Consider the following 141,282-nt stretch of genomic DNA (forward strand, 5'->3'; position numbering starts at 1 on the left):
AAAAAATTTTTTTTAAAGTTAGCTGGGCTTGGTGGCATGCATGTGTAGTCTCAGGCACTCAGGAGGCTGTGGTGGGAGGATCACTTGAGCCTGGGAGGTCAAGGCTGCAGTGAACCATGGTCACACCACTGCTCTCTACCTTGGGCAACAGAGTGTGACCTTGTTTCAAAAAGCAAATAAAAAAATAAAGGTATAGGATTTCTATTTGTGCATATATATATGTGTACTTATATGTTTTTACATATATACATGTAATATGTTATATGTTGTATCTACATGATACCCAATTGACTTATAAATAAATGAGCACTCATAAATTAGTAAGCCCAAAGGTTTTCCAAGTTCACATGACTTAAGTAATTCTTTAATAAATAAACTGGCTTTAAAATTATTAGTAAAATAAATATTAAAATGTCTTCAAAATTGTCAACATACATATTTGCCTAGATTTATGATCAGATTTATACTTGTCTTATTAAATATTTTACAGTGCCAGGATTTGGCACAAAGGTATAAAACTATGAACCCAGCCAAATCAAAATAATCTTTGTGTGATTTTTGATAAGACTAATTTAATATTGTTGGTTTAAGAAATACAGCTAAACCTTCTGAGTTATCCACAAAATACCTATATATTTAACTTTAAAGTTCTTGCTTAGGTAAATATCTGACATTCACAGGCTATAAAAATGGTTAATAGAAAAAAACTTTAAAAACTGAACACAGGCCAGGCATGGTGGCTCACATGTGTAATCCTAGCACTTTGGGAGGCTAAGGTGGGAGAATCACTTGAGCTCAGGAGTTTGAGACCAGCCTGGGCAACATAATGAGATCTCATCTCCATTTAAAAAAAATATATATATATATATATATATTAAATTTTTTAAAAAGCTGAGCACAGTTGTTCATGCCTGTTATCCTAATGCTTTGGGAGGCCAAGGCAGGTGGATCATTTGAGACCAGGAGTTCAAAACCAGCCTAAGCAACATAGTGAAACACTGTCTCTACAACATAGTGAGACACTGTCTCCACAAAAATTTGAAAACTAGTCTGGCATGGTGGCACTTGCCTGTAGTCCTAGCCACTCAGGAAGCTGAGGAGGGAGGATTGCTTGTGCCCAGGAGTTGAGGTTATGTGAGCTGATCATGCCACTGCATGATAATAATTTATTGCATGGTAAATTATTTTCCTAAAGCAAAATGACTGGTTAATTATAAAAGAAAAAGTGTAGGACAAAACAAAAGTTCAAACACATCATAAATAGTCTATAGAAATCATAATAGGCCTGGCGCAGTGGCTCACGCCTGTAATCCCAGCACTTTGGGAGGCCGAGACGGGCGGATCACAAGGTCAGGAGTTCAAGAACAGCATGGCCAAAATGGTGAAACCTTATCTCTACTAAAAATACAAAAAGTAGCCGGGCATGGTGGCACATGCCCGTAGTCCCAGCTACTCAGGAGGCTGAGGCAGGAGAATCGCTTCAACCCAGAAGGTGGAGGTTGCAATGAGCCAAGATAGTACCACTGCACTCCAGCCTGGGCAACAGAGATTCTGTCTCAAATAATAATAATAATAATAATAATAAAGTTCTTTAACATTTATATGTGAATAAGTTGGCTATAATCAAAAAGAAGTTACAAGTGTTTCTAAAGATTGAGATTTTGGTTCTCTATGTTAAAATAACACTGTCTTAAAGTGTAAATTTGCTCCTAGTGAATTATAAGAGCTTTTGATTTTATATTCTACAACCTATTTCTTTTCTAAAACTTCTCAAATTTATATCTCAAAAAATTCTACTTGTGCTATACCTCGCTGCACATCATTCCCAAGTCATGAGTCATTGTTGTTCGTTCTTTATACCCCTAAAAAGATACATCTTTTTCTTGGTTGAAATGATAGTCCTCTCCTTCAACCTTTTTGTCACCTTCTGTAATCTTCGGGTTTTTCTTTTTTTTTTTTTTTTGAGATGAAATTTTGCTTTTGTCACCCAGGCTGGAGTGCAGTGGCATGATCTCGGCTCACTGCAACCTCTGCCTCCCAGGTCTGGAACAAAACCATTTTCCTCTAATGTAACTTGATTCTGTAGTCTTGGCTTTTCTCAATACGTCTAAATGATTCCCTATAACCAGGGGACTTTTGATGCTGTTACTAAGATATATTTATTGTCCTGCTTAAGATACAAGTTTCCTTGTTTACTTTCCTCAAAAATAAAGTGTATGTTCATAACCCTGGACACACTCTTCCTGTATTTTAATTAAATCCAAGTATTCTTTTTTTTTTTTTTTTTTTTTTGCTCTCTCTTCAGGCTGGAGTACAGTGGCACCATCTCAGCTCACTGCGACCTCCACCTCCCGGGTTCAAGCGATTCTCCTGCCTCAGCCTCCCAAGTAGCTGGGACTACAGGTGCGTGCCACCAGCCCAGCTTTTTGTACTTTTAGTAGAGACAGGGTTTCACCATGTTGGCCAAGATAGTCTCGATCTCTTGGTCTCATGATCTGCTCACCTCAGCCTCCCAAAGTGCTGGGATTACAGGCATGAGTCACTGTGCCCAGCCTAAATCCAATTGAGTTTATCTTCCAGGTTATCTAAATAGAGTTCCAATAAAGCAAAACAATCATATTACAAAAGTTTTTTCTTTACTTTTTAGTAACTAGCTTAAAATTTTTCTAAATGTTTTATGAAGGTAATTCCTGTGACTTACTGTTTTTTGATTACTTCAAAAAAAAAAAAGCTTTAAAAAGGTGAAGATTTTTTACATACACATAACTTTCTTTCTCTCTCTCTCTCTTTTTTTTTTTTTTTTCTTTTTTTTTTGAGATAGGGTCTTGCTCTGTCTTCCAGGCAGGAGTGCAGTGGCACAATCACAGCTCACTGCAGCCTCAACCTGGTGGGCTCAAGAAATCCTCCCAGCTGAGCTTCCAGAGTAGCTGGGATCAAAGGCACACACCAGTACACTGCCTATTTTTTAAAAATTTCTTTTGTTAATTAATTTATTTTTTAAATTTTTGGTCGAGACAGGGTCTCATTAGGTTGCCTAGGGTGGTCTCGAACTTCTGGGCTCAGGTGATCCTCCCGCCTTGGCTTTCCAGTGTTGGGATTACAGGGATGAGCCACCACATCCAGCCTTCTATCTTTTTGTTTTTCCCTGAGACGGAATCTCGCTCTTGTTGCCCAGGCTATAGTGAAATGGCACGATCTTGGCTCACTGAAACCTCTGCCTCCCAGGTTCAAGCGATTCTCCTGCCTCAGCCTCCCAAGTAGCTGGGATTACTGGTGTCTGCCACCACGCCCAGCTAATTTTTTTGTATTTTCAGTAGAGATGGGGTTTCACCATGTTGGGCAGGCAGGTCTCAAACTCCTGACCTCAAGTGATCCATCCACCTAGGCCTCCCAAAGTGCTGGGGTTACATGTGTGAGCCACCGTGCCTGGCCCTTTTTATCTTTTTAAGAGTTCTCTTTTCTTCTCACTAGCACACAGGTTGGCAAACCATGACCCACAGACGAAATCCAGCCTACTGTTTGTTTTTGTAAATAGAGTGTCATTGGAACGGAGTAACATTTGAACCGTAAACACAATAACATTTGAGCACATTTGTTCAAATATTATCTATGGCTGCTTTCGCATTTACAACAGCAGGGTTGAGTAGCTGCAAATCCTTCTCAGAGCATAAAATATTTATTTTTCTTTTCAGGAGAAGTATAACAACATCTATACTATCCAGTCCCTCATTATTCCAACCCCATTATAGTTAATAATTTTTTTATGTTAAACTTTCCCTGTTCAAATTATTATGTAGTTTCTCTCTTCCGATTGAACCCTGTCTGATACATCTCCAACCTCTCTAGCTGTTTTCTCAATTTTTGGGCTCCCCTCCCTCTACCCATTTCATAATGTTAGGGTTCCTCAAGGCTCTCCTCTGCTTTTAGACAGGTTTTTGCTCTGCCACCCAGGCTGGAGTGCATTGGCACAATTCTAGCTCACTGCAGCCTCCAACTCGTGGCTCAAACAATCCTCCCACCTCAGTCTCCGAAAGAGCTGGGACTACAGATGTGTACCACCATGCCTGGCTAATTTTTTAGTAAAGATAATCAATGGTTTTTAATCTGGGTTCCATTAATGGCTCCAATGTGTCTATAAATTAGCTGAAATTATATGCAAATTTTATGTGCCTATGCAAATACACATACGTATGGGGAGAAATTTCCAGCTTCATCTTTTGGCAGAATAGCTCAATAGTTAAGGGCACAATAGACCCTGCATACAACTTGGGGGACAAAAGTGACTGCATCTGGGATGCTAATCTACAATGTTGACTTCTGATTAGCCCCAGTCCTATGAATATCTCCTGATTCCTACTTTATTTACTGTCCCTAGTGTAAAAATATGTCAACCTTGATGTTACTGCACAGCTTATTATCTATTACACATGTAGCTTTCTTGCCTGTTCTGGAGGGCTACCTTTAATTGTCTTGCACAGAGCAGTTTGACTCTTTCCCTACAGTATATAAGCTCTGAGTGTGGAACTTACGTGTACAGAAATCTGCCACCCAAGACCACACTTTTGTCTGTAAATTCCCCCAGTAAAACACCCTTATGAAGAAACTGGATTTGTCTGCCTCATCCTTTGGTGTCTTGGCTCCTCTGGCATTTGGGGGCCACTTTGCATACAGGGCCCTCTCATGGAACACTACCTGCTTCAGTTTGAATCCCAGCTCTGCCTCTTTGACCTAGGCTAGCTTACATAGCCTCATTGTGCCTCAGTTTTTTTGTTCATAAAAAGGGAATATTATAGTACCTATCTCATAGAATAGTTATGGGAATTAAGACAGTTAATATATATAAAGCATTGGGACAGGGCCTGGCCATAATAAACACTATGTAAGCACTGGCTATTATTGCCATTTCTGGCACTCTCCTTTCTCCCTAGACGATTTTCTGTTGCTCTAGTGCACCCTGCTGTCTCTGTGAGCCCTCAGGTGGGTTCTTTCCTCTGCACAGCACACTCTTGTCTGTATTGCTTGCCTACTAACTTCCCTCTGGCCTCCGCTCAAATGTTATTTCCTCAAATAAGCCTTTCCTGATCTAGAGCTCCTCTCCCTGCTAGAAGCTCCCAGAGCTTTCTCTAATTCCCCTCATAACCCTCACCACGATTTATATATAGTGATCACCTATTTAAGGTCTGCCCTGACAGTCCATGAACTCTGGGCAGGCAGAGATTATGTGTTCCTGGCTCCCTGCTGGACCTCAGCACAATGCCTAGTACACTATAGGAATGCCATAAATGTTTGTCAATTGCAAGAATGAATGAATAAGGAACAAAACAAATGAAAGGCGTTTATGAAGTTATAAAACCCAATACAAATATTAGGTAACACAATAATGAGAATGTGTGACAAAATGTGATGATTGCTAGATAATCAAATGTTAAATTGGTAAGAGTTAGTATTGTGTGAAGGAAACCCTCTTCTCTCCAATCTGCTATACAATATATTAGTTCATTGGAACATGTGTCTTTTAACCAAATGGAAATAATGCAAAAGGACCAGAAAATATTACTGGGTACAATTAAGGAATCCCAGACAGATATTGATTGGTTAAAACACCCTCCACATTCACCCCGAGGAAATAGGCCTCAGATGAAAGAAACAGTTGAACAGGGAACCTATTTATTCACAGAGAACATATTCATGGCCTTAATTCAATATAGGATTAAATACTTTCACGAGTTGGCAAAAACAACTGTGCCAATGAAGACACAATAAAGTGATTCTCCCGGGAATGTCTTCAAGACTTATTGCTTCCTCTCTACTGGAAAAAGGAATCCTCGAGGAGGAAGGGTTTACATTCCCCCACCTTCCCAACTGTCAGAATCCGGACCACTCCTCTCCTGTCTAATCCGCCTTTCATTTCCCAGACGTCCACATCTGATCTCCAGGAGAAACAGTGCGGTAACTGCCTAACCAGGATTGGGGAAAACCGAACCAGGGACTGGACTTGGGTCTGAGGAGATAGAGGACTGCAGAGATTTAACACCGCGGGTGGCCACAAGGGAGAGCTGGGTGAATGATCCCACAGGCCCTAGGCCCTAGATGGTTGGGGATTAGCGATGGTTGGGGATTAGCGATATGGATGGTATAATTCAACTTCTGCCAGCATCCGCCGCAGCGCTCCCCCGTAGCCCGCCTGAGGCTGCCGAGCTCTGGACTACATTTCCCAGAAGGTCTGCTCCCCGGGCTGTCGCAATTTGAATTGGGGCGTGTCTAGAAAGAGAAACCACAGTCGGCAAGCGCCGCTGGGGCGTCCTGTTCTGGTGCCGCTGCAGCCGGCAGAGATGGTTGAGCTCCTGCTGCTGCTGTTGCTCCTCGTTCTGCCCTTCCTTCTGTATATGGCTGCGCCCCAAATCAGGTCTGTGCAAATGTATTGCCTTCTCGCGAATTCTTGTTGGGGGCGGCAGGGAAACATAGAATCCCCACCAAAGCTTTCTTGGAAAACGCCCCTGGGGGGGCTCCAAGATGGCGGGGCCCAGAGTTCGGTGGGTTTTGGCGAGGTCCAGCTGTCCTGGATGCCAGGAGGAGACCCGAGAGCCCAGGCGGTGAAAAGGGGCGGCACTTCGGGGCACCCTGCTTTTCCCTGGCCCGTTTTTCTTTTGTCTAAGCACCCCCTGATTCTGGCTCCAGGGAATCCCGAGGGTGAGGCTACCTCAAACTCTCGAGTTTCGGACCCTTCAATGGGATATGGCCCCACGCTGTTTTCCCCTTAATTCCCACGCCTTGAACCAGCCTTCGAGGTACAAAGGAGCGATTCCACATTTCGCCCTCTGAAACTGATAGCAATCGTTAACATCTGCGGCCCCATCCTTGCTCTCTCGTTGCTGTTAGAATCGCTCGTTCTGTGGGCGGATTTTGTAAAGGAGAAAAGTGAAAAGGAAGAGGGTTTGGTTATGAGCTCTTATCCTGCCTTGCGAGTAGGAGCACGGGGGATCTGAGTTAGGAGCTAGGGTACTGCGGCAGTGAGGGCTGGGAGAATGGTGGAAAGGTATTGACCAGGTGATAGATCAATCAGCCCAAGGCTGGCCAAGTGCGCCAGTGAATCAGCAGCGGGCTGTAATACCGGCAGCCTGCTTATTGGTTCTAAGTAAGTCACCAGTGGTGGCGGACCAGTTACTGAATAGACACACTCCTTCCCCAGGTGGGGCGGTCTTCGTCCCAGTGGAACTTGAAGCCAGGCCAGATCACAGTCATTTCTTACCACGGTCACCTACTTTCCTTCTTTTATTTTTATTTTCTTTTCCCTCTCTGGCGCCCCTCTTCCAGTTACATATTTTCTCCCTTCTGAACACTCAGTTCTCCCACCTCTAGGCACACATGGTTGCTCACACGCAGATGAAATCACTGCTTTTTATCTTTTTTTTCACTACAAGATCCTCTTATCCATATAGAATCTCAATGAAAAGTTGAACCAGAATTGAAAATAGTGCTCATACCCCAGTGGGATTTTTCTGGAAAAAAAAAAAAAAAACATTATACTCCAGGAGCTGTATTTCCAACTCAGCAGGGTTATAGGAATCAGGCCAGAGCCGGACTTTTATAGTTGTCTCTTTCATTCCTGCTGGTTAAGGAGAAGAAAGAGCTAAGTACGGGTCCTACTAAGTTGTCACTCCTGGAACTACAGTAAGGGGATGTGGGAAACAGCCTGGAGGCTTGTTCTCTGAGGAGAGAGGTGATGGATTGTGGGGACCATGAATTAATCTGCCTCCCTGTGGCATTTTGCACTAAGCAGGTAGCTTCAATGGCTAAGAGTATGTACCTTGCAATTCCAAGTTCAATGAAAAAGGCTGAGATGCTCTTTGTTTTTGAGATGGAGTCTTGCTCTGTCACCCAGGCTGGAGTGCAGTGGCGCGGTCTTGGCTCACTGCAAGCTCCTCCTCCCGAGTTCAAGCCATTCTCGTGCCTCAGCCTCCCCAGCACTGGGACTACAGGCGCATGCTGCCACGCCCAGCTAATTTTTTTGTACTTTTTTTTTTTTTTTAGTAGAGGCTGGGTTTCACCGTGTTAGCCAGGATGGTCTCGATCTCCTGACCTCGTGATCTGCCCGCCTCAGCCTCCAAAATGCCCTTTAAGAATGCATCTCTTGGTCAACAGATTATTTTAACCAGAGTCGCAACATTGCCAAGAAGAGAATAGGCCGGTCTGAGAACCGCCAATCCATGTTTGTGCATTCATTCATTTGGAAAAGGCGGTATAGTATAGTGCTTAGAAGCAAGGACTCTAGGCTGGGCTCAGCACTTTGGGAGGCCGAGGCGGGCGGATCACCAGAGGTCAGAAGTTCGAGACCAGCCTGACCAGCGTGGTGAAACCCCGTCTCTACTAAAAATACAAAAATTAGCTGGATGTAGTGGCGCCTGGGGGCCGGGGAGCCGGGGTGAGGCATGAGAATCGCTTTGAACCTGGGAAGTGGAGGTTGCAGTGAGCCAAGATCATGCCATTGCCCAGCCTGGGCAACAAGAGCAAAACTCTGTCTCAAAAAAAAAAAAAAAAGAAAGAAACAAGGACTCTGATTAGACAAAGCAAGACTTGAATCCCAACTCCCCTTTGTACGTACATAATCTTCTCTTTAAGTGTGTGTGTGCGCATGTGTGGGTGTTTTTTGTTTTTTGTTTTTTTTTTTTCTTGTTTATTTTGTACCAGAGTCACAAGCTTTCATAGTTTTAACTTTTTGTATTGGATTAGCCATTTCTCAAGGCCATAAAATGCCAGTTGTGGACAGATTGACCTACAGAAACTAGTTATTTCTTCATCTGGGCTGAATCTTGTGATTTCCTAAGTCACAAGTGCTTTAGGGAGAGCTCAGACCAAAGGTGCCTGGCTAATCAGATATTCATCCAGTTCTTGTGCTGCAGGGAACAGCTGTAAGCTTTGCCCTTGTAATAGAATCACTTTTGTCTTTGAGCAAAAGCAGAAAACTTTTGTCATCTTTCCTCCAAGTTTCCTTAAACTTTTAAAAGGACAACAGTGGAAAGAACTAAAGCAAACCTCAGCCAGAAGACACAGGGAGTTGCAGGAACCTACTGGCTGAGACAGGAGAATGAAGAATTGATGAGCTCTCCTTCTCTGTCTGCAGGAAAATGCTGTCCAGTGGGGTGTGTACATCAGCTGTTCAGCTCCCTGGGAAAGTAGTTGTGGTCACTGGAGCTAATACAGGTATCGGGAAGGAGACAGCCAAAGAGCTGGCTCAGAGAGGCAAGTTCACCTACTTTCAATTCCCTCCTATTACTGCTGTTTTACCCCTCACAGTAATGATGATTCATTCTCATTGTTTCTTCCCAGTTTGGGAATTCAAGAATACCTAAGGGTTCCACTGATTTGCTGATCTGAAACTAGTACTATGCTCTACATATAATGGATCCTTAATGAATATTATTAATTTATTTTTCTTTACCTATTTGCTAATTAGATACCTCTGTTGTGAAGAAAGGGTAAAAACGTGTGTTTTAAGAAAATATTGGAAATAACATCAGATTTATAATGCCAGCTCAAAAACAGAGCTGACTGTTTCTCTTTCATATGTTGGCTGACAGGAGCTCGAGTATATTTAGCTTGCCGGGATGTGGAAAAGGGGGAGTTGGTGGCCAAAGAGATCCAGACCACGACGGGGAACCAGCAGGTGTTGGTGCGGAAACTGGACCTGTCTGATACTAAGTCTATTCGAGCTTTTGCTAAGGGCTTCTTAGCCGGTAAGTGTAGAACTAGAGAGACTATGTTGTGGGTCTTGAGATCAACATGGCAGATTTAACTAAAAGGAAAAGGTCCCTCTCCCTCATAGAAATAGTGGATAAAATATAGCCAAAAGCTTTTGTAGCTGAACTCATAGTCACTGGGACACGATTTATGTCAAAGGGCTATCTTCCAGAGGCAGAAACAAAAAAGGAATTCAAAACATCATAGCAGTGAGCAAGAGCTGAAGCCAGAAATCTCATGGGAGTCTCAGCATTCAGTATGGGCTTTTTAGGGTCTGAGGTCTAAATACCTATACAGGCTTTTGAGAGCTGGAGCTGTATTTGAGGTTCTACACAAGGTTGAGATTCACAAAGGGCCATCTGGTCCATAGTATAGAGGCTAATAAAAACCCTGGCCACCAGCTCAGGGACATGACATCTCTTTAGAACACAGACGAATAAAGAGTCATCGGCAAAAAATTAGAACCCCAAGCTGGCATCATCTGTGGGGTCTGAATTCATACCAGCAAATGATATGAGGATATTTATGGGTTTGATTTGTGTGTGTGTGTGTGTGTGTAATAATCTATGGGAAATTAACATAAAAACCTGTAATGTGTCATCAAAAGCAAATCCAAGAGCACTCTATAGGCATATCCCCTCATAGCCCAGGGATCTAGGCCTCCAAGGAAAAAACTTTCACTGGTGTGAACTCATAAATTACAAACCATATGAGGAAATGAACCATGAGAGAGAATTGGAAGATGCAATAAAGAGGTGAAGCCAGTATTTATTTCTTTGGGGACCTGAATACCAGGGCAGAGGTACATAGAGAACATTCATTTATCTCTTGCTTTGGAATCTTTCCATTCAGCTTGGGAAGTCTTTTTATTGGGAGAGGTGGATGAAACAATTCCCAAAAGCAGTGAGTAAGTAGCTCCTGAACTACAAAGATCGGGAAGGTCATTTGGTAGTATAAAATGGAATTTTGCCCCATAGTAAAAGCAGGTGGGATTCAACTAGTCTTAAAATGAAAAACAATAGAAAATAAGTATGAAGGGAAAATGGAGGGAAGATTGAAGTCCTGCATCCTCACTTTCAAAGCCTGAGCATGAGGCAGCTTTCTAAGATGTAGTAGCTTTGGCTAACCACTTCCACGCTCCATCGTCTTGTCCCTGCAGAGGAAAAGCACCTCCACATTTTGATCAACAATGCAGGAGTGATGATGTGTCCCTACTCGAAGACAGCAGATGGCTTTGAGATGCACATAGGAGTCAACCACTTGGGTAAGAAATCTGGCCTTATCACAAAGCTAGAGAGAACCAAAATTCTCTTTGGGAAACTTAGGGGTCAGACTGAGCCTTCTTGTGGTGTGACTGAACCTACCTGACAGCTGAGGAATACCTGAGGGCTGCTCCAGGTTCTGCCCACTTTTTAATCTGTGATTTAGATTCAGTTTGCCTTGGCGCATTTTTTAACAGCCTAATTGGTTTAGGGTACTGTCTTGCTTTCTTAGTAGTGATCCTTGTGGCCAGCATCAGGTATAGGTCATCTGCTCTTTTTTTGTAGAGACAAGGTCTTGCTATGTTGCCCAGGCTGGTCTTAAATTCCTTGCCTCAGGCACCTTCCTGCCTCAGCCTCCTAGGTGCTGAGATTGCAGGCATGAGCCACTGCACCCAGCCGACCAGCTCTTAAGAATGAGATTAACCAAAGTAGGAATGAACTGGGATTTCATATTCACATAGTCTAGACCTATCTCGCTCATATGAGGATGCCTCATGTCTTTGGCTGTTGTTATTTCCCTAAACCTTCATTGAGCTTGTTTTCTAGTTGATAATGAAAAGTTGGAGGGAAAGATCTTATTTCTGAATTATCTGCCTCCCATAGCTGAGGCCTGCTTACCACAACTCCTGTCATTCCCACATGGCCCTGAACTTCATTAATTCTAGTATTTCTCAACAGGTCACTTCCTCCTGACCCATCTGCTGCTAGAGAAACTAAAGGAATCAGCCCCATCAAGAATAGTAAATGTGTCTTCCCTCGCACATCACCTGGGAAGGATCCACTTCCATAACCTACAGGGCGAGAAGTTCTACAATGCAGGCCTGGCCTACTGTCACAGCAAGCTAGCCAACATCCTTTTCACCCAGGAACTGGCCCGGAGGCTAAAAGGTGGGCCTGGAGGAAATGAATGTGGAGACATGGGTCAGAGAGAGGCAGGTAAAACCCACAGGAACGGAAACTGTTTCCAGAGCCCATCACTTGGAGAGGACCTGCTTCTGTGGCTATAATTGGGTATAGTTTTAGTAAGTAGTCTACAACTGAATATTGGAGGTGGCTAGCTGGGACAGTGAGACTCTGAGTTTGAGTCTGAAGACCTGGCTTTACCACTTATTAGCTGTGTGATCTATAGCAAGTTACTTAACTTTTTTTTTTTTGAGACGGTGTCTTGCTCTGTCACCCGGGCTGGAGTGCAATGGAGCGATCTCGGCTTACTGCAAACTCTGCCTCCCGGGCTCACGCCATTCTCCTGCCTCAGCCTCCCAAGCAGCTGGGACTACAGGCTCCCGCCACCACGCCTGGCTAATTTTTTGTATTTTTAGTAGAGACAGGGTTTCGCTGTGTTAGCCAGGATGATCTCGATCTCCTGACCTCGTGGTCCGCTCGCCTCGGTCTCCGAAAGTGCTGGGATTATAGGCATGAGCCACCACGCCTGGCATTTTTTTTTTTTTTTTGAGACGGAGTCTTGCTCTGTCACCCATGCTGGAGTACAATGGCGCAATCTCTGCTCACTGCCAACCTCTGCCTCCCAGGTTCAAGTGATTCTCCTGCCTCAGCCTCCTGAGTAGCTGAGACTATAGGTGTGTGCCACCACGCCTGGCTAATCTTTGTATTTTTAGTAGAGACAGGGTTTCACCATGTTGGTCAGGCTAGTCTTGAACTCCTGACCTCAGGTGATCCACCCACCTCAGCCTCCCAAAGTGCTGGGATTACAGGTGTGAGCCACCACACCTGGCCATTACTTAACTTTTAGGACTTCCTTCTTCATATGTAAATGGGACTACTTCACAGTTTATTGTCGTAATTAATCCAGGCTTCATAAGCAAGTCAAGATTTTTTACTTATAGTGAGACTGAGTAGGAGGGAAGGACCTGAACTGGCACTAGATAAAGGCAGTAGACTAAAACAGGTACTGGAAATATGAAGGAGGAGGGTCTTCCTTGCAAAGGGTCAAATAAGAGGGAAATACATGCTTGAGAAGGGGAGTTTCCAGTAACAGATACACAGAGGTCCTTAGCACTGTCTACTCTGGATTTCTAATAAAGAGAAGGGAAATCGAGGGTGAACTGTGCTAGGAATCGAGGCAGGCAGAATACAGGATCAAGGAATCAGGCACAGTTGCCCTACAGTTGGAACAGGATCATCCTACCAAATGAACATCTGTGAGATGGGAAGGAAGCTGGCGGTTAGCTCAGTCCTTATGCCCAGTCTGTGCCCGGGGCATGACATCTTTTATCAATTTATGATAGATGAGGGTAACTGGATGGCGAAAACTATCCAAAGAGTTGATCAGGGAGCCTCAGTGACCTGGAGGTGTAAAGATGGGTCCAGTGGTGAGAATTCACAATATGTGTATGAGGTAACTCTGATCGTTGTGAGGATTCAGTGGAAAATCTTTAGGGTGCAGTAAAAGAACCTGATTTGACAGAAGATTCATTCATTCAGCCATTCAGCAGACATGTATTCAGTGCCCATGCTGTTCCATGCACTGGGTTAGGGGACAGGGGATGAGTTGGTGAACAAGATAGGTATAGTCTCTTCCTTGGTTTGGTTTACATCTAACGGGGGAGAAAGACAATTAACAAGTCTTTATACAAACTGTTAAATGTAGAATCAGCCTAGTAATGCATGAATAATTCTCATTGTAAAAAGTTCAAATAAAGCCAGGCACAGTGGCTCACACCTTTAATCTCAGGCACTTTAGGAGGCCAAAACCGGAGGATTACTTGAGGGGCCAGGAGTTGAAGATCAGCCTGGGCAAAATAGTGAGACCTCATCTCTACCAAAAAAAAAAAAAAAGGTTCAAAGCATATGGAAGTATGTAGAATTAAAGGTGAAAAACCCCCTTCATTTATTCCCCTCTTCCCCCTGCTCTTCTCCCTTCACGTGACCATTATCAACAGCTTGTATGCCCCTTTCCAATAATTATCCTATGCATTTACATATGTATGTATCATGCACAAGGAACTGAAACTCCAACACAGTATCTTGGAGATCTTTCCATTTAGTACCTACGGATTTACCCCATTCATTGTATTGGCCGTGTTGTATTTCGTAGTATAGATGTGCCTTAGTGTATTTATGCATTTCCTTAACAACATCTGGATTGTTTCCTTTTTATTGTGGCTGTTTAGTTATAATTGTGATAAATGTTATAAAAGAGAAGTACCAGGACTTATAATGGATTTTAGTGGGGGCCTGGGGGGACCTTATTCAGTCTGAGGGTTCAGGGAAGACTTTTCTGAAGAAGTGAGTTGCATGCTGAGCCCCAAAGGATGATTAGAAATTAAAGGGATTAGAGGTACTGATAGAATGTGGAGGCTGAGGCCGGGCGCAGTGGCTCATGCCTGTAATCCTAGCACTTTGGGAGGCCGAGGCAGGTGGATCACCTGAGCTCAGGAGTTCAAGACGAGCCTGGCCAACTTGGTGAAACCCCCATCTCTACTAAAAATACAAAGATTAGCCGGGTGTGGTGGCAGGCACCCGTAATCCTAGCTACTGGAGAGGCTGAGGCAGGAGAATCGCCTGAACCTGGGACAGAGTTTGCAGTGAGCCAAGATCACGCCATTGCACTCCAGCCTGGGCAGCAAGAGTAAAACTCTGTCTCAAAAAAAAAAAAAAGGGGGGGGGCCAGACACCAGACGCGGTGGCTCACAGTTGTAATCCCAGCATTTTGGGAGGCTGAGGTGGGCAGATCACCTGAGGTCAGGAGTTCAAGAGCAGCCTGACCAACATGGAGAACCCCGTCTCTACTAAAAATACAAAATTAGCCAGGCGTGGTGGCGCATGCCTGTAGTCCCAGCTACTCAGGAGGCTGAGGCAGGGGAATCTCTTGAACCTGAGAGGCGGAGGTTGCGGTGAGCCGAGATTGCGCCATTGCACTCCAGCCTGGGCAACAAGAGTGAAACTCCATCTGAAAAAAAAAAAAGACTCTGGAGGCTGAGAAACGTTCCAGGCAGAAGGAACAGAATGTACAAAGGTCCAGGCTCAGTTTGAGAAACAGTGAAGGTTACCATCGGTAGGTTGTAGAAAGCAAGAGTAATAAAGATCTGAGCTGAGACTGGTGAGATAGGTAGAGGCCAAACCCTTAGAGGCCACAGTAAGGATTTTCATGTTTATTCTAAGAGCAATGGGAAACCTTTAAAATTAAAGCCTTTTCAAAATGGGGGCAAGAGGGGTTGCAGCCGTTGATTTCATCAGCAGAGGCGAGAAATGAGGGTAGTTTGGACTAGGTGGTGGAGATGGAGGGTAGTAGAAACTTCTGAGAGATATTTGGGGTGGGAGAGCTTGTTGACTGGAGATGCATGCTTTAGGTGAGCATTCATCAAGAACCCTTTTGCCTGACTGGGCATGTCAGGAACACTGCAAGAACCGGGTTTGGCTTTAAAAGTAGAAATCTGGGACCTCTGAGTCTGCATTACTATGGGTCATCTAGGGAGATGTCGAGTAGGCAGTTGGGAATAGTGCACGTCCACAGGGCTGTGTCTGCAGCTGTCAGCCCACAAAGACCCGAAAAATTCTATTTCTTCATAAGCTTTACACCAAAACTCATTTGGCAGCAAAACATTTCCTGTACTAGGGAGATTAGATAATAGGCAGTGTGTGTATACATTTTATATTACCTTTCTACAATCAGAAAAATATTGAAGTATGTCTGGCCCCAGCATTTTCAATAAAGGATTGGGGGCCTGAAATAGCATGTCATTTAGTACTTACCATGCATCAGGCACTTTTTTTTTTTTTTCTTTTTTGCGACTGAGTCTCGCTCTGTCGCCCAGGCTGGAGGGGCAATGGCATGACCTCGGCTCACTGCAACCTCTGCCTCCTCAGTTCAAGTCATTCTCCTGCCTCAGCTCCCCGAGTAGCTGGAATTACAGGTGCACGCCATCATGCCCGGCTAATTTTTTGTATTTTAGTAGAGACGGGGTTTCACTGTGTTGCCCAGGCTGGTCTATTAACTCCTGAGCTCAGGCAATACACTTGCCTTGGCCTCCCAAAATGCTAGGCTTATAGGCATGAGCCACCACACCCAGCTGCATCAGACACTCTTCTAAGATCTTTAACATATACGAACTCATTTAATCCTCAGAACAACCCTGTAAGGTGTAGGTATTATGATTATTCCCATTTTAGAGATGAAGAAATGAGTCACAAAAGGGAACTTGCCCAATAGCTAATGAGTGGAGCCAGGATTTGAAACTGGGCAGTCTGTCTACGAAGTCCATGCCCTTAACCACCACATTGTGTTGACTCCCAGTATGTCTGCAGTTCAGAGGAGCAGTTTGAACTGTGGACAAAATGTGAGCATCGTTGAATTATGGAGAGTGAGTCTGGTGAGCCGCAAGAACTCCAACATTTAATGTTTGCATAGAAGATGATGAACAGGTCCAAAAAACTGAGACAGAGCAGCCAGAAAGGTTAGGAAAACCAGAAGTGGTGTAGGCTTATGGAAGCCAATGAAAAAGAAGACTTGAAGAAGGGGATGGGCGCCTGTAATCCCAGCATTTTGGGAGGCCGAGGTGGGCAGATCACTTAAAGTCAGGAGTTTGAGACCAGCCTGGCCAACATGATGAAATCCTGTCTCCACTAAAAATACAAAAATTAGCCTGGCATGGTGGCGCATGCCTGTAGTCCCAGCTACTCGGGAGGCTGAGGCAGGAGAATCACTCAAAACTGGAAGGCAGAGGTTGCAGAGCTAAGATCGTGCCACTGCACTCCAGCCTGGGCAACAGAGCGAGACTGTCTCAAAAAAAAGAAGGGGATGGGGTGGGCATGGTGGCTTATGCCTGTGATCCTAATACTTTGGGAAGCCAAGGTGGGAAGATTGTTTGAGGCCAGGAGTTCAAGACCAGACTGGTCAACATAGGGAGATCCCATATCTAAAAAAGAAGGGGAAAAAAAAGAAGGGGGTGGTCAACAATGTTAAGTGCTGCTGAGAGGATGAGTCTTGGCTTTGCTGATTCCTGACAGGGGAGTTTCCAGTCACAAATACACAGAGGTCCTTAGCACTGTCTACTCTACAGCCTTCTTAAATCTGTGAGATGGAAGTATAAATTACTGTGAGCAATACTTTTGATGTCACCATGGGCAAAAGAGTCCATATGTGAAAGTCACATGTTTATTTACATCCTTTTCTGTTTTGGGCCATTCTGCAAAATCAAGTCCTGTCTTCCTCTCTCTTCTTGACACCCCCAACCAGGCTCTGGCGTTACGACGTATTCTGTACACCCTGGCACAGTCCAATCTGAACTGGTTCGGCACTCATCTTTCATGAGATGGATGTGGTGGCTTTTCTCCTTTTTCATCAAGACTCCTCAGCAGGGAGCCCAGACTAGCCTGCACTGTGCCTTAACAGAAGGTCTTGAGATTCTAAGTGGGAATCATTTCAGGTATGCATGTTATCTCTTTCTGAAGATGAGATTTTATTGCTCAAAGGAGATATTTGGGTTTGTCTGGGTATACCCTTTTTTAAAAGTACATTGTCTAATATAGCTTTTGTCTTTTAACTGTAGAGTTTTTACCTTTTAATAGGGGAATCTGACTCCTTTTTTTGTAATATTGCTACATTAGATTTTACTTATGCCTTTTATACTGATAATTATACATTTTTATACTGATAATTATACATTCTGTTTGTTTTCTTTCTGTCTTTGTTATGTCAGTCCAGTAATCTTTATTCTTTTTTGGATTCCTAATTCTATTGTTTTACATTAAAAAGAATTTAAAAAAAAATTGAAGCCGGGCGCAGTGGCTCACGCCTGTAATCCCAGCACTTTGGGAGGCCAAGGTGGGCGGATCACCTGAGGTTGGGCAAAACTCTGCCTCAAAAAAAAAAAAGAAAAAAAGGATTTGAATATGTATTTCTCTATTGTCTTCAGGATTGAAATACTACCTATGGACTCCTCTCTCAAATAAGCAAAGACATTTAAAATGATTTAAATGTAGAGAATTTTGAATATAACACAGGGTAGATAAAATAGTGCACTGAACCTGCATATAATGGAGCCTCAGCTACCATTAACCCATGACCAATTCTGCCCTATCCCCATTCTCTACCCCTTTCCATATTTTTCTTCTCCCCATATTATTTTGAAGCAAATCCCAGGCTCACACAAGATCAAAATTTTAACATGTTTTTACCTCTACTTCAGGTTATTGTTGAAATGACCTGAAATTTTAGGGAAGTAGCTGAAAGTAGCTTTAAGATCGGAAAGAAAGGTAGACAGATTATGAGAGGTCTATAATGCCAGCCTTGTGGAGGGGCCCCAGAGTTGTTTCAGTAGAGAGACATAATCTCATCTGTGCTTTAGAAACTTTGTTTCATGAATGAATAATTAACCTAGTGAGAGAGAGAGTTCCAGAAAGTTGGGATGAAAGGAATGGTAATGTGAAAGAGGCCCTGAAGCAGCAGAATTTTTATCACTGGATGATTAATAAATGAGGGGATGAGAGAGGCTTTGCTAACCTGGATTTCAAGCCTGACTGAGGTTGATGATGACATTAACTAAGACAGCAGACATGGAAAAGTAATGTGAGGAACTTCTGGTTCCTGGATTCCAAAGCAGTGGAAAGGGACTTTGTCTAGCTTAAGCAAGAAGGAAATTTATTAAACTATTAGTAGGGAGAGGAGGGACCCCTAGGTTGAAAGGGAAGACTGAAGAGCCAGGCTAAGAAGAGTCAGAGTGGCAGTCAGCTAGCCAGGGCATTGCTGCTAGGGTGAGTGAATGCCAGCTATCTTTAGTCTTTAGGTTTTATTGCTTATCATCCACTCTCTAGGGAGGAAGCATTGGCTCTCCTTCCTCCCATCCCTTCATTTTTACTCTTTTGATTAGAGGCAGACAGGGACTTTATTAATGCTCTTTTCAAACTATATTGAGGGGAAAAGGTAATTCTGCAGAAGGAAATCAGGTTGCTATTGCCAAAAGAAAGTAGAATGTTCAGCCAAAGAGTAACAATTGTCCACTGTGTAATAAACCTGGCTCTGTACATGTTGTGTGTGTGTTATCTATAAGGCATGCAAGTAGAAATGTATAGCAGATAGTTGGAAATGTGGTTCTGAAGTATAAGAAGATAGATTTATATAGTACACTGGATTGATTTTCCAAGAGTGACTGGATTCTTCTTCCCTGGAGATTTTAAGGAAAAAATAATAATAATAACCCTTTATCTTGGCTTTGACTGAGTGGTTTAAAGAAAGTCAGCTCTAAATCCATAACTTACTATTGAACTGACTTTTGAAGAACCTTTCCTTTGCTATGAATTCTTAATTCATTTTGAAGATCCAACATCAGCCATGTAGACCACCATCAAGAAATGAACATAAAAGTCTGTTTTGATTGAAGCCTTAAGATTTTTGCACTGGCTGTTCTTTCTGCCTGCAACCACTAGTCTGCTTTATGTCTCTAAGAATTTGCCTTTACTGGACATTTCATGTAAATGGAATCATATGATATGTGGCCTTTTGTGACTGACTTCTTTTACTTAGCTTAATGTTATCAAGGTTCACCCATGCCAAAGCATGTGTCAGTAGTTCATTTCTTTTTATTGCTGCGTAACATTTCATTGTATAGATTTGCCACATCTTATTTATTCATTCATCAGGTGATGGGCATTAGGTTTGCACCTTTTAGCTATTTGAATACTGCTATGACAATTTGTGTAGAAATTTTTGTGTGGACATTTCTTTTGGGTATATAGAAGTGGAGTTTCTGGGCTGGGCGCGGTGGCTCAAGTCTGTAATCCCAGCACTTTGGGAGGCCGAGACGGGCGGATCACGAGGTCAGGAGATCAAGACCATCCTGGCTAACACGGTGAAACCCCGTCTCTACTAAAAAAATACAAAAAACTAGCCGGGCGAGGTAGCGGGCGCCTGTAGTCCCAGCTACTCGGGAGGCTGAGGCAGGAGAATGGCGTAAACCCGGGAGGCGGAGCTTGCAGTGAGCTGAGATCCGGCCACTGCACTCCAGCCTGGGCGACAGAGTGAGACTCCGTCTCAAAAAAAAAAAAAAAAAAAAAAGAAGTGGAGTTTCTGGGTTATATGGTAACTCTGTGTTTAACTGCTGAGGAACTGCCAAACTTTTCCAAAGTGACTGCCCCATTTTACATTCCCACCAGCAGTGTATGAGTGTTCTAATTTCTTCACATCCTTAACAACACTTGTTATTGTCTCTCCTTTTGAGTTTAGCCATCCTACTATGAAGGAATATCTTGTTTTTATTTGCATTTCATTTTCCTACTAATGATGTTGAACATTTTTTCATGCACTTTTTGGTTCATTTGTTTCTTTGTTGGGGAAATGTCTATTCAAGTCCTTTGCCCATTTTTAAGTTTGATAATTGTCTTTTTATTGCTGAGTTGCAAGAGTTCTTAATAGTCTAGATACAAGTTCCTTGTCAGATATATAATTTGCAAATATTCTTTCATTCTGTGGGTTGTCTTTTAACTTTCTTAATGGTGTCTTTTGAAATGTAAAACTTGTAAATTTTGATGAAGTCCAGTTTATCTATTTTTTGTCACTTGTGTAGTCGTAGCTAAGAAATCATTGCCTTACCCAAGGTCACAAAGATTTACTACTGTCTTTAGTAAAGACAGTTTTCTGTTACTATAACAGAATACCACAGACTGGGTAATTTCTTTTTTTTTTTTTTTAATTTTATTTTTTGATTTTATTATTTTTTTACTTTTATTTTTTATTATACTTTAAGTTCTAGGGTACATGTGCACAACGTGCAGGTTTGTTACATATCTATACATGTGCCATGTTGGTGTGCTGCACCCATTAACTCGTCATTTATATTAGTTATCTCTCCCGATGCTATCCCTCCCCCCTCCCCCCTTCCCACAATAGGCCCCCATGTGTGATGTTCCCCTTCCTGTGTCCAAGTGATCTCATTGTTCAATTCCCACCTATGAGTGAGAACATGCAGTGTTTGGTTTTCTGTTCTTGCAATAGTTTGCGGAGAATGATGGTTTCCAGCTGCATCCACGTCCCTACAAAGGACACGAACTCATCCTTTTTTATGGCTGCATAGTATTCCATGGTGTATATGTGCCACATTTTCTTAATCCAGTCTGTCACTGATGGACATTTGGGTTGATTCCAAGTCTTTGCTGTTGTGAATAGTGCCACAATAAACATACGTCTGCATGTGTCTTTATAGCAGCATGATTTATAATCCTTTGGGTATATCCCCAGTAATGGGATGACTGGGTCAAGTGGTATTCCTAGTTCTAAATCCTTGAGGAATCGCCACACTGTTTTCCACAATGGTTGAACTATTTAACAGTCCCACCAATAGTGTAAAAGTGTTCCTATTTCTCTACATCCTCTCCAGCACCTGTTGTTTCCTGACTTTTTAATGATTGCCATTCTAACTGGTGTGAGATGGTATCTCATTGTGGTTTTGATTTGCATTTCTCTGATAGCGAGTGATGATGAGCATTTTTTCATGTGCTGTTGGCTGTATAAATGTTTTCTTTTGAGAAGTGTCTGTTCATATCCTTTGCCCACTTTTTGATGGGGTTGTTTGTTTTTTTTCTTGTAAATTTGTTTGAGTTCTTTGTAGGTTCTGGATATTAGCCCTTTGTCAGATGAGTAGATTGCAAAAATTTTCTCCCATTCTGTAGGTTGCCTGTTCACTCTGATGGTAGTTTCTTTTGCTGTGCAGAAGCTCTTTATTTTAATTAGATCCCATTTGTCAATTTTGGCTTTTGTTGCCGTTGCTTTTGGTGTTTTAGACATGAAGTCCTTGCCCATGCCTATGTCCTGAATGGTATTACCTAGGTTTTCTTCTAGGGTTTTTATGGTTTTAGGTCTAACATTTAAGTATCTAATCCATCTTGAATTAATTTTTGTATAGGGAGTAAGGAAAGGATCCAGTTTCAGCTTTCTACTTATGGCTAGCCAATTTTCCCAGCGCCATTTATTAAATAGGGAATCCTTTCCACATTTCTTGTTTTTGTCAGGTTTGTCAAAGATCAGATGGCTATAGATATGTGGTATTATTTCTGAGGGCTCTGTTCTGTTCCATTGGTCTACATCTCTGTTTTGGTACCAGTACCATGCTGTTTTGGTTACTGTAGCCTTGCAGTATAGTTTGAAGTCAGATAGCGTGATGCCTCCAGCTTTGTTCTTTTGGCTTAGGATTGTCTTGGCAATGAGGGCTCTTTTTTGGTTCCACATGAACTTTAAAGCAATTTTTTCCAATTATGTGAAAAAAGTCATTGGTAGCTTAATGGGGATGGCAGTGAATCTATAAATTACTTTGGGCAGTATGGTCATTTTCACGATATTGATTCTTCCTATCCATGAGCATGGTATGTTCTTCCATTTGTTTGTGTCCTCTTTCATTTCACTGAGCAGTGGTTTGTAGTTCTCCTTGAAGAGGTCCTTCACATCCCTTGTAAGTTGAATTCCTAGGTATTTTATTCTCTTTGAAGCAATTATGAATAGGAGTTCATTCATGATTTGGCTCTCTGTTTGTCTGTTATTGGTGTATAAGAACGCTTGTGATTTTTGCACATTGATTTTGTATCCTGAGACTTTGCTGAAGTTGCTTATCAGCTTAAGGAGATTTTGGGCTGAGACGATGGGGTTTTCTAAATATACAATCATGTCATCTGCAAACAGGGACAATTTGACTTCTTCTTTTTCCTAATTGAATACCCTTTATTTCTTTCTCTTGCCTGATTGCCCTAGCCAGAACTTCCAACACTATGTTGAATAGGAGTGGTGAGAGAGGGCATCCCTGTCTTGTGCCAGTTTTCAAAGGGAATGCTTCCAGTTTTTGCCCATTCAGTATGCTATTGGCTGTGGATTTGTCATAAATAGCTCTTAATAATTTGAGATACGTTCCACCAATACCGAATTTATTGAGAGTTTTTAGCATGAGGGGCTGTTGAATTTTGTTAAAGACCTTTTCTGCATCTATTGAGATAATCGTGGTTTTTGTTTTTGGTTCTGTTTATATGATGGATTACGTTTATTGATTTGCATATGTTGAACCAGCCTTGCATCCCAGGGATGAAGCCCACTTGATCATGGTGGATAAGCTTTTTGATGTGCTTCTGGATTCAGTTTGCCAGTATTTTATTGAGGATTTTTGCACCTATGTTCATCAGGGATATTGGTCTAAAATTCTCTTTTTTTGTTGTGTCTCTGCCAGGCTTTGGTATCAGGATGATGTTGGCCTCATAAAATTAGTTAGGGAGGATTCCCTCTTTTTTTATTGATTGAGATAATTTCAGAAGGAATGGTACCAGCTCCTCCTTATACCTCTGGTAGAATTTGGCTGTGATTCCATCTGGTCCTGGACTTTTTTTGGTTGGTAGGCTATTAATTATTGCCTCAATTTCAGAGCCTGCTATTGGTCTATTCAGGGATTCAACTTCTTCCTGGTTTAGTCACGGGAGAGTACACGTGTCCAGGAATTTATTCATTTCTTCTAGGTTTTCTAGTTTATTTGCGTAGAGGTGTTTATGGTATTCTCTGATGGTAGTTTGTATGTCTATGGGGTCGGTGGTGATACCCCCTTTATCATTTTTTATCGCGTCTATTTGGTTCTTCTCTCTTTTCTTCTTTATTAGTCTTGCTAGCAGTCTATCAGTTTTCTTGATCTTTTCAAAAAACCAGCTCCTGGATTCATTGATTTTTTTTGAAGAGTTTTTTGTGTCTCTATCTCCTTCAGTTCTGCTCTGATCTTAGTATTTCTTGCCTTCTGCTAGCTTTTGAATATAGACTGGGTAATTTCTAAAGAAATTTACTTAGCTCATGGTTCGTGAGGCTGAGAGGTCTAAAAACATGGTGCCTGGCATTTGGTTGGGGCCTTCTTGCTGTGTCATGATATGGCAGAGGGCATCACATGGTGAGAGGGCATGCAAGAACAAACCCACTCCCATGATAGTGACATTAATCCATGTATGAGGGCAGAGCCTTTATTAATTAATTAATCTCATGAAGGCAGAGGGATTAAGTTTCCAACATGTGATTTTTTTAAGGGATACACTCAAACCATAGCAACCCCTATGTTTTCTTCTAATAGTTTTATAGTTGTAGCATTACATAGGTCTGTGATCTATTTTGAACTATTTTTATTTTATTTTATTTTATTTTTTTTGTTTTTGAGATGGAGTCTTGCTCTGTCACCCAGGCTGCTCACTGCAACCTCCGCCTCCCGGGTTCAAGCAATTCTTCTGTCTCAGCCTCCCAAGTAGCTGGGACTACAGGCGCATACCACCATGCCTGGCTAATTTTTGTATTTTTAGTAGAGATGGGGTTTTGCCATGTTGGTCGGGCTGGTCTCCAACTGCTGACCTCAAGTGATCCACCTGCCTCGGCCTCCCAAAGTGCTGAGATTATAGGTGTGAGCCACTACAGCCGGCCTTGAACTAATTTTTGTATGTGATATGAGGTAGGGATCAACCTTCATTCTTTTGCATGTGGCTATCCAGTGCCTTAGCACCATTTGTTGAAAAGACAGTTTTCTACCCACTGAATTGTCTTGGTAGCTCTATTAGTCTGCTCAGGCTGCCATAGCAGCATCCCACAGACTGGGTGGCTTAAACAACATAAATTTATTTTCTCCCACTTCTGGAGACTGAAAGTCCAAGATCAAGGTGCTGGCCTGGTTGGTCTCTGGTGAGGGCTGCCTTCCTGACTTCCAAATTCCAAATGGATACCTTCTCTCTGAGCCCTCACATGGCCTTTCCTCTATGTACACACACTCCTGGAGTCTCTTCCTCTTTTTATAAGGACGCTAGTCCTGTTGGATTAGGGCCCCGCCCTGATGACCCCATTTAACCTTAGTTACCTCCTTAAAGGCCCTATCTCTAAATACAGTCACATTGCGGCTTAGAGCTTCAACGTATTAATTTTGGGGGAACACAATTCGAGTATAACAGTAAGCTTGTCAAAAATCAATTGACCATAAATATAAGGGTTTATGTTTGCACTTTTAATTCTGTTCCATTCATTTGTATGTCTGTTCTTACGCCAGTGTCACACTATCTTGGTTACTATAGCATTGTAGTAAGTTTTGAAATTAGTTTATCTTTTACCTATACTAATTCTTAGCAAAATCCCCCTGGAAATGTCAATACCGTGACCATGCCAATGCCATAGGCACACTTAAATAGCTCTTACTTGGCTGGGTGTGGTGGCTCACGCTTGTAATCCCAGCACTTTGGGAGGCTGAGGTGGACAAATTGCTTGAGCCCAGGAGTTCAAGACCAGCCTAGGCAACATAATGAGACCCCATCTCTATAAAAAATGCAAAAATTAGCCAGGCATGGTGGTGTGTCCTTGTGGTCCTGGCTACTTGGGAGGCTGAGGTAGGAGGATCACCTGAGCCTGGGGAGGTTGTAGTGAGCTGCAATTGCACCACTGCACTCCAGCCTGGGCAACAGTGAGACCCTGTCTAAGAAAAACAACCAGAAAGCTCTTGCTGTAGTATTTGATTACGTTTTATCATCTACAAGGAACCTTCATGTGAACTGTGTTCTTTGCTCTTCACTGTAACCTTATGAAGAGTATAAGGCACAGTGCAGTGGAGGATGCTGAGGCTTACAACGGCCGAGTCATTTCCCGAGAGACACAGAGCCTTGTGGTTCTTTTTTTTTTTTTTTTTTTTTTTGAGAGGGAGTCTCGCTCTGTTGCCCGGGCTGGAGTGCAGTGGCCGGATCTCAGCTCACTGCAAGCTCCGCCTCCCGGGTTTACGCCATTCTCCTGCCTCAGCCTCCCGAGTAGCTGGGACTACAGGCGCCCGCCACCTCGCCCGGCTCGGTTTCTTTTGTATTTTTTAGTAGAGACGGGGTTTCACTGTGTTAGCCAGGATGGTCTTGATCTCCTGACCTCATGATCCGCCCGTCTCGGCCTCCCAAAGTGCTGGGATTACAGGCTTGAGCCACCGCGCCCGGCAGCCTTGTGGTTCTCACTGATGATCTTTTCACTAAGAAATGGCAAGTTGTACTGGTCATACTGGTGAGTCTTCTTAAACAGAAGTCCTGATAAGACTTGTTTTGTAAATGATGATATTTTGAAATGGTGTTTCTCAAACTTTAGTGTGTTCAAGAATCATCTGGAGAACTGGTTGAAAACAGATTCCTGAACCACAACCCTAGAGGTTCTCATTCAGTATGTCTGGAGTAGGGCTGGAGAATTTCTAACAAGCTCCCAGTTGATGCTCTGCTGCTGGTTTGTGGTGCATACTTTGAACCCCACTGTCTTACTGGATATAGTGTTAAGAGTTTGCATATATAGTTAATTCAGACTTGTCAACTCTTTCACCTTCAGAATGTGCTTAGAATACTAAGGAAGCAATTTTCTTGAAATAGTATACTTTTAAAAGTTGCTTCCTTACATGACTTTACAGATTGTAATCCATTCACTCAATCATTTTTTTTAAACTTTGATTGAATGCTTACCAGATGTATACCAGATCCAGAGAATACAAAAATGAGTAAGAATTGTCCTTAAGAAAATTTTCTGCATCAGAATTATAGGCTGGGCACGGTGGCTCACACCTTGAATCCCAGCACTTTGGGAGGCCGAGGAAGGCGGATCACTTGAGGTCAGGAGTTTGAGATAAGCCTGGCCAACATGGCAAAACCCTGTCTCTACTAAACATACAAAAATTATCCGGTCACGGTGGCAGGCGCCTATAATCCCGGCTACTCCGGAGGCTAAGGCAGGAGAATCACTCAGACCTGGGAGGCAGAGGTTGCAATGAGCTGAGATCGCACCACTGCACTCCAGCCTGGAAGACAGAGTGAGACTCTGTCTCCAAAAAAAAAAAAAAAAAAAAGAAAAACAAACTTGGAATTAATTACAGCAATGAAGAGAGGGTATATATATGAAACACTTTGCTGTGATTTGAATGTGTCCCTCAAGGTTCATATGTTGGAAACTTTTTTTTTTTTTTTTTTTTGAGACGGAGTCTCGCTCTGTCACCCAGGCTGGAGTGCTGTGGCCGGATCTCAGCTCACTGCAAGCTCCGCCTCCCGGGTTTACGCCATTCTCCTGCCTCAGCCTCCCGGGTAGCTGGGACTACAGGCGCTGCCACCTCGGCCGGCTAGTTTTTTGTAGTTTTTAGTAGAGACGGGGTTTCACCATGTTAGCCAGGATGGTCTCGATCTCCTGACCTCGTGATCCGCCCGTCTCGGCCTCCCAAAGTGCTGGGATTACAGGCTTGAGCCACCGCGCCCGGCATATGTTGGAAACTTAAGCCTCAATATAACAGTGTAGAGAGGCAGGGCCTTTAAGAGGTAAATTAGGTCACAAGGGCAGACCTCATGAATGGATTAATGCCATTCTTTCTGGAATGGGTTCATTATTGTGGGAGTGGTTCCTTACTAAAGGATGACTTGGGTCCCCTTCCCTCTCTTGCCCATGTGATTCCTTCCATCTTGTTATGACACAGCAAGAAGGCCTTCATCAGATGCCAGCCCCTTGATCTTGGTCTTAGCTTCCATAATAATAAGCCAGTTTCTGTAAGCTCATTATAGTTCCCCAGTCTGTCATATTCTGTTACAGCACCACAAAAGGGACCCAGACACCTGGTACCTTGGTTTTACCATTTCTTTTCTGCTGTTGCGTTTTCCTTTTGTTGTTTTCAAAGCTGGCTTTACTTCTCATATAATGAGTTTACAAAGAGTATAACTTCCGGTAGTCCAGAAATCAGCTTTTTTTTTTTTTTAACTACTCCAAGCATCTCTGACCAATGTGAATAGCAGGATCTCAGCTATATGACATTGTCCAAGGCCCTGTAGAATGGGCCCTGTGGAGTTACTTGAAGAAGATGGATATACATGGGTATCAGGCGGGCACTGATATTAAATTATATAAATAGGGGAATATAAAGACCAAATATATGCATTATATATCAAACAAAGCATTCTGATGAGAGGTGGTCTAGCGAGGAGATCTAAAATGGGAATTACATTTTTTTCTGGCTAAGGACTAGAGAATGAAGAGAGAGGACAAACACTGGCCCTGTGAAGTACGTGGATTACATGTGATCCCTGGTTGTTTTTATGTCATATTCCTTAACCCTGGCAGATGGCAGACTTCATTCTTAACACTGTGCTTCATACCTCTCTCTTTACCTTCCAGTGACTGTCATGTGACATGGGTCTCTGCCCAAGCTCGTAATGAGACAATAGCAAGGCGGCTGTGGGACGTCAGTTGTGACCTGCTGGGCCTCCCAATGGACTAACAGGCAGTGGCAGTTGGACCCAAGAGAAGACTGCGGCAGACTACACAGTACTTCTTGTCAAAATGATTCTCCTTCAAGGTTTCCAAAACCTTTAGCACAAAGAGAGCAGAACCTTCCAGCCTTGCCTGCTTGGTGTCCAGTTAAAACTCAGTGTACTGCCAGATTCATCTAAATGTCTATCATGTCCAGATTTACTTTGCTTCTGTTACTGCCAGAGTTACTAGAGATATCATAATAGGATAAGAAGACCCTCATATGACCTGCATAGCTCATATTTTCCTTCTGAAAGAAACTACTACCTAGGAGAATCTAAACTATAGCAGGGATGATTTATACGAATTTGAACTAGCTTTTCTATTCACAATTCAGTTTCTCCCAACCAACCAGTCTTCACTTCAAAAGGGCCACACTGCAACCTCAGCTAAACTCCATGAGCTCAGGAGCAGGGCTTGACCAGGTGTGGTGGATCACCGGAGGTCAGTAGTTCAAGACCAGCCTGGCCAACATGGTGAAACCCCACCTCTGCTAAAAATACAAAATTAGCCGGGCATGGTGGCACACACCTGCAATCCCAGCTACTCGGGGGGCTGAGGCAGGAGAATCGCTCAAACCTGAAGGGTGTAAAGTAAGCTGAGATTGCATCACTGCACTGCAGCTTGGGCAGCAGAGCAAGACTTTGTCTCAGGAAAAAAAAAAAAAAAAAGAGCAGGGCTTGACCCTCACCTCTTTAACTGTCATGCACCAGCTTCTGGATTCTTTCAGGAGATTCTTAACTGAAGCTGGATTATGGCATGGTCTTATCTCTGACACACTAAAGCCACTGCTGTTAAGATGCTTTCTCATGTCTAAACCGCAGAACAGTTTCCTTTTCTAAGAAGTTTGTGAGGTTTGGGGAATGGCAGAAATGTAGAGGAAGGCAGAAATTATAATCAAGTTCAAACTGTCGTTTTCCTGTTTCTTGGACCAGGAAGTAGATAAGGAAAGGAGCACTCTGAAAAGTCAGGCCACTGGACTCCAGTTAGTGACCCCAGGCCCATGGAAGACTCCTTTTTTGTGCCTTCGTTTCTCTTAGAAAATGAGAAGAAAGGCTTTTTGGTCATCATCATTGTGTGTGTCTTCGTGTGTCTTCTTGTTTATGTATGCCAAGGCAGTATTTTCACAAAGTTCAAAACAGCCACAATAATCAGAGATGGAGCAAACCAATGCCATCCAGTCTTTATGCAAATAAAACACTGCAAAGGGAAGCAGATTCTGTATATGTAACTACCCACCAAGAGCACATGGGTAGCAAGGAAGAAGTAAAAATAAATGAGGAGAATACTGGAAGATAATGCATGAAATGAAGGGACTAGTTAAGGATTAAGAAAATAGCAAAAGACATTAAATATACTAACATAGCTATGGAGGAATTGAGGGTGAGCATCCAAGACTGATGAGGTCTTAACAAAAACCAGTGTGGCAAAAAAAAAAAAAAAAAAAAAAAATCCTAAAAACAAAAAGAAAAAACCCAATTCTTTTATTCAGAAAAATTATCTTAGGGACTGATATTGGTAATTATGGTCAATTTAATAATCTTGGGGGCATTTCCTTACATTATCTTGACAAGATTAAAATGTCTATGTGCCAAAATTCTGTATTTTATTTGTAGACTCTTTTTTTTTTTTGAGATAGAGTCTTGCTCTGTCGCCCAGGCTGGAGTGCAGTGGCATGATCTCGGCTCACTGCAAGCTCCACCTCCTGGGTTTAGGCCATTCTCCTGCCTCAGCCTCCCGAGTAGCTGGGACTACAAGTGCCTGCCACCTCGCCCGGCTAGTTTTTTTGTATTTTTTAGTAGAGACGGGGTTTCACCGTGTTAGGATGGTCTTGATCTCCTGACCTCGTGATCCGCCCATCTTGGCCTCCCAAAGTGCTGGGATTACAGGCTTGAGCCACCGTGCCCTGCTGGAGACTCTTTATCAAAAGTAATGCCAAGGCTGGGCGCGGTGGCTCAAGCCTGTAATCCCAGCACTTTGGAAGGCCGAGACGGGCGAATCACGAGGTCAGGAGATCGAGACCATCCTGGCTAACATGGTGAAACCCCGTATCTACTAAAAAATACAAAAAACTAGCCGGGCGAAGTGGCGGGCACCTGTAGTGCCAGCTACTCGGGAGGCTGAGGCAGGAGAATGGCGTAAACTCGGGAGGTGGAGCTTGCAGTGAGCTGAGATCCGGCCACTGCACTCCAGCCCGGGTGACAGAGCGAGACTCTGTCTCAAAAAAAAAAAAAAAAAAAAAAAATAATGCCAGAGGAAGTCTGAGGAATTAGTAGTAGTGTTCCCATCACTTGTTTAGAGTGTGCTATTCTAAAATATTTTGATTTCCTGGAATGACAATTATATTTTAACTTTGGTAGGGGAAAGAATTATAGGACCACAGTCTTCACTTCTGATATTTGTAAATTAATATTTTATTGAACTTGTTTTGACCATTAAGCTATATGTTTAGAAATGGTCACTTTATGGAAAAATTAGAAAAATTCTGATAATAGTGCAGAATAAATGAATTAATGTTTTACTTAATTTATATTGAACTGTCAATGACAAATAAAAATTCTTTTTGATTATTTTTGTTTTCACTTACCAGAATAAAAACTAAGAATTAAAAGTTTAATTACAGTCAAAAGAAGAAAACACTGTTCATTATTATGGTTATGCATTGATTTTTCATTCTAAAGAATAATTTGTCCCAGAGTCTAGCTACAGTGCAATCTCAATCCACATGCTATTAATTTAGGTTGTGTGATAATCTGATTATTCATTCACCATTTCCTACTTAACATTTTTTGACACTCTTCACAGATACTTTTTTCACATTTCTTGATCATCCCGGGCCATTTTTTTTTCTTTTTTCTTTTCTTTTTTATTAGAGACAGGGTCTTGCTTTGTTGCCCAGACTGGCCTCAAACTCTGCGCTCAAACAATCGTCCCGCCTTGGCCTCCCAAAGTGCTGGGATACAGGTGTGAGCCACGGCACCCGGCCCCAGCCTATTAATCTTTTTTTTGCACCTGCCCCTTATTTCTGTACTGTGACAAGTCCCAGCATTGTGTTGAGGAACTTACACAGTATACTGACAGTTACTTCAGACTTGGTCATGTCTGTGCTCAGTGCATATTAAGAGCTCAACCAAAGTGTGTTGAATCAACAGCCAATGAGCTTGATCTAATAAAAATGAGGGCCCAGGAGATATAAATTAGCAAAGCATTTTCTCCTGAGCATTCATACGTCTTTTAATATTTGTAGGCAGTTTAAAATTGAGCTCCCAAGCAAACATTTGAGAACAGACACCTTGAGCAAACCGTGAAATCGGTGAAAATAAGAATTTAATTTTTTTGAGATAGGGTCTTGCTTTGTCGCCCAGGCTGGAGTGCAGTGGCGCTCACTGCAACCACTGCCTCCTGGGTTCACGTGATTCTCCTGCCTCAGCCTCCCAGTAGCTGGGATTACAGGCGCCCACCACCACGCTCGGCTAATTTTTGTGTTTTTAGCAGAGATGGGGGTTTCACCATGTTGGCTAGGCTGGTCTCGAACTCCTGACTTCAAGTGATCCGCCCGCCTCGGCCTCCCAAAGTGCTGGGATGATGCGTGAACCGCCATGCCCGACCTGAAGACAGGCATTTATACCAATGGAGTGCAGGAAAGGACCTTGTAATTGTTAACAAGTGACACTTAGTGGAAGATGAGACCTAATGAAGCCAGGCCCACCTTCCACACCAGATTATAAATTCCCCTGGAGCAGAGAGTAAATGTTTTATTCACCAACATGCCCAGATCCCTCACAATGCCTACGCTTGACAAAACACCTGTTGTGAACAAGTGCACGAGGCAGCCTAGTGCACTAGTCGGGCCTAGCAGCTAGAGTATTTCGAGGTCATCCTAACTGGGTTCCACTGTTGAATTTTTGTTTTTTGGGTTTGTTTTTTTTGGAGACAAGGTCACCCTCCACTTGGGAGCAAGGTCTCCCAAGCTGGAGTGCAGTGGTGGCAACTCCGCAGTCTCAACCTTGTGGACTCAAGTAATCCTCCTGCTTCAGCCTACGGGGTAGCTGGGGCCAAAAGTGCGCGCCACCATGCCCGGCTCCTATTTTGGGTTTCCGGTAGTGCTCTCGCTATTGTGACCAGGCTGGTCTCGAACTACTGGGTTCAAGCAATCCTCCCACCTCGGCCTCCCAAAGTACTGGGATTACAGGCGCGAGCCACTCGCCCGGCCGGGTTCCACTTCTGAAAGCTTGGGGAGCCGCTGGGCCTTCCAGGAAAAGTGCTCCACCTCCCGACTGCAGGCAGAGCCCCCGGCCGGGCTATCTTTCCAGGGCCGAAAGCTAACATTCAGTCAAGACGCGAAATGAGGAATTCGGGTCAGGGTGGCAAAGCAAAGCGCGATGACAGTGAGGACGACGTCTAGACGCAAACACACATCAAATCGGGCACCGGGCTAAACCTGGCACCCCGGGGAACGCGCGACTCCGGGACCAGACGCTCTCCGAGTCAAACTACATCCCCCGGCGTGCACTGCAGCGCCCGCCCCTGGCCGGCCGGCGGGGCCCGGGAGGAAGGCGGCCGAGCTGCCCGTCCCTCAGGTCCCCTAGGGCCCTTTCTTTGCGGCCTTTCCCCACCCCGGACCGGGCACTTCTCGGGCTCTGTGACTGCCGTTCGCCCCGCTCGCTCCCTCAGGAGTCGCCTAAGCCGCGCAGTCTCCCGCCTTCCCGTCAGGCTTTCGCGCCGGCGCTCCCGCAATCACGGGCTGGAGAGGGTGGGCGTTCCGGCTAGGGAGGACCCTGCCGCGGCCCCGGAAGAGCCTCGTCCTGGGCAGGGGTGGTGCGGCGGTCGCCGTTATGGCCACGGGTCTGGGCGGCTGACCGCCGGGCTAGGAGAGGGCCCAGAGCCCCGAATCTGGGTGGCCGCTGCTCCAGCGCTTCCTGCGCCATGGCCGCCTCCGCCGCCTCCTCGGAGCATTTCGAGAAGCTGCACGAGATCTTCCGCGGCCTCCATGAAGACCTACAAGGGGTGCCCGAGCGGTTGCTGGGGACTGCTGGGACCGGTGAGGCGCGGGTGGGCCACGCCGTGGGGAGCGCGGCCCCGCGCGCTTTGGACTTTTCCCCCACCTTCCTCCCAGACTCGGGCCCGCGTCTCCTCCCTACGCGTCCTCAGACACGCCCCCTAGGGCTGGCTGGGTCGCAGCCCCAGGTCTCCCTGCCACTGAGAGTGAATTGGGGACGCGCCCGGGGACGCGGGGTTCAGTTCCCTGGGATCCTTCTATGGCCTTCCACATTTTCTCGTTTTTTTTCACTGCGGCAAACAGAGCAGAGGGGCATTTACATATGCGGTCCTGTAATGTAGCATGGGTTTCTTTCGTAGCTGTTTTTGTTTTATGCATTTAGAAGCACTAGTCTAAAGACAGGTCTAGTTTTCACCAGACTGACAGAGGATCTGTAGCACAGAAAAAGGGTTAAAAACCCAAAGGAGTCATAATTTGGGGTGTTGGTACATACCTGTTATTGGAGGGTAGAGAGTTGGCCTTTAAAACCTTATTGTGATGTTTAGATGTGGTCTTGTTTTGAACGTTTTTACTGCTGAGACTATTTACTACCCCTTAATTTCATGGTTCAGGTTCCTACAAGTTTTGTCTGGAGGAGCTAGAGTTTTGCGGCCCTAGATCCATAGGAAGACCTGCTATATATAGTTCTTGGCCTCCGGATATATAGAACTTGATGGCAAGGACAAAACTTTGTTTTATTGCTTTTATTTAAGGGTCAGAGCTTGAGTGTTTGCTCAACGAATTACTCAAGGTCATAGGAATTGAATGACTCTGGTGAGAATGAAATGCATGTATTTAATATATATTTATTGTGAGGCTGCTGTGTGCCAGGCACTGTTCTAGGTGCTGGTGAATATTGCAAATTACAGTGAAAAAGACATGCACGTCCCCATTCTAGTGGATAGGTGATAAACAATATATAACTATTAAGCTGCAGTGTTAATACAGGAAAATAAATCAGAGTAAAGGAACAAGGGATGGGACTTCAGTTTTATTTTATTATTATTATTATTTTTGAGACCGAGTCTTACTCTGTCATCTAGTCTGGAGTGCAGTGGTACGATCTTGGCTCACTGCAACCTCCACTTCCCAGATTGAAGCAATTCTCCTGCCTCAGCCTCTGGAGTAACTGGGATTGCAGTTGCGCCACCACCCCTGGCTAATTTTTTTTGTATTTTTAGTAGAGACGGGGTTTCACCATGTTGGCCAGGCTGGTCTCTAACTCCTGACCTCAAGCGATCTGCTTTCCTTGGGACTTCAGTTTTAAATAGGGCGGTTGTGAAAGTCCTCTCTGAGGAGATGGCATTTGAACTGAGACTTGAATGAAGAGAGGGAGTAAACCAGAAATCTGGGAGAAGTGTCAGAAGGAGGGAATAGCACTGCAAATGCCCTTAAGCAGAAATGAGCTTGGTGTGTTCAACGAGGAGCAGGAAGTTCCATGTGTTTGGAATGAAGTGAGCAAAGGAGAAAAGTAGGCAGGGCCAGACCATGTAGGGCCTTGTGGACCATGGTGAAAGACTTGTGCCTTTTTCTAAATATGATGGGATGCAGTTAAAATATATTGTGCAGAAGCATTGTGGGATCTGATTTATGTGATTGAAAAGTTGACTGCAGGCAGGGCACGGTGACTCACACCTGTAATTCCAGTGCTTGGGGAAGCAGAGGCGGGCAGATCACTTGAGGTCAGGAGTTCAAGACCAGCCTGGCCAACCTAGTGAAACCCTACCTCTACTAAAAATACAAAAATTAGCCAGGCATGGTGTCAGTTGCCTGTAATCCCAGCTACTCAGGAAGCTGAGGCAGGAGAATTGCTTGAACCCAGGAGGCAGAGGTTGCAGTGAGCCGAGATCGTGCTGCTGCACTCTAGTCTGGGCAACAGAGTAAGACTCTGTCTCAAAAAAAAAAAAAAAAAAGAAAAGTAGACTGCAGGCTAGGCGTGGTGGCTCACACCTGTAATCCCAGCACTTGGGTGAGTTAGGAGTATTGCTGTGTTGAAGGATTTTGAGACCAGCCTGGGCAACGTGGTGAAACCCTATCTTTACAAAAAATACAGAAATTAGCCAGGCATTGTGGTGCGTGCCTGTAGTCCCACCTCCTGGGGAGGCTGAGGTGGGAGGATCATTTGCGCCCGGGAGCTGGAGGTTGCAGTGAGCCAAGATCGCACCACTGCACTCTAACTTGGATGACAGAGCAAGACTCTGTAAAAAAAAAAAAAAAAAAAAAAGTAGACTGCATTTTCAACCTGGCACTGAATTAATTTTTGCAATGCCCATTTCTATAAGGCTAAATAATGCAAAAGAACATTGCTTTGAAAAATAGAAAATTGAATTCATTATTACTATGGTTTGAATGTCCCCTCTAAAACTTATGTTGAAATTTATTTGCCATTTTAATCGTGTTAAGAGGTGGGACCCGTAAGAAATGATTAGACCATGAGGGCTCCATCCTCAGGGATTGGATTGTTATCCTGAGAGTGGGTTGGTTGCTGAGAGAGTGGGTTAGTTCAGCCCTCTCTTGCTTGCCTGCTCTCTTGATCTGTTGCTCTTCCACCTTCTGCCATAGGGTGACCCATGGGTAGTAAGAAGGCCCTTGAAAGAATCAGGCCCCTCAGCCTTGGGCTTCCCAGCCTCCGGAACTCTGAGAAATACGTTTCTTTTCTTTATAAATTACCCAGACTCAGCTATTCTGTTATAGCAACATAAAGCTTAGATAGTTACATTCACGTTTGTTGTCTCCCCAGCCTTTTTCTCCATCCTGCAAAGAGGACAGTCGGAAATATGTGAATTTTTTTTTTTTTTTTGAGACAGAGTCTTGCTCTGTCACCCAGGCAGTGATACAATCTCAGCTCACTGCAACCTCCACCTTCTGGGTTCAAGCGATTGTCATGCCTCAGCCTCCCAAGTAGCTGGGATTACAGGCGCATGCTACCACACCCAGCTAATTTTTGTATTTTTAGTAGACACGGGGTTTCACCATGTTGGCCAGGCTGGTCTCAAACTCCTGACCTCAAGTGATCCACCTGCCTCGGCCTCCCAAAGTGCTGAGATTACAGGCATGAGCCACTGTGCTCAGCAGAAATAGGTGAATTTCTACCCAACCACAAAATATTCTAAGTTGCTGGCAACAGACATAGTTGTAAATAAACTATATACATATCCCTAGAATTGTAATAAGAAGTCTAACAACTTTACCTCTTATTCACTACCTCGTTCACACTGCTCAATACATATTTGTTGAATAAATTGAATTTATCTAAGCAAACACATGGTGCCTCATCTGAATCCCTCTTTTTCTAGTTCAGAGACCACATCATAAAGTTTTCATGAATGCCCATCATGAATTATTAGGCACGGCATAATGTACATAATACAGCCCTTGCATGTAGCTTATGCTGTGTAATTGAATTAAGTTATTTTTCAATAAACACTGAGAATTATTATGTATCAGCCACTGTCTGGGCCCTGAGGACTTCCAGAGTGCTTATCTGAAAAAGAAACAAACAGCTGGGCACAGTGGCTCATGCCTGTAATCCCATCACTTTGGGAGGCCTAGGCGGGCGCATCACAAGGTCAAGAGATAGAGACCATCCTGGCAAACATGGTGAAACCTTGTCTCTACTCAAAATACAAAAATTAGCTAGGTGTGGTGACATGCGCCTGTAGTCCCAGCTACTCAGGAGGCTGAGGCAGGAGAATCAACTGAACCCAGGATGTGGAGATTGCAGGCAACAGAGCGAGACTCCATCTCAAAAAAAAAAAAAAAGTAAACAAACTTACAACAAAGTGTGTGATTAATCCTAAAATAAAGTTCTCAGAGACCATAAAAAAGGCTGGACTTGAGCATGGGGAAGAGAGGGAAGCTTCAAAAAACTTCAAACTGAATATAAGGGGTTGAATGGGAGTTTGCTAAACAGGGGAAAGGCAAAGAGACAACACAGGAGTTAAAAAAAATGGAATACCCCCAACTCTGGAGCTTAGAATGTATATGGGAAAGTAGTAGTAGATGGGGCAGGTGAAACAGCCAGGTTGTGAGGGGATCTTAGTGTGACGTCGAGACATTTGGACTTGATATGGAAAGTCAGTAAAGGACTTAAAGCAGTTGACTGATGTGGATTTTCTTTTAGAAGGAGGGCATTAATGGCTAGACAGAGAACGAGAGAGAGCACAAGAATCTGGATATAGGGGACTGTGTTAAGAGCCTTTTGGGCAGTTGCCTTGGTAACAGGGGAATTCGTTTGACACAGGGTCTCACTCCTGTCTCCTGTCATCCAGGCTGGAGTGCAGTGGCACCATCACTGCTCACTGCAGCCTTGGCTTCCCAAGCTCAAGTGATCCTCCCACCTCAGCCTCCTGGGTAGCTGGGGCCGCAGGCGCATGCCCCTAGGCCTGGCTAATTTTTTGTATTTTTAGTAAGGGTCTCCCATGTTGTCCAGGCTATTGTCGAATTCCTGGGCTTAATTAAGATCCACCCACCTCAGCGTCTTAAAGTGCTGGGGTTACAGGTGTGAGCTACAGTGCCCGGCCCAAGAGGTGGTTTTGAGGCAGAAATTAACCAGCTTCAGTGGATATGAGGAGTGAGGGAGAAAGATTCCAGGGTGTCTGCATTTTTTCATTTGGTCAACTGGGTGAACGATGAACTTAAATAAGAAACATAAGAAGAGAAGCAGAGTTTGGGTTGTGGATGAGAATATCAAAGGTACCTGGAGAACAGAGATCATGACATAATATATGTCCATTCTAGCCTCACAGAGTATTTCTTCATGGGTGCATCACACCAACATGGCACATGTATACATATGTAACAAACCTGCACGTTGTGCACATGTACCCTAGAACTTAAAGTATAATAAAAATAAAAATAAATAAATAAATAAAATTAAATATGGGGGCCAGGTGTGGTAGTTCATGCCTGTAATCCCAATATTCTGGTGTGGTGGCTCATGCCTGTAATCCCAATATTTTGGGAGGCTGAGGCAGGAGGATTGCATGAGGCCAAGAGTTGGAGACCAGCCTTGGCAACATGGTGAGACCTATCTCTACAAAAAAAAAAAAAAAAAAAATTAGCTGAGCGTGGTGCTGCTCACCTGTAGTCCCAGCTGCTCAGGAGGCTGAGGCAGGGGATCACTTGAGTCTAGGAGTTTGAAGTTTTAGTGAGCTGTCATCATATCATTGCACTCTAGCCTGGGTGACAGAGCAAGACTTTGTCTCTAAAATTAACAATAAAACATTTACGAAGAAATATGTGAATTGAGAGGCCATATAGTATAATATTTAACAGCAAGAATTCAAGAGCCAGATTGCCTGAGTTTAAATTCACCTTTTAGTAGCAGTGTGACCTTGGACAGGTTACTTTAACCCAATTAGTTTTCCCTGCAAAATGGGGATAAATCTTAGTGTCTACTTCATAGGGTTTTTGTGAGGAGTAAATGAGTTAATATATGTAAAGTCCTTAGAATACTGCTAATATAGATAATAGAACTACTAGCTGTGTTATTTAAATGAAAACTAAGAATACCAGCCCTGTATACAACTACTCTTACCTTTTTCTTTTTTTTTCCAGAGCACTTGTTTTCTGACATATTAGACACTTAGTACATTTATGATATTTACAGTATATTGTTTGTCTTCCTTTCACTAGGACAGTGGTTTCATTGTGGTCCATGAACCAGCAGCATCAGCATCATCTGGGAACTTGTTAGAAATGCAAATTCTTGGGCCCAACCCCAGACTTATTGAATTAGAAACTTTTGACAAGCAGTGTGTTTTCACAGCCCTCCAGGGGGTTTCTGATGAAGGCCAAGTGTGAAAGCCATTGAGCTAGAATATAAGCTCAATATTATGTCTTTTTTTCACTGTGTTTCCTAAGCACCAGAACAGTGCCTAGCACAGACTAGGTGCTCCATAGATACCTGTTGGATGATGGAATATGTGAATAATGTGAATTGTTGGAAAGAAAATATTAATATATGATTGTGATTTGTTTCTATTCTACTGTTGTCCGCATTTTCATTACTTTAAAAATGGGTATATTCTACCTATTAAAACAACAAAAACAGTATTTCTCCAAAGTACAGTCTCCATTCACTTTCTGCCTTTGAAGGCTATTAGAGACAATGTGTCGTATTTTAGGAAGTTTTTGTGGCAGTGACTGTCCATTACCACATACAATAATTGTTAATCCATTTAATATCTCATTAAGTACCTGTGGCCATAATTTCTAGTCTTGGTTTTACAACCTCTGAAGAGGTCTCTCCAATTACTTTGGAGTACTATAATGTGCTATAATTTCTTAATCTAATCAATAATGTTAAATGCCTGTAGTCATGGTTTCTAGTTTTGTTTTTGTCATACCTGAAGATGTCTCTCCATATGTCTTAATGGGTATCGTAAAACTATTCAAAGTTTTCCATTTTAAATCATTTAGATCAGTATGTATAACACAAGACCCTATTATTTTCGGAGCCAGAAAAAATAATCACTATGGAGTACTGTAGTCAGCTGGCCGATAAACACCAATTACTTACAGACTGTAGAATTTCAACTATTCTAACTCCTCATATTTTCTACTGAATTTTGTGTTTGCTCTTAGGTTTTCATAAGTATTTACTTTCAGAAACAATGGTGGTTCCTATTTATTGAGCCTTTATATTTGGCACTTGCTAAGTGAATGTTATGTGTAGTATTTCTTTTAACCCTTTCAGACAACTACAACCAATGAGGTCAGTAGTTTTATAGTCCCTATTTGCAGATGAGGAAACAGGTTGGTTGAGAGGAATCTGTTGCTTTTAACTCCTGCATGGTTTGGGATCTAGTCAACTGTCACGGTATAGAAATAAAGGGTGTAAGTCCTCCATTTTGCCACATTGAGGCGCCAAAAGCAAAGTAACCACATATTTAGGAGACTGGTGAAACTGAGGTTATTTCCACAACTTTAAAGGGCCAAGAGTAGGCATTCTTGGACTGGAAATTCAAACCCCCATAAGGAAGAGAGGCTGCTCACCTTGGTCAGACATTAAGGTAGGCTTTCTGTAGTTCTGTTTTTCAGAGCTGTTTCCATTTTACTCCGTGTCAGCATCCACCCAGTTTTCCAAAGGAGACAGAGTTGGTCCCAGAGAGTCCCTCACATGTGACTGATTTGGGCAGGCTTGTGGGGTGGGGGATAATGGTATTTGAAGTGGTTCATTCTTGCTCATGGTGCGCATTCTCCCCAGGATGCCACCTTGCTGTTTGTAGTTGATTGTGACATCAATTCTAACTCCCTAAAAAGAGGAAGAGGTTTTTGGTTTTTTAAGCAAAATTTTTCCAGTTGTTAAAGGCTATACCCTGGGCGCACAAAAATGCCCCTCAGTTGTGTACAGTATACAGTTGTTTACTGTACAGAAAAGCCTTGGACTGGGAGTCAGCAGACTTGCACTCCAGAACTAGTGCTGCCATACATTTGCTGTTCTGATGACTGGGGAGGCACTCAGTTTCTCCAGGGCCTAGCGTCCTCAGCTGTAAAGGCAGGAAGTTAGACTAGATGATCGCTGAGGTACATCCTAGCTCTAGCATTCATTGGTTTCATAATTCTAAGCCTGAAGAATTTTTGAAAAGCAGCTGTCTATCCCTCTCAGTTGGGTAGAGATCAGCTTCTTGAATTATCTGCCTCCCTGGCTTTATTATCACAAGAAATGATTTCAAAGGCTTCTGTTTTGTTTGTTTTAAATCTTAGAAGTCCAGAAAGGATCTCATAAATGTAGTGAAGTTCTTTAAAAGTATGTTAAGTTATAGAGCACTCGTAAGAGGAAATGTGTTTTATGAAATCAGGTAGGAAATGGAATATTCCAGCACACAGAAGTTAGTGAAAGGAGAGAGGTTCTGTGGTCTTCCTCTCCCCCTTTCATTTATGTAGTTACTTTCCTGGAATCATTCTAGAATTTGCCTCTTTTTTTTTTTTTTTTTTATGCTTTAAGTTCTAGGGTACATGTGCATAACGTGCAGGTTTGTTACATATGTATACATGTGCCATGTTGGTGTGCTGCACCCATCAACTCGTCAGCACCCATCAATTTGTCATTTGTATCAGGTATAACTCCCCAATGCAATCCCTCCCCCCTGAATTTGCCTCTTGAGAATGCAGATTTTCATACCCATTAACAAAGGAAGAATAAAGGAGGAGACTTTATGACTAAACACAGTTGTAGAAAAATCTAGGAAAGGAACGAGCTAGGAAGGGAATGTACATATGTGTACAGTACTGCTTCCTACTGTCTGGCTTGGATCAGGAGTGAGCATGCCTGAATTTGGAGATGTGCGGACTCAGAGCAGTGATGATGCTCAGCACTTTTGGGACAGCTTATTACAAAGTGATACAATACTGCTCTATAGAAGTAGCCATTTTTGACTGTAGGTATTATTTCAGTACTGGTAGCTAAGAACACAGCCCCCTCGCAGATAGTAATAGCTGCTTTGGTGCTCATTTCAGCTACATCATAGATGGTCAAGAGTCATACCGTTTGCCATGGTGAACCTGCCCCTACTTTTTTTTTTAAACAACAAACAGAGCCATGGGTTTTGTGAGTAATATGGAGGAAAATGTCTGGAGTATCTTGTGTATATTAAGGGGGTGTCACACAACAATGAATGAGACGTAGTAAAGAGTGTGTTGTCATTTGCGCTTTCAGGCAGTAGCCATATCTAAGGAGGTTTATAGTTCTAGGATCTATGGCATAGTAAAAATGACAAAATAAATTTATGTGTTTCAGAGGAACTTGGTCTCAAGTTGAGATTATAGAACCTATGCATCCAAAATGATTTATGGTCACTTAAGAAGTAGGATACATGGACAGGTGTGGTAGCTCACACCTGTAATCCCAATACTTTGGGAGGCTGAGGTTGAGGATTGCCTGAGTCCAGGAGTCAAGACCAGCTTCAGCAACTTATGAGGTTGCCATGAGATAGTGAGGCCCCATCTCTATCAAAAAAAAATTAGCTGGGTGTGGTGACTTGCACCTGTAGTCTCAGTTACTTGGGAGGATGAGGCAGGAGAATTGCTTGAGCAGGTGGGAGGATTGCTTCAGTCTGGGAGGTCGAGGCTGCAGTAAGCCGTAATCATGCCACTGCACTCCAGCCTGAGTGAAACTCTGTCTCAAAAAAAAAAAAAGATACAACTGACATTAGATGCTGTTGTGGTTAACAAAATGTAAATCCATATAAAGCATTACAGTGACATTACATCTTATGTAGGATTGGATTCAAAAGTCAGGGCTTGGCCGGGTGCAGTAGCTCACACCTGTTATCCCAGCACTTTGGGAGGCTGAGGTGGGTGGACTACGTGAGGCCAGACTGGCCAACATGGTGGAACCCCCTCTCTACCAAAAAAATAGAAAAATTAGCTGGGTGTGGTGGCACACTCCTGTAATCCCACCACTCAGAAGGCTGAGGCACGAGAATCACTTGAACCCGGGAGTTGGAGGTTGCAGTGAGCTGAGATGATGCCAGTGCAGTCCAGCCTGGGCAACAGAGTGAGGCACAGTCTCAAAAAAAAGTCAGGTCTTAAGATGAAAATCAGAGTAGACAAATAATCTAAGAAAATCTCAGGACAGCAACTGAATACCCACAGGCCATTTCTTCATAAGCCCAGCTCATCTGTTCTCTTTTGCAGTAGAATGGCTGAGGTGGATGGATCACTTGAGGTCAGGAGTTTGAGATCAACCTGGCTAACATTGCGAAACCCTGTCTTTACTAAAAATACAAAAAAATTAGCTGGGCATGGTGGTGGGCGCCTGTAACCCCAGCTGCTCGGGAGGCTGAGGCAAGAGAATTGCTTGAACCTGGGAGGCGGGGGTTGCAGTGAACCGAGACCGAGCCACTGCATTCCTGTCTGGGTGACAGAGTGAGACTCTGTCTCCAGAAAAAAAAAAAAGATTGCTCTTTAGTTGGTGGAAGTGCTGCTGGCTTGTGTTTAGGAGTCACATTGAAAAATACGTAGCTGTAAAAGACCATATCCCCATACATGCTACAGCATAGATGAACCTTGACTTTATGCTAAGTGAAATAAGCTAAACACAAAGGACAAATACTGTATGATTCCACTTAACGGTGTACCTGGAGTAGTGAAATTCATGGAATGGGGAGGTGTTTAATGGTTATAGAATTTCAGTTTGAGATGATAAACAAGTTCTGGAGAACAGTTAGTGGTGATGCCTCCACAACGGTGTGAATGTACCTAGCCACTAAGCTATACACTTACAAATGGTCAAAATGGCAAATTTTATGTTACATGTATTTTGCCACAATTTAAAAAAGAAACAAAGACTATATCCCCAGACTATGAAGGTACTTCCAAAAGACAGTTCAAAAAGTCGGAGGTTGCAGTGAGCCGAGATCACCTCACTGCACTCCACTCCGTCTTGAAAAAAACAAACAAACATTGTAAACGATGGTAACTTTGTGGTGATAAGTAGGTTATATGTAGATTTCCAGGGAGAACATTCATTTGGATTTATAAATTTTTTTTAAAAAATCAAGCTCCTCATAAACGGAGTTAATTTTTGCTTGTTAGATATGAAGGGATGACCTACTTCCTCATTTTATAGTCAGTGAAGGAGGAGGTGCGGTCCCAAAGAAATAAAGGAAATTATCCAAGTTTACATGCTAAGTCAGGCCTGAACCTGGCACCAGAACCTCACTCCCCTGACTAACCAGGAAAGGCGTTTGTATGCCTTTGCCCCATACAAATGTTTACCAGGTGACAGCATTCTGGTACCACCTTCATAATTTTTGCCTTCCAAGTATCATTATTATGTCACTTACATTTTTTTTTCTTTTTTTTTGAGGTGGAGTCTTGCTCTGTAGCCCAGGCTGGAGTGCAGTGGCACGATCTTGACTAACTGCAAGCTCCGCCTCCCAGCTTCACGCCGTTTTCCTGCCTCAGCCTCCCGAGTAGCTGGGACTACAAGCGCCCACCACCACACCTGGCTAATTTCTTATATTTTTTAGTAGAGATGGGGTTTCACTGTGTTAGCCAGGATGGTCTTGATCTCCTGACCTCATGATCTGCCCACCTCGGCCTCCCAAAGTGCTGGGATTACAGGCGTGAGCCACTGTGCCTGGCCTTGTCACTTACATTTTCTTTGTGTCAACTTATTTCATGTAAAATACATTTATTTAAAACAAATTTAAAAATGAAACTTCCTATCATATTTTAGATGGAAAACCTGTAGTATAAGTGATCAGAAGATACAATGAAGACAATACTGTTTTAGTTAGATGTTGTTTTGAAGCTAAAGCCTGTTCTATTTTTGTTCAAAGGGGAGATTAGTAATTTTTAGGTATTAAAGATACAGTTAACCAAAGGGTTGGAATGGGAAAGGCTGAAAGGGGAATGAATAACGTCTCATTGTTTGAGTCATTACCAGTGCCACATCCAGAGAAAAACAAGCACCATACCAGGCAGTCTCCCAGCAAGCAGAGTGGATAGAATTTTTAATTTGTTTTACAGAAAAGTAGTAGATACGAGTTAACATAGAAGTGGTTCACTGTGGGAGTGAAGGTAGGGGGTTTCAGAGAGTCACTATTGGTAAACATTCTTTTTTTTTTTTTTTTTTTGAGATGGAGTCTCGCTCTGTCGCCCAGGCTGGAGTGCAGTGGCGCAATCTCGGCTCACTGCAACCTCCACCTCCTGGGTTCAAGCATTTCTCTACCTCTGCCTCCCAAGTAGCTGGGATTACAGGTGCCTGCCACCACGCCCGGCTAATTTTTGTATGGTTAGTAGAGACGGGGTTTCACCAGGTTGGCCAGGTTGGTCTTGAATTCCTGACCTCGTGATCCACCTGCCTTGGCCTCCCAAAGTGCTGGGATTACAGGCATGAGCCACCACACCCTACCATGGGAAGCTTAGTCTAAGCAGAGGGAATGGCCTTTACAAATGTGTGGAAATAGTAATAAGCATTTGAAACTTATCTATCTTTTCTAGAAGAGAAGAAGAAGTTGATCAGGGATTTTGATGAAAAGCAACAGGAAGCAAATGAAACGGTGAGAACAAGAAACAAATTTTGTTTCTTCTACCTAATGTTGGTCTTTTCCAGAAGTAATGCTATGAACTGATCACAGATTAACTGTTCCTGTCCATTGATCTTGATTTTGACTATTTCTTACTAAATGAAGCCAGTTGATGGGGATGGTTGTTGAGGGGGTTTGACAAACACAAATGGGTAAAGCCTGAAGACACTCATGAAATATGACTCTTTGGTAATATATTGCTGATATGAGTAGTGAGGGCATTCTCATACTTCTACCCAAGCAGTCTTTTAAAATCTGTTGTTTCTTTTGCTTGTTTTTGTTTTTGAGAGGGAGTCTTGCTCTGTCGCCCAGGCAACAGATTGCAGTGGCGCAATCTCGGCTCACTGCAAGCTCCACCTCCTGGGTTCACGCCGTTCTCCTGCTTCTGCCTCCCGAGTAGCTGGGACTACAGGTGGGCACCACCACACCCAACTGATTTTTTGTATTTTTGTAGAGATGGGGTTTCACTGTGTTACCCAGGATGGTCTCAATCTCCTACCTCATGATCTGCCCACCTCGGCCTCCCAGAGTGCTGGGATTACAAGGCATGACCCACCACGCCCGGCCTAAAATCTGTTTTTAAGAGCTGGCCATTAAGATAGGTTACTGGTCAGTGCAGTGGCTCATGCTTGTAATTCCAACACTTTGAAATGCCAAGGTGGGAGGATCACTTGAGGCCAGAAGTTCAAGACCAGCTCGGGCAACCTAGGGAGACCCCCATCTCTACCAGAAAAAAAAAAAAATTACCGAGGTGTGGTGGTGCATGCCTCCGGACCCAGCTACTCAGGAGGCTGAGGTGGGAGGATCACTTCAGCCTGGTAGGTCAAGCATGTGGTTAGCCACAATTGCACTACCGCACTCCAGTCTGGGTGACAGAGCAAGACCCTGCCTCAAAAAAAAAAAAAAAAAAAAAAGTTACTGTTCTTTGTTAAACTTACTGTCACAGAAAATGTAGTTTAGAGGTAATTCTAACCATGTCCTTTTCTGCCTTAAAAGACAACGTAGTAGCTGGACTTGGTACCTCAGGCAAGACATGCATGAGTCTCAGTTGGCACCCAAAGTTTGTCAGAAGTTGGTTCGGTTTACTGAACAGTTTAACAACTGCTTCTCTTCACCTGTGGCTTTTCTTTTTTTTTTCGCTCCAGCCCTATGGAAGCAAGAGTTCTTTGACTTCATCTCATTATACTCTAGCTTCAGCAAACCCATTAAGATTGGGGCCAAAATTCTGGTCCCTGCTAGTACTCTGCAGAAATAATTGCCCCTGTATTTGCTACCCCAGAGCAGATAGAGAAAAAATTCTCTTTTGGCCAGTGAACTTCCTTCTTGCTTGTTCAGTTTCCCAGTTATCACAGTGAAGTTCTGAGAAGGAAGCACATCTGCATCCTTTTCTCTGTTTTGCATCTGTTTTAAGAAAGACCAGGCCACCAGACTGTGGAAACTATTTTCTTCCTAATGGTGGGGGTACTAGGAGCTTTTCTTAATACCTGTGTGCAGCTGGGCATATCCATGATACCTGTTTGTAGCCATTCTCCTGTTTCAGTTAATACCTTGGTAGCATTTTTAAAATCTTCTAGCTACTACTGATTTGTTTGATGCTCAGATACTTGTTTTCTCCAAACTCAACAAAAGTAATAATCCTATTCTGACCATTCCAGGCAGATGAAAATAATTTAGGGCTGCTTGTGAACGTGTCCAGGTGTTACATTTTACTTATCCCAGAAAAATAGAAGTCTGATTCCCCTAAAGCACCCTGCTCTAGGGTAGGCCCCTGGTTGTCTCTGACCTAGAGACAAACTTAATTGATTTTCAGAAAGAGGGGCAGGAGAAGGGAAGAACCCTGATGCCAGACCCCTATCACTTTTAGTACAGTAGACTTCAAAGCACTTTTTGATGGCAGTGTTCAATCATACCAGGCTAAAAACTTGGTATATTAAAGAGAGCTGAGAGAATTTGAAGATTTTGAACGCTGACTCCTTTTCTGTTTAATTTTTTTTTTTTAATAGAGATGAGGTCTTGCTATGTTGCCCAGGCTGTGCTCAGATGATCCTACTGCCTTGGCTTCCCAAAGTGCTGGGATTACAGGTGTGAGCCACTGTGCCTGGCCCGGACTCCTTCTTTTTGTGTAATCCTGAGCAGGTTTCTTTAAGTTTTTTATATGAAATGGAGCATTTCCTACCTTATTGACTTGTTGTGAGGATTGCACGGAGAATGTATATAAAAATGTTTAGTAAGCTATAAAGTACTTCCTGTTTTTCCATTCATTCATTCAGTTCATATATTTTGAAGGCCTGCTCTGTGCTTGCTAGGCAGTACGCCAGGCATTCAGAATGAGAGGAACATGCCAGACCATTCCCTGCCTCATGGAGCATATGGTTATTTGCTTGGTGTAGTCCAAATAAATAAGTAGTTTGATTAGTCCAAACTAGGCATATTTCCAAATGAGTGAGGGAAGAACCAGGCTATCCACTCACTACTTTCTGCCTTCCCAGCTGGCAGAGATGGAGGAGGAACTACGTTATGCACCCCTGTCTTTCCGTAACCCCATGATGTCTAAGCTTCGAAACTACCGGAAGGACCTTGCTAAACTCCATCGGGAGGTGAGAAGCACACCTTTGACAGCCACACCTGGAGGCCGAGGAGACATGAAATATGGCATATATGCTCTAGAGAATGAGCATATGGTAAGTTTTAGCTGTTGTTGTTTTTTTTTCCTTAAGGGCCTATATCGTTGGGGTATTTCATGTTATCAATGTATACTAGACTCTTGTTTCATTTTTTTCACCCTTATCCTCTTTTCTGCATCCAGGTCCTGTTATCCCCTTGGTATCTGCTCTATTTAATGCAGGCCTTTTGAACCATATGCATATTTAGATTTCTTTTTATCCTTAATATAATACAGTCTTACAATAAAAAAAAAAAAACAGTGCTTTGTATGTAGTAGTATATAAGTGTTACCTATTCTTATTATCTGGATTCTGTATTCTGACCCATTGATCTAATTTCTTTTCTCCTTGATCTTTTTTATTCTTTCATATAAATTTTAGAATCACTTTCTCAGGTATGCCTGGAAAATTCAGTTAGGTTTCTAATTTATCAGAATATTGTTACACAATCAATCCAAGCTTTCCTTTACCTTAGAAGGAAAATAGAAAGAGAAATAGAAAGGGGCCCACCAGTCCAGACTGAACAGAGGTAGAAAGGCTCATACTCCAGTTTTAAACAAATCCTGTTTCACAATGCATCCTGATTATAGTTTAAGAGACATTCAGAATGATACTGGCTTGACATGGCTGATGCCAAAACTAGACCCCTTGAGAATGAAGTATTTAAAATTTTCAAATGGATGCACGAGGAATCACCACAGATTAGAAGCTGACAGAAGATCACTTAAAGGGAGACTGGAAAAAGGCAGGCAGGTGGAGCTGGTTAAAGTGGGAGTTGTAAAAGTGACTTTAGTCATGTTGCCAAAGTTGGGGAGGAAGTCTAAACAATTTTGCTTTAAAATTATGAGTTTCAGAAATTATTAAAACATAATTTAGGTATCCATACCTTCAGTAAAATTATTGTTCCAAATCTGTCTGAAGTTCATTTATGTGATCTGATCTTTTCTTGGTCATTTTTTAGCCTACTCAGTTGAAAATCTGCATCTTTTATTTTGAAAACCTTTTTCCTTCTTCTTTGCGCTAACCTGATTTTATTTGAACCTCATTCAGTGGTTTCCTCATCTGCTGGTCTGTATGCCATTAAGTCAAAATGCTACAGAGCACCGGGCACGGTGGCTTATGACTGTAATTCTAGCACTTTGGGAGGCCAAGGCCGGTGGATCACCTGAAGTCAGGAGTTCAAGACCAGCCTGGCCAACATGGTGAAACCCTGTCTGTACTAAAAATACAAAAATTAGCTGGGCATGGTGGCAGGTGCCTGTAATCCTAGCTACTCGGGAGGCTGAGGCAGCAGAATTGCTTGTGCCAAGGCGGCAGAGGCTGCAGTGAGCTGAGATCGTGCCACTATACTCTAGCCCGGGCGACAGAGCAAGACTCCGTCTCAAAAAAAAAAAAAAAAAGAAAAGTAAAGGAAAAAAAGAAAGTGCTTCTTGCTACTTCTGCTCTGGGAGCCAATCTTTTGGCTTCTTGATGGTCCTGCCAGTGGTCACCTGCTCTGTAATAGGCCTCTGTGAGCTGGGTTCCTTTTGAGTGTGCGCGTGTGCGCACGCACGCTTTGAACAGCTAAGAACTTGGAGCTGCCTCCATTTCTGTCAGTGGTTGTTAATTCTGGCCTGACAAGGCTACTTTTGTCTTCATGCTGTCTGTGTTTAGGATTATAGGTGGAGTAAAACTTCGGTGGGGATTTAGAAAATTAGGGCAGTTGAGAAATTAGGGCAGGTGGGGAAGCTTGCTCAAGCCCCAGATACTAATTTCCCTGAGACCAAATCACCCCCAGTGTGGCAGCCTCAAGGCTTTTTGTTTGACCTTAGGTGAAGTTCTTTTTGGGGCTCACCAAGAGGGTAACCACATACGTTTTTTCCAGAATGTGGTAGTGTCTCAGACTTCTACAAAATTTCTTTAGATGCTAAAAAGAAGAATTTAGTCATCTAGGCAATACCACCCCAAACCTGCCTGATCTCAGAAGCTAAGCGAGTCAGGCCTGGTTAGTACTTGGGTGGGAGACCACCTGGAAGTACCAGGTGCTGGAGGCTTAAAACGAAGAATAGAATAGCTTGTTCATGGTTCTTCAGTCCTCAGTACCAGTCAAGTGGGAATCTTCAGTGAATTAACCTTTTTCTAGGGCTGCGGAGTTTAGTTGGTTTGCTCATAGCACTATCGAAGTTACAGGCTATATGCATTAATCAGGTAGCTCCCACATCTGGGCTGCCAACTTTCAGAATTTGATAGTCCAGGAGACACATGAACCAGTTCACATTCATCACAAACACAGGGAAAGTGCTCCAGTATTTTTAATCCATCTTTCCTCGCCTTATGTAAATGTAAAAGACAGTGGAGTGGGGGTATTGTGATCCTGTTGATTCATTTCAGGTTCTGCTTTAGTCTGTGACCTTGAAAAGAATCATTAGCTTCTTTGGTTCTGTCTTAAAAGGAATGAAAATTATTGCTCACTGTATTCCTTCTAACATGGGGAAGGTCATGAGGAATATGCTGGCAATGAATTTATAATGGAAAAAGTCTAACATTTCTCTTCCATACTCCTTTCAGAATCGGCTACAGTCTCAAAGGGCAATGCTTCTGCAAGGCACTGAAAGCCTGAACCGGGCCACCCAAAGTATTGAACGTTCTCATCGCATTGCCACGGAGACTGATCAGATTGGCTCAGAAATCATAGAAGAGCTGGGGGAACAACGAGACCAGTTAGAACGCACCAAGAGTAGAGTAAGTCTGGGCAGACAGGGAAAGGGGCAAGTATGGGGAAATTAGGGGGCCATTGCGCCGGGAAACCATACTGAGACCAAAAGCTACAGCAGTTCTGTATTCAGGGAATAGTCTTTTTAAAGTTCTTATGCTTTTCTCAATTTTTATTTATTAATTTTTTTATTATTTATTTATTTTTGAGATAGCGTCTCACTGTGTCACCCAGACTGGAGTGCAGTGGCGTGATCTCTACTCACTGCAACCTCTGCATCCTGGGTTCAAGCGATTCTCTTGCCTCAGCCTCCTGAGTAGCTGGGATTGCAGGCATGTGCCGCCACGCGTAGCTAATTTTTGTATTTTTAGTAGAGACGGGGTTTTGCCATGTTGGCCAGGCTGATCTCAAACTCCTAACCTCAGGTGATCCATCCACTCCGGCCTCCCAAAGTGCTAGGATTACAGGCATGAGCCACTGTGGCTGCTTTGCTCAATTTTTAGTTTGCTTGGCCGAGAGATCTCCCTTAGAAGCAATTTTACCCCTAAGAATTAGACATCATTGGAAATTTTTGATTCAGTGAAGGGAAAAAAAGATGGACGAAACCTGATTTCTACACTTATAAGATTACAGGAATTAATAAGGATAAAGTGGCTGTATTCTGTCTTTGGCAAGAGAAATAATATGTCAAAAGGCACTTAAGGATTCAAAGCTTCCAATCTGAGATTTTAATTTTTCACACATCTAATAGAGTATTCTGCTATTCTTACAAAAACATCATCTACTTATACCCTGTCATTTAGAGCCAAGGCTATTTTCCAGATTTCATAAAATACTACCACAGTTTATAGATTTATAAATTATGCTTCAATCTTGGACTATAACCCTTTACTATTATCTAAGTAAAAGTAAAAAAAAAATAATAATAATAATAGGGAAAAAAATCTCTAAGGATTATCCAGTAAGGTAAGCTGGATCATTGTGGAAAGAAAACAAATATCTAAACCAAATGATGACTATATCAGGGACCTCTAGTCTTCTGTCACTCTGAGAGCCTCAGAAAAATAACTCATTTATTTTTTCCTTTCCATAAATGAGTTAACCTACGTAGGAATTTTTTAGTTTTTTAGAGACAGGGTCTTGCTCTGTCACCCAGGCTGGAGTGCAGCAGTGCAATTAGAACGTACTGTAGCTTCAGACTCCTGGGCTCAAGTGATCCTCATGTGTAGCTGGGACTACAGGCATGTGCTACTGTGCCTGGCTAATTGTTTTAATTTTTTGTAAAAACGGGGGTTTCACTATGTTGCCAAAGTTGCTCTCGAACTCCTGGGCTCGAGCAATCATTCCACCTTGGCCTCCCAAAGTGCTAGGATTACAGGCATGAGCCACTGTGCCTGGCTAGAATTTTTTAATTAGTACAATTTGCCAATTGAATGCTGTATTCTTAATAGCAGAAGGCAAATCAATTTGAAAAACATACTGTGGCCAAGATTTGGACAGGAAAATACTAGCTCAGTGTGAAGATTTGAGTAGATTTTCTTAGTAGCTACAATTCTCCATTAAGTCAGAGTAATGCCTGCCCTCTTCAGTGAAAATTCACAATAAAGTACTACATTCAAGGAAAGCTATGGAGAATGTAACTTGCTTTCAGATTGTGTGGGTTTTGGTTTTTGAACATACCAGGTAGATTGGTTGAATTTAAAAGCCCAGGAGGCCAGGCTCACACCTTAATTTTAGCACTTTGGGAGCCTGAGGTGAGAGGATGGCTTGAGCCTAGGAGTTTGAAACCAGCCTGGGCAACATAGCGAGATCTCATCTGTACTAAAAATCAAAAAAAGTAGCAGGGTATGGTGGCATGCACCTGTGATCCCATCTTACTTGGGGACAGGTGGGGGTATTGCTTGAGCATGGGAGGTCAAGGCTGTAGTGAGCTATGATTGCAGCACTGTACTCCAGCCTGAGTGACGGAGCGAGACCCTGTTTCAAAGAAATAAAAGCCAAGGAATGAGCTGAGAGGTCAGCTTACCAAGGCCACTGGGGAATGGGAACAGATGGCAGGTAGCCATCTGCTGGAGGTGAAATATCCTCCAGCTGTCCAGATTAGTAGCAGGCAGTTGAAAGTTCCATGGAGGTTCTTTTCACAATTCGATGCAACTGTCTCTTAAGAGGGTAAAGAAAAAAGATAACCAGATCCCAAAAGTAGTAACAGGCCAGCCTACAAAAACAAATGCCAACTCAAGAGGCTGTCCTGGAATTTGGCTGATGAAATTCAAATCTTTAGTTGCTCTATAGTCACTGGCTGTCCAGTCTGCTGGCTACACTTGAAGCCTTCCCTTTTGGAGTAGCCACGGTAGAAGATTAGCTCAGTCTCAGGAGTCCATCCCCAGTAGCAACCTAGGAAGATGATTCCTAAGCCTACTTGATGAGTACTAAAATATCTTGTCCTTTCCAGGCTCTTCTACTTACACTCGAAGGCCATCATTTAAATTGGCTTGATTTCTTGGAATTTTTCAACATATATCCCTTAATGCCTAGTGTTAATCTAGGGATATTCAATTGTACAGAGTATACTTTTTAAAGAGGGAAATAATCACTATTTTCTCTTCTCAGCTGGTAAACACAAGTGAAAACTTGAGCAAAAGTCGAAAGATTCTCCGTTCAATGTCCAGAAAGTAAGTTTTATTAAAGTCATAAAATTTCTCTTAACTCAATGGCTTTCAACCAAAAAGCTTAAAATAGTGACTTACAAAGGTCCTAATAAAGCACCTCAGCAGTTGACGCATAGTCCCCATATACTCAGTACCACCCAGCAGACCAGAATAAATACACTAAGGAATATGGTCTTGGATAATTAAATAGCTCAGGATAAAATCATTTGTTACAAGTATATACTGCTTTGACTTGGAGCAGTGAAAAATTTCTCCACTGAAAAGATTTAATCACAGCTGATGTTCTTTAGAGAAGGCAACACATGGGAATAACAGCTTCCTATTCCTTGAAATATATTTGTATAATCTCGGCCGGGCACGGTGGTTCACACCTGTAATCCCAGAACCTTGGGAGGCCGAAGCGGGCAGATCACAAGGTCAGGAGTTCAAGACCAGCCTGGCCAAGATGGTGAAACCCATCTCTATTAAAAATACAAAAAAATTAGCTGGGCATGGTGACGGGCACCTGTAATCCCAGCTACTTGGGAGGCTGAGACAGAGAATTGCTTGAACCCAGGAGGCGGAGGTTGCAGTGAGCCAAGATGGCACCACTGCACTCCAGCCTGGGGGACAAAGCGAGACTCCATCTCAAAAAAAGAAAAAAAAAAAGAAATATATTTGTAAAATCTTGATTAGAAAGCAGTTTTCACCTGCATAGTACTTGCTTTTGGCTCTGCTTGCCCTTCATGGGAGTCAGCTCCTTTTCTGGAAGTTCTGTCTTGTAGGAAAGAAGTAGACTTTTAAAAATAAAACCCTGGGGAGTTGTCAGGGTTGGCGGGCAGTAACTGAGCTAAGATGCTGCAGAATCTGCTGGCACTGTCAGGTTGCCCAGAGGACCATGAGCATTGCTTCACGCAGGCATTTTGAAAATAAAGGTCCAGAAAACACAAGCTGTTTCAGGAGAAGAACAGAATTCCAGTGCATCTAAAGGGTGGTGGAGCTGATGACCTCCTGTATAGAGCCACCGTGATTCTCGATTAGTGAAACAGCATATGCCATGCATCAGCTGGCTGTGGTTTCATTTCCCAAGAAATAGGATTGACATCAGTCATCACAGCAGTGACTTGATTCAGTTTCATTCAGCTCTCTATGGACTCCTAGTCTGATAAATAACTAAGTCCTTCTTTGAGGATCAAAATTTGAATTGTACTAACTGCCACCAATAAAGTAGTCTTTATCAAAAATAAAAACCAAAATCCTTGAGTGCTAACAGACAAATCCAGGGCAGAAATATTGCCACTGAGGTTGAAGTTGGGGGTAAGAGGGTATTGTACGTGACCTTGGGCACAGGTGGCCTAGCATGAAACAAAACTACAACCCACTCATGGAACTAGCAGGAGGGGTGGGATTTTCCTACAGTGACAAATTCCTTGTGGAATAGGGAGAAACCTAGAGTGAACATGAGAACTAGAGGTTGGATTCTTTGTGTAAACAACGGATAGTAAAATTTTTAAGCTCCTATACTACCTTTATAACATATCCGTTTGGGTTGATAGGAGAGCAAAGGGAAAAACAGGGCAGAGGAAAGAAGTTTCCAAGGGATTGAAAGGTATTACCCAGGCTTCTAGTTACTTATCCTAGGGTCGGATCCATCCTGAGCTGGGTGTATATATGATTACTTTTTCTAGCTAACCCCTCTTTCTAGAAAAGCTATTTTTAAAGGAAGTAACTACCATTTGGACACGTTTCAGAATCCATTTTTATGCTTTGGTTTTTATTGTCTCAGTTTAACATTTCTGTGAGGTAGACAGTATTATCCCTAAATGACAGCTAAAGAACCTCGTGAGTACTTCCTGGTAAGTGGCTGTGTGATCAAACAAACAGCCTGAGAGTATCCAGCCGTGGTTCCAGGTCTAACCCCAAAATGTTTAGAAGGCAGGTTATCCAAACTTCTGACTACTCCCCACTTTGCTTCTCTTGGTAGAGTGACAACCAACAAGCTGCTGCTTTCCATTATCATCTTACTGGAGCTCGCCATCCTGGGAGGCCTGGTTTACTACAAATTCTTTCGCAACCATTGAACTTCTATAGGGAAGGGTTTGTGGACCAGAACTTTGACCTTGTGAATGCATGATGTTAGGGATGTGGATAGAATAAACATATTGCTGCTGTGGGCTAACAGTTCAGGTATGCACTGGGTAGCCAAACTGTGGGAGGAGGGAGGAAAAATGGAAAACCACTTAAATGTGAAGGAACAGCAACAAGACCAGTATGATATACCAAGGTAATAAATGCTGTTTATGACTTCTTTAAATTTACATAGTACTGTAGCATATTAATACCCTGTGAACTGCAAAAAGCCAAATACATTTACAGTAGTATTGGTCACCAAAATAGAGGGGAAACTTTACAATTGTGAGAATGTGTAAATGTTCTTACACATTAGACACCTGGCTAATTAAGGCAGTATTGACCCAGACAACCATTTTGTATCTGTCTGTCCCCTCAATGCCTCATAATTCTGGAATGCCCGTTGTGAAACATGTTAGTGCATAGTATATCCTAAATTCTCACACGTGCTTGATTTTCTGATTCATCTGGTGAACTGGGAGTAGGAAGTTGGCCATAGACAATATGCCCTCCTTCTCTTGTCTGACCAAAACTTGAAGCAATCACATCCACTGCCAGGTTAGCTGTAGTCTTCGCCTCTTCCTCTGAGGTGGCCAACTGAGGATTGACTTCAACAAGATCCAGTGCCGACAGCAACCCTGGAAGAACAAAGTGTGACAAAACCTCAAATTCCCTTGCTACTACTCTCAGTGAGGGTCATCCCACTGGGACAGGGAGAACAAGCCAAGGTAAAAACAAGAGTCCCTTTTGTAGTAGAAAATACCTATTTTCAGGAAGCCCCTTGCACCTCATCCTCTTGGCCATGAATTTAAGTTAAAACACTGTTATGCTCCAGTAGATTAAAAGAAACCTTTAAGATAACTAAATAAACCATTCTTGTTCAACTAACATAATAGGCATAATTGTCAGGCCTTCTGGAAAAGGAAAAGGCTTGGTGTTGGGTGGGGGAGGTTTTCATCCTGCTTGTTGGCAAAATGTATACCATCTCCAGTATGACTAGGAACCTTCCAGATGCCTGCCTGGAAATGAATCAAGTATGAAGGCAGAGGAAATCTCCCACTTTCACTAGCTAAACTCCATTCCCACTTTTGAACTCTAATGTGTTTTCTGTATCTGTTAGAGCACCACACCATATGCGCTGAAATGTAGTTATTACTGCAAGCTTCATTCTCACCCCTGCAGGCCTGAGCTCTGGAGGCAGGTTCCACATCTAACACATCTTTTGTCTCCCAGCAGACTGACCCAGTATCTTCTACTTGATCAAGAGAAGATTCAGCCATATGTTAGTTATTTTATTTGGACTCCAGTTACCTTCTGTTAAGGTTTGAGAACTTCTGTCAAAGTTCTCAGTACTGTTCCTTTGGCCTGGAGCAAGTGGAAGGGAAGCTTAAACCAGAAGAACCTATCCAGACCTGCTAACATGCTCACCCCTCTAAATGCCTCATTGCTCTGTAGAATTTAACTTTTTAGTTGGTTATTCTGGATGAAGCGTGATCTGAACAAGCTAGTATTCAGGAATACAAGTATCTGAGAATATTCAGGGTGGCCATAAAGTCTGGAAACACAGGCGAATGTACCTAATGGTTTATTGATATTACACTATAGTACATGATGTGCTCAATGCCATATGTCCATTCAGCATCTTCCCTTATTAGCAATGTGTAGTTGAGTGTATGGTGCCAAACTGCAACCAACAGGTATATTACTGTAGCATTTCCATCATTTCCTGCACATAGACCTGTGTTCCTGATTTGTCTCTTGATTTCCACTGACTAAACCTGCACCTTTAGCATATCTTAGAAGTGGTAATCAAGGTTTGCAGTATTAGAAATACATGCATGACTTATGTTTCCAGACTATTGTCACCCTTTAAGCAAACTGCTTTAGGTATCCAGTTGACAGCATTATAACAGTGCAGTGGCACAGTCATGGCTAACTGCAAACTCAACCTCCCAAGTAGTTGGGACACCTGGCTAATTATTTTTTTTAGAAACAGGGTCTCACTATGTTGCCCAGGCTGGTCTTGAACCCCTGGGGTCAAGTAATCCTCCTGCCTTGGCCTCCCAGAGTACTGGGATTATAGGTATGAACCACTGTGCCTAGCCCCATGAGTGTCTTTTGGAATAAAATATTGTAGCATGGGAACAAAGAGACAAGTCATGGCCGCTGCCACATATAAGTGCTAGAGGTTATAACCCCTGCTCTAAAGTGGTGTTTTTAGGAAGCAAAGCAGAGAATTGAACTCCCAGGTTCTCTGACCAATAACCTGAGGACCACTGGCAACATCTAAGATTGCAGATCTGAGAATTAGACCAGTACTACCTGCCTTTCTGTACTGCCTAAGGTTCTAGCAGGCTGTGGCACTAAGGAGACCATTTCTCAATGTCAGTTTCTATCCCATCTAGTCAGGGGTTCTCTATGGCCCTGAACCTTTCAATCTGGGGTCTCTATCCATACCTTAGTTCCATCACATGGTTACTGAAGCAGTATGATTTGGTAGTTCTTTAAATTTTGGAATGAAAGGTCATTTGAAGTAGCTTTAAAACCAGAAGCTTTCTGACAGAAATGGAAACTGTTTGCAAACAAGTATGAGTTTTGGAAAAGTAGCCAGTCTTGATAACGTACAATTCATCTTAGTACTCTTTCCATCAATCATTCTCATCTAACTGTATCCCCCTTATTAGAGATCCTATCAGGCTCTAATACAAGACCTACCCTACATAAAGGACCCAAGATATTGTCCAATTTGCAGATTTCTTCAAGAGATCAGCTTTAACTCCAAATTCACAACTCCCAGTGAACCAACCTCTTAGAGTGTAAATTACAGTCTTGGTCTTGCCTTCTTATCTTAATCTGCCTTTAGATAACTCAGACACAAAGAACTGCATCAGTTTGACAATTTATTCTTGTATTTAGTTGTTTAAATATACAGTTTTTTACTCATTATTGCCTTAGTGTAATTTGGCAAGAGCCATGTCCAAGCATGACTCTAAAGTAGTCCTTTTTTATTAGCATGGCCATATAATTTTTAGCTACAAAAGTTCAAGCAAAAACAAACTCTGCAATGATGTGGAATATCAGAAAGATCCTTTGCAGGCAAGAGACTCTAGCATATTTACCTATTTTGTTAACAGGCTGCAGACCTGGTTGCTACATACCTGTATTGTGTATTTCCTCAGCAATATACATGCCTTCTCGATAGGTTAGTCCCCCTACAACAGGAGTTCCTGTGGCTGGAGCTAGTGTAGGGTCAAATGCATCAATATCAAAACTCAGATGGATTGGTCTTTGTCTCCTAGAAAGGAAGAAGATAAAATAATATTTAACTGGTTGTGCTTAGACACTCATCCTTCTCATGGTTGCAACTCCTTGATTTTGCTATTTGTCCTGGTACTTTGTTAATAAAGCTGTTAATACATTTCCAGGCTTTCTATTCTTGGAAGTTACTGAGATTGGCAATGTTAACTTCCTACCTACCACTTCATGATACTGCCATTTGTTCTGCATGCCTCAGACAGACTAATGTATATATTTCTGCCTTACCCTGGGTATTAGAACCTCTTACACTAATAACTGTCAATAGAGGGATTTCTTCATTTCTAGATGAGATTGGGCTCTAATACAGTTTAATTTAAATTGGCTTGATGTAGGTTATGGCTGCTCTTATTCTGTGAACCTAACAGCAGCTGAAGTGAACTCTAATTTTAGGTCTGCAGTTTTAACATCTTCCATTTCTAACTTCATTAGCCCCAAGTGTCCAAAGGCTGAAGCTAACAACTAAGTTTCTTAACAGCTTACGAAATGACATACTACCAGATAACAATTCCGACATTAATCACCCAGAAGTAAATACTTGGTATTGGGAAAATGCTCTTAAAACTGCCGTTTGATTAGTATTCATCTGCCATCTTTCTACACTGCCAAGATTTGCTTAACATAAAACTCATATGAAACAATCGTGAGACTGGAAAGAATGGGACAGTTGAAACAATAAATCCTTGTCATCTCAGAATATAAGCATTAAAGATGGAGATCAAGAAAAATTCATGAGACAGAAGATCTAGGCAATGATTTAGAGGAAGCCTCCTCCCAAAAACCCCAGAGGAAGAATATGACCTGTGTTTCATATTTTGCCTTTCTGAACTATTTAAAATTATGTTTTTGCTTTTTATTTTAAAAGTAAAGCTGCTGTCCTCAAGAAACAGGCTAAAGTGTGTTGCCCACTGGGGGTTTGCCCTGACATCAGTTATAGTTACTTACTTGCCAATCAGCAGATCAAATGTTTGTTCCATGACCTTCTGGATACCAAGTCGATCAATATCTCTCATGGAAAAATACTGGATATCATAGTTCTTTAAAATAAAACTGTGATGAGATATAAAGGAAGGAGTCCTTAGTTTAAAGAGCATTTTTAATAAATGCATATTTGGGGGAGGGGGTGGGTTTGTTGTAGTGACCTACAATAGACCAAGTCGAGCATCAGCGTTTCAAATGGAACATAATTGGCTAGGACGGGCCCTAAACTTCAGCCAAATGTATCAACTTACTGTTCAGGAGGGTCCACGTCTCTTAGACCAATATACACAATACTTGGGGAAGAGATACAAGGTTTGATCCAGGAAAATCCTGGTAGTTGTGGTACCTATGAAAGGGAGGAATAGACAGGATTAATCAAGAATTCTTGGTCTCACCAAGATCATCACCATGTGCCTCCCTGGGTATGCAATCTACTTTCTTCTGCCACCCACAGGGTAAGTTCAGAGCAACACAGGACACACTCCTCGGGGAAGGAGAAGTGATACAAGGTGGGAATGTTTCAGAAGGGCAGCTGAGGAACAGTAGTGCTTTCTCACGAAGAATAAAATCTCTAAGGTTGTCTTGGTTTCTCATTAACTTACCTAGTAGCAGGAATACTGCTGATTAGCCCTTTTCTATCCCATTGCACATTACTGACTTGTTTACAGATTGGTTCTTGAAGCATAACCTGGTTGCCATCTCAAGTTGGCCAACAGCCGACACAGGACTTCTGCCCAGTGAATAATCTTTGTAGTGTCCTGGTTTGACTTGGTCTCTCACTGAGGGGAGGGATATACAGATTCTAGTCTATGCCTCACAGGGACTCCCATATCTTCTGAGCTGCTCAGGAAAATGTTACCCAGAGGTCATCATGGTTTTATTTGTCTTCTAGATCAGTGTGTCTGAGAATATGGCCTGGGAGCCTCTAACCAAGACGTCCTCAGGCTATGGGTAGACCAGTCGCTATAGTTACTACCCCTTCTTGCTTTCTTGCAAGGTTATGAGCCCCCCACCCAAAGAACAGGGACCATGTCCTAGTCTTTATACCCGTAGCATCTGGCAGACTGCCTGGTCCATAATAGTGATGAACAAATGAAGGAGTGGTAATCCACACTCAACCCCACCCTTCACCACAATCTTACTGAACTAGACCAACCCCAGCAAAACCCTGCAAGCATCCACCTTTTCATTTCGGCCCACTGACCTTGTCCTGTAGTTCTCTGAGGAGAAATGAAACTGGCTGTCCATGGAGATTTCCTGATGAAGTGGTAAGGGGTGTGTTGATGTCAGCATGGGCATCAACCCAGACAACGCAAAGGTCTGGGCAGTGTCGGGCATGGCCGCTAATGGTACCAATTGCCAGGCTGCAAAGAACAAATATAATCTTGAAGGCCCTCTGCTTGGCAAACATGACCAATAACAAATGTCCTCAGCCAAAACAACTTATACTCTCTCCACAGGGCAAACCAGGGCCTAGATGGAGGCTGGGTTTGGGTGAAGCAAGACCTGTAGTTGTAGTTCCCAAAGATTAACTTTGAGTGATTTAGACAGGAAGAAAAAATATAAAGCCCTAGAGATTCCAAGCTGGTGACTGGCTGCCCTGCAGTGTGACAGATGTCACTGCTGTCTGCAAATCCACGTAATTTTATCCATTAGCCCTGGCTCAAAAAAGAACCTCAAATATTTGTTCAATGAATGAAATCAAGTTAAGCCAGACAAGATGGTTTACACCTGTAATCCTAGCTACTCAGAGAGCTGAGGTGAGAGGATCACATGAGCCCAGGAGTTCAAGACCAGCCTGGGCAACATAGTGACACCCTGTCTCCAAAAGTGAAACAAAATAAATCTTGGTAAATGATATGGTCTACAGGTAACAACTCACCAAACTGAAAGAAAAGCTCTTGGAGACGTTTACAGGGTAAACCAATTAAAGACCTCATTTAGACCACTAAGTAAAAAGATTTATTGCATGTTACCTTATATATATTAGCATGGCATTCAATTTTTTTTTTTTTTTTTTTTGAGACAGAGTCTTGCTGTGTTGCCCAGGCTGGAGTGCAGTGGTGCAATCTCGTCACTACAACCTCCACCTCCTGGGTTCAAGCTATTTTCCTGCCTCAGCCTCCCGAGTAACTGGGATTACAGGCACATGCCACCACACCTGGCTAATTTTTTGTATTTTTAGTAGAGATGGAGTTTGAACATGTTGGCCAGGCTGGTCTTGAACTCCTGACCTCAAGTGATCCACCCAGCTGGGCAGTGTCAGGCATGGCCACTAATGGTACCAATTGCCAGGCTGTAAAGAACAAATATAATCCAAAGTGCTAGGATTACAGGCTTGAACCACCATGCCCGGCCTCAAATATTCTTAAAAGTGTTTTTCTGTTTTTGCCTTTCCTTGTCCTTGGGCTCTGCTTAAATTAGCCAACTGTCCTGTCTCAATTCTAAGAATACACCTGATGCAATAAATGTGGGAGAACTTCCCAGTAACCAAGGAATTTGACATACATGGGAAATGCAGCTTAAGCATCTTAGGACTGCAACCATCCTTCTTGGTCAATATAGCATGAGACAGCTATTCTAGGCTCCATGTCCCACACTGGTTGGGTCTTTTGAGGAATAGCATGGTCTAGTGAAAAGGTAGTGGATTAAGTCAGAATACTAGAGTTTTAGTCCAGGAAGAGCTGTGTGACTGAAGACAAAGCATCTAATTTCTTCAGACTTCAGTTTCCTTTTCTATGAGATAGGGATAATAATAATACTTGACCTGTGTAAACCAGAGTTGCTTTGATGATTAAGGTAGTAATATATGTTATACCACATAAAAGGAGGAGTGACCTAAAAATAAAAATGCCTCTTCTTGAAAATGTTCAACAGTTATTCAAGTTATGCACTCATCCCTTCCTCTGTAGAATTTCAGATTGCCTAGGTTTTAACATTGAGCCGGTAATCAGTAACATGGCTGCAATACAGATAGCCACAAGAAAAGAAAACAAGATCTCTGGTAATCACATTGATCAGTGGTCCCCAAACAGTGAGACTTGACCAGAAGTCAGACCAGAAGACAGACTAAATTTCCAGAGACCACACTGAGAAAGGAGGCAGGAGACTTGCCCACTGGTTACTTTAATTGAATGGCCTTGTCATCTCAGTAGAGAACCTGGGTGTGACCATTTTCTTCAACCTGAGTCTTTTTTTTTTTTTTTCCTCCCAAGGAGGAATCTGCCTGCTTCTCCAGATTTAACAAAGATTTCATTTCTGTTCAGTGATCTGAAAAGCTCTCTCAGCACCTCAGGGAAAATAATCACCAGAAGAGTCACACTGGATTTGAATTCCAGCTCTCTTTCCTGGTTCTAGACCTTGCATAAGTTTTCTTTCTTTCTTATTTATTTTTAAGAGAACTGATCTCACTGTGTTGCCCAGACTGGCCTCAAACTCCTGGGCTCAAGGGATCCTCCCACCTCAGCCTCCTGAGTAGCTGGGCCTGCAGGTGTGCACCACTGTGCCCACCTTGGATAAGTTCTCATATGTCTGTCCCTACATGCTTCCAGCAGTAAATGATAAAACCATATCTACCACATAGCATTGTTAGCAGGATGAACTGAGAATATGTATGGAGTGCTCAATATTCCTAGTACTTCAGTGCCTTTTTCCTACCAAAGACTTCATTGCTTAGTTCAAATCACATTCCCTTGTGAAATCTATTTTAGTCCAGATTGATCTTTCTCCTTTGAAATTCTGTAGAATTCAATATTGTTGTTTTATTCCATGTATATTTATTTCATCTAGGCCTTAATATATCACAAATTTCCTACAATCTGTAGCACTGCTGAGAAAATGTCAGAACAGTGCTCAATCAAGTACATGCTGATTCAGGAGGAGACAGGATCAAAGGACTGATTGCATGAGTCACTAGGGTCCATATTGTGGAGGCAGAAAATGTATGCATGGCTGGGCACAATGGCTCACGCCTGTAATCTCAGCACTTTGGAAGGCCTTGGTGGAAGGATCGCTTGAGCTCAGGAGTTCAAGACCAGTTTGGGCAACATGGCCAAACCCCCTCTCCACAAGAAATACAAAAATGAGCCAGGCATGGTGGTGTGCACCTGTAGTCCCAGCTACTTGGGAGGCTGAGGTAGGAAGATGGCTTGAGCCCAGGAGGTGGAGGTTGCAGCAAGCTGAGATCATGCCACTGTACTCCAGCCTGAGAGACAGAGCCAGACCCTGTCAAAGAAAGAAAGAAAGAAAGAAAGAAAGAGAGAGAGAGAGAGAGAGAGAGGGAGGGAGGGAGGGAGGGAGGGAGGAAGGAAAATGTAATAACATGCCAAAGGGGATTTCTAACAGTTCTGTTAGCAGAAATGCTAACAAAAACTCTCAAATTCAGCCTATCAATGGATCTTTCTAATTCTCCAAAGTCAAAAGATAGTGTCTCAAGAAAGCTTCCCAGGAGACAAACATGTAACACAGTGCCTAGGAACCTTGCCTAGGCACACGAACCTCTGAACTTGCTGTGTCTGAATGTACATGTTCTTACTGTACAATGTGTCATACAAAGAAAGCCACGGTGCCCCTTCAGCAGCTCAGGGTCTTAGACATTTAAATGCTGTTTATTTTAATATCTACCCTCAAAATTCTGTAGAGTATTTTTCTCCAGATGAGGAAACAGGTAAAGAAGCTAAGTGATGAGCCCAAAGCATCATGTAATCCAGCCCCTCACCACCCCTGGCTCCCAGCTTACCTGTGGTCTCCTCCCAGTGTGACACAGCTATAGCCATCTGACACAGCTCTGCTAACCACCTCAGCCAGTTCCTGGTTGGCAAGACCCACTGAGCGCGGATTCACTATCAGGTTGTTGTAGAGATCATCTTTGGGTACTGGAGTAAAACTCAAATCTCCAAAGTCTTTTAGGTGGCAGCCTGGAAACAAATGAGGGATGGCAAGATGAATTTTCTGTGCTATCTCCAACTCTTACTAGCCTAGGCCACAATGATAATATGTGACAAAGTACACATCATAATCATTTTGTCACAGCAAAATTTAAAATGTCAAATGATTGTGGGAAGATTATCTTGATCCTATTATGAATAGTTTCGCAGATGTTGGAAACTGGAACTAAGAGATGTCAATTGACTTAACCCAGCAATAAAAAAGTGGTGAACAGGGCCGGGCGCGGTGGCTCAAGCCTGTAATCCCAGCACTTTGGGAGGCCGAGACGGGCGGATCATGAGGTCAGGAGATCGAGACCATCCTGGCTAACACGGTGAAACCCCGTCTCTACTAAAAAATACAAAAAACTAGCCGGGCGACGTGGCGGGCGCCTGTAGTCCCAGCTACTCGGGAGGCTGAGGCAGGAGAATGGCGTAAATCCGGGAGGCGGAGCTTGCAGTGAGCTGAGATCCTGAGATCCGGCCAGTGCACTCCAGCCGTCTCAAAAAAAAAAAAAAAAAAAAAAAAAAAAGGTGAACAATTAGACCTCAAATATCCCAGAGTGATAGAGTAAAAGTAAAATATCAAAAAGAACCAACAATTTTAAAGAAAATTAAGAACCAACAATTTTAAAGGAAATTAAGTACTACTAATTTAGCAAAAATACACAGAGATTCTCTTTTTTTTTTTTTTTTAACTTTATTTTTGTAGAAATGAGGTCTTGCTATGTTGCCCAAGCTGGTCTCGAACTTCTGACCTCAACTGATCCTCCCACCTCATCCTCCCAAAGTGCTGGGATTATGGGCATGAGGCACCATGCCTGTCCAAGAAATTCACATATTACAATCTTTTATAAATAAAAAGCCAATCTGAAACATTCTAAAAGAAATATCTAACCTTTATTGATTATTTACAAGATCCCAGGCATTGTTCTAACTGCTCAACATAAATTCTTATTTAAGATTCAGAACAATTCTGTGAGGCAACTAAAATGTGCCTATTCTGTGGATGAGGAAACTGAAGCCAAAGAGAAGTAACCACCCAAGTTACATAGCTGTTAAGTTGCAGAATCAGGATCCGAATCTAGGCCATCTGGCTCCAAAGTTTGTACAGGTTGAGTACCCGTTATCCAAAGGCTTGGGACCAGAAGTGTTTTAGACTTTTGTTTTATTTTTTCGGATTTTGGAATATTTGCATTATGTATATTGAGAAATCTTAGGGATGGAACTCAAGTCTAAACACAAAACTTGTGTTTCATACAGACTTTATACACATAACCTGAAGGTAATTTTATATATTTTAAATCATTTTGTGCATGAAACAAAGTTTGTGCACACTGAACCATCAGAAAACGAAGGTGTCACTATCACAGCCACCCATGTGGACAATCTGATTGTTTGGCATCACCGTCTTCCTGACTGTGAATTTATATGCTACTGATAGGCAGTAATTTTCTTGCTTTTTCACACATAGGTACTTAACAGCAGAAAATGTGACATACCATTAATACAGTGTGTTCAGGGTAACTTGTAATGTCATATTGGTGCTCAAAAAGTCTCAGATTTTGGAAGACTTCCGATTTTGGATTTCTGTATTAGGGATGCTCAACCTCTATCCTTTACTATGCAATTTGTCTCCTAAGGAATTCCTGATGAGTCCAGCACTTTAAGAACTAGTGCTATATTCTCACAGCTTTGAATATTTTCCCACCTAAGTTGGATGCTACATTTAGGGTGAGGACTAAATAATGTGACTCCATCAAACAGGGATCTGAACTATCAGAGAACAGAACATTGACATAGATTGTATTCTTAGGGTCCCGGTATTGGTGGGGAAGGGGCAGTAACAAGGTAGACATGGCATATCTTAATATTGGCAGAGATTTGTGTTAAAGGTTTGGATTAAGAGCAGCATAGACTCATCATGAATTTAAATTATAATTTTGAGCTTTACCTCTTGAACCCAAACTCGATCCAAAGCCAAAATTCTGAGGATATATAAAAATAAAAAATGACCATAACAAATACCCATGAGGCCAACCAAGGAATTGCTACCAAGAGATATTGGAAACAAGACAGAAAACTTTATCCTATTCTTTTTTTCCTCCCCAGCCCTTGTGTCACCCAGACCTATTCTTAAAGGTAAGATACACCTACAGCAAGAATTCTGTATTTATCTTTTGGCCATTACACTTTAAGGAATGGTCATATAAAAGGCCCTGACCTGGAGAAGATCCAGACAACTAGATAAAAATGTAGCGGGGGCAGGGGTAGGAGGAGAAAAATATGACAACAGGCCAAAGACATTATGAACCAAGAGAAAAATGTGAACCAAATAAAACATCTATAAAAATCTTTTATTAAAAAAAAGACAAAGAGGTATGAGTAAAGTCATTATGGACTTCAAATCTCAAAATATGGAGAGGATACTTTAGATTTAAGAGAATGAAAGTTTTAATTAACCTTCAAGTCAATATCAAGTCTTTACTCTGTTGACAACTCAATCCTGGACTTCACAGACCTTTTTTTTTTGGTTTTGTTTTTGAGACAAAGTCTTGCACTGTCACTCAGGCTGGAGTGCAATGGCACAATCTTGGCTCACTGCAATCTCCACCTCCTGGGTTCAAGCAATTCTCCTGCCTCAGCCTCCTGAGTAGCTGGGATTACAGGTGTGTGCCACCATGCCCGGTAAATTTGTTTTTATATTTTTAGTAGAGACAGGGTTTTGCCATGTTGGCCAGACTGGTCTCGAAGTTCTGACCTCAAGTGATCCGCCTGCCTCAGCCTCCCAAAGTGCTGGGATTATAGGCATGAGTCACCACGCCCAGCCTACTGCACAGATCTTGGACAATTCCTGGATGTTTCTACTTTCTATTTTTTTTTTTTTTTTCTGAGAGAGAGTCTTGCTTTGTCGCCCAGGCTGGAGTGCAGTGGCCGGATCTCAGCTCACTGCAAGCTCCGCCTCCCGGGTTTATGCCATTCTCCTGCCTCAGCCTCCCGAGTAGCTGGGACTACAGGCGCCCGCCACCTCGCCCAGCTTGTTTTTTGTATTTTTTTAGTAGAGACGGGGTTTCACCGTATTAGCCAGGATGGTCTTGATCTCCTGACCTCGTGATCCGCCCGTCTCGGCCTCCCAAAGTGCTGGGATTACAGGCTTGAGCCACCGCGCCCGGCCTTCTACTTTCACCTCCATGTTTTGTTTATCTCAGCACTGTCCTTAAATCACATCAACCATTAGGTTCTTATTAGATGTAAGACACCAGGGTATGCCTGCTGATTTGTAATATTAGGTGTACAATTATAACAGATTTATATACCCTTTATAAATTTATATTTTGGTCATTGCACTTTAAGGAATAGTCATAAAAAGGCCCCAAACTGGAGTTAAATAATATTAACTAACTTTTCAGAACTATTTGCCAAGCGCTTTCATTCAATCCTCATATGACCAAGAAATACAGGGGAATTAAAGTGCTCAATCCAGTGGATGAGTCACAGAACTTGGGGACTGCCCAAGTCCAATCATGCAAACCAGGATGTGGACTCAGATAAACGTGAGAGAAAACAGTACTCACTTGTATTAGAAAAAAGCTGCACAAAGCCTAAAAAATGAACCTAAAGAGAATTTGGCAATCTTACAGCAACATTCCCCAGGAAGAGAGATTGAATTTCATAGGATTTTGGTCGCTAATTCAGGCCATCACTCTGCTCTCGTTACAGGTGCTGGAAGGGTACTAACTTCTGTCGGGGGTTCATCAGATTAATTCCCAACCTGGGTGGTGGATTCTGTCAACATTGTCCAACTCCATTTACTCTGATGCCATCTCACCAAACAGCCTTCTGGCTATTCAGTTGGTTTCTCACATGCCTTAATATGGGCAAGAGCTTCTAGACAGTGGACGCTGGAAGGACAACTGCTTAACATAATTATGCATGGGCACTTAGGTTGGTCCAGCACCATTGGCATGAGTCTGTGGGTCTGAAAGCCTGATGAGCTATGCACTCAGCAACCTTGTGTTTCTGCATCCACAAAGCTAAGGGTCAGCCCCCTCTAAAGGGATTAATACCTTGAAAGGCCCTGCCTGAGTGGCCTACTTTCCTGTTCCCAACTCTGCTCTTTTTTTGCCCCCCTAGAATATTCAGGAAGAACCAACTCTGCTCTATAATTTGCACAGTTTCAGTGCCACGTAAGGACTTGTGACAATGAGTCCTAAAGGAGTCAAAGAAGTTCACTGAGGATCAGGGGCATCAAAGAAGAACTCCTATGACAAACAGTTTGTACTTGCACTGTTTTGCTTTCTTCCCCCTCTTCCCTTACTGGCAGTTGAAATTCTCTGTAAAATTGGATGATAACGTGTATAACAGAGGTCCCAAACCTACTCCCCAGGTTTTACTACTGTATCCTTTCAGACTTTAATCATTTTTTTCCCTTTTTTTTTGGATTATTAGTAGAGACAGGGTCTCACTGTGTTTTCCAGGCTGGTCTCCAACCCTGGGCTCAAGTAATTCTCCCATCATGACCTTCCAAAGAGCTAGGATTACAGGTATGAACCACCATGCCTGGCCTAGTTATAAGCATAATACGTAATATTATTTTAAGTAAGGTTATTAGAGTAAATTAACTGCCATAGCAACTCCCCCCAAATAATGGCTGAAACACAGTTTATTTCTTGTTCATTTAACATCCAGGGTAGGTATTCCAGGTCAGCAGGAGGCTTTCCTTTATGCAGTAATTCAGAGACCTGGCTTGTGGCTTCCATATCTAGGACTTTGCCATCTGTGTGGCTAAGTCTAGGTCTCTCCAGGTTCAAGGCAGCAGGAGGGAAAGCAAGCATTGAGAAAGCACACCTCCTCTTTTCGAGACTCTGGCCTGAAAGTGGCACATTACTCCTGCTCACTTTTGGCACTGGCCAGCAAATGCAGGTCTAGCTTATGTCCAGAAGAGAATGAGAATGGATTTTGGTGGATAGCTAGCAATCTATGCCACAGTGAGTACTTTTTTATTCTACTGCCATCACCTTTAAGAACAAAATATGAAAGTTGCTCTAGGATTACAAATTTATGTTAAACTATTCTAATTACAGAACTGAATCAACAAATATATGTCAGCCTGATGTCACCTCTTAAGAGCTTTCTCCTCTAATGCCCTCTGTGCCAATAGTATTGAGGTACCCAAAGGACTAGTAGAACAGGACCCTAGTTCTAGGATTATCTGAATCCTGGTTCTAGTATGTTGTTGTAGAAAACATGAATTGTAACCCATCTGCTACAGTTTTTTTTAAGAGGAGTGAGAGGCTGATGGGACGTTAACATTTTGTAAGAGCAGGATGAACTGGGTAATATTAAAGCTATTCCTTTTTGTCACTCAGGCTGGAGTGCAATGGCGCGATCTCAGCTCACTACACCCTCCGTCTCCCAGGTTCAAGGGGTTCTCCTGCCTCAGCCTCCCAAGTAGCTGGGATTACAGGCATGCACCACCATGCCCAGCTAATTTTTGTATTTTTAGTAGAGACAAGGTTTCGCTATGTTGGTCAGGCTGGTCTTGAACTCCTGACCTCAAGTGATCCTCCCACCTCAGCCTCCCAAAGTGCTAGGATTACAGGCATGAGCCACCATGCCCAGCCTTAAAGCTATTTCTTTATCAGAGTGCTGTGGCAAATTCTTCTGGTTCATAGGTCATAAGAAATGGTCTCGCTAATTTTTCATGAAGCTTAGGGTAATGATGAAAAATGCGAACATTGTAACGTGTAAGGAATATGTGTCTGGCTGTTATGCCTGAGGGAACTTTCCCTTTCTCTAACTGTGCATCAAGTCAACTCATCTGTAAGTCCAGGTCAGGTGAGACCTAGTGTTTCGTTGCTGCTCTTTCTTCTCTTTTAAGAGGACATTGTAGGACAAGAGGAGCCTGAAACTTCAAGGAAGTTCTCATGTCAAACAGATTTGGAAGCAATGTGAAAGGCTCTCATTTTTCACTTACTGTTTATACACTGGCACAGCCTTGTAGGTTCTCTCCTGAGTGCTGGTAATAAAATACACCGAGTACTACTCTGATCTTTCAGGCCCCAGATGTTACCTTTGGCCTTGATAAACCTCTCCAGGCTCTATCAGAGTGGAACAAGGACACAAGTGCATCAACAGAATGATGCAACCAGGCAGTAAGGAAGAAACCAAAACAGCCTTACCTGACCTTAGCAATATCTGTGAACAGCACTTCTATTTCAGGGCTAGTGAGTAAATCCCTGAAAGAAGCCAGAGACAGGAAATGGATAATAATTGTCTGCCTGTACACACCACATTGTGCTACACATTCTACAGATAGGTGCACATTCTCGCATCCTCTGCTGGTATCACTATCCACACATTGCAGAGGAAGAATTTCAGCAAGGCTAAATAGCTCCAACTGTTTAACAGCAACTGAATCACCCTTTGGTTAGAGACTCATATAATTACTTGATGAGTGAGGTTTATTTTTTATTTTATTTGACAGCATAGGACTATCCCATTCTCCCTACTGCTGTGACCCCTGTTGCTACCAGGGCTCTTAGCAAGTCAAGAGAGATGGGTTTCAAAGTGGGCTGACACACAGGAGGGTCTGCTGAGCCACAGGCAGCCCATTGGTAGAATAACAGACATGGAGAAAAGCTAGGGCCCTCTTAGTGTGCAGTTTTTCCAAATTGTTTCTACATATGAATAGGATAGAAATGTTTGTGACTTGTCAGGAATAACAAATCAGTGAAATCAGGAGAAAAACAAAGACTCTGCATCCTCACTTGGTGCTGAGAGGGTACTAATGGCTTTTAAAGTTACAGACTCAAATATTATACATGGCAGATTTAGCCCCATGCAAAAGGAATTCTTGGAAATTAATTTTAAAAAAAAGTTTTTAATTGTTTGTTTTAGATGGAGTTTTGCTCTTTCACCCACGCTGGAGTGAACTGGCACAATCTTGGCTCACTGCAACCTCCACCCAACGGATCAAGGAATTCTCCTGCCTCAGCTTCCCGAGTAGCTGGGATTACAGGTGCCTGCCACCATGCCCGGCTAATTTTTGTATTTTCAGTAGAGACAGGTTTCACCATGTTGCCCAGGCTGGTCTGGAACTCCTGACCTCAGGTGATCCACCCGCCTCGGAGTCCCAAAGTGCAAGGATTATAGGTGTGAGCTGCCGCGCCCAGCCGAATTCCTGGAATTTTAAAGGGATGCGACTGCTAATTGTTAGAACAAGGTTGTACCTGAAATACTAGCTTATTAAAAATAAAGTTGCAATGTTACTAGAAGTCCAAACTGGAGGGTGGGGAATGGGGGATGCCAGGGTTAATTCAGGCCATTTGAAGTAAGTAGAAATTTCTCTTATCCATAAAATGTAATTTGGGCAATAACCTTTGGAGAGACTGTTATTTAGGTAAACTCATTTGGTTACTACCAATAAAATGCAGAGATCTGAATTTTATTTGGTGCATTTAGCTCCCAAAGACTGTACAACCTCAAGGACCTTGTCTCTTTTTTTTTGAGGCAATCTTACTCTGTCACCCAGGCTGGAGTGGCACAAACATGGCTCATTGCAGCCTCAACCTCTCAGGCTCAAGCAATTCTCACATATCAGCCTCCAGAGTAGCTGGGACTACAGGCATGTGCCACCACACCCAGCTAATTTGTATTTTTTTTGTAGAGACAAGGTTTCTCCATGTTTCCCAGGCTGGTCTCAAACCCCTGGCCTCAGGCAATCCACCCGCCTCAGCCTCCCAAAGTGCTGGATTACAGGTGTGAGCCACTGTGCGCCCAGCCAAAGAACCATGTGTCTTGAGATACCTGTTCCAGTTCATTTCTTCAGAGTTCCAGAGGAGACAGCTCCAACCAGCCCTTGTAACATCTCCTTCCTCCCCACTCTGCTCTCATATTGCCTCCGTGACAGGTAGGTTTTCTCAGAGGCAGTGAGGACCATGACTGAGAAAGACAGGGGCACAGATAGTGGCACTGGGGACTCAAGGAAAGTGACTGTGGGGATCCAGGCCAGTCACTTCAGAACATATCCATCTAACATACACCAGCGTTAACCTCGAGAGCAAATGATACAAATACGGTGTTAATAGATGCCTTTGCATGAATGTGATCCTTGAGTTAAAATATATATATGAATACAAAATACACTTGAAAATTTAGTTCAAGATAGTAACTGAGATGATTTACAACATCAGTTATGTTTCCTGATAATTGGTTCTCCAGTTACATCTGTCCTTCTTGCCTAAGGAGAACAGATGCTGTCATCTTCTAAAGATAGGCTTTGGAATGTACACCTCTCTGAACCAAACTCATGTCAACCCTCTGAGCACCTGTAGACCATGATGAGCCAGCTCAGGCTTTCTCAGACAGACTGTCAGCTGATGGCACCCTAGAACCTGGTTCCAGCACAGGCAGGGGTGGAGGTAAGAGGAGGATTGCTCTGGCTTCATGAAGTCACATAACCATATCCATTCAGAACAAGACTGTTGAGCTCCTCTGAGAAGACAAGACCTGCTATTGTTAACATGTTGACAAAACTTCAATCTTTCCAGTAGCTAATGAGAAGAAGAAATAGCAACAGTCCCCAGGAATAAAATACTGTTCTTTAGAGCATGTGATGTTTGAAAATTGTTTACACCTTGGTGCAGTGCTCTACACCTGTAATCCCAGCACTTTGGGAGGCCGACGCGGGTGGATCACTTGAGGTCAGGAGTTCGAGACCAGCCTGGCCAACATGGTGAAACCCTGTCTCTACTAAAAATACAAAAATTAGCTGGACATGGTAGCACATGCCTGTAGTCCCAGCTACTCGGGTGGCTAAGGTAGGAGAATTGCTTGAACCCGGGAGGCAGAGGTTGCAGCGAGGTGAGATCGTACCACTGCATTCCAGCCAGGGAGACAAAGTGAGACTGCATCTCAAAAAGAAAAAAAAAAAATGGTTACACTCTGCCTTGTTCCAGAAAGAATTTTTAAAAAGACACATCAGGCTGGTGACTACAGCTTTGCAAATTACCAGTTTTGATGGGTAGCTCCCTGCCCCAGGCCCTGGGCTAGCATCCTGGTGAGTCTGCCCAAGAAACCTCAAACCAGCAGACTGCATTCCCTACTACTTTGGGCTGAAAGCACAGAATACTCAGACAGCCTCAGTTAGCCAAATGCTACACTGGATGCAAAGAAAAGAAGCCCTGCCATCTGCCCACTAACTTCCTAGGACAGTCCAGATGTCTAGTCAGGTTCAGTTTCTAAACCTGTCCTACCTCACATAGTGGTTTCAATGAGGTAACAAGGGAAGACCTGACACATGCTAGAGATTACAGATCAGTTCAACTGGATGAGGCATCTTTGTGGTTTTTCTCCCCACCCTATCCTTTTCCTTTTCCTTGAAACTGATGGTGTAACCTAAGACTTCCCGAAATCTGTAATATTGCTATATCATTTTAATAAAACAGTTTCTGGTGAGAAGTAGCAAACAGGCTGGCCGTAGTGGTTCATGCCTGTAATCCCAGCACTTTGGGGTCTAAGGCAGGAGGACTGCTTGAGGCCAGAGTTCAAGACCAGCCTGGGCAACATAGCAAGACCCCATCCCTACTAGAAAAAAAAAGAAGTGGCAAACAAATGCAGACCCACTGATTTCTCACTGGAACGGCTCTTAAAGAGTCCTGCTCTCACACATAGTTTGAATTTCCTACATTCCCTATAAAAGAATATAAAGGCAAGGCCAAGTAAATCTTAGAACACCGCTTCTCTGAAATCCCTAACCACAATGCCACAACCTGCAGTGACTCAACTCTTGGGTCACACAGGAAGGTGTTTTCTACTTCTTTTTCTAGGCTGTGGTTCTCTTCTCTTGGCATAGAGGAGGGAGCCAGAAAGGGTCCATTTTTCTTCCCTTCAAAGCTGAGCATTACCACATATATTTATTCTCAATACTGGATTACAGGTGTGAGCCACCGTGCGCCCAGCCAAAGAACCATGTGTCTTGAGATATCTATCCCAGTTCATTTCTTCAGAGTTCCAGAGGAGACAGCTCCAACCAGCCCTTGTAACAGCTCCTTCCTTCAAGGTTTGGTCATTAATAGAGAGGGATAAGTAAATGTATTCAAAGATTAAATTATCTAAGCCAACCACTGTAATCTCTTAGGTTCTGCCTCTGAATTGTACTATTTTGGATATTAAAATAACAATGCTGCATCTGTCTAAAGTAACTAGAGGTCAGCCTCAGCCTTACTTGAAGAAAGCAGTCATTATCTACTGATGTCCCGGTTTAAAAATGTATCTCAAAAAAGGGAGCAATAACTCATCATTACTACCTATTAGTGTTTTTTTTTTTGTTTGTTTGTTTGTTTGAGACAGGGTCTGGTTATATTGCCCAAGCTGGAGTGCAGTGGTGTGAACTCAGCTGACTGCAACCTCCATCTCCTGGGCTCAAGCCATCTTCCCACCTCAGCCTCCCAAGTAGCTGGGACTACAGAAGCGCACTACCACACCCAGCTAATTTTTTTTTTTTTTTTTTTTTTTTTTGGTAGAGATAGGGTTTTACCATGCTACCCAGGCTGGTCTTGAACTCCTGGGCTTAAGTGATCCACCTACCTTGGCCTCCCAAAGTGCTGGGGTTACAGGTGTGAGCCATCACAACCGGCCCCTACTAGTATTTAGCTTGCAAGAGTTAAAGTTTGATATATGGCAGTTATCCTTTGAGTCATACATTTTTAAAAATCTGGGAGACCAGGTAGCTTCTAAGTAGCAGATCATTTTCAGAGAAACAAAATACTGGTTTGGGAAGACTCATCAAGGGTTGTGATGTGAATGAAGTTACAGGAGAAAGCTAAAATGCTTTGCTCCCTCTTTTCCTTCAACAAAAGTATACTGTGTGCCTAGCACTCCACCAAATCCTAGGGATGCAGAAATAAGATATGGTGCAGACTTCAAGGAGCTCACAGGCTGGTGAGATGTCAGGCAGAGAAAGTGGCAGCCCAGCCCAGTGCTAACTGCTATGAACCAGCTGTGCAAAGGGTGTGGCGGGAACAGAGATCCAGGAAGAGAAGGGTCAGGAGAACTTCTCAGAAGCAGCAATACCTGAGTCTGGAAGACATTAGCCAGGAATAAGAGAGGAGGAGGAAATGCTTACTGCAGAGGAGAGAATACCTTCAGCCCTATAGAAAAATGCACAATTCCTCTGAACCCAGAGTGCACCTAGAGGACTGCAAAGAGATGTGGCAGGAGGAGGGGACAAGGCCCAGATCCTAAATATGGTGGGGAACAACTATGGTTTCTAACAGGAAGACAAATCAAATCTGCATTTTGGATCTAGTGCTCAGACAGCAGTGTAGAAAATGACGTGGAGAAGCAAAGTGCCACAGGAAGCTAAAGAAAGAAATGAGAGGGAACAGAGAGTCCAGCAATAGAGGGGCATGGGAAGGGAGGGAGAAGATGGTAAGTTCAGTCTGGGATATGTTGACATTGACATGTTAGAGACTATCCTGTTGAAAGTACATGGAGACAGGTTAATGAATAATTCTAGGCAATAGTGGCTGACAGTATCACTGAAATGTCACCTCTGATGAAGTATACATCACCATAGAACATGTCATAGAACACAGGGATCTAAACAGAGAAATTCTGCAGACAAATGACCTAGATTCTTCTACAAATAAACTGCAAAGAACAACAACAAAAAAAGAGAGAACCTATAAAGATTTTAAAATATAAAGCAATATGGACCTTACTTGAATTCAACTCAAACTTAAACACAAAAAAACAACAAAAGAAACCTAAAAAGTGTAATTTAATCAGGCAATGTGAATAATACTAATTAAAAATTAAGAGGCTTAATTCTCCCTGTTGAAAATAAAGAGACTTCCCTTCCTCCCTTTTATTTCATGATTTGTCTATGCTTTTCAAACTTATGTGAATCTTCACAATGACTAAATAGGCCTCTCACAAGTCTCACAACGCAGGAATGTTTCTTCAAGGACCCAGGGAGCCATCTCCTGGAGATGCACACATTTAGGGAGATAGTGCCTCAACCTCTCAGTTCCTACAGAAGGGTAAGAGCCTAACTCCCATGGGTACAGATGGTGAGCACCTTGCTCCAATTTGCAAAACCACCTCCTGTGTTAAGATACGAGAAGTCTGTTTCCCCTCTGGGTGGCCATAATAAAGTTAGGATACACTGTGTGTGATAAAAGATGCTGTCCAGTCCATGAAACAAGATGTCTGATTTACTCCAAAATGGTCTGGAGGTGGTGTAAAAAACATTGCCTCGTACTGGTGATGATGCTGGCTGATGGATATGTCAAGTCAGTTATGTTGCCATCTCTACTTTCATTATATTTGAACACTTCCATAACAAAAAGTTAAAAAGATGAGCTACATGGAAGACATCTGTATACAAGTTTGCAGTTAGGAGGAAAAATAAGTATTAGAGATAAAGTTGTTGCTGGGCATAGTGGCTCATGCCTGTAATCCCAACACTTTGGGAGGCTGAGGCAGGAAGATTGCTTGCATCCAGGAGTTTGAGACCAACCTGGCGCAACACAGTGAGACCTCATCTCTAAAACAAAAAGAGAAAAAGAAACAAAATTAGCTAGGCATGGAGGCACAAGCCTGTGGTCCAAGCTACCTGGGACACTGAGGTGGGAGAATTACTTGAGCCCACAAGGTAGAGGCTGCAGTGAGCCAAGATTACACCACTGCACTCTGGCCTGGGTGACAGAGCAAGACCCTGTCTCAAAAAATTTTTTTAAAAATAGAGCTCTGGGTGGCATCAGCATACATGTGACAGTAAAGCCATGGAAGCAGACTGCCAACCAAGACAGGATAAAGCAGGAGAATCAAGGACAGAATCCTGAGAACACCGACATGTAAGGAGTAGGTAGAGAACGAGGATGTAGGCCAGATGCAGTGGCTCACACCTGTAATCCCAATGCTTTGGAAGGACCAAGGCAGGAGGATCACATGAGGTCAGGAGTTCAACACCAGCCTGGGCAACATAGTGAGACCCTGTCTCTAAAAAAAGTAAGTTAGCTGGTGTGGTGGCGTGTGCCTGTAGTTCCAGCTACTTGGGAGGCTAAAGTGGGAGGATCACTTGAGCCTGGGAGGTTGAGGCTGTAGTGAGCTGAGATTGGACCACTATACTCCAGCGTGGGTGACAGAGTGAGACCCTGTCTCAAAAAAAAAAAAAAAAAAAAAAAAGGATTTACTAGAGGAATTTGAAAAGTTGAAGCCAAGAGAGTATAGTGTTGGTTTCAATAAAGAAAGCAAGATTAGTGGTGTAAGTAAAGTGAATATTATACTGTTCATCTGTTCACTGTATTAGGAAGTAGGTCAGATACTGCAGCAATACTAGGTTTACTGCAATGATGGCCTATGAAGCCACATTATAACAAGCTGAAATGTGAAAGGGCAATGAGAAAGCCAGGAAGTCAGCTCTGAAGAAAAACAGAATAACTGGACAACAGCTAGAGGGCTACCTAAGGTCAAGGGGGATGGTGGAGGGTAAGGGTTGCACAATTAAATACCGAAAGGACAGGTTAGGAGAGAAGAGCCATGACAGGAGGTGAGAGGAGGGATAATGCTGGAGCAGGGACTGTCGGAAGGGAGGGGGTCTAGAGTATAGGTAGAGGGCACTGCTGAGTGTTAGTTACCCAAAATTCATTCTTCCCTTTTTCCAGAGAGAAAAGGCTTTTAGCTGGGAGCATAACCTCTTAGAATAGACTACATTCTACATGCTACATGGGCCGGGTGCAGAGGCTCACACTTGAGGCTGAGGAAGGTGGATCACAAGGTCAGGAGTTCAAAACCAGATCAGCCTGGCCAAGATAGTGAAACCCCATCTCTACTAAAAGTACAAAAAATTAGCTGGGTGCAGTGGCAGGTGCCTGTAATCCCAGCTACTATGGAGGCTGAGGCAGAGAATCGCTTGAACCTGGGAGGTGGAGGTTGCAGTGAGCCGAGATCATGCCACTGCACTCCAGCCTGGGTGACAGAATGAGACTCCATCTAAAATAAATAAATTAATAAACAAACAAACGAACAAACAAACTACATTTACTAACCTCGCTTGTAACTGGATGTGGTCATGTGAACTAGTTCTGGACAATAGGATAAGCAGAAGTGTCCCGCAGCAACTTCTTGGGAGGGGAAGAGAACTGCTGTTGCCCCTTTCTTTGTTCATTCTTCCATCCTGCTGCTGAGGCTACAGCCATCTGGCACCATTAGGCAGAGGCCTTGCCAGTAGCACCAGATAAGAATCTAGGTCTGCACTTAAAGGAACAGAACCGCTAAGCCAGCTCTGGACTACTTTCCAAACTGTTTGAGAGTCAAATGAACTATTTTTCTTTCCACTCTTACTTTTGAGCCCTTACCATGGGCACTCTTATCTATGGTATCCATTTCAATGGCAAAAACTGCAATTATTTTTGCACCAGCCTAAACAGGAACTAGACTCTCATCCTCTAAAGAGGGTGCTAAAAAAGGTTCTTTGTTAATACAACTGATTTGGGGGATGAGAGGGAGAAAGTTGAGAGTCCCTACCCAAGTTGGAAAAGCATGAGCTTGAGGATCATGAGATGGCTGTGGTGGGAAATGAGGGAAGGAAGACACTGAGAATGAGGGCTTTTCAGAAGCTGGAGGTGAAGATCATGCATTTAGGATGATTTTTTAAAGATTTTTGAAACTATTTATATTTTTGTTTTTCAAATGGTCACTTTTAAGTGGACTTTCTGTAACAACGTACAACTCAAAAATTTGCCAAGTATCTATCTGATCCACCCAAATCCTTAGAAAGGTTTTCTGTGTAGTCTTCATTAACGCAAGTCTTTGCGAATGTTTCACTTTTACTGTAGGATCTTGAATACATTTCACAATAATGAAGCTATAAAGTTTTTATGCAGTGCATTCATTATAAACTATAAATAACATTTCTATTAAAAAAAAAAAAAGCTGGGTAGTTCAGTTTCTTTCTTTGTAATAAGAGCCAAGAAGACTGAGAAGTTGATTGGACAATCCAAAATTCGGGTTGCATATGGCATATGGCAAGAAATGAGGTTCTTAACTCCTTCTCAACTTTACTACTGACCTTGGGACAGTTTCTGAATCTCCTCAGGTCATACTTTGCTTTTTTTTTTTTTTTTTTTTTTTCCTCTTTTTGAGACTGGAGTACAGTGGTGCCATCTTGGCTCACTGCAACCTCTGCCTGCTGGATTCAAGCAATTCTCCTGGCTCAGCCTCCAGAGTAGCTGGGATTACAGGCATCCGCCACCACGCCTAGTTAATTTTTGTATTTTTAGTAGACACGGGGTTTCACCATATTGGCCAGGTTGGTCTCGAAGTCCTGACCTCAGGTGATCCACCCACCTCGGCCTCCCTAAGTGCTGGGATTACAGGCCTCACCACGCCCTGCCTCCATAGTTTCCTTTTTTTAAAAAAATTATCAGCATTTATTTACAGATCAAAACAATGTGCTGAATAAGAAATTGAAGAGTTTTCAGATATACTGCATTATGTTCATATACAGCATTATGTTCCTAAGAAGCCAGAACTTCAAGTGACCTTCCTCGTTCTTAATATACATTCTATATTTAAATGTTTCTTCTTAAATTGTGATAATATACATAAAATTAAGATCAGTAGCATTAAGTACCATTCATATAATTGTGTAAGTAACCATCACTACCATCATCCATCTCCAGAACTCATCTTGCAAAACAAACTCTGTACCCATTAAGCAATGATTAACTCCCCATTTCCCTCTCCCACCAAGTCCTAGTAACTGCTATTCCACTTTGTTTTTATAAATTGGACTACTCTAAAAACTTCATATAAATGGAATCATGCTGTATTTGTTCTTTTGTACCTGGCTTATTTCACTTAGCATAATGTCCTCAAAGTTCACCCATATTGCAGCGTATGTCAGATTTCTTTGTTTTGTTTCTTAAACAGAGATGAGGCTTTATTCTGTTGTCCATGCTGCTGGACTAGAATGCAGTGGTATGATCACAGCTCACTGCAGCCTCAACCTCCTGGGCTCAAGCAATATTCCTGCCTCAGCCTCCAGAGTAGCTAGGACTACATGCGTGCACTAGCACACCTGGCTATTTTTTTTTTTTTTTCTGGAGATGAGGTCTCGCTAAGTTGCCCAGGCTGGTCTCAAACTCCTGGACTCAAGCAATCCTCCCGCTTCAGCCTCCCAAAGTGCTGGGATTACAGGCATGAGCCACCCCACCCAGCCCTGCTTTTTAAAGACTGAATATTAGTCCATTATATGTATGTACCACATTTTGTTTCTCCATTCATCCATCAGTGAACACTTGGGTTACTTCCACCTTTCGGCTATTGTTAATACTGCTGTGAACATGGGTACGTAACTACTTCAAGATCCTGCTTTCAATCCTTTTGGGTACATACCCAGAAGTGGAATTGCTAAATCATATAGTAATTCTATTTTTAATTTTTGAAGGAGTTGCCATACTGTTTTCCATAGCAGCCCCATTTTATGTTCCTACCAATAGTGTACAAGAGTTTCAACTTCTCCACATCTTCGTCAACACTTCTTATTTTCTGTTTTGATAGTAGCCATCCTAATGGCTGAGGTGGTCAAATTTGCTTTTTACAAATTTTGAAAATGGGATAATAGCAAATGCCTAGCACAGTGTCTAGAAGATGGTAAATGTTAAGTATCAAAAAACTTTTGATGAGAGGTATTAAGTTAAATAAAAGGTATTAAGTTAAAATCTTTTCTGTCATAAATGGGAAATATATGACTACATTGAAATTTGCCAAATCCCAATAGTGTCTATTATAGATTTCCCTCTATGCAGGCACATCACTAAGTTTTTACTAAGGCGTTAGCAAATTACTGATTATGTATTCACCTCCTAAAAGGAATCTGCAGCCGAGCACAGTGGTGCACATCTGCAATCCCAGCTACCCAGAAAGCTGAGGCTGGAGGCTTGCTTGAGCCCAGAAGTTTGAGGCAGTAGTGTACTATGATTATGTCTGTGAATAGCCCCCGCACTCCAGCCTGGGCAACATAGTGAGACCTATCTATAAAATAAAAGAATCTGCAATATAAAGGAGGCCCAGAAAATGAAAAGCTTGAACCCAAAGAAACAGATCACTATTAGTGACATTCCACGTGGGATTGGAGTGGGCCCTAAAGTGATGCCACTTCAGCTCATGCCTCAGGTCCTATTCTTCTGCTACAGGTGGCCCATCCCCCAAGGGGACTGTGGCACAGATGAGGTCCAAAGCAGGTTTGGTCTTTGCTAGATCTCTAAAGGAAATATAAAGCCAATTTGCTAGACATTTACTTTTCCAAATACATATCAGAATGACTTTAGAAATCGAAGAAGCCAGCACTTTACTAAGCTTAAACAAACAAGCTCATTCCAATAATTTAGCTTCCAGTCACATATGCAGACCCTAGGCAAAGACTTTTTTGCAGGGAGTGGGACAGATGCTGTACTTTCATTTCTTCCTTGCTGTGGAAATAGACTCTTAAAAAATGTAGAGATGGGGTCTTGCTACATTGTCCAGGCTGATCTTCAACTCCTGGCCTCAAGTAATCTTCCCACCTTGGCATCCCTAAGTGCTGGACTGACAGGCATGAGCTACTATGCCTTGATAATTGTTTAATAGAAGAGTGTGAATGGCAGAGGCAGAAGGTTTGGTGGATCATACAGCCCTACACTCTCTTCAGAAACATCACTGATATTTGCTGTTGAGTCAACCTAGCAACCAATTCTCATCCCAAAGATATAACACTGTTCAAAAGGCACCTCAGAAACACCAGTTTCATCTCTTTTCAATGCCCAAAACTAAAGCTTAAAAAGATTCATATCTATCAACAGGCATGATTTGTAGTGTGTCTTTATTATATATTTCATAAAATATAAACACATAAAACTTACATAACAGATAGTTGTAAACACCCTGTAGTTACTACCCAAGTCACAAAATAGATCAATATTAGCAATTCAGAAGTTTCATATATATATCTCCTTACTGATCACAATTGCCTATATAGTTTTTTAATTATTGAGATATAATTCACATACCATAAAATTCATCCTTTTAGAATTTATAATTCAGTGCTTTCTAATATATTCAAGAAGTTGTGCAGCCATCGACACTATGTAATTCCACAACAGTTCCATCACCCTTCAAAAAGAAACCCATGCCCTTTAGCAGTCATTCCCAGCTCCTGGGAACCACTAATCTCCTTTCTGTCTCTATGGCTTTGCCTATTCTAGACAGTTCATATAAATGGAATCATATAATATGTGGCCTCTGTGTCTGCCTTCTTTCACTTAGCATGTTTTCTAGGTTCATCCATGTTGTAGCATAAATTAGTACTTCATTCCATTTATGGCTGAATAATACTCCATTGCATGGATATGTCAAATTTTCCTCACCTATTCAATTAATGTACATTTGAGTTACCACATGTTGACCATTATGAATAATGCTATGAATATTTGTATATAAGTTTTTGTGTGGCCAGGTGCAGTGGCTCATGCCTATAATCCCAGCACTTTGGGAGGCTGAGGCAGGTGGATCACTTGAGGCTAGGAGTTCGAGACCAACCTGGCCAATATGGCAAAATTAAAAATACAAAAGTTAGCTGGGCATGGTGGCACTCGCCTGTGGTCCCAGGTACTCAGAAGGCTGAGGCCGAGATTGCACCTCTATACTCCAGCCGGGGTGAAAGAGGGAGAATTTGTCTTAAAAAAAAAAAAAAGTTTGTGTGAATATGTGTTTTGAATTCTGTTAGGTATATACATAGGAATGGAATTGCTTGAGGATACAGTAACTATACATTTAACTTTGAGGGTCTGCCAAACTGTTTTCCAAAGTGGCTGCACAGTTTTACATTCACACCAATAGTATAAGACAGGTCCAATCTTTTTACACCCTCACCAATACTTGGTATTGTCTGTCTTTTTTATCATAGCCATCCTAGTGGGTGTGAAATGGTATTTCATTGTAGTTCCCCCCCGCCCCACCGCCCGCGCCGAGACAGAGTCTCACTCTGTTGCCCAGGCTGGAATGCAGTGGTACAATCTCTGCTCACTGCAACCTCCACCTCCTGGGTTCAAGTGATTCTCCCACCTCAGCCTCCTGAGTAGCTGGGACTACAGGCATGTGCCACCACATCCGGCTAATTTTTGTATTTTTTAGTAGAGATGGAGCTTCACCATGTTGATCAGGCTGGTCTCGAACTCCTGACCTCAAATGATCTGCCCACCTTACCCTCCCAAAGTACTGGGATTACAGGTGTGAGCTGCCACACCTGGCCATTGTAGTTTTTAATTTGCATTTCTGTAATGACTAATGTGTTTATTGCCCATTTGTATAAATTATTTGGAGAAGTAGCTAATTAAATCTGTTGCTAATTTTTAAATTGGGTTGTCTTTTTACAGTTGTTATTTTATTTATGTTTGCTGAACACTACAATCCTACCAGGTATACGATTTGGAAATATTTTGCCCATTCTATGGGCAGTCTTTTTACCTTCTTTTTTTTTTTGTTTTCCATTACATTGATGAAGTCCTTCCACTTTCTTGATAGTGCTCTTTGAAACATAGATATATTTAATTTAGGTAAGTCCAATTTAATTTTTGTCATTTGTGATTTTGATAGGATATCTAAGAAACCAACACCTAACCCAAGGTCACAAAAATCCAGTCCTATGTTCTCTAACAGTTATATGGTTTCAGCATTACATTTAGGACTTTGGTCCATTTTGAGTTAATTTTCATATATGGTGTGAGATAGGGATTTTTTTTTTTTTTTTGGTATGTGGATATCCAGTTATCCCAGCATCATTTACTGAAGACTATTCTTTCCTTACTGATTTGTGTTGGTCAAATAAAGACAACCTTATGAGTAGACAATTTTAGGAAACCACCAGACCAGTCAAATGGCAATTTTCTGGGGATGGTCTATGAGGAGTATTAACTGTGTTCTCCCCTTTCCAGTAACTGCCAGCCTCCTGGTTTCACTGTGATTGCAGGCTATTGGTTGTCCAGGCTTCAGCTGATCTGGGAAAAGGCAGCATGGGAACAGGGCAAGTTAAAATGCCACAAATCTTAACGTTCTTACGGAGATTCAACGTTTTTACTGAATAAATGCTCCCCAGATTGCTGCAAGCCTTTGGTTAATTTCCAGAGTTCTGAAAAAGCTGATTCTGATCATTTTTGCCAGTGTTCTTGATATAATTTGGCTCTGTGTTCTCACTCAAATCTCATGTTGAATTGAATCCCCAATGTTGGAGGTCTGGCCTGGTGGGAGGTGATTGGATCATGGGGGTTGTTTCTAATGGTTTAGCACCATCTCCCTAGTGCTGTCTCATGATAGAGTTCTCATGAGATCCGGTTAAAAGCGTGTAGCACCTTCCTCTTCACTCTCTTCCTCCTGGTCCCACCATATAAGACGTGCTTGCTTCCCCTTCACCTTCCGCCATGATTATAATTCTCCTAGGTCCTCCCCAGAAGCAGAAGCCTGTACAGCCTGCAGAACCATGAGTCAATTAAACCTCTTTTCTTTTTAAATTACCCAGTCTCAGGTATGTCAGAAGTGCAAGAACAGACTAATACAGTTCTCAATCCTTTTTTGGAGGTCCTACACCACCATTTTCAATGGTGTCATTATACAGTATTTTAAAACAACACAGATTTCCCATTAAAATGCAAATTTCTGACTTTTCTTGAAAAACTGGAGAAAAGAGTACAAGGCCTACTCCTTCTCACATGGTAACAGGTGGCTAGAGTTCACAAATTACCATGGTTCTCAGAGCTAACAAAAATCAGGTAGAGATATACTGCTCCTCAGCCTTGCCAGAGCAATGCCTTTTCATTTCTCTTCAGGCCCTCTTAAGCCCAGGAATTCAGGAGCAGTCTGGGCAACATAGTGAGACCCTGGCTCTACGAAAGAAAAAAAAATTATCCAGGCATACTCGCATGTGTCTGTAGTCCCAGCTACTCAAGAGGCTAAAGTGGGAAGATCGCTTGAGTCCAGGAGGTTGAGACTGCAGTAGGCTGTAACTATGCCACTGTAGTCCAGCCTGAGTGACAGAGTGAGACCCTCTCTCAAAGAAAAATAAAAGGTGGCTGGGAGCAGTGGCTCACTCCTGTAATCCCAGCACTTTGGGAAGCCTATATTGGCAGATCACCTGAGGTCAGGAATTTGAGACCAGCCTGGCCAACATGGTGAAACCCCATCTCTACTAAAAATACAAAAATTAGCCGGGCACAGTGGCAGGCACCTGTAATCCCAGCTACTCGGGAGGTTGAGGCAGGAGAATTGCTTGAACCCGGGAGGCAGAGGTTGCAGTGAGCCAAGATCGCACCACTGCACTCCAGCCTGGTGACACAGCGAGACTCCGTCTCAAAAAAATAAAAAAATAAAAAAGGAAAGGTTACCTGAGAGAACTATTGAGTGTCCTTAGTAAGCCCAAGGAAATAAAACAAGCCCAGGCACTAAGTCAAATACATTCATTTGAGAGAAAACAGGAAGTTTAACTCATGCTATGTTAACACCGGCAGCCTGTGACATCAGAGCAAAGGCAAGGAACAAAGGGATTGTGAAAGTTACCTTTCCATGAGTCTCTCCTTCGAAATTTGACCCATGCTGTTTATTTGAAAGTGCTCTAAACACTCAAGTTATTTTGGTACTGTTTAGGAATAGAGCAATTGAAATGTCTCTTGGTACTTTTCTCCAACATATTCCAGGAGATTAGCCAAAACCACATGCTAGAAATCTGCTGAGAGTCACAGTTTTATTTAATAGGCTATGAGATTCTATTTCAGACTGCTGGTGATACTGAGCTACCAATCAGCTACACAATAAGGATATAATTGTACAATTAAATATATCTGAGAAAAAAGTCAAAGGGAAGGGCACATAAACTGAAACTTCACCACTACTTTAGGTTGGAGTTTAGAGAGGAAGCAGTAGAGGGAGTAGTATTTGCAGGAGAATGGCTTCCCCTGCACTGGAGTGGAAAAATACCAAGAGCTGTGACAGGAAAGGAAGTCTACAAAGCATGAGTAAGAGAAGCTGCTACAAATGTGCCCTTCCCCCTCATTCAGCAGCCTCAGCTGATTATTATAGAGGTCTCCTCCAGAAGAGACTGAAACCGCTTCTTGTCAGGAGTCTCTTGCGGCAGAACCTACAGATGATAGAGCAATTTGAGCAATGCTTGGCCAAGTTCAGATGGACTGCAGAGATATCTCCAGGATTTAAAAATAGTGATAACCAGAGATTGTCGTCTGCAGTGTAAAATGATTCTTTTAAAAAGGCAATGTGTACAAGCTATTTTAAGAGACAGTATGTTCATTTATAGGTGGGAATAAAAACCTCCTTCCATTAGGTAACTTGCGACACATTAAAAGACTAAATCTTAGCAGTTTGTCTTTAATCTTCGGTGGTGAACTTGGAGAGTTATTAAAATGACTAAGAGAGGCCTTAAGTAAAGAAGAAACTGCAATTGTTTAATAAAGAAAGAAGGTCTGAGTATTGAATCCAAGTCACCATATCCATGTGTAGGCGGAGGTAAATGAAGGACACCTCAACTCAAGGTGGTTTCAGTGACTTCATTATTCCTGTCTTTTGGAAGGAGATGACTTCACTTGGACTGGACTTATGACCAGCAGATAAGATTTCAGAGCAACAGTGGGGAGTTAACTTACATTCTGTGTTATTATCTCCATAATCTCCGTGCTGCCTCACATTTTGCTCTTATAGCACCGGAAAAGATATGTGAATGATCCAAACATGAACAGAGCAAATGGCCTTAAACGGAGGCTAGAAACATTTAGATTGGATATAAAGAAGAACCTTCTTGCCATAAATGTATTTATTTATTTGAGATAAAGTCTTACTCTGTCGCCCAGGCTGGAGTGCAGTGGCACAATTTTGGCTCACTGCAACCTTTGCCTCCCAGGTTCAAGCAATTCTTCTATCTCAGGCTCCTGAGTAGCTGGGACTACAGGTGCATGCTACTATGCCTAATTTTTGTATTTTTAGTAGAGAAGGAATTTCACCATATTGATCAGGCTGGTCTCAAACTCCTGAACTCAGGTGATCCACCCACCTCAGCTTCCCAAAGTGCTGGGATTACAGGCATGAACCACTGCGCCCTGCTTATAAAGGTATTCAAATTTGGTGCTGTTACTAAGAGAAGGGTTCTCCCTTACTATAGAAATGGTATTTATAGCCGAACACAGTGGCTCACACCTATAATCCTAGCACTTTGGGAAGCTGAGGTGGGCGGATCACCTGAGATCAGGAGTTCAAGACCAGCCTGAGCAACATGGTGAAACCCTGTGTCTATTAAAAATACAAAAATTAGCCAGGTGTAGTGGCACACACCTGTAATTCCAGCTACTTGGGAGGAGAATAGCTTGAACCCAGAAGGTGGAGGTTGCAGTGAGCCAGGATTGCACCATTGCACTCCAGCCTGGGTGATGGAACAAGACTCCATGTCAAAAAAAAGACAAAAAAGAACTCGGAAAACACAGATCTAAGCCTATTAATTCTATAAGATCTATGAGTCTATAAGACCTATATTACTGTTTCCAGTAATAAAGATATTAACCTTAGAGAGGAAATAATTTGAAGACAGGAAACTGGCGAAACTGACAAATCATAAGCATCTCAAGATTGAGTTAGGAAAATGGAATTTTAAGGGGAAAGGTTGACTATGCAGTTGAAGCTGGAGTTAGTGTTCTTAGTATCACTTTTGCATTCACTGGCAGCTGTTCAGACCTTGCCTCACTCTACCGCCTTGCCTTCCAACACACTGTTTATTGCAAGAGGACTTTCCCTGATGACTCCTTGATAGATCTTAAGCTGTAGATGGAATCCAAAGGAGGATGCGGGATGTGGCAGACTGTTCCCAAACACAAAGCTGTGTGGTCCCTGGATGTCAGAGAAAAAGATTCTGAAGTCCTGCACTGATATCTAAAAATCTAACCACTTACCCAAACTGGAGAGCCTTTTCATCAAGCCAGCTTCTCTTATGGCAGCGGGACCATGCTCCACTCCTTTTCTTTTCTGTCAATCACAAAAATTACAGTTAGAGGTAGAGAAGATGACTGAAAAAAAACCACTTTGGTACACTTAGTTCCCAGCAGGTTCCTCTGAAAACCTGTGACAGCATCAGCCCTTCCATCTATGACTGTCCTTCTAACTCCATTGTTGGAATCACATCAGCTGCCCAAGCCAAGACGGGAGAGGCTGAGCCAGGTTAGGATCCGGGAACTAGGTGTGTGGGGGGCTGGCTAGGGCCAGAGACCGGGCTTCTAGAAGACTGAGCGCTCCTGACTGCAGGTTTCCTTCATTGAAGAGAACAAAACAGCTCCTCCCGGCCTCCCGCGCTGGAGAGGCCAGCTCCAATTTCCCTCCCAGTCAAATAAAGCTCATTCTGAGTGAATGGGATCCAGAAGACTTAAATCCTCGGTCTCTCTTTAACCTCCTCCATCGATTCTCCACTGGGGATTCTGGACAGTTTCGCCTCCTCCAGCCCCTCCAAGGAATCCTCTTCTTCATTCACTCCCCTCCATCACCCCAAGCTGCATCCACTGTTTTCTCGGTCTTTCTGGGGAAGCCGCAGAAACTCGCCCTCATCCCAAACAGGGTGGCCTCCACCCCTCCCTCCCTCTCCATCCTCTGTCGGGGAAAGTCCCACACGCTCCCACGGTGCCCAATCGCGGGAACCCGCCAGCTCTTCCCCTCGCCTTTTCTCCCCATCCTCTCCTCGCCTCCCAGTCCCCCGCACCCCACCGCCGCCTTCTCCAGGTTCTGGGGCGCGGAGGATCCTGCCCGGCGGTGCCAGGTGCCAGTTCTCACCTGCCCTTGTGAAAACGGGGCTCCTATCACAGCCACAGAGTGGACGGATTTCTTCAGGATAGAATGCACTCGCTTCTGGAGGAGACGCGAGAGGCTGCCCCTTAGGGACATGATCCGTGGCACTGAGAATCTCCAAGGCAGAGGCTCAAGGCGGCTGGAAGCCGGGAGTGAGCGCCACCACCGGTCGCTGCGCCTACCTACTCGCTCCAGCCTCCGCCCCGCCCCGTGACGTCACCGCCACATTGTCCCCGCCCCGACCCCGCCGCCCGCGCCTCCAACCAGCCCCCGGCACACCTTCGCAGGCCCCGCCCACCGCTCTGCCGGGCTGGGACATGCCTTCGATGACGTCACCCCACGCTGGCCTGGGCTCTCCGGCCAGGGACATGCCCCTGCCTCTGATGCCAGAAGGCCAATATCCAGGTCTGGCCAGTAAGAGCGGTCACCCACAGGGGTGTCCCTTCGCGGGAGGCGGCCGGCCCCTGCCAGGTTCCTGAACTTGGCGGAAAGCAGGAATCAACATGAATCTTCACGCCTGGCTGATGCTGACTCTACCGATGGGCTGGCTCGGTCGGGTCTGGTCTGACCAGACCCCACGTGAGTGCCCTGCCTAGTCAAAACCAGCATCCATCTTCTTCGTTCTGTCTCAAAGCTCAAAGCCCAGGGAACGCTCTTAAGACTTTGGGCATCAGTGAAATTTAGATTCGGAGATATAATATAGATGAGAGCTCTCCGAGCCGGGCACGTTTATAAAGAGCCATCTACCTTAGGTATTTTGAATGAAAGAGGTTAGGATTTACAAAGCAATTACCTTCTAAATGTTTTTAATTCTTTACCTGAATAACGGGAGCGCTGGTTATTAAAAAGCAAATATAGCAACGTATTTAGACTATTTCTAAGTTTGGGGTAGGCTAAAGAGCTGAAAGTACTAAGTAACTACTTAGAGTTTTAACAACTAATAATAATTTAATAATACTCAGCATTCCAAGAACTTTACCCCTCCAATTCTATACCACAGGTTACTTTTTAAAACAAAGAAGACAAGATCAAAGGCATAGGTAATTTTCCCAGAGCCACATAGCTTGTAAGTGGCAGAGCTGACTCCACATTCCAAGTTCTTAACCAACACACCATGGCATGCACGAATCTAGACATTATTTCTACCAAATTAATTTTTTACATAAACACCTGAAATTTATTTCACCTGATGTCAATTTACACACTGCTTTCCAAAATAGTTCAGAGGTCTCCATGGCAACACCATAACTCCAAAGGAGCTTTAGTACCTTAAGGTATTTTATTTTTAGAGGCTCTGTTGTGTACTATGTCCCCCTGCTGGTTTAACAATGCTGTCTTTGAGGCCTTAGCAAAATAACTGCTGTAAGTCAGTGGTTCTGAAAGTGTGGTCCCAGACCAGCAGCATCAGCATCACCTGGATACAGCAACAAGAAGACACCGGCTGCACACGGTGACTCACCCCTGTAATTCGAGCACTTTGGAAGGCCAAGACAGAGGATCTCCTGAGCCCAGGAGTTTGAGACCAGCCTGGGCAGCATAGTGAGATGCTGACTGTACCAGAGATTTAAAAAAAAGCTGAGTGTCGTGGCATGTGCCTATGGCCCCAGCTACTCGGGAGGCTAAAGTGGGAGGATCTCTTGAGCCCAGGAAGTCGAGGCACCAGTAACCTATGTTTTAACAAGCCCTCCAGGAATGGGAGGGGGCGTGGTCAGGGATTCAGTCACAGATACGTCATGCTTGTTCAGTTCACTGAAATTATGTTGATATTTTTGTATTTCTTGCCCATCACCACATTCAATTTTTTCCCCTTTACTATGTTTTCTGAAGTTGATGCTGGCACAGGTTGCCTCAGGGCTTCCTGTGCTACTGCAAAAACCTCTTGCTTCCACTGGGTGAGGTGGCTCATGCCTGTAATCCCAGCACTTTGGGAGGCCAAGGCGGGTGGATCACCTGAGGTCAGGAGTTTGAGACCAGCCTGGCTAGCATGGAGAAACTCGTCTCTGCTAAAAATACAAAAAGCTGGGCGTGGCAGCAGATGCCTGTAATCCCAACTACTCAGGAGGCTGAGGCAGGAGAATCGCTTGAACCTGGGAGGCGGAGGTTGCAGTGAGCTGAGATTCTGCCATTGCACTCCAGCCTGGGCAATAAGAGCAAAACTCTGTCTCAAAAACGAACGAACAACAACAACAAAAAAAAAAAACCTCTTGATTTTTGAGCATTTACTCTGGATCACCAGACTGACCTTTCCAAAGTGCTACTTTAATCCTGCATGTCATTTTCAGTGGTTTTCCACAATCTATAGTTTAGTCAGAGATAAATTACTAGTTCCACTTTATTATGCACTGGGAAAGTGAACAGAAGATTGTTATACACGTTGAGCATCCTTAATCCAAAAATCTAAAATCCCAATCCAAATTTTCAGCACCTACATGCTGACACAAGTGGAAAATCCCATACTGGACCTCATGTGACCAGTCCCAGTCAAAATGCAGTCAGTTTGGTCCGAAGGTAGTGAGTTACCTTAATAGATTGTTCACAGTCAGTTACAGATGGAAAACCTTGTTCTATTTTTTCTCCCCTTCTCATTACTGCACTTGACTAGTCTTAAAAAAAAAAGAAAAGAAAAGAAAGAAAAGAAAAAAAGAAAGAAAAACAGAAAAGAAAAAAAAAGGCTGCGTGCAGTGGTTCATGCCTATGAGCCATGATTGCATCATTGCACTGCAGCCTGGGTGACAGAGCCAGACCCTGTCTCTAAAGAAAATAAAAACAGGACCTGGCGTGGTGGCTCACGCCTGTAATCCCAGCACTTTGGGAGGCCGAGGTGGGTGGATTGCTTGAGGTCAGGAGTTCGAGACCAGTCTGGCCAACATGGTGAAACCCCATCCCTACTAAAAACACAATAAAATTAGCCAGGCGTGGTGGCGTGCACCTGTAATCCCAGCTACTTGGGAGGCTGAAGCAGGGCAATTGTTTGAACCAGGGAGGTAGATGTTGCAGTGAGCCAAGATAGCACCACTGCACTTCAGCCTGGGTGACAGAGTGAGGACTCTGTCTCAAAAGATAAATAAATAAAAATAAAAATAGAAACAATGCAGTCAAAACTTTGTTTCATGAACAAAATTATTTAAAATATTTTATAAAATCACCTTCAGGATATGTGTACAAGGTGTATATGAACATAAGTAAGTTTCATGTTTAAAGTTGCATCCCATCCTATGATACCTCATTATGTATACGCAAATATTCAAATAAAAATCCAAATCTTTTTTTGGGCCATATGCAGAACAGAACAAGAGAAAGGCTGAAGGAGACCTCTTGGGTGCATTGGGATCCTTGAACTTTTTTTGTCTCCCCTTTAGGAGGGATATATGTTTTAATTTCTCTTTCATAGCGGGCCTTGTCCGCCCTTGCCATAGCTTCAAATTGTCCTTTCTCTTTAGCAGACATGGTCTTCCACCTCTCTGAGCACTTCTTAGAAAACTCTGAGAAGTTGACTGAAGCATCTAGGTGCTTCTTCTTATGCTCCTCTGGACAAGTTTGCACACAAAACACATATGATGGCATTTTGCCTCTTGGCTTCTTAAGATCTCCTTTGCCCACGTTTAGTCATTTTTCCTCAGCGAGGCACAGAGTCGCTCAGTGCCCATCTGGCTCTCACTTGCCCCAGCACTGTCTTTATGGAGCTCAACGTACTGCTTATAATTCATTTTTAAAACCCCAAAGTTCATAAAACAGCAACTCAAAGCAAAACAAAAAACAAACCCCAAAGTTCAAAATGAATACCTGCTTTTATTTTCAAAACAGGCATTTAATTTAAAAATCTGTTTTTAAAAATAAAATTCTAAAGTCATAAAGAATGAGTTACATTTTAAAAATTTACTTTAAAACTTGTACCCTGTTAGTGCATCGCTCTAGGATCCCTCCTCAGGTTCAAACCAGTTTGCCCCATTTTTCTTCTTCCTCTGTAGGAAAATCTAGAGATTTGGCCTCTTTCCTTTAATTGCGTGGCTGCCAACACACACTCTATCCCTTAATAGGTTGCTGGGAGTTGTGGGGTGGGGAACTGTGAGGGAGTAGGAATAAGTAAGATGCAATTGTCAGGTTTGCTGATTTCTGTGGTGTAAATACTTCTTATTTATGAGCTCCCATTGTGATGTCACTGAACATGGAGTTGGGAAGAGGTGCTCATTATACAATATTTCTACCATACAGATACAATCAACACAAAGAACCTCAAGGACATAAATAATAGGAAAACATAGTAAAATAATTAGGCAGTGATAAGTCTGGAGTCTATATTATCTTTGGTTTTAATATAATTTATGTAGTTAAATTATTACAGGCTGGAGTACAGTGGCACAATCACAGCTCTCAGCAACCTTGACCTCCTGGACTCACGCAATCCTCCCACCTCAGCCTCCTGAGTAGCTGGGACTACAGGTGCACACCACCATACCCAGCTAATTTCTTTTTCTTTTTCTTTTTTTTTTTTTTTTTTTGGAGAGATGGGGTTCTCATTATGCTGCCTAGACTGGTCTTAAACTCGTGGGCTCAAGCGATCCTCCTTGCCTCAGCCTCCCAAAGCTGAGATTACAGGCATGAGCCACCATACCCAGACTGTAATCTGATTTTTAATGAAGGTTGTGTTTGACAACTGGCTCACAAAATTCTAAAAATTGCAAGCTGCTAAGAGCAGGCTGTAGCACACCATTGTTTACTGCAAATCCAAGGGGACTCACAGAAGGGTAAACTGCAAATTCTCAAAGGCAGTGTAGTGGCAGAAAGTGTGATAACTTTCCTCATCCATCGTAAGGAACAGCCACCACTCCTATAGCAAATGACAGATTAACAAGAGAAAAGAACCAGGTGCAGTGGCTCATGCCTATAATGCTAGCACTTCGGGAGGCCAAGGCAGGAAGATTGCTTGAGCCCAGGAATTCAGGACCAGCCTGGACAACATAACAAGACCCTGTCTCTACAAAAAAATAAACAAAAGTAGCTGGGTGTGGTGGTGTACACCTGTAGACCCAGCTACTCAGGAAACAGGAGCCAGAAGGATCATTTGAGCCCAAGAGGTCGAGGCTGCAGTGAACTGTGATCATGCCACTGCACTCTAGCCTGGGTGACAGAGTGAGACCCTGTCTCAAAAAAAGAAAACAAAACCAAAAGAAAATTACAACAAACTTATTTCATCAAAGTTTTACATGACACTAGAGCCTTCAGAAATGAAGATCCATTATCCCCCAAAAGCAGGGCACCACAGTGATTGAAAAGTGGTAGTGATTTGTAGTTGTGGATGCTGAACTTGTGTGAGATGTTGATTCTGAACCTCTGTTTGGCAATCTTTTAATCTTCTTGGTTAATATTGTTTTGGCAAATACAGACTGTAATGGTTACATGAAGGCAGTGTTTATGGGCAACACAGGTGCACACCTGGCATTGATAACCCTGTTTCCCAAATACTCCCCAGATAAACTTCCTGCAGTAAGAGCAGTAGGTGGGCTGCCTCAGGTATGTGAGAATAATCTTGTTTCCATTGATCTGTTTTATTGGTGGGGAGGGGTTGGGTTTGGAGACAGGGTCTCATTCTGTCACTCAAGCTGGAGTGCAGTGGTACGATCATAGCTCACTGCAGCCTTGAACTCCTGGCTCAAGAAATCCTCCACCTCAGCCTTCCAAGTAGCTGGAACCACAAGCGTGTACCACCACTCCTGGCTAATTTTCATTTTAGAGACAAGATCTCACCATGTTGCTCAGGCTGGTCTTGAACTCCTGGTCTCAGATAATCCTCTCACCTCAGCCTCGTAAGTACCTGGGATTATAGGCTTGAGCCACCATGTCCTGCCCTATCAGGGTTATGACCACAGATACTTTCCCCTCTGGCTGCAGATTAACCAAGCCTTGTAAGGTGTTCAACGTGTTGGCCATGCTGGCCGTGCACAGCCGCTCCCAGTGAAAAGAAAAAAATAAAAGCTCAGAGCAATCTTTTGAATCTGTGTTCCTGTATTACAATCCTCAAGCTTGGTCCAAATAAATTCTCTAGTTATATTAATTTTGCCTCAGCTTCTTCCTTTTAGTTCACACTGGAATTGTTACCAGGGCAGCCCTAGAAATATAGCTGGGAAAGCTCATTATTTTCTTTCTTTTTTGAGACAGTCTCCCTGTGTCACCCAGGCATGCAGTGGTGCGATCTCAGCTCCCTGTAACCTCCACCTCCTGGGTTCAAGAGATTCTTGTGCCTCAGCCTCCCGAGTAGCTGAGATTACAGGTGCACGCCACCACGGCTGGCTAATTTTTTGTATGTGTTTTTAGTAAGACGGTGGAGGGGGTGGTCTCACCACATTGGCCAGGCTGGTCTTGAACTCCTGGCCTCCAGTGATCTGCCTGCCTTGGCCTCCCAAAGTGCCAAAGTGCTGTGATTACAGGTGTGAACTACCGCACCCAGCCTATTTCCTTAAACCATAAACAGCTGTGAAAGCTCATTTTTTTTTTTTCCTTAACAGTGTTTTTCTAGTCTTTTTATCTGAAGGTACTTTGCTTAAAAGAACTCCAGATGGCCCGAGAAGCAACAGGAGCTTCAGAACCCTTCATCAATTACCAGAGGAAGATAAGGCTGGTGCAAAACTGGTGCCAACCAGAACTGGAAGCTCCTTGTTACCTTTAGATCATTAAGATATCATTATAATATCAAAATCCCACCCATAGAAGAAAATCCCCACCATTTTCTGAACATGCATTGTATAAAGATGCATGTTTATGATCTTGGGCTCCCAGCACATGTTTACATACCTCCCCTTCCCACATCTAACTCCATAAAATTCCCCAATTTCCCATGGCTCTGGGAGAAGGTGTCTTTAGAGCAGGGGTACCCAACCCCCGGGCCATTGACTGGTACTGGCCTCTGGCCTGTTAGGAACCAAGTTGCATAGCAGGAGGTGAGTAGCAGGTGGGCAAGCAAGCGAGTGAAGCTTCATCTGTATTTACAGCCACTCCCCATTGCTGGCATTACTGCCTGAGCTCCGCGTCCTGTCAGATCAGCAGCGGCATTAGATTCTCCTGGGAGCGTGGACCCTATTGTGAACTATGCATGTGAGGGATCTAGGTTGCACACTCCTTATGAGAATTTAATGCCTGATGATCTGTTACTGTCCCATCACCCACAGATGGGACCATTTAGTTGCAGGAAAACAAGCTCAGGGCTCCCATTGATTCTACATTATGGTGAGTTGTATAATTATTTCATTATATATTGCAATGTAATAATAAAAGCAATAAAGTGCACAATAAATGTAATGCACTTAAATCATCCCAAAACCATCCCCCGCACCCTGGTCTGTGGAACAATTGTCTTCCATGAAACTGGTTCCTGCTGTCAAAAAGGTTGGAGAACATTGCTTTAGAGCAAGAGCTCTCTATTCATGGCCAGAAATAAAACCTGCTTGCCTTTTGTTTTTCCAATTGGTTGTTCTTTCTTTGCAACTGACACAAAGTAGGGAAAGAACTCAGTTTACCAGTGATAGAATTACAGGGTACATGTGGCCAGGCGCGGTGGCTCACACCTGTATTCCCAGTACTTTGGGAGGCTGAGGCAGGCGGATCACCTGAGCTCAGGAGTTCGAGACCAGCCTGGCCAATATGGTGAAACCCTGTCTCTACTTTAAAAAAAAAAAAAAAAAAATTAGCCAGATGTGGTGGTGCATGCCTGTAGTCCCAGCTACTTGCGAGGCTGAGGCTGGAGAATCACTTGAACCTGGCTGGGAGGTGGAGGTTGCAATGAGCTAAGATGGCACCACTGCACTCCAGCCTGGGCAACAGTGTGAAACTCCATCTCAACAAATAAATACATAAATAATTACAGGGTACATGTTTACATGAAGTGGTCATAGCCCGGGGCATCTCATGGACGATGGATGCCATCAGTGGCGTTAGTGTAGAGCTCCTCATTGTACATGGGTTTGTTGGTCCTCCATTGGTGCTGGTGTGGCCCACATTCACCTCGTCCACACTCACCATCAGGTACGGCTCCAGCAGCTCTTGGCCCTTCATGAGCAAATGGCACAGGTATCACAGTCTGATGGGTTCTTCTTGCCTGCTGCCCTGAAAAAAATCATTGAGAACAGCAGAAGTTGTGGCAAAGTAAGAGTTTAATAATTTCAGGGTCAAGCCAAGTGAGAACAGGGAGAAATTTCTCAAATCCGTCTCTCCAAGAATTTGGAGGCTAGGGTTTTTTAAAGGTACTTTGGGAGGCAGGGAGCTGGGGAACGGAAACAATTGATTGGTTGGGGATAGAATCACAGGGGCCTCTAAAACTCTTTGCACAGCTGAGTCAGTTCCCAGGAAGTGTGGGTGGTCTCAGGACCAGGCGGCCTCTCTTGATCTACCGAAATGCTAAACCTGAAAAGGATCTCCAAGGCCAGGTCTTTAGGTTTCACAATAGTGAGGTCATCTATAGGAGTAGTTGAGGAAGTTATCAATATTGAGACCCCCATTATGTGACTTTGGGGCAGTAAGCAACTTACAGAAAACAGAGAGAGCAATAGCAGCTCATTCTTTAACTATGTTCAAGCCCCTACCACAATTCTTCAGCAAAGTTCAAACCACTACCATAATTGTAACCATGTCATATGAATGTGGCTTCAATCTCCAAACAAGGAGGGGGGTCAGTTCTCCTTGCCTCAAAGTTTAGCTATAAACTAAATTCCTCTTATAGTTATCTTGGTCTCTGCATTAGAATATACAAAAACAAAGACAAAAACAAAACAACAACAAAAACTCCAAAACAATTTAGCTTGCAAGACTAGAAGCAAAATGGGGTCAGTCATGTTATATTTCATTACTTAAAATTCTGCAAAGGTGGTTTCTCAGGGAATGTGGATCCTTGAATAGCCATTCAACAGCATGGTGCTGGACCATAGGCTGGCGCCTCTGCCCCCGGCAGGCAACCCTCGAAGCAACCACAGGAGTGGAGGCAGCCCTGGGGAAAAGCAGCACCCAAGCAGCCCTTGACTAGCCATTCTGCCTTCTCCGTTGGCCCTTCTCCTCCCCTCATTCCCTTCATCCCTCCCAAGGTTGAAAGGAAGGGACCGGGCTCACTAGGGAAGCCTGTCCCTCTCAATCTCATAGCGCTTCCAGGGGCCTTGTTGGGACTCGCCCTTTCTCCAGGGCCAAGAAACTCCTCTACTCTGAAAGCTGGAGCTACCAGTCCCGTTAGTGCCAGCCCCTAGCGGATCCCCATCCCCTTCCCCTTTTCCTCGTCAAGAATATGTTTTGTTAAAATATTTGGCCTTTTGTCTTTGGTTCCTGAAACAACTCTACAGCAATAAAGGTGAAAGGCTCTTGTTATTTATAATGAGCCCCTTTCAACCACACCTAAATTTATGTTAAGGTGGTGAGTTTTGTAAAGTCCCTAGGTAACCACAGGATTAGGGGCTGGTTACCAGGAGAAGCAACCATGTGCTCAGGGGGCTTGAAATTCATACCCCCGCCCCGCCCCCAACACACACACACCTTCAGGAAGGGGAAGAGGGGCTGAAGGTTGAGTTGGCCACCAATGACCAGTGACTTAATCAATCAGACCTACACAATGAAGCCTTCATATATAAACCCAAAAGGACTGAGTTCAGAGGACTTCTACATATGGGGTACAGGGAAGGCAGTGCACCCCGACTCCATGGGACAAAAGCGCCTGAGCTCAGGACCTTCCCAGACCTCCCTCTATGTAGCTCTTCATCTGGCTATTCATTTGTATCCTTTAAAATATGCATTATAATAAACCAGTAAGCATAAGTAAAGTGTTTCCCTGTCTGTGAGCCTTCATGAGCAGTGGCACAGGTGTCACAGCCTGACCGGTTCTTCTTGCCTGCTGCCCTGAAAAAAACCACTGAGAACAGCGGGAGTTGCAGCAAAGACAGAGTTTATAGGAAATTAACTGAACCCAAAAGGAGCGTTGTGGGAATGCCAATTAATAGCTGGTTGGTGGGAAGTTCCAGAAGCTTGGGCTTGCAATTGATGTCTCAAGTCGGGGTCGCTTTTGTGGGACTGAGCTGTTGACAAGTTCTGTAGGATCTGACGTGACTTCCAAGTGGACAGTGTCAGAATTGCTTGCTTGGCGTATGCGGAAAACCCCACACACACTTGGTCACAGAAGTTTTCTGTGTTGTAAGAAACAACAGGAGAATGAAACTGTTTGTGTTTTGTTTTGTTGTTTTCTATTCCGTGCTCTTGTAAAAAAGTGCCCAGAGAGCTGCCTTGCCCTTTGTATCATGTGAGGACACAGCAAGAATGTGTCATCTGTGAAACGGGCTATCACCAGACACCAAATCTGCAGGCAACATGATCCTGGACTTCCCAGCCTCCAGGACTGTGACAAATAAATTTCTGAGGTTTCCTGTGAGGAAGTTTCCCAATTGGGAAAAGACTGAGACTTAGCACCAGAAAGTCCTAATTCAGCATCATTCGGTATCAAAAAACCCAATAGAACCTTCCATACATTCCCATTGAAGCCCTAAACCTCCCTCTTTTTGTTTAAGGTGGTATATATAGTTGTCCCTCTATATTAGTTGGGGATTGGTTCCAGGACCTCCCTTAGATACCAAAATCTACAGACACTTAAGTTCCCGATATAAAATGGCATCGTGTTTGCATATAGCCTATGCAATCCTCCTGTATACTTTAAATCATCTCTAGTCTACTTCTTATACCTAATACAATGTACATTATATGTAAATAGCCATTATCCTGTATTGTTGAGGGAATGATGGCAAGAAAAAAGTCCACGCAAGTTCAGTACAGACATTATTTTTTCTCTTTTTCTTTTTTTTTCGAGACAGAGTCTCACCCAAGCTGGAGTGCATTGGCATGAACATGGCTCACTGCATTCTTGTCATCCTGGGCTCAAGGGATCCTGCTGCCTCAGCCTCCTGTGTAGCTGGGACAGTAGGCACGTGCCACAACACCCGGCTAATTTTTTTGATTTTTTGTAGAGACAGGGGTTTCACTTTGTTGACCAGGCTGGTCTCAAACTCCTGGGCTCAAGCAATCCTCCTGTCTCAGCCTCCCAAAGTGCTGAGATTATAGGCGTGAGTCACCAAACCAGCTCTCTGAATATTTTCCACCCTTGGTTGGTTGAATTCATGGATCCAGAATCGACAAATACAAAGGCCCTACTGGATACCTTTATCTCTGACTATTCAGAGTTACACTGTACTACACAACACCCCAGTAGGTAAATTAACATTTTCTCCTATTAAAGTCTATTGTCAGTTAATTCACTGGCCTCTAACATTAGAGTCTAGGATGGCAGAGGGAAAGATTTCCTCCCAAGAGTGCTCGACTCTGGCAGCTCCCTAAAAATAACCTGGGAGCTTTTTAAAAATACTCATGTCCAGGTCGGGCGTGGTGGCTCACGCCTGTAATTCCAGCACTTTGGGAGGCAGAGGCGGTTGGATTACGAGGTCAAGAGATCAAGACTATCCTGGCCAACATGGTGAAACTCCGTCTTTACTAAAAATACAAACATTAGCTGGCCCTGGTGGTGGGCGCCTGTAGTCCTGGCTTCTTGGGAGGCTGAGGTAGGAGAATCTCTGGAACCTGGGAGGCAGAGGTTGCAGTGAGCCGATATTGTGCCACTGCACTCCAGCCTGGTGACAGAGCGAGACTCCGTCTCAAAAAACAAAAACAAAAACAAACAAACAAAACTCATGTTCATGTTCTCCTTCCCTCACTGCCCATTCTGATTTAATTACCTGGGATGGACCCAGGTGTAGTAGTTTTTAAGAGCTCCCCAGCTGATTGTACTATGCAGCAGGGTAGAGAATCCAGTATTAAGAGTGACATCTTTCAGTACTTCTCAAATTTTAATGTCTAAGAGTATCACCTGAGAATTTTGCTAAAACTCAGATTGAGTCTATAGGTTTGGTGTGAGACCCAAGAATCTGCATTTTGAACAAGCACCGAGCCACTGCTGCTAGTTTACCGCCCACACTTTCAATATATCAGGCTTTTTAAAACTCAGAGCTCTTGGCCAGGCAGGGTGGCTCATGCCTGTCTGTAATGCCAGCACTTTGGGAGGCCGAGGTGGGCAGATCACGAGGTCAAGAGATCGAGACCATCCTGGCAAAGATGGTGAAACCTCCGTCTCTACCAAAAAATACAACAAATTAGCTGGGTGTGGTGGCGTGTGCCTGTAGTCCCAGCTACTCGGGAGGCTGAGGCAGGAGAATCGTTTGAAACCAGAAGGCGGAGGTTGCAGTGAGCCGAGATCGCACCACTGCACTCCAGCCTGAGCAACAAGAGCGAAACTCCATCTCAAAAACAACAACAACAACAACAAAAAACCAACAAAAACCAGGGTACCTTTCCTTTGAAATCTTCATTAAAAAATAGTTACATAAAGGTAACTTATTTCCAAGCCTACACAGTTGTGGCTTGATCAAAATCATGAAACTGAGCTGAAGGTGTTATAGTCTGAACCTATTTGTAAAACCTATGCCCATCAAATTAGATCCATCTTTTATCTAAACTTTCTCACAAGCTTGGTTTAAGTACATTCAAAAACCTTTAGTGCACAAGAATAAAAAGTATCCTGATATTACAAGGGAAGAGAAACAGTCCACATAAAAGCCAGGTGTGTTCCTAAAGTTGAAAATACTAAGCTCTACTGTTTTAGAAAGCCACAAGATGGAGATGTGACTTCATGAAAAACAAACAAACAAACAAACAAAACACTACTTTCTGCACTATATCAGATTCTGCCAATAGATTTCTTTCTATGTTTCCTTTCTTCTATTTTTTTTCCCACTGTCATTCTTCCTTACTTGTAACAATTACTAGCCATTTACACTGGCTATGAGAACAACAGGGTGACAGTAAGCAAACTATGGTAGATTAATGTTGGGGAAAAATAAGTATTTTTTCTTTCCATTGCTAGGTTAATGGCTGACAACAAAGCACACATCAACACGAGAAAAAGTATACAAGAAAACATATTAATCAGCTAGGTACAGTGGCTGACACCCGCAATCCCAGCACTTTAGGAGGCCGAGGCAGGCAGGTTGCTTGAGACTGGCCTGGGTAACACAGAGAAACCTTGCCTCTATTAAAAATACAAAAATTTGATGGCCGGGTGCGGTGGCTCAAGCCTGTAATCCCAGCACTTTGGGAGGCCGAGATGGGCGGATCACGAGGTCAGGAGATCGAGACTATCCTGGCTAACACGGTGAAACCCCGTCTCTACTAAAAAATACAAAAAACTAGCCAGGCGAGGTGGCGGGCGCCTGTAGTCCCAGCTACTCAGGAGGCTGAGGCAGGAGAATGGTGTAAACCCGGGAGGCGGAGCTTGCAGTGACCTGAGATCCGGCCACTGCACTCCAGCCCAGGCGACAGAGCGAGACTCTGTCTCAAAAAAAAGAAAATACAAAAATTAGCCTGACATGGTGGTGCACACCTGTAGGCCCAACTACTGGGGAGGCTGAGGCAGGAGGATTGCCTGAGCCCAGGAGGTGGAGGTTGCAGTGAGCCAAGATTGTGCCACTGCACTCCAGCCTGGGTAACACAGTGAGACTATGTATAAAAAAAATTAATATGAGAGAAGCATATAAATGTATTTAATATAAATTTTATATGACATAGGAGCTTTTGTAAAGAAGAAATACTTAGGTGGCAGGATTATGGATGTATTTTGTTTTATAAAATTTCAATTTGATGTTAGGTAAATACCAAACATACCTTACTAAAAACAGAGTGGCAAAGCTGGGCACAATGGCTTATGTCTGTAAGCCCAGCACTTTGGGAGGCCAAGGTGGGAGAATACTTTGAGCCCAGGAATTTGAAGGTATAGTGAGCTGATATTTGTGCCAATGGACTCTAGCCTGGGTGACAGAGTGAGATGCTGTCTCTAAAAATAAATAAATAAAAAGGGAGAGGTAATACAATTTTTAATGTACATCATTTATAAGACTATTAGAAAACATCAAATACCTACAAATGAAGTCTAATGAAAGATGTGCAAATAATTGTTAAGCATTGCTAAAAGAAATTAGAGAAGACTTCAATAAATGGAGAGATGCCAGGTTCATGGATTGGAACATGTGGCATAGTTAAGATGTCAATTCTCCCTTAAATTGACTAATAGATTCAGTACAATCCAAGCAAAATTTTTGGTGAAAATACAGAAACCCTATAATAGCCAATACAATTTTGAAGAAAAGGTACAAAAATGGAAAGACTTAACAGAATGAGAAATCAAGACCTACTGTAGAGCTACAGTAATTGAGACAGGTTGCTATTAGCATAAGGGAAGACAAAATAGAACAACAGAACATAATAGTGTGGAAATAGACCGACAAATATGTGGTCGCCTATTTACAACAAAGGCATCATCACAATTGGGGGGAAAGGGTAGTCTTTTCAACACATGATGCTGGGAAGAAAAATTACCCTTAACCTCTACAAACAAAAATTAGTTCAAAATGGATCATTGGCTTAAATATGAAAGGTAAAATAATTACGCTTCTAGGAAAAGAAATGTAGGCAAAGTTTTTTGTTTTGTTTTTTTTTCTTCTTTGACACAGGCTCTTACTCTGTCACCCAGGCTGGAATGCAGTGGCTTGATCATAGCTTACTGCAGCCTCAACCCCCTAGGCTCAAGCAACCCTTCTGCCTGAGCCTCCCTAGTACCTAGTAGCTGTGCCACCATGTGCAGCTTTTTTTTTTGGTAAAGTCAGAGTCTCGCTATGTTGCCCAGCATGGTCTGAAACTCCTGAGCTCAAACGATCTTCCTTGCTCAGCCTCTCAAAGTGCTGGGATTACAGGCATGAGCCACCATGCCCGCAAGACAGGCAAAGCTTCCTAAACCAGACAAAATATTGTACAACACTAGCCATAAAAGACAAGATTGATAAATTGGACTTTATGAAAATTAAAACCTCTGTTCATCAAAAGACCCCATTAGAGTATGGAAAAGTAAGTCACACTGTGTTTCACTGCTTGGAGGATATACCTCAATTTAAAAAATTTCCTTAAATGGACAGATGAGGAGACTTCCACTTCTGAAAGGTGGAACAGACATACCTTTGCCTATCCATCCCAGCAAGAAAGCTAAAACCCTTGCGCCTGTAATCCCAGCTACTTGGAAGGCTGAGGCACAAGAATGGCTTGAACCCAGGAGGTGGAGGTTGGAGTGAGTAGAGATTGTGCTACTGCACTCCAGCCTAGGCGACAGAGCGAGACTGTCTCAAAAGAACAAAAAACAAGGGCCAGGCGCGGTGGCTCATGCCTGTAATCCCAGCACTTTGAGAAGTCGAGCTGGGCAGATCACCTGAGGTCAGGAGTTTGAGACCAGCCAGACCAACACGGAGAAACCCCGTCCCTACTAAAAACAGAAAATTAGCCGGGCATGGTGGCGCATGCCTATAATCCCAGCTACTTGGGAGGCTGAGCTCAGCAGGAGAATCGCTTGAACCTGAGATGCGGAGGTTGTGGTGAGCCGAGATTGTGCCATTGCACTCCAGCCTGGGCAACAAGAGCAAAACTCCATCTCAAACAAACAAACAAACAAACAAGAAAACCCACAAAGTAATAAGGATTTTAGTGACTGGGCACAGTGGTTCATGCCTGCAATCCCAGCATTTTAGGGAGCCAAGGCAAGAGGAATGCTTGAACCCAGGCATTCAAGGTTACAATGAGTTACGATTATACCACTACACTCCAGCCTGAGTAACAGAGCAAGACCCTCTCTCTAAAAAGAAAAAGAATTTTAGAGATCTTATATTACCACAGTATTTATTCCTAATAATTGAATATTTTTTAAAAATTAAGTACATTTGGCCTTTTTCTTTCTATGACTCTATAATTGTGAAACTTCTTGGCCTGCTGGGCATGATGACTCATTCCTGTAATCCCAACTCTTTGGGAGGCTGAGGCCGAAGGATCAACTGAGCCCAGAAGTTTGAAAATAGCCTGGGAAACATAGTGAGATGCCATCTCTACAAAATATGCAAAAATTAGCCTGATGTGGTAAACTGTGCCTATAGCCCTAGATACTTGGGGGGCTGAGATGGGAGGATCTCTTGAGCCCAGGAAGTTGAGACTGTAGTGAGCCGTGACTGTACCACTGCAGCACTCAACTTTGGGTGACAGAGCAAGACCTTGTCTCAAAAAAAAAAAAAAAAGAAAAAAAAAAAAAAAGAAAAAAAGAAAAAAAAAGGAAGAAAGAAAAAGAAAAGAAACTTCTTAGCCTGTACAGGTACCTTTCGTATTGTAGACCCTCTGGAAGTTTGGTGAAACGAATGGACCCTTTATTATAATAATACTTTAAAATGTATAACTACATAGGACTTCTAAGAAAATCAACTATATTAAAATATGGTTATCAAAATATTTTAAAAACGTGTTACAGTGATGTTTCTCTTTATTGACACATTAAATAATAATAGCTAGTGATGCATTTAATAATTACTACAATTCTGAAGTAGCAATGACTAGAAATGACATTTTGAAACAATTATTGTGAAAAGAAAATATCTGTGATTTCTGTCAGTGACAAAAATCACAAGCTCTAATACTAGTTTGTTGCCTATATTAATACTCAAAAGAAATGTTACATTTTAATTAGAAGTTAATGAAAGTAAAAATGACACACTGATTCTATCCATGGAGCCCAAGCTAAGAACTCCAAGACTACAGACTTCCCCAAAACATTAACAGTACTTACATCTGAGTGATGGAAATACGGGTGGTTTACATTTTTTTCTTTTCTGTATTTTTCCAATTTTCCACAATAAGCAAATACCACTTTTTAAATTATAAAACACATGATATATGCAATAGTAAAAGGGGTGATGTGGTTTGGCTCTGTATGCCTACCCAAATCTCATGTCAAACTGTAATCTCCATTTGTTAGGGGAGGGATGCTCCACCATGCCCAGCTAATTTTTTTGTATTTTTAGTAGAGATGGGGTTTCACCATGTTGGCTAGGCTGATCTTGAACTCCTGACCCAAGTGATCTGCCCTTCTCAGCCTCCCAAAGTGCTGAGATTACAGTCATGAGCCACCACGCGCAGCCCATCACCAGTGTTTTGACAGTCCACACAGCCAATCCTGGGTCACATCAGAAGTAAAAATGGAACCCATACACCACTATTACTCACGAGTTCAGTAATTTTATTATCAATTCCATCTGCATCTCCCGCTCCTACTTAATTCCCAGCCAGGTCTTGCCTGTCTACCACGGTCCAAGCAGTCATTTGGGAGAGAGAACTCCCAGGCAGTGAAATCCAAACTCCGTACCAGACCCTACAAGACCCTCTTGGATCTGATCCCTATCTACCTCCCCAATTTCCAACTGTTTTCCTCACAAATCAACCTTTCTGGCCTTTTGATTATTTCATTAAGCCAAGTTTGTTCCAACTTCGAGGGTTTTGTCTTTCCTGGTCTTCCTTTCTGGCAAATTCCTCCTCCAGAGCTCCTGCAGTCCTTTCTGGTTCCTCACCCTTGTAACTCCAGTGTCCTTTTAGAGACTTCCCATAACTGCCCTGTAAAGTCAATCCCTGCCAGTCAGCATAGTATTGCCAACAATACTTTCTTATTTCCATATTGTCTCCTACTAGAAAGGAAGCTACTTGAGGGCAGAGACTGTCATCAACATCGTTCACTGCTGCATCCTCAGCACCTCAAACTACCCAGCACAGGAAAAAAGTGGAACGAATACCGGTGGACTCTCCTTGTCTCACTCCGGTTTAGAGAAATCGTCTTGCCAAGCAAAAGCATGATTAAAACTGTGGGTTTGGGCTGGGTGCGGTGGCTCACGCCTGTAATCCCAGCACTTTAGGAGGCCGAGGCGGGCGGATCACCTGAGGTCAGGAGTTCGAGACCAACCTGGCCAACATGGTGAAACCCCGTCTCTACTAAAAACCCAAAAATCAGCCGGCCGTGGTGGCGCACGCCTGTAATCCCAGCTACTCAGAAGGCTGAGGCAGGATAATCGCTTGAACCCGGGGGACGGAGGTTGCAGTGAGCAGAGTTCGCGCCATTCCATCTCAAAACAAAAAACAAACTGTGGATTTGCTTGTTTTTAGACTGGGTCTTGCTCTGCCGCACAGGTTAGAGAGCAGGGGCATGATCTCGGCTCACTGCAACCTCTACCTCCCAGGCTCAAGCGATCCTCCCACCTTGGCCTCTCAAACTGTTGGACTACAGACGGGAGCCAACGCGCCCGGTCTAAAAACGGTTTTAATCCGTCCGCTGAACTATTGCCCCCGACGGGCTTTGTTCGAAGACAGTCATAGAAGCTGGGTCAAGGCCGGCCCGGACGAACGCACAGTCACCAGCCCCACGCAGGGCTCTCGGCGCGCAACTGAGGCTGCGCAGGCTTAGGGCGGGGCGTGGTGACGCGGCTGCCGGAAGCGGGTCTGGAGCGGGCTGGACGCCTAGGGCGGGCGATCGCCGTGGAGCGCCGCGCGGTGCGGTGCGGGCGGCTGAGTGGGGGCATCATGGAGGATGAGCGGAGCTTTTCGGATATCTGCGGCGGCCGCCTGGCCCTGCAGCGCCGCTACTACTCCCCGTCCTGCCGGGAATTCTGCCTCAGCTGCCCTCGGCTCTCGCTGCGTTCGCTCACCGCTGTCACCTGCACGGTGTGGCTGGCGGCCTACGGACTCTTCACCCTCTGCGAGGTAAGGGCAAGTCGGCCCCTCCCCGCGCTCGAAGGAGGGGGTTCGGCTTTGGGAGTGTCTTTGGGGTCTTTGGTCGAGCCCAGACCTCTGCTCGGCCCCTCCTACAATGATAGAACAGAAGGGCGGGAACTCACGGGTTCTGGGGACGACATTCCGCTGCTGGACAGCTCTTTAAATGACGTTTAGTGAAGTGTGTGCTCCTGGACAGTACCTTCCCCCTCCGTGGCTGTGCTCTGCTCGGTGGGTTCACTCAGCATCTAGTGCTTGCACGACGGTATAAAACGTTAACTTCCATGTGTTCTATGTAGTATAGGCGCGCAGTAATTTAATTCCAAGAGTTCAGGGAACCCTAAGTGGGTCTTCCTTGTCCATCACTTCTGCTCCTCAAAGTAGTACTGCTAACAATACTTTATGTAGACTTCCACAAACTGTCTTTGCCTCCACAAGTGTGTGTGTCTATCCGTGTGTATAGATAGTGTTAGAGTTCTTCCTAATCTCTGTTTTTCAAGGCAGTTTTTTAACCCTCTGTCCTCCCAAACCCTTCCCCAATTTCAAGTACTTTCTAAAGGATTATGAAATTTTGGACGTGTGTGGTATCTGTGCTCAATTTCCAGATTCATTCCTGTTTTCTTTGAGCCTCAATTTTCTACATCTCTAAAATAGAATTCATGCCTGCCATACCAGCTTCATGGTATTGTGAGGGTTAACTGCAGTAACTGTGACAGCTCTCAAATAAAAAGAATTATCCCAATTGCCCTTTTCAGGATGAGTTCTAGTTTCACATGTAGTGCCTGAATTGAATGTATTATCCCAGAATTGATCTAATCAGAGCTAAGTACAGCAGGGCTATTTATTTCTGTAACTTGGATATTGTTTCTATTACTGCATCCATTAGCTTTTTTGCTGTCAAAGCATGTTTCAGAGCATGGTAATTTAGCATAGAAATATGCCGAATTAAGACTGCCCTAATTGTAAGAAACTATATCTAACAGTATCTAAACTGTATGTTTGTTCAGGCAAAGGGCTATACCTCACGCCTGTAATCCCAGCACTTTGGGAGGCTGAGGCAGGCGGATCACTTGAGGTCAGGAGTTCGATACCAGCCTGGCCAACATGGTGAAACCACGTCTTTACGAAAAATACAAAAATTAGCTGGGCGTGGTGACTCACGCTTGTAGTGCCAGCTACTCGGGAGGCTGAGGCGGGAGAATTGCTTGAATCTGGTAGGCGGAGGTAGCAGTGAGCTGAGATCACGGCCACTGCACTCCACCTGGGCAACAGAGGGAGACTCTGTCTCAAAAGAAAAAAAAAAAAGAAGAAGAAAAAAGTTTATTCGTAAGTCCATTAAAATGATGATTAAGTTGATAGCCCCCCTAAAATTTAATTTACAGTATAGTTGAATTTTAGTAGTAGCCTGAGTTTTTTTTTTTTTTTTTTTTGAGACGGAGTCTCCCTTTGTTGCCCAGGCTGGAGTGCAGTAGCGCGATTTCGGTTCACTGCAAGCTCTGCCTCCTGGGTTCACGCCATTCTCCTGCCTCAGCCTCCTGAATAGCTGGGACTACAGGCGCCCGCCACCGCGCCCAGCTAATTTTTTTGTATTTTCAGTAGAGACGGGGTTTCACTGTGTTAGCCGGGGTTTCACTGTGTTAGCCAGGATGGTCTTGATCTCCTGACCTTGTGATCCTCCTGCCTTGGCCTCCCAAAGTGCTGGGATTACAGGCGTGAGCCACCGTGCCGGGCCTAGCCTGAGTTGTTATAGCCTATGTGTGTGGTCATGTGAGGAGGAGGAAATAGATATTTATTAAATGCCCACTGAGTGCCAGATGCTTTACTGAATTCCTTACTTTAGCCCTAGAATGAAGAAAACTAAAGCTCACAAAGAGGGGTGACTTATCCAAAGTCTCAAAGCAGTAAATGGCAGATCTGGGCTTCAAACCCAGGGCTTTCTGACTCTGAGACCCTTTATTTTCCTTTATACCATTGTATAGCGGATCTTAGGCAAAATTTAAAAACAAAAATCTGTTTTTGTGCCAGATCCCTTCTGTACTTATCTCTCTCATCCTGGTGTACTCTGCTTACCCCATCAAGTACCCCAGGACTCAGTGACCGCATCTTCCTTTAAACTCTACTGCAACACTTTCTAAGGGCTCTGTGTGCCAAAATTTCTTACCTTTCCTATTCAAAACTGCTTATGAGAGTAACGAATATCTGGAATGAGAAGAAATCTGATTGAAGGAATTCATTCAAACATACAGCTTAACCCCAGCCCAAACGAATATTGAATTGTTTCAATTCTACACAGTAAAATGAAGTTGAAAAAAATGCAGATAGTAGGGCATGGATTGCTCTTATTGGAAAGCTGACATGATCAAATCCTTAAGGATTTACTGTTCTTCATCCCTTCATTCCTTCTTGTTTTTAAGTTCACAGTTCTATTAAAGTTCCAGGTTGTTCCCTTGTTTATTCCAACCTGGAATGTTCTTCCCCCTTCCCTTTCAACTAATTATATTGGTCACTTACCACCACCTCCCCTGCACCAATTAAATCCTAGTTCCTTGGATGTGATGGGATATATTCTTGTGTGCTTTAATGTCTTTTTCTTTTTCTTTCTTTTTTTTTTTTTTTAACTTTCCCTTTGGCACTTATAGTCAGTATCAGAGTATCCTCCAGAATATTTTCTGTGTATTATTTCTGTGATTTATTTCTGTAGGCTAATAAATCTATAAGGGTCAGGGCTGAATTGTATTCCTCTCCATTCTTCATAATGCTTATTCAGTACAATTAATTAACTCAAAATTAGATCTTTCTGGATCATCAGAGACCCAGTACTGAATCCTCCATTCATCAATCAACAAATAATTATCTAGCACAGAGATAAGCAAACTTTTTCTTTCTTTCCTTTTTTTGAGACAGGTTCTCACTCTGTCGCTCAAGCTGGAGTGTAGTGGTACGAATACCCCTCACTGCAGCCTCAGTTTCCTGGACTCAAGCGATCCTCTTATCTCAGCGTCCTGAGTAGCTAGGACTACAGACATGTGCCACCACACCTGGGTAATTTTTGTATTTTTTGTAGAGACAGGGTCTCACTAGGTTGCCCAGGCTGGTCTTGAACTTCTGGCCTCAAGTGATCCCCCAGCTTTGGCCTCCCAAAGTGTTGGGATTATAGGCGTGAGCCACAATGCCTGGCCCAAACATTTTCATTAAAAGACTAGATAGTAAATATAGCAGGTTCTGTGGGGTCTGTCTCATAATATTCTTTTCTTTCTTTCTACAACCCTGTGAAAACTTAAAAATCATTCTTTGCTTGAGATGGGTCAGATAAAACCAGACCACAGGCCCCAATAATTTGCAGATCCCTGATCTAACACTATGGTTTAAGTATAAAGAGGTAGAATGAGACCATAAAGAAAACCAGAGCTAGTGAGTGGTTGAAGTGGTAAAAAACCAGGTTTTATTCAGGAACTACTACAGTAGGGGAAAAGAGACTTCAGTATAGAATTCTGAATTTCCTCAGTTCCGAATACAGCATGGAAAACTGGAGATTTGTAGCCACGGAGCAGGGTGGGAGTCAGTGGATAGAAAATTACCCAAAGGAAACATCAGGGGCAAGATGGGATTCTGGCTAAATTGACTTGACAGGATTCTTGCTGAAGGCAGCCCAGGCTGATCAAATACCAAGGGTGGGAGTTCTTTCTAAACTGATTCAGCAAGATTCTTGCTACAGCTGGGTGGGTAGTGCAGGCCCAACAGAGATGTCAAGGTCAGGGCCTAGAAAGCTTAGAGGAACCTGACTAGAGGTAAATAAAGGAGAGTGTCTTGTCAGTGCAAATAATAATAAGACACTTCCTGCCCTCAAGGAATACAGTCCAAAACTACAAAATTTCTTTGATTCTAGGTCATCAATATTTTTTTTCCCGTGCCAGCCTTCTAAATCATAGTTTTGCCGGGCGCAATGGCTCACGCCTGTAATCCCAGCATTTTGGGAGGTTGAGGTGGGTGGATCACCTGAGGTCAGGAGTTCGAGACCAGCCGGGCCAACATAGTGAAACCCCGTCTCTACTAAAAATACAAAAAAAAAAAAATTAGCTGGGCGTGGTGGCAGGTGCCTGTAATCCCAGTTACTAGGGAGGTTGAGGCTGGAGAATCGCTTGAACCCGAGAGGTGGAGGTTGCAATGAGCCAAGATCACACCACTGCACTCCAGTCAGGGAAACATGAGCGAAACTCGGTCTTGAATGAATGAATGAATGCAAGCTTCTGGGAAAAAAGAAAACAATCCCACATGAAAGAAACACACACCAATAGGACAACACATTTTAACTTCAGAAATGTTAAAGATTGTACATTTGCCTTAGAATCAAGGGAATAAATAATATATACCATTTTTTGAGTCCTTAACACATCACTTAGTCAACTGTAAGTAACACAGAACAAATAAAATAGCCTTAAGAGATCAGGACCTTTTCTGTTAACAAGAAGTCATAAGGTAGGAGGGTTCCAGAGTTCATGTAGAGACTCATTTGATTCTGGCTCTTGTCATCTTACTGCTGACACACTTAGTGTGCCCTACTTGTCCTCCACCTGGTCCTCCAAGTGCAGAAACTGCACTTCCACCCTTAGCGTCCTCTAGTTGTCCTCTACTAGCTCTCCACTGGGTCTGGTAGAGGCTGTAGTAGTTCCAGGTATCTAAACCTCATGATGAAGGGAACATCTCTTCTGTAGAGTTTTAAAGATGAATTCATGTTTTCCGGAAGCCCCTCCAGCAGATCTCCCCTCACATCTCATTGGCCAGAGTTGTGTCACATGCCCATTTTTAAACCAGTCATTGGCAGAAGGGGTGGGAACCAATCATGATTCACTCACAGTTCAACTGGGGCTGGTGGGTGGCTGTTTATTAGGCAAGCCGTAGTATCTGCTACACTGTGAAAAGCACTTTATAATTGTTCAGTCTATGGTTTTGCACTGTATACACAGATGGTTCCCAACTTATGATGGTTTGACTTAGGATTTTTTGACTTTAGGATGATGCAGAAGCAATACACACGATACTTCAAGTACCCATACAAACATTGTTTTTCACTTTAAAGTATAGCGTTGAATAAATTAGGTGAGATTTTCCACACGTACTATAAAATCAGGTTTTGTGTTACATGATTTGCCCAACTGTAGGCTAATGTAAGTGTTCTGAGCACGTTTAACGTAGGCTAGGCTAAGCTCTGATGCTTGATAGGTGTATTAAGTACATTTTTTAATTTTAATTTTTCATTTGAGTGCTGGAACTCAATATTAAATGCATTTTCATGGGTTTATCAGGACATAGCTCCCTCCTGTATTCTGCTGAGGGAGTATGAAAGGAAAAGATTTGGGGTCCTTTTTTTTTTTTTTTGAGACGTCTCACTCTGTCATCAGGCTGGAGTGCAGTGGTACGATCTTGGCTCACTGCAAACTCCACCTCCCTGGTTCAAGTAATCCTGCTGCCTCAGCCTCCGGAGTAGCTGGGACTAGAGGCGCATGCCACATACCCAGCTAATTTTTGTAATTTTAGTTGAGATGGGGTTTCACCATGTTGGCCAGGATGGTCTCAGTCTCTTGACCTTGTGATCCGCCTGCCTTGGCCTCCAGAAGTGCTAGGATTACAGGCGTGAGCCACTACACCTGGCTGGGTCCTTTTTTTAAAGATACAGTGTCTTATTCTGGTACCCAAGAGTGCTAGAGTGCAGTTGTATGATCATAGCTCACTGCAGCCTTGAATTCCTGGGCTCAAGTGATCCTCCTGCCTCGTCTCCCTAGTAGCTGGAATTACAGGTGCAAGCTACTGCATTCAGTTGGTTTGGGCCCTTAATTTGGAATTTTGGGGAAAAAAGTTTCTGAGATTGCTGTGATGATGGTGGACATTTTGCTGATGGAGGTTTTCCCCAGACCTATCCATTTGTTGTGTGGATCTGTTTCACTGTATACTTTTATAGCACCTCAGAACCCAAATAAAAGCAATTTCCTTTTCCTCCATGCATGTTCCCCTCATCTGACAAGAGAAGAAAGGCTTTTTTCCTCTTTGCCTGGAGTTGACTGGTACCACTTGGTAATCTTACTGCCTGTGTCTGGCTCTCTCTTCAGAACAGCATGATCCTCTCTGCTGCCATCTTCATCACCCTCTTAGGTCTGCTTGGTTATCTCCATTTTGTGAAGATTGATCAGGAGACTCTGTTAATCATTGATTCCCTTGGCATTCAGATGACTTCATCTTATGCTTCAGGCAAAGAAAGCACTACCTTCATAGAAATGGACAAGGTCAAGGATATTGTCATCAATGAGGCTATTTACATGGTAAGTATTTAAAAGGTAGTATTACAGTCCTCTCTGGAGGAGGTAGCCAGCCCATGGGGTGTTCCCAGATCTATACTGAGCCTTAATACCTAAAGTACTTGATGTCACAGAATTAAACATGACGATCCTCTGCTCTAGTACTTATAGTACTAGAGTTTTCTTTTTGGCTGGCATGTCTAAACCATAAAAGTGAGACTTATATGTAAAAGGTAAATCTCCTTATTTTTAAAGAGATGCAGGAGGTTTTCATGGATAGAGAATTAGCATTTCAACTTTATCTTCAAGACCAACTCCAAAATTATCACTGGCATTTTTTCCTTCTCTTTCTTTTTTCTTTTTTTGTGAGACGCTGTCTGTTACCCAGGCTGGAGTGTAGTGGCTCAGTCACAGCTCACTGCAGCCTCAACTTCCCAGGCTCAAGCCATCCTCCCACCTCAGCCTCCTGAGTAGCTGGGACTACAGGCACGCACCACCATGCTTAGCTCGTTTTTTCTATTTTTTGTAGAGATGGAGTCTCACTATGTTGCCTAGGCTGGTCTTGAATTCCTGGGCTCAAGCCCTCCTCCTGCTGTGGCCTCCCCAAGTGTTCAATTTACAGGTTTGAGCCGCTACGCCTGGCCCTGTCTTTTTTCATTTAAAGAACGAGAATATACTTTTCTCCCACTTCAAAAGCTATCAAGTGTTCTACTACTTAACCATTTGTGAAAAAGCATTGAGCCTTCCCTTAGAAAAAAAGAATGTGGCCAGGCACAGTGGCTCACACCTGTAATCCCAGCACTTTGGGAGGCCAAGGCGGGCAGATCACCTGAGGTCGGGAGTTCCAGACCATCCTGGCCAACATGGTGAAACCCTATCTCTACGGAAAATACAAAAAATTAGCCAGGCATGGTGGCAAGCACCTGTAATCCCAGCTACTTGGGAGGCTGAGGCAGGAGAATTGCTTGAACCCGGGAGGTGGAGGTTGCAGTGAGCCAAGAGAGTGCCACTGTACTCCAGCTTGGGCAACAGAGTGAGACTCTGTCTCAAAAAAAGAAAAAGAAAAAGAAAAAAAGAATGCAAAATGAGTTTCACTTAGAGTTTGCTATTTGATTCATTTTCTTACAGCAGAAAGTGATTTACTACCTCTGCATCTTATTGAAGGATCCAGTGGAACCACATGGGATATCCCAAGTAGTACCCATCTTCCAGGTGAGCATAGAACACTTTTACTGTTCTCCAATTAATCCTCAGCCTTTTCAGTAGGAATGTAAATTCCTTTTTTCAGAGTATTGGAAGACACCTGACATCTGTTTTGAGTGATAATTAGGATTTTAGTTATTTGAGAAGTTCCTCTCTGAGGCAAATATAGTTCTTAAAAATATTATTCATGCATATTTTATTATTTTATTTTATGAGACAGAGTCTCACTTTGTCACCTAGGCTGGAGTGCAGTGGTGTGATCGTCACTCATTGCAGCCCCCGCCTCCTAGGCTCAAGAAATCCTCCTGCCTCAGTCTCCTGAGTACTTGGGACTACAGGTGTGCACCACCATGCCTGGCTAACTTTTTTTTTTCTTTTTAGTAGAGATGAGGTCTTGCCATGTTGCCTAGGCTGATCTTGAACTCCTGAGTTCAAGCAATTCTCCTGCCTCCGCCTCTCAAAGTGTAGGGATTACAAACATGAGCCAGCACACCTCGACTCATGCACATTTTAAAGAGCACAATCAAATATATAGCAACCTCTGCCTACAAATCACTATTCATCTACTTTGATTCTGTCAGTCTACTAATGTACAGTTTTTTAGATAGAGGTCATTGATCTCACATTGTACGCTATTGTGTGTCTTGCTTTGTAAATAATATGTATGTGTCCTACAAAGGCCATTATATTTATTATTTTAAATAACTACATTGTATAATATATTGAAATGTCAGTTTATTTAGCCACTCTTGCCACCTTTTAAAATCCTGCCTGGAGTTTTTTGTTTTGCTCTTGTAAAAAAAAACCACTTATCAGCTGGTGCGGTGGCTCACGCCTGTAATCCCAACACTTTGGGAGGCTGAAAGGCAGATCGCTTGAGCTCAGGAGTTCGAGACCAGCCTGGGCAACATGGTAAAATCCCCATCTCTACAAAAAATACCAAAATTAGCTGAGCGTGGTGGCGCACATCTGTGATCCCAGCTACTCAGGAAGCTGAGGTGGGAGGATTGCTTGAGCCCAGGAGGTCAAGGCTGCAGTGAGCTGTGATCATGCCACTATACTCAGCCTGGGTGACAGAGATCCACTCAAAAAACAAGACAAAAATTATACAAACATAATAAATTATACAAACATAATAAATTACGAAGTAAATTATTTTAGAGGTAGGTATTTATGCACGTATTTATGTATACAGTTAACCCTGCCTCACTGACCTTTTTCACAAAGGATTTAAGATAGCTAAGCTAAAATATTATTTTGCATTATAATTAAAAATTATTTTATTAAAGCTTATGAATAGTTTATAGATTTCTAGTGTTTAAGATGGGGCTCCAGAGATTGGACAACATTACCATACTTTGGGGCTTTTGTACTTCTTTTTCTACCATCCTGGCTAATAGTGGATTTAGCTTTTTTAGCTTAATATGTAGGTAAAGGCATTTTAAATAGGTAAATTTGTATCTCTTTAAATGATAGGCTTTTCATATTTCCTTGTATTACCTATCAGTATTTCCTCTTATTTTAAACTACCTATCTTCTCTATTAGTCAAGAAGAATCTGAATATTATGTATTTGTACCTGTTTTTATATATTTTTAACAGTCTTTATGTATTTTAGGTAGTATACTTTTATTAAATATACTTTCACATATATTTTTCCCATTCTGTGGTTTTTCTTTTAATTTTGGTTATTACGTTTCATTGTACAAAACATTTTTCAATATTTACATATTAAACTGCCCTTCTTTGAGGGCTATTTTACAACGTGTGACATTTCTCAAGGGTCCATTTTGTTTTTCCTCTTTGCTTTCTCTTAGAGATGGAGTTCATGAAACTTAGACAGATTAAAAAGCTATCATTTGATCTCCCACCTCACACAATTCACAAGCTGGGCTGTGAGCCTAGCTGGGACTCTTCCCAGCAAGGTGTGCTGAGGCCTAAACTTAACTCCTTGAGCTCACTGCTGTGCCATTTATACCCCTTGATGTGGGTGACAGATTGAAGTTGCATGTGGGCCCAGCACCGTGGCTCAAGCCTGTAATCCCAGCACTTTGGGAGGCCGAGGTGGGCGGATCACTCAAGGCCAGGAGTTTAAGAGCAGCCTGGCCAACATGGTGAAACCCTGTCTCTATTAAAAATACAAAAATTAGCTGGGCATGGTGGTTCGTGCCTGTAGTCCCAGCTACTCAGGAGGCTGAGACACAAGAATCATTTGAACCCAGGATGCAGAGGTTGCAGTGAGCCGAGATTGTGCCACTGGATGTGGTGGCGAGCACCTGTAATCCCAGCTACTCAGGAGGCTGAAGCAGGAGAACTGCTTGAACCTAGGAGGCAGAGGTTGCAGTGAACCGAGATTGTACCACTGCACTCCAGCCTGGGCAACAGAGCGAAACTCTGTCTCAAAAAAAAGTTGCAAGTTGATGCATCTCCACTGTACTCCCTTATGTTCACTTTGACTCTGCATTTCTCCCCTTTGGAATTCAGAGTGCTAAGCCCCGGCTGGACTGCTTGATTGAAGTATACAGGAGCTGCCAGGAGATCCTGGCACACCAGAAAGCCACATCAACAAGCCCATGAGCCCCAGCGTTCAGAAGGCCAGCATTGTCTTCCATGGGAGATGACTCTTAAACCATAGGGGCTGGTTTTCTGTACTCTAAACCATCAGGTGGACACAGTCGTAGGAACCATTACCGGTGTAGTGCATCTCAGAGCCATAGAGCAGGTGACTGGAAATCTAACTCAGTGTATTTCCATGTACTGTAGTGTTTTCCTTGTAAGGTTTTGCCTACTTTACCAAAGGAGGGGAGACCTTAAGAATTTTGACACAGTATGTCAAAAGTAATGTCAGCAAAGAACACTTTGTGAAATTGCTAACCATGTTCAGGTTTACTTTGTTGATGATTGTGAAGCAAAACAATGGGAAACTGACGTCAGATGTCTTGAGAAAGGTGTATTTTCCAATATTACCCCTTGTGTAAAGTTACAAAAAAAACAAGCCCTCCACGTACTGGTTAGCAGGAAGAAATGTCCTACAAAAGGTGAGTCTGTCAACCTAGCACCTGTGTTCTGTACAGGGCTTATTTACTCTTAATAAACAGATCTTCTTCCAAAACACACAGTTACCTGGTTCACAGATAGCTGCTTTTTATTGACAAACAAGATCATGGTATTTCAGTCATGGTGTCAAGCACATTAATGCTTTTCTGTTACTTAGCAATTTTTTAAAATCAGTTCAAAAGCTACTTTTGCCAAGAGGGATGAGACAAAAGGCCACACAGAAATTTGACTTTGGTTTTCAGACACGGGACTCTCATGTTAACAAAGAATAAATAAGCAAATTATTGAATCCTTTGTTTCTAAGGCAGTTTCTTCTGTATAAAATTAATAAACTAAAGGAGGATTCCTGAAGGGTTGGGGAGGAGGGGGGGGGAAATAGATTGACCCCAAATTCAGTGTGAACACAGCTCCATTCTTGTTTACCCTTCCTTCGGACTCCTACTTCTCTTTTAAACTCTCTGGGTAGATAATGTTATTCTTATTGGCCTTAGAGACACCCAAGATATTATAAAACCAGAGCTGTTATGTCTGTCACCAGCCCTGCAGGAATTATTCAGGAACCTGTGGTACATGTGACTTGTTTGAGGTAGAAATGTCTCAGCTAGATCCCCAAATCCTGGGGTGAAAGGTGTGAACAGAAATGGCTGTAAAACTACTTGCCTTGCACAGTCAAGTACATTTAAAAGAGGCAGAGACTTGAATGTGCTCCTTTTTTCCTCATGCTTGTCAGTTTACAGGGTGAGAGAGGAGAAGCTTACAGCAGCTGAGGTCTTCAGATAAACTAGTTCCAGCCTCACAGTTTTTGCTATGCACAATATACACACATTGTTGGGATTAGGGCTTGGTTTTGGGTGCTGCTGGTAAATATACAGTTTTCAGCACTTTACTGACAGATAGTAAGGCTGCCTTAGAGCTAGGAAACAAAACTCAGTTTCTTAGATGTTGGAAAATCAGTGTATGAACTCTTTCATTTTGTTTTTGTTAGGGGAGGGTGTGTCTACACCCTGTCTAGAGGAGACTGTCTAGTCTCCTCTGCACTCAATCAGAAGGTCTGAATTGAGGGGGATTATGGTATTATCAGTAAGGCAAAGGATGCAAGAAACTTTCTTTTACCTGCTACTCGTAGGCTAGGGCAAGTGTCACATACGTACCCTCACCCTCAAACTAATTCCCAGCAGAAGTTTGCCAGAAGTCTTAAGGAGCATATCCAGGCCCACATGCCTGAAATAGTCTTCTGTGTTTCTGACTCATTTTTGGTAGTCTTATAGCAGCAAAAAGCAGAGTGCATTTGCTTGGTCTTTTACAAGAACAAGGAAACGAATGATGGCCCATTATAGTGAACACAGCCTTCACCGAGCCCTGTCCAGTCGTTAAAATGAGACAGGGAGGGGTCAGATTGGACCTACCCCCTGCCCTTGCTTGCACATTGTGTGGTACTGGGTTTGGTCTACAGTCCAATGTGAGGGAAACAGCTTGAATCTTAGCAGGGATAGCATGTTACCCTGCAAAGACTGCCACAGAAGGGGCTGTACCAATGCGTACATACCAATAATGGGGAAAAGTGAGTCTATTCTTTTTTCTCCAGCTCTGCCAGCACCTTTCCCATTTGGGCAAGGCAGCCCAGTTTGGTGAGTTCTAGGCTTCTGACAGTGTAGGAGAATTGGAAATTTTAGTCCTATCCTGTTTAGCGACGTTCAGAAAACTTCAAGTATAAATAAGACCATATACAATATTAAAAAATTAGCTTCCGGGCTGGGCGTGTTGGCTCATGTCTGTAATCCCAGCACTTTGAGAGGCCAAGGTGGGTGGATCACGTGAGGTCAGGAGTTTGAGACCAGCCTGGCCAACATGGTGAAACCCCGTCTCTACTAAAAATACAAAAATTAGCTGGGCATGGTGGCACACACCTGTAATCCCAGCTACTCAGGAGGCTGAGGCAGGACAATTGCTTGAACCCAGGAGGCAGAGGTTGCAGTGAGCCGAAATCATGCCTTTGCACTCTAGCCTGGGCAACATAGTGAGACTGTGTCCCCCACCCCACCAAAAAGAAAATTCGCTTCCTTGCGAGTATCAGTGCAGAAAGCCTTAACTTACAGCACTGATGCCCTCAGTAACAGTGGATCATCCCTGTCTATGTCTAGAATCGGGTAGCACCCAGAGTCATTCTTCTTATGAAAAAAGGAATAAGTGGTTTTAACACTGGGTCTAGATTTTTAAAAGTTGAGCCCTGAAACCTTGTAAGGCACCTAGAGAATAAAGGCTTCACAGACACTAAAATACACATTTCACAGAACAACAGTGGTGGGGGGCTGTTAGACCCATCACAGTAGTATCATACCCTAGGATATATATCTCTAAATCCAGAGGCACTAGTGGTGGTGGAGAATCGGGTAGGAGAAATATTCACAGCAACGTTGGCCCCTTGGTAGCATAGGAAACAGAAGAAAAGAACTGTTGTCCATCCAGTTCCCACAGCTGGCAAGCTCCGGGTGGGTTGGTGGGTGGGTTCACAGTAGTAGAGCAATGGTTCATATAGCTGGCCATGATGAAGGTAGCTTCTGCAATCTAAGAGGAGGTCAGAGATGTGAAGGAATTGAACTAGCCTTGGCTTGAATCCTGGCTTTCTCACTTACTAGTCTCTTACACTGAGTTCTGGGGCCTCAGTTTATTTAATCTCTTAAAATACCCACCTGGGAGAAAATATCCAAAGAGAACCATTACTGTGCGGTTCAGAGGCCCAGTGGTGTGGGCCCCTGTTGGTCTGGCGATCCTCTGAGATGCACAGTGCCCTTCTGAGAAAATGAGGCCCAGTGTTCTGCTCTGGTTCGCTCTACAACCAGGGAAGGGGCCTTCTTAAGAAAGGGATCTGGAGATCCTCCCCTTTGGCAGGGGTGGTATTAAAGCAGGAGTAGGTTTGGCAAACTCTAACTGTAGGATTAAAAAGTGGAGAACAACAGGGTTTCCACTTCATCACAGGGGAGTCAGGAACAAGAAATCAGAACTTAGGTTCCTGAGCCTTTGTAATTGTTATTTGCGCTGGTCAACACTTCCTGTATTGAGTAGGAACAAAGTCACTAAAGCAAAAGAGGTCTTTTTGCGGTCTTCCCCACAACAAGGAAGAGGGAGCACTGTGGGACTGTCCCACTTTTCAGCTAGTCAGCAGAACCTAGGGGTAACATGAGAGCACCTTAAAGAGGAATCTGCCCTGCCTCGAGGCCTGCTGCAAGGAAGAGAAGAGCACGTAAACACCCAACTGAGGACTGCGTGATGCTGGGGCTTGAGAGAATAAAAAAGAATAAGTGAAGAGCATAATAGTAGCTAGGCCAGAGTTAGTTCCCTCCGAATATGCCCCTTTACCTACTAGCTGAACCTTGCTACTGAGATGCTATAACACCTGAACCTTCGGAATACTAATTACAGACAAGACCAACAATTTTATCTGGGCAGGGCCCTTGTAGAGCACTAGCATAACCCCAGTTTCCTTTCTAAGCTCCAAGCCCACCACATCTGGCCAGAGTAGAACGTTTTAGCAGCTGTCAGACCTACCTTGGGAGCAGCCATCCGGAAGATCAACTTCTCAATGTGGCTTTTTCCAGAGGTCTTGTCTGGGATAGATCTAATCACAAGCATGAAGTCATCCCTGCAGCCACCAAAGGTTGTCACTGAAGAGTAGGGGTAAGTGACGTGCACTTGCTGTGGAAAGGAACCAGTCAATTCTGGGGAAACTTTCCACCTGTCCCCTGAGCTAGGAACCAGCATCCCCTGTTTCTTCTAGGCACAGGAAAAGAGAACTCCCAACTGGTCATAATTTGGAGATCTCCATCTTGAATGTCTACAAGCACTGTCTAGACTAGATGACAGTGGTGCTTGGGCAGGAGTAGGGGTAGAGCAGCCATGGTCACTTGGTTCAGGCTTTTGAGTCCACAGAGGAGAAGAAAGACCATGTTGAGGAAGAAGAGGGGTCAGGGAGCAGCCTGCATCCTTTCATACCATAGTGTTGTGGTCCAGGATGCTGACACCATCCTCATTCACAGCAATCCACACCAGAGCGTTCTCCTTGGAAGACAGCTGGGCAGGCTGGGGTAACAGAAACAGCCCGTCAGATAGATCCATAGTTACAGATTTTGAACTGTAAGAACTTTCTGAGAAAGAAGGCACATCCAGGGATCTGCTAAGCAGTAATTTCCAGCCACTTCATCTTGGAAAACAAAGATGGTATTTGTACAGCTTATGCAGAAAATAGACAAGGCTGCTTTGGTCACCTATTAACCATCTCAAAGGCAGAGGCAATCATTCTTTTGGTGTCCCTAGCACCCATGCTGCCACAGCACACTGGATGGAAAGCTCTGTGCTACAGAATAGAGGCCAGCTTTGGCCACTCTATTAGGTGAATGGGGAACAGGTGGTTTTCTCCTAGTCTTGGAAACACGGCATTCCACCTATAGTCTCCAAGCTGAAGTGCTTCTGACTTCAGCCAATCTCCTAGGTGCTGTAAAAGAAATAGGAAAGCAAGAATGCAGTCCCGTGGCTTTAGGCCCCATCAGTAAGGAAGTGACTATTTAGTGGACATTCCTGTAATGGCTGATTTTCACTGCCAGGAGTGCAGTATGGTAATCCAGAAAACCTCTCTCTTAATCCAAAGAGAGGCAGATAGACATTGGACATGTCGCCTTTTTCAGAAGCTTTTCCCAAGCTCCCAGACCAAGTGGGTCCCCGTTTCATGCCTTTATAACACCTCTGTACATCTCCTTCATAGCACTTGCTATGGCTTATAAATATATATTAAATATATAGAGAAAAAAATGAATATGATTATTTGATGAATATATATCTCCTGCACTAGATGGGAAACTCCAGGAAGGTAAGGACCGTGTCTGATTTTCTCACCTCTTATAACCTCAAACAACCAGCACTGGACATAGTAGGAGCTCAACTATTCGTTGAATGAATGAATGGCCATTTTCCAATCTGTGGCTTCAGTAAACAGGATCACTGCCCAGCTTTGAGCTGTAATTATCTACAATGTTTATGCACAACAGACACCCAGTGAAGAAAAGTTCCTTCTGAAATTACTGTTGGCCACCTGGCCTTCATACAGAGGTGAAATTAACTGCTGCCTAAGTAATTTGATTCCCCTGTATGCCATGTCAAGCTAGTGGAGATGTATTTCTTTAGGTTATACATTGTTCTTTCAAACTTTAAAACAAATGAAAGCACTCTTGAGAGGGCTATTATATCAAGTCTGAATCTGTGTGTGTGAATTAGTTGATCACATCTTTTGGGGCAGTCAACAAAGGACAGATGAAGATAAGCAATCACAGTTCTGCTCTGGACTGGAAATCCAGTAGGCCAGAAATGGTGGAGGGATAGTGACCCCTGGTGGTTACTGGTATGGAGGCAGGGGCTGCAAACTGGTATGGCTCAAACATGAGCAGATGGGGACACACCTAAGGGTGTGGGCAGCTCCTTCCACGGGCACTTACCTGAGCAGCAAAAAGCTTAGCACCAAAGAAAGGCCATTTCCTGGCCACGGTCAGGTAGATGCGGATGCACTCAGGAGGGGAGCAGCCTTGCAATGTTGCCCACTTTGTGGTCAACATATCTGCCAGGTGCCTGGTGTGGGCAGATGGAGAGAAATAGTGCCAGTGAAGTGCCAACATGTCTTCATTCCAGCCCTGAGGCCTCCCCACAGTGGCTGCAAGCCTGCCTACCTCAGCTGTTCAGGGGGAGCCCCATGTCTGTAGCGCCTGGGGTAGAACCTGTCTAGGACCTGCTGGAGAAGATGCTGAGCCTTGGCAGGGGATGTGCCTCCAGGGCCTGGCAGGGCAGGCTTCTCCAAGTCCCCATATTCTACCTGTGGTAGAAGCACATGAAGAGACCAGTCAAAATCTGACGGTGGATGGGCCAGGTGGGGGCTGTTGAGAGGTGGAATAAACCATTACTTTATTACCCTCTTGGTGGGGTGCTAGTGGATGTGAAAAATACTTTAGAAAAACACTTCATCTCAAGTTTTATAGACACTAGAGAAACAAACTTAGGGCCCTAGAATATTAGAGATCACTGACCAACTTTGATTTTGCAGCTGAGGTGAAGTGCCTTTTCCAAAGACACAGTTAATTGGTAGCACACAAGGGAAAACAGTGTGGAAATTCTGGCTTCCAGTCCAAAAATACGGGCTATAGAATTGAAGATGCTACAGATCCTAGAGTACAGCAGAGTGTTCCAAACGTGGCCTTTGGAGTTGGATACCTGGCACAAATCCCACCTTTGTGTCCCTGATCAAGTTACTTAAACTCTCTGAGCTTTAATTTCCTCATCTATTAGGTGCAGATAAAAACTACAATGGAGGATGCATATATGCTTAGTTCAGGGCCTCCTAGAGAGTATTCTTATCTTTATAATTATAAACATCAACTATTATTGTTTCCTCTTCCTTTCCAGCATGTAAATCCAGATTCTTATTCTTTTTTTACAATATTTTTAATTTTTAATTTTTGTGGGTATATAGTAGGTGTCAGACTCTCTTATATGCCCCTTTACCTACTAGCTGAACATTGCTACTGAGACGCAACACCACCTGAACCTTTGGAATACTAATTACAGACAAGACCAACAATTTTATCATGGCTCTTACGGGAGCCATGAAGGTATCCCAGATACCTTTGACAAGATGGCCTTCTAAATATAACAGGAAGGAGAGTCCAAGTCTGAATATGTGTTCCTCTTCCTAATTCTACTTAGAAGGTCTGATGGTTTATAAAGTTTACCACATCTATTACATGATACACATTATCCAGGTATCATAGTACAACCCTGTGGAGGCTGGCAGAGGTGTTGTTGTTTTGTTTTGTTTTGTTTTGAGACCGAGTTTTGCTCTTGTTGCGTAGGCTGTAGTGTAATGGCACGATCTTGGCTCACTGCAACCTCCGCCTCCTGGGTACAAGCGATTCTCTGGCCTCAGCCTGCTGATTAGCTGGGATTACAAGCGTCCACCACCACACCCAGCTAATTTTAATTTTTATTGTATTTTATTTTATTTTTTTCAGTAGAGACAGGGTTTCACTGCTCAGGCTGCTCTCGAACTCCTGACCTCAGGTGATCTGCCCACCTCAGCCTCCCAAAGTGCTGGGATTACAGGCATGAGCCACTGCACCCGGCCAAGTATTTTTGGTTTTGGTATACTGAGAAGGAAACTAAAGCATAGAGAAGTGAAGTGACTTGGCTAAGACCTCACAGTTGGAAGGACTCAAACCCATTCTCTGGATTCCAAGTCCAGCCATCTGCACGCATCCTGTGTCTGTGGTGAGTGAGGAGCTCTGCTCTGTAGGAGTCAGCTGCTGTCCATCCCAGAGATGGCAACGCTGCCCTCTCCTGAGCACCACAGGATCTGCAGAATCTTTCCTGTGTTTTGGGCTGCATGGTGCATTCATTCTAAGCTGGCAACCCCACTCTCCTGCTTCCTGAACAAAACCTTACCTGGGCCATCAGGGCAGCCATCTCAAGAGCCAATTCCTTGTTGACAGGAAACCTCCCTGCCACTATCTCTCTACTAGTTTGAGAGGCAAGGAGCAGCCGTTCTCGGTCCGTCTCCCCTTTGACTTGACTGCGAAAGTACAGCCTGCAGAGCAGAGAATAGGAAGCCAGGACTCAGCAGGGATCCCAAACAGGGATGAGGCTTTCTCTGGGTCTGTTACCTTTATTTCCAAAAGGAGAAACTACTCTTTTCCCACTATTTATGAGCCTATTTTGTATTGCCTCCAGAAACATATAACCAAGTATGACACAGAGCAGATGAAGGTCATGCTGATCTCATACCAACAGGAGGGCATGATTCATTCTGAAGACACCATTAAACTTACTGGATTTAGTAAGGGAAATCTGGTACCTGGAGTTACAGATTAAGGGACTAGATGAGGTAAGAGTCCAAGAGACTATTGGAAACTATTTGCCTGGAGATATACTGAGATGGAGGGATGGGATTTTCTTACTCAAATTGATAGAAAGTCAGGATGTCTACTTCTATTTCCTGGAATTGGTATAGGAGGTACTTACTCTTTAGCTTTAACTAGCTGGAGCTTATACAAAATTTCACTCTCATAAAGTAACACACTTAGCCATCCCGTGAGGTTGGTCTATTTTCTTTTCTTTTCTTTTTCTTGAGGCAGGGTCTCACTCTGTCGCCCAGGCTGGAGTGCAGTGGCGCGATCTCAGCTCACTGCAGCCTCGACCTCCCGGGCTTAAGTGATCCTCCCACCTCAGCCCCCCTGAGTAGCTGGGACTACAGGTGCATGCCACCATGCCCAGCTAATTTTTGTATTTTTTATAGAGGCGGGGTTTTGCCATGTTGCCCAGGCTCATCTGGTCTGTTTTCTTGGCAAATGTGTGTGTGTGTGCGTGCGCGCATATACACACACGCACAAGCAGTACAGAGAAGGCTTACAGAAGGCCTGAGCTGCCCAGGGTTTCACAGAGTATCAGCAGCAGAGCCAGCCTGCACCCCAGCTAGTGACTGCCAGGCAGTGTTGGATCTGTAGGCCCCTCCCCCGTCTGGATAGGCTGTCTAGTCGAGGAGGCGATGGGCTGGCACCCAGTGGCAGCCCTCGTGTTTGGCCCCACCCTCGTGCAGTGCTGAGGACCTGTTCTTGTACATCAGCTTCACGACGCGTGTCCCACCCTCAGACTTTCCGGGGTGCAGCTCCTTCATGGCTTGTTCCCACTTGGAGATGGCATCACAGATCTTGAAAAGGCAAAAGAAGAAAGTCAGAAAATTTCCTGATAAGGAGAGAAGGGATCAAGGTCCAGCCAGGGCTGGACTCAGAGCAGAAGAGCAAAGAAAACAAAGGAAAGGTCCTCCCACCAGGAGGCTGACCTGCGGAGCTTCATGCTTCCTGGACCCAAGGTGGCAGCGGCTCCCTCACAAACAGGGAACCCTGGACAGGGTGAGCAATAAAGCAAGAAATCTGCCCTGCTGGCCTCACCAGCTGAGGGGCCTCCCCAGAGGCTAGGCAGCCCCATGGCCTTTGATCACCAGCTCCATTTCCATTCCACTGACTGCTATTCTCCTTTTCAACAAATATGCCCAGAGGCCTACCATGTAACAAAGCCTCACAGACACCCAGACATTGGCAAAGAAGGTATGTGGCATAGTTTTTCCAGGCAACGTTAAAAGACCATAGAAGCCTTTGTCCTGTTAAAGACAAGCACAAACTGGAGCCAAATATGCATCAGAGTGCTAGAGCACATTCTCACAAACACTTATCCCCTAGGGCAGTAAGCCCAGACCACAATACAAGATTGACTTTAAATCCCATTCAACGGCCTTTACTTACAGGGGCACCATAAGGACCTGCCTCTTTAAAAGTGTGGTTCAACCTATAAGCATGGCATAGACCCTGGTAGAAAGCGTAAAAGTGAGGTGCTGGGTACCACATGACATCCGGGGGGTCCAGGCATACAGCTGGGAGCCTCTGAGTAGGTGCATGTAGGCAGTGGCTTCGCGGGGCCTTGCTGTCCCTACACTAAGCCAAGAAGAGGCTTTTCTTCTGGATGCTGCACAGCCACTCGAGGGAAGTAGGAGTGTAGCGATCTTGTCTCCAGAGACAAGGGCACACAACAGCTTTTTCCTCCCTCTCCAGGTACATTTTAGGATGGCACAGAAATACTGACTAGGGCAGCACCTTGGGCTCAGCACCAAATGAGCTACCAAACAGTCAGGCACCCATCAAATGGGCTCTTTCCCCACCACCAATATCCCTGAGCAGGGAGGGGCTCAGCTGGCTCAGTGGGAGGCTGTCACCTTGACACTTCCCTGCAGGCAGTGCTCCAGGTCCCTGCCCAAGGGATCGTCCGTGAAGAGGGCAAAGCCAGAGTGGGATGGCTTTCTCATGCCTATCTCCTGGTTCAGCCGCTGGAGGAACTCATCAACCGTGGAGGAGCCGTCAAAACCAACCACCTGAGGCGGGAGAAGGGTTCCACCCCTGAGTGAACGTCCCAAGAGGAGCTCACTAGGGCTGGTGGAGGGGACTGGGTACGGCAGGTGGAAAGGAGCAAGGACAAATACAAGAGGCCAAAGCAAGTTGGTTTCTGTGTTCACAGGCAAAGGGCCAGTGCATGAGGGATGTGAGCCCATCCACTGTAAATTTTACTGGGCATACCTGGGTCCCTCCTTTACCAACAATCTTTTGGAGGCCCTTTCTTATGCCACTTTCTTGGTCAGCATCTCAGCTTCCCTGTTCATGCAATGAGTTCATAAGATCTACTTCTGGGGCGCCAGTGAAGAATCTGCCAAGCCTAAGGAGCCTTAGCATCCACCTGGCCCAGAGGTATTCTCTGGATGATGACGTGAGAAGACTCGGGGCAAGGAGCACGCCCAGCTCCTCACCTGATAAGTCCCGTTGGTAAAGTGCACGGGGATGCTGAAGGGCAAGGAGTGGTGGAAGGGGTTACGCAGCAGGATGGACACCACTTCCATGCGTGACGGCCTGGCTTCCCGCTCCCCAGTCTGCAGGGTCCGCTCCACTGCCCGCTGGCAGTAGGTGGCATACTGGCCAGTTTCACTTCTAAAAAGACAGAAGAAGGGAGTATTATGGACTCTGCTCATCCCTGCCACTTTGGCACCCCGGGTCCCTATCCGGATTCAGCCAAGACCAAAACTGTAGCTGGGGCAGGTTGTGAGAAAAGCCCTGAAGACTCTGGTCTGGGGCGTTAATTTGTCATTCAGGACCTTTATATAGCAGGTTGCTGGCATGGATATTTTCTTCCAGAACCCAGAGAACATAACAACAGAATAGTATTTGCGGACAGTTTGGGGGCAGTGTGGCTTTATGCGAGAGTTGCCACAGTACCTCCATGGATGCACGGATTGGCATGCAGAGAAGCTTAAGCATGCCCAGACCCCCACGTGCCCATTTGTGCACATGGCAATGGGTGAAGTCTCCACCACCACTGAGCGGTTTCAGAGGACAGGAGTGATCTGGTCTGTCCTAGACTCCTCTCATCCCTCTTATTCATGCTGCAGTTGGCAATGCTCAAGTGGCAGAGGAAACGGCCAGGTTCACTCACCTGGGATCTGCATGGCGTTGGAGCTGCTGCTTGACATACCAGAGGAAGTGATGCTGAGGCAGGAAAAGTGGAGCACACAGAGCGAGGAGCTGCCAGCACTGCCAGGGACACAGACAGCGTTGGGTGAGTGCTGGGCCTACAGCACCACCTGTCCTCATAGCCCTGAGTTACAAAGCCTTCAGCACTCTTTCCCCAAACCAGAGCCCCCAACTTGCTGTGGGTGCTGAGACAGCCAGCTTGGTCAGGCTGTGTCCAGAATGCAATCAACCGTCTGTGCACAGACAGCTCAGCTGTACTGATGCAGCTTGGAATACGGAGGCTGGCCACTGGCTGGGCTCACAGTATGCCTGTCCAGTCACCTCCTCCCACCTTTCCCACCTGGCAGCCCTTGCCAATGGCTTCTGTCAGCTGCTCTACCCCTGGCATTCCTACCTGCATGAGGGAGTACTTCTGAGGCGGGCGGCAGCTGGTCTGCTTCATGAGTTGGCAATAGATCTCACTCTGCAGCTCGGGGTGAACCAGGCAGACCTGCAGTGCGGTCTGGGCCAAGGACACGTGGTAGTCCACTGAGGCAGCTTCCACCGGCACGTTGATGAAGAGCTGGCAGGACTGGGAGGGAACGGCAGTGAGCACAGCAGACCAGCCTCCCCTGGGTTCGGAGAACTCAGTGGCTTGGCCATTTTCCAGGGAGGTTCAAGTTTACTGACAGCCCTTTCTAAGAGGGAGCACTGCTACTGTTGGAGGGCATCTCTGCTTACTAAAAGGGGCTATGGGCTACTTTGGGGTAGAAGCTTTCCTTTTTAAAATGTTCTCATTACATAAACAAGACAAATTCATTAAAAAAAACAAAAAAAACAAAAAAAACCCCCAGAAAACTCAGACGTTCACAAAGAACGTGCTAAAATAGGTCCGAACCTCTCAGGTCCAGAAGCAACATAAACCTGGCCTTTCCTGCTTAACGACAGGAGGAGGGGAGCCCCTCCACAGAGAGTTTTCATTGGCATCTCCCAAGGACTTGTGCATGACGTTCCAGAGCTGCTTCCCTCCCGGTGACAGGATTACATTCCTGCCATCCAGGAAGTGACAGGGACCCCGGGAAGTTTCCTTCCTTTCCTCTCCAGATCCCTCTGTGGGTTGTCCCCAACGGCACAGGTCTTCTCCACCCAAGTATTGCAAGTATCCCAGCGGTGGGCCTGGCCGCCACCCCACTTTACCTTGAAGAGCTTGAGGGCCTCCGTCTGCAAGGCCTCAGAGGGCAGGGTGGTGAGGGAGGCATATAGGCCGTCTTTGCTGTAGCACAGCATGGGGTGCCTCCAGAGCGGCGAATCTGCCCAAAGCACAGAACCAGAGAGCAGGGACAGTTACTGCTGAGAGGAGACTCACCTCCCATTCACTGCCATCTTTAATTTATGGGGAAGAGAGTGGTTTATCTGCGACACTTGGGTTGTGCTGGGTTTATCATCCATAGAGTGTGGGGGGTACAGGTGGGCACTGCAATGAGCACCCTCATATAAGCATGGCCTTCCTCATGGAATGGCAGTAGGGATGAGTGTGCAAGGTTATGGGTGTCTGAGTGCAAGTGGATGTGTGCAGGGGAGGCCTCTTTCTTACTGTGTCAGGTCTGGATGGAGGAGCACATGGATTGGTCAGAAACAAGCCTCAGAGCAGTAGTAAAGGGGTATGTGTGGTATATGCCATTAATTAGTTCCTCAGGGCCCTGAGAATCAGTAGCAAAACAAAGACTCCAAACAGGTTAGTCCGATCCCAATTTAGGCCTCACTCATTGATTTACAAACTCTAACTATAGATTAACCAGCTACCTTCTCTCCTCAACCCTCTGCCCAGCCAGCAATGCAGCAGGTTGATCCAAGTAAAACATTTACCCAGGTCCCTGGAAAGCCTGCTTCCCAGATAAACTCCCCCAGATGCAGAGTGGTCACCTCAGTATCTCAGCCGGAGACAGAGGGGCCCTGGAGCTTGGATGGGAACTTCCTCTCTGTGGCTTAGATGTTTTAAAAACAGCTTCAGAGTACAACGCTGCTTTCTTTGGAATCTGGACCAATAGTCACCAAGCCACTACCCTCCGACCCAAGCAGTGGTGGCCACCCTTGCCTTACCTGGGTCTCCTTCACCATCCATCAGTTTTCCAATGAGCTGCTCATAGGCAGTGCCCACCTTGGCACTGCTGCCACCCGCAGCCACTGTGAGGTGGTAGAGCCACGTATCCTGGAAGAGGGCAGAAAGCCATCGGATGGGGACGGGGTGGGAAGAGTGGAGGCAAGAGCTCCAAGGAGGACTCCTTGAAGGGGCCAAGCCCATGTGGGGTTCAGCTAGTTTGGTTGGCATGAGTCAGGGCTACCTGGAAAGACTGAGGATCAGGTGAACATGAACCCAAGTTTCCAAATTTCCGATTCTATCACATGGCCTCAGTGAAGCAATGTTGGTCACTGGGAATAAATTCAGTATAAAGGAGTATTCCCATTCAGAGAATATTAGTTGCCCAAGTGTCCAAAAGGAAATAAACTTGAATTTTGAGAAGCTCAGGGGAAAGAGAAGACCAGAATCACAGGTCTGAGCTTGGCCCTGGAGGCCCAGCCCTCTTCCTTACCTTTTCATGCTTGGTGCCAATGAGGAGGTAGGTGGGGCTGTGCTCTGCGGGGTGGATCACCAGGGTGCAGTGGGAGGAAAGCAACCGTCTGGTTCCTCCAGCCTCATAGTCCTCGTCTGAGTCACAGGATCGATCTACTTCCTCTATGCGCGCGTCCCGCACAGGCAGGCAGCCCAGGGGTCGCTGTGGGCGGGAGATTTCCATGAATGGGAGAGCCAGTGGGGGACAAGGGAGTCTCCTTTCTCTGAATACATAGGCTCCGTGGAGCTGGGAATGGTGGATATGGACAGACGACAGGATGGGGAGGTGGAGACTATAGCATCCCAGCCAGGCTGGCAGCAGAATGAGGCTTGCTTGGAGAAGCACCAGAAACCCAGACAGGCAGAATCTCACACTCTGGAGGGATCCAGCCAACTGGTTTTGTATTTATCATGGGGTTACGCGGGGTAGGAACTTTCACCAGGACATGCAGCGGCAGTCATATGCTTCAGGGGAAGCAGGAGAGTGGGTATTGTGAGGAGGCTGAGGAAGTACCTTGTCCTCATGGCTCCGATAGTAGTAGAAGGTTTTCCCAACAAGAGCGCACCAGACCAGCTTGGAGTGGCCATGTTTTACCTGTAAGACAGAAATGAACTGGCATTATGAGAAGTAGGTGACTCTAGAAGTAAATCCAGCACTGGCAAAGAGAACTAGGTGACTCCAGAAATAAATCCAGGACTGGCAAAGAGAAGCCACAGAGAGACAGATTTGACCTATGGTAGAGATGGAGATGCCATTCAGGCTCCCTACTAATGGAACCACCCCTTTCACAGCGAGGGTGCCATGGCGCCCTGTGGCACCCCAGCCATCATGGGCTATTCAGTGACCTATGACCTGCCATGAAATGATTAGCCAGGCCAATCAGATGTCCCCTCCAGGCATATGAAAATGGGAAGAACTTGCTAGGTGGCAGAGGCCACAGTTGTCAGGGTGCCGGGAGGGAGGGAGGGAAAACAGCAGGCTGAAGCCCTTGGGCAACCATGCATCATGAGGGAACAGAAGCTGCATACGGGTGGAGGAGACTGACATAAACAGACTGAACGAGAAGCAGAGGCACAGAGCGAGCCTGCCAGCCCTGAGCTTGCTAAGTGCAAGTCGCTTTGGTTCCTGCTGGTGTTCTGGTCTAGCTAATGTACTTCCTTGTTAACTTCCATTTTCTTGGGTTTAACAACTGCTTCTCTGCTCTTTTCAACCAGAAGAGCCCTAATAAAAATGTCTTTCAGGCAGGCCTGGGATACTTTAAGCTTTAAGTCTTTGAGGGGCCATACCTACCTCACCCAGGTCTCTTCCTCCCATTATTAACACTGAGGCGGGTACAAGGTGTGGGTGACAGCCCCTAATGACCTCAAAATGGATACAAGATAATCCCTTCCCTTCTCTGTCTTGAGAATAGTTGTTCCAACAACCCTGATTTGTTTCCAGGGAATCACTCGCCATCACCTTGTGTGGCCAGACCACATTTGAGGGCTGGCCAGCGAGTCACTGTGAGGAGGCTCCCAGAGAAAGGAACCCCGTATAAGGGGGACCCCACCAACCTCGGCACCCCACTCCTAGCTCCCCTGACTCGCAGGAGGCACACGTTCCTGCCCTATCAGCCCCACCCTGTACCTTGGTCAGCCAGCCCTTCACGGTGGGCTTGGTACCACCCCGAAGCAGAGCTGGAGGCCCGGTGGCTTGCACCTTCAGCAGGCTCTGGAGTACTCGGATCCACTCCTCCAGCAGGCTGGGTGAATCGGCTGTCAGGTAGTAGGTTTTCTTCTCAGAGATGAGCTGTGGAGGGCAAGATGTGGGGGCGGGGCAGCACGCCGGGAGAATGGAGTAACCGGGACCTGGCTCTGAGGTGGCACCCGTCCCTGAACCCAGGGGACCGGCCTTCTGCCTGCCCTAGTGCTCCCTCCTTTCTTTTCCTCCTCATCTTTTCCTCCCTGTCTCTCCTTTCTTCACTCCATCTCTCATATTCTGTTTCCTCTTCCTTTCTTGTACTCACAAGTTAGGATCACATCCAAATGTTGATCTGAAGTCTTTCATTCATGCTCATTTGGCCCCATCTTTGTCTCACTCATAGCCATATCCAAACCCAGCACCTCTCTGTCTAAACTACCAGCAGCTAGGAGCATGCTCACCTGAAACGTCTGTGAACCCTCCCCTCGAACAATTTGGCAGCGGGAGTTCAGATCCACTTGGCCGTGAGGTTTCCGGATGACATCACTCTGTACAGAAAGTATTGGGGAGGAGAGCCACTGAATGTGGGGCCTTTCCGGAGCACCTCATTTACCCTCAGCTCTTCCTCCAGGTCCGAAGCAAAGGGAAACACGACTCCCAGCATTCCGGCTGTGTTATGATGGGTGACTTATTCTAGATTCTGGTTATAGCTAAATGGAACCTTAATCAGGAACATGGGTCCTTCTGAGAACCTCCCTATTTCATTCTGAGAACTCACGGCCAGGCTTAGGTCCCCAAGTGTGGCTCAAAGCTTCAGGTGTCCAGTGAGGTTGCCTCTCCCCACCTGCCAGACCTTTGCTCTCTGGCCTTGGGCCACATTCCCCCTCCTCCATCCCATCTGACATAGTCCAGGGTGTGACGTGGAGTCCTTTCGACTGCAGTGCTGGGCAGGGAGATTCTCACCGGGGACTTGTAGTACATAATCTGTCCCTGTCTCAGGACAAACCAGCGCCTCTTCCACGTCTTCACCCGGCTCCCCATTTTCAGCAGGTAACCCGACTTCTCCAGTGACTCCTGAGGGGTGGAAAGGTGTAGGGGGAAGATGAAGAAAGGGGAAATCACTCAGGGCTCCCAGACATCACACAGGTCCAAATGGTCCAGCTGCCTCACTACTCTGTCATCAATGAAATACAAAATTATTGAGTACCTACTCAGTGTATTTTCAGAATACCATATCCTGCTACGGTTCAGGGAGGACTAAATAAAACATGGGTGGTCCTGCCAAGGAAGGACTCCCGTGCTAGCTAGGGAAGACCTCACTATGAGAAGGTAGCAGAGCAGGGGCTGCTAGAGGGAGAGGCTGGCCAGCGAGAGCTTCAGGAGAGAGCCGGCCCTGAGCTGGCCTTGTTAGGACAGGTCAGCCACTCCCTCAAAGACTGAGACAAGGAAGAAGACCATTCCAGGCAGCACAGAGCAGGGAGAGGGCAAGGCAGGTCTGGGCAACCATGGACACATCAGCCAGGCGGGACTGGAGGGTCATGGAGCCAGGGAGATGATGGGGCAGTAGAGAGGTGTGAGCAAGGGATGGGGAATTACATCTGGATGGATGCTAGCCCTGGCATATAGTGGCACAGCTTGGAGCCTCAGGCTTCTCATCCATAAAATGGGCTAATGACCCCAAGAGGATTGTGAGGACAAATGAGACAATGCCTGGAAACTGAGCACAGTGCCTGGTGCCCTCTAAGAGTTCAATAAATGTTAGCTTGCGTTAGCATTCCAGGTGATAAAGTCATATATGGAAAACTCCTCATGGGGCCTGGTGGGCCACAGCAGACTCTCAGTAACTAGCCATTGCTGGTATTCCAGGAGCTCTCTGGGCTCCCTCCTTCCTTCCTCATGGGGTCTGTGTCTGACTCCATAACTGTACACCCCCAGCCCACGCTCCCTGCCCCCATCCCCCAGCTCTAGGGACCCCTCACGTCAGGCGGCTACTGCCTGTGTCTTGTGCTGAGGGTCCCAGCAGCCTCTGCTGACATTCTGCTCCCACCCTGCCCCTGCCCGTTTCCCGGCTCACCCCGCCCAGGCCCAGCCCGTCGGTGGAGTAGGATGAGGTGCGCTGCAGTTTGTGCTCAGGCTCTGAGTAGTCACTGTCCAGCGAGCAGGCGTCTGGGGGGATGGCGTAGTCACCCTCCGAGCTCAGTGAGGACATGGAGACACCTTGCCGAGGGAGGAGGAGTCAAGGCCTGGGTCCCACACCTCCCCAACTCACGCAGCCCAGGAGCTGCTGAGCCTTGACCACCCACCCGGGACCTGCTCTCTGGGGCTGGGGGTGGAGCTGCTGGGGGGTCACGAGCTCAGATCAAGTGGGGATCCCCATGTTCAAGTGCCCATGGGAAGAGGTGAGGGGCTCCTTGCTGCTGCACCCTGCCCCTGCTCCCCTTCTCTGTACCTCTCTTGATGGCCCGGGGGCTGCCTAGTCCACTGGTCTTCCTGGACTCAGAGCAGGGGACTGAGATTCGGAAACTTGCCTGAGAGCTGCAGTCATCGTCAGACCCAGAGGACTCGTCCATAAAGGGCATGTTGCTGATCTGAGTGGCTCTCTGCAAGACAGGCCCCTCCCTCACTGCAGCTCAGGCTGCAAAACAGTCCTCTCCCACCCTGCAGCTTGCACTCCTGCTCCAAGCGCCCATGGTGTGGCCAACCCCCAGCCGGGACTCTGAACAGACAACTGTCCAGTGTAAGGTCCCTCCTGGCCTCACTCCTGTGTCATGACCTCCATGTTTCTCAGGCCTCCCTTCCCACACACCATCTTCTGTGGTCCCCAAAGCAGCTAGCTGCCCGTCACGACTGAACGCCTGCCCACTGTAACCCTCACTCCTTGCCACTAGGGGGCCCAAAAGCTACACCACAGACCAAGTGTGCCATGCAAGCTTTAAAAACGTGTGGGGTCGCAACAATCAATGATTGCATCTCCATTGGCAAACATTTAAAGTGACTAAGTGTTGGTGAGAGTATGGGAAGAAGATGAGGAAAACGAAACTCTAGTGTGTAAGGCATTTTTAGAAGGTAATTTGGCAGTACCTGTCAAAAATTAAAACATGCATATAATTTGCCCAGAAATCCCACCTCTAGAACTCTGTCCTACAGAAGTATGTGATGTAAGTTCACAAAGACATATGTGCACAGTGATGTTCATGGCAACATTCATATTAGAGAAAAATAGGGACACAGCCTAAATTATCATTGGAGGAAAGCTTTAGGTATTAATAGTTACGGTGCTTCGATACCAAGGGTACTGGACACCTACAGAAGGCGTGGTGGCTCATGCCTGTAATCCCAGCACTTTGGGAGGCCAAGGCAGGTGGATCACGATGTCAAGAGATCAAGACCATCCTGGCGAACATGGTGAAACCCGTCTTTACTAACAATACAAAAATTAGCTGTGCATGGTGGTGCGTGCCTGTAGTTCCAGCTACTTGGGAGGCTGAGGCACGAGAATTGCTTGAACCCGGGAGGTGGAGGTTGCAGTGAGCCAAGGTCGCACTACTGCACTCCAGCCTGGTGACAGAGCCAGACTCCGTCTCAGAAAAAAAAAAAAGGAGGAGGTAGGGAAGGAAAACCTGACATGTGGTTATTCACATGGTTAGGTGAACAAGCAAGGCATAGAATGACATGTATATGAGCACCTTTTGTGTGCACACAGGAGACAGTGAGAAGGTGCTGCATATTTATAAATGCATCATAAGGCCTTACTGAATAAACACTAAACCATTCACGATAGCTTCCTCTGGGCTTACGAATTAGGGAAAAGCCATGTGAGAGGAAATTTCACTTTTGGTTTTTTATTCTTCTGTAAAACATTTTATCAAGTATTACTATTATGATTCACAAACCAATAACAGAGACAAAAATGTGTATGAAAATATTGCAATTATATCTGATTTTTGTTTTTAAAATGTAGTGACGTTATGGGAATATAAGTTGGAATATACCTAAATAATTCTAGAAGGAGCCCTGCTGCCCCCTGGGACCTGGGGAGTGGGGCAGACATGAGGAAAGACGGGGAGGCCCATACAGCGGGCATAGGCTTAACCTTCTTACCGTGTCCACATTCATACTGATTCAAATTTTTGTAAATGTGGAATTTTTATAATAACAACATAATAAACAATAAAACAAAATGACACACGCGGGCTGAGCTCCCTGGCCAGGGTAACCATGTGTAGAAGCCTGGCTCTAGCGGGCAGCGGGGAGGGATTGCATTGGGAGTTATACCTGATGTAAATGACGAGTTGATGGGTGCTGGTGAGTTGATGGGTGCAGCACACCAACATGGCACAAGTATACATATGTGACAAACCTGCACGTTATGCACATGTACCCTAGAACTTAAAGTATAATAATAAAAAATAAAATAAATTTAAAAAAAAGAAGCCTGGCCCTAGAGCCCCGCCCCAGTCATTGGATGATGAGGCCAGGGGCCTTTGCTGATGAGACACCCCCTATTTGTGCAGCAGTTTCTTACCCCCTTCAGTGCTGTGTAGACAGGCACAGTGACATTCTTGTAGACCAGGCCAGAGAAAGACCCAGGGGAAGCAAGGGCAGGAGGGCTTGAAGCTGAGCAGGGAAGAGAGGAATGAGATTACTCAAGGGCATAACCCAGGAAGAGGTGTGGGAGAAGCAGAGAACTGGGCAGATGGCATTGCCTCCAGGAGCAAGCCGGTGACAGATCTCAAGAGGGGGGCCAGGGCTCTGTTCATCTTCTCCACCTTGACTCACTTTGGGGACCATGATCTCCATGTGGTAAAGGATCCCTCACAATAGAATCCAAAAGCCTTACCCTTTAACCATTTTCTCCTCCATGACGTTTGCACAGTGTTCCACTGTTGCAGATGTGAGTTACAAATCATGCAGCTATGGGACCACCCCACAGCCCCCCTTGTGGAGATTTGGTGGCTGGCTGGAGAGAAGCCAGTGAGTGGGGTCCATGTAAATCAGAACACTTGGGACTCCTCCCACCCACGGCCCTGGCACTGCAGAAGGGAAGCCTGTGCAGGTGGGAGGCTGGGCTGGAGGCCCCCTCTCAGATCCCTTCCAGCTCTGTGACTGGCTACTTCCTTGTGATGGGCTGAACCTGTACAACTTCCGTTTCTCTCCTAGGTGGGCCTTGCTGTGATTTCACCTGAACTTCACCTGCTGGGGAGGGGAACAGGGTGCCAGGCAACATTGGCCCTGGGTGTTGCTTGGAGTCTTCTCCTCCCCGCTTGCCCACCCTGCCCACCTTGGGTGTTTGGTGCCTCCAAGCCTCACGTGGGGACTCACTGTAGGGGAAAAATGTCCCCTAAGTTCCCACATACGGAACTCACCGCAGCAGGCAGTATTACTTCTGGGAGACACGTCTGAGAGCCGCATGCCCGATGTGGCCACAGCGTAGATCCGGCTCTCCTGAAACAAGAGGTCCTAGGAGGGTCAGGGCCCAGCATCATGCCCACCCCACCCCTCCAGGCATGTGCAGGAAAAAGCATGGCTTTGGGGTGGGCAGACCTGCGGGGGGCAGTGACTGGCTAATAAATCTTGAGCAACTTACTTCATTTCTGAGACTCATTTTCCTCTGCTCTAAATGGGGGTAATAATACTTACCTTTCAGGCTGCTGTGAGAATCAATGAAATACTTAATGTAAGCATTTGACACCTGGAATATAATCAGTGCCCAACAGTTCCCTGTCTTGCCTCCACCCTTCACCTTTGGGGCAAAGGAGGTTCAAGAGAAGATGGGTCAGTAACCTGTTGCTCTGAATCCTACCTGTTTTAGAAACCGTTGGGTCTCAAGATCTCACCCCCAGAAGTTAGGGATACTGATAATGAAGAAGCCACTGGGGCCACACGACAAGGGCTCTTTTGTAAGCCAGTTGTTTGGAACTTAAGGGCACATTTTTAAAAAATTCTCTATTGTTTCTTTTTTAAAAAAATTATTTATTTTTTTTAAGTTCCAGGGTATGTATGCAAGATGTGCAGGTTTTTATATAGGTAAGCGTGTGTCATGGTGGTCAGCTGCACCTAACAACCCATCACCTAGGTATTAATCCCAGCATGCACTAGCTCTTTTCCCTAATACTCTCCCGCCACCGCCCTTCCCTGCCAGTCCCGCTAAGTGTTGTTCCCCTCCCTGTGTCCATGTGTTCTCATCGTCCAGCTCCCACTTGTAAGTGAGAACATGCAGTGTTTGGTTTTCTGTTCCTATGTTTGCTGAGGATAATGGCTTCCAGCTCCATTCATGTCCCTGCAAAGGACATGACCTCATTCCTGTTTATGGCTGCATTGTATTCCATGGTGTATATATACCACATTTTCTTTATCCAGTCTACCATTGACGGGCATTTGGGTTGATTCCATGTCTTTGCTATTGTGAACAGTGCTGTGATGAACATATGTGGGAACTTAGGGCACATTTTTCCCCTACAGGAATAATGTCGTATCATGGCCAGGCTTCAGGGCCAATCTACAAAGCCTATTTTGCCCAACAGTTCTCCAGCATCCCCATGCAGAAGATACTGGGAGAATGCCTGTCCTGGGTCTGAAGTAGGCCACAGGCCAAAGGCCAAAGGAGCTTTTCCTAATGGCCCCGATTGCTCATAAACAACCCACGTGGCTCCCTGCACCTTCTATATCTGTTTGCTCCACTGAGCCTTTGGTCAGCCTTTGGAGGAATGCCCTGCTGGCTCAGGGAGGCAGCTAGATGTGCTGTCACCTGGTGGGGTCAGATGGGCTAGGAGATGGCGTTGGAAGGGAGGTGGGTGCCTATTGGGGTGTCATCCCAGAGGGGAGCAGCAGCCCTGGGGCACCTGGGAGGAGAGAGGGCAGAGCTGATGAGTGCTGCCATGAGACGCTGAGATCACTGGAGGGGCGGCAAGGCAGGAGACAGAGAGGCAGTGAGGAAGGAGGCCAAGGAGGGTCCTGCAGCAGGGCAGGGAGTTTTTGTGCTCGTGTAGGGCAGATACACCAGGCCCAAGTAAAATTAGGCATAAAAAGGATTATTTCTACCCACAGCGGTGGTGGAATTTAACCAAGGAGAGGCCTCTAACTTTGCAGAGGAAATGAAACTGAAGTTTGAAGGATTTAGGTGAAACAAAGCCTAGAACTGTT

General features: G+C 44.2%; 6 protein-coding genes and 2 pseudogenes across 9 annotated transcripts in view; 5 read left to right on the forward strand and 3 right to left on the reverse strand.

The window, feature by feature from the left end:
* Positions 1 to 1,119, reverse strand: part of RDH12 (retinol dehydrogenase 12) — a 33,987-nt gene extending 32,868 nt beyond the window's left edge. Inside the window, exon 1 of the mRNA XM_023182410.1 lies at positions 1,070 to 1,119. The gene's annotated coding sequence lies outside the window, so the exon portion shown is untranslated. The remainder of the gene's footprint in view (positions 1 to 1,069) is intronic.
* Positions 1,120 to 6,227: 5,108 nt separating this feature from the next.
* RDH11 (retinol dehydrogenase 11) lies at positions 6,228 to 28,782 on the forward strand. Its single transcript, XM_023182401.2, has 7 exons — positions 6,228 to 6,406; positions 9,122 to 9,240; positions 9,579 to 9,734; positions 10,898 to 11,002; positions 11,679 to 11,888; positions 17,197 to 17,386; positions 28,105 to 28,782. The coding sequence occupies exons 1-7, from the start codon at positions 6,333 to 6,335 to the stop codon at positions 28,205 to 28,207; spliced, it is 957 nt and encodes a 318-aa protein (XP_023038169.1). The 5' UTR covers positions 6,228 to 6,332; the 3' UTR covers positions 28,208 to 28,782.
* On the forward strand, positions 28,270 to 29,704 carry LOC111554905 (annotated as a pseudogene). Its single transcript, XR_002735364.1, has 4 exons — positions 28,270 to 28,285; positions 28,359 to 28,423; positions 28,557 to 28,738; positions 29,312 to 29,704. The product of XR_002735364.1 is annotated as an uncharacterized LOC111554905 (transcript).
* Positions 29,705 to 32,289: 2,585 nt separating this feature from the next.
* Positions 32,290 to 59,827, forward strand: VTI1B (vesicle transport through interaction with t-SNAREs 1B). The gene is made up of 6 exons (XM_023182389.2): positions 32,290 to 33,280; positions 45,233 to 45,291; positions 47,808 to 47,999; positions 50,529 to 50,702; positions 53,284 to 53,345; positions 55,306 to 59,827. The coding sequence occupies exons 1-6, from the start codon at positions 33,166 to 33,168 to the stop codon at positions 55,400 to 55,402; spliced, it is 699 nt and encodes a 232-aa protein (XP_023038157.1). The 5' UTR covers positions 32,290 to 33,165; the 3' UTR covers positions 55,403 to 59,827.
* Positions 54,177 to 58,871, forward strand: LOC116418834 (annotated as a pseudogene). The gene has a single exon (XR_004228990.1). The product of XR_004228990.1 is annotated as a cytochrome c oxidase subunit 7A2, mitochondrial-like (transcript).
* Positions 55,075 to 89,769, reverse strand: ARG2 (arginase 2). Its single transcript, XM_023182377.1, has 8 exons — positions 89,528 to 89,769; positions 88,660 to 88,732; positions 64,486 to 64,663; positions 60,952 to 61,111; positions 59,999 to 60,093; positions 59,712 to 59,816; positions 58,610 to 58,746; positions 55,075 to 56,089 (listed from the first exon to the last, which is right to left on the reverse strand). The coding sequence occupies exons 1-8, from the start codon at positions 89,636 to 89,638 to the stop codon at positions 55,884 to 55,886; spliced, it is 1,065 nt and encodes a 354-aa protein (XP_023038145.1). The 5' UTR covers positions 89,639 to 89,769; the 3' UTR covers positions 55,075 to 55,883.
* An 18,165-nt stretch (positions 89,770 to 107,934) lies between these two features.
* On the forward strand, positions 107,935 to 119,719 carry PIGH (phosphatidylinositol glycan anchor biosynthesis class H). 2 transcript variants are annotated; one of them, XM_023182355.2, is made up of 4 exons: positions 107,935 to 108,211; positions 114,325 to 114,534; positions 115,639 to 115,722; positions 118,197 to 119,719. In XM_023182355.2, exons 1-4 carry the CDS (start codon positions 108,032 to 108,034, stop codon positions 118,287 to 118,289), a joined length of 567 nt encoding a protein of 188 aa, XP_023038123.1. In that variant the 5' UTR covers positions 107,935 to 108,031; the 3' UTR covers positions 118,290 to 119,719. The 2 variants fall into 2 exon arrangements, with proteins under 2 accessions (XP_023038123.1, XP_023038131.1); XM_023182363.1 differs by having other exon boundaries at positions 107,948 to 108,211; positions 114,330 to 114,534; positions 118,197 to 118,795.
* Positions 119,720 to 120,743: 1,024 nt separating this feature from the next.
* The window catches only part of PLEKHH1 (pleckstrin homology, MyTH4 and FERM domain containing H1), a 53,001-nt gene continuing 32,462 nt past the window's right edge, over positions 120,744 to 141,282 (reverse strand). Inside the window, exons 8-29 of the mRNA XM_023182344.2 lie at positions 139,506 to 139,584; positions 138,665 to 138,756; positions 136,589 to 136,739; positions 136,214 to 136,356; positions 135,103 to 135,213; positions 134,601 to 134,687; positions 134,086 to 134,247; positions 132,973 to 133,053; positions 132,439 to 132,621; positions 131,948 to 132,056; positions 131,045 to 131,157; positions 130,263 to 130,439; positions 129,831 to 129,928; positions 129,151 to 129,328; positions 128,566 to 128,721; positions 127,406 to 127,506; positions 126,246 to 126,387; positions 124,481 to 124,623; positions 124,253 to 124,382; positions 122,760 to 122,846; positions 122,316 to 122,462; positions 120,744 to 121,334 (exon numbers count right to left, since the gene is read on the reverse strand). Of these exons, the coding sequence (XP_023038112.2) occupies positions 121,173 to 121,334; positions 122,316 to 122,462; positions 122,760 to 122,846; positions 124,253 to 124,382; positions 124,481 to 124,623; positions 126,246 to 126,387; positions 127,406 to 127,506; positions 128,566 to 128,721; positions 129,151 to 129,328; positions 129,831 to 129,928; positions 130,263 to 130,439; positions 131,045 to 131,157; positions 131,948 to 132,056; positions 132,439 to 132,621; positions 132,973 to 133,053; positions 134,086 to 134,247; positions 134,601 to 134,687; positions 135,103 to 135,213; positions 136,214 to 136,356; positions 136,589 to 136,739; positions 138,665 to 138,756; positions 139,506 to 139,584 (2,832 nt within the window). The 3' untranslated portion in view covers positions 120,744 to 121,172. The remainder of the gene's footprint in view (positions 121,335 to 122,315; positions 122,463 to 122,759; positions 122,847 to 124,252; positions 124,383 to 124,480; positions 124,624 to 126,245; positions 126,388 to 127,405; positions 127,507 to 128,565; positions 128,722 to 129,150; positions 129,329 to 129,830; positions 129,929 to 130,262; positions 130,440 to 131,044; positions 131,158 to 131,947; positions 132,057 to 132,438; positions 132,622 to 132,972; positions 133,054 to 134,085; positions 134,248 to 134,600; positions 134,688 to 135,102; positions 135,214 to 136,213; positions 136,357 to 136,588; positions 136,740 to 138,664; positions 138,757 to 139,505; positions 139,585 to 141,282) is intronic.

Source organism: Piliocolobus tephrosceles, chromosome 6 (assembly GCF_002776525.5).
Source record: "Piliocolobus tephrosceles isolate RC106 chromosome 6, ASM277652v3, whole genome shotgun sequence".
In the NCBI taxonomy this organism is placed as follows: Eukaryota; Metazoa; Chordata; class Mammalia; order Primates; family Cercopithecidae; genus Piliocolobus; species Piliocolobus tephrosceles.

What these genes read in the sequence shown, in the direction of transcription:
- RDH11 (XM_023182401.2), top strand. Translation starts at nt 6,333, where the DNA reads ATGGTTGAGCTCCTGCTGCTGCTGTTGCTCCTCGTTCTGCCCTTCCTT. An exon ending in ACTGGCCCGGAGGCTAAAAG is followed by an intron (nt 11,889 to 17,196) that starts GTGGGCCTGGAG and finishes ACCCCCAACCAG; the next exon opens with GCTCTGGCGTTACGACGTAT. An exon ending in CTAAGTGGGAATCATTTCAG is followed by an intron (nt 17,387 to 28,104) that starts GTATGCATGTTA and finishes TTTACCTTCCAG; the next exon opens with TGACTGTCATGTGACATGGG.
- VTI1B (XM_023182389.2), top strand. Translation starts at nt 33,166, where the DNA reads ATGGCCGCCTCCGCCGCCTCCTCGGAGCATTTCGAGAAGCTGCACGAG. An exon ending in AACAGGAAGCAAATGAAACG is followed by an intron (nt 45,292 to 47,807) that starts GTGAGAACAAGA and finishes CTGCCTTCCCAG; the next exon opens with CTGGCAGAGATGGAGGAGGA. An exon ending in CTCTAGAGAATGAGCATATG is followed by an intron (nt 48,000 to 50,528) that starts GTAAGTTTTAGC and finishes TACTCCTTTCAG; the next exon opens with AATCGGCTACAGTCTCAAAG.
- ARG2 (XM_023182377.1), bottom strand. Translation starts at nt 89,638, where the DNA reads ATGTCCCTAAGGGGCAGCCTCTCGCGTCTCCTCCAGAAGCGAGTGCAT. An exon ending in CCCCGTTTTCACAAGGGCAG is followed by an intron (nt 88,733 to 89,527) that starts GTGAGAACTGGC and finishes TGTGATTGACAG; the next exon opens with AAAAGAAAAGGAGTGGAGCA. An exon ending in TGAGGAAATACACAATACAG is followed by an intron (nt 56,090 to 58,609) that starts GTATGTAGCAAC and finishes TTGTTCTTCCAG; the next exon opens with GGTTGCTGTCGGCACTGGAT.
- PIGH (XM_023182355.2), top strand. Translation starts at nt 108,032, where the DNA reads ATGGAGGATGAGCGGAGCTTTTCGGATATCTGCGGCGGCCGCCTGGCC. An exon ending in TCAATGAGGCTATTTACATG is followed by an intron (nt 114,535 to 115,638) that starts GTAAGTATTTAA and finishes ATTTTCTTACAG; the next exon opens with CAGAAAGTGATTTACTACCT. An exon ending in AAGTAGTACCCATCTTCCAG is followed by an intron (nt 115,723 to 118,196) that starts GTGAGCATAGAA and finishes TTTGGAATTCAG; the next exon opens with AGTGCTAAGCCCCGGCTGGA.